Below are 105,565 nucleotides of genomic sequence, written 5' to 3' on the forward strand. Positions count from 1 at the left end.
TTTTTGAAAAGTAAATTTTATTTCTTTGAAAGTAGATCATGTTGTGATTGTTTCTTTTTTTTTTTGTATCTTTTCTATTCGGCTTGAGGCCAAAGTGATAAAGTTAACTGCGGTTTATCTTAATTGTTTTGATTTGATCCAATTTTTTCATTTCATTTCGTTTTTTTTTTTTTTTCTTTCTATTTTTGTGTTCACTTCAGTTATAGGAATTTCAGTGGTATTTTGGATTTAAAACAAGAAAAAAGTTTGTGGATTTTTCAATTAATATATTCTTCGAGGTAAGTTGAATGAACTTTAAAATTTTTGAGATAAATAAAAAAAATATAACAGAAATTGAAGAAAATCAATAAAAGAAAAATTAAATGTTGAAAAAGAATTCATAAAAAAAAAAAATACAATGCAATGAGCTTTCTCTAACGAAATCAGTGGAATTGATTGATTGTGCTAATTTTGTTGCACTAATTTTTTTTCACTGGAGCAAAAAGACAAAAGAGAATTATTTTTCTTCTGGGCATCTGCATAATTTAAGACGTGATGATGTATTATTTTACGACTTCTTGGATTATTTTATTTCTACTCTTAATAAAGAGGAAGTAAACTTTGTATAACTGTAAATAAAATGGTTGCTTATTTAACAAAATAAAATTCTTCTTCTTACATCTTTTGACGTTCTCTTCGTGACCCTAATGCATTTTTTTTTTTTTTGTTTTTGAGATATTAAAATTTAATTAAGAAAACATTTGAGATTTTACTGCAATCTGATGGGATTTGTCATTTAAATACATTTTTTTTTTGCATCTAATGTTCCTTTTTTTTTTGTTGATATTCGTGAATTGCGGTTGCGCTAAAGTTTATCATACCAATAGAATAGATATACTTTGCCAAAGGTCACCAAATGTTAAGTGCAATTGCATGCTAGTAATTTGTTTATTAATGCAAGTAATTACTTGAGGTTTTTATTTTTTGTTTGAAAATGAAAACTGACATAAGAAATTACTTTAAATAAATAATTTGAAAGATAGACATATTAAAGAAATGCCAATAATGATTAAATTTCTATAATTTTCTTATGATTTGTTCAATTGAAAGATGTAACCTGAATTTGAACGCATTTATTTTCTTTCTAGAGGTTGAGAAAATTTTTAGATAAAATGTTTTCACTTTAACAAACTTAGGTGATATTTAATTGGTGGTGAGAAAATTAAGGATAAATGGTATTTGAAAGGGGAATACCTAACAAATTGACCACAAAAAGTTTGATGGTGGGTGGGCGAAAAAGTATAGAGGGCGCTGTCAAAAGTCGTGGTTATTTACGATTTCTGTTAAAATAAGACCATCCATCGAAAAAAGATAAATACAAAAGATAGTAAAAAGATCTAAATTTTTTTTATCAAATCGTTTTTTTATATAACCTCAAAAATAGTTGGAAAAAGGCAATGATACGATTGTTATGTTTGGTTAACTATTTTTATATTTTACAAAAAAAGTTGGATTTCAAGAATTTATGTATATTTTTTTAATCTATTTTAGAACCGTGACCTTTTTTCGTATCTCGTATGGTTTACTATTTTGTTTGCCCTGTTATTGTAGTTTTCAAAATTATAAAAAGTTTTCGAAGTTGAACTTAGTATTTAAGGTATTTGAATTTTAATTCAACAAAATAGAGGTTTCAAAAAATTTTTAATAACATTCAAGTTGAAAGATAATAACCGAAAATTTCGTTATGATAATAGAGAATGGCTAAAAAGGTACGGCCAACAAGGATCGGTTGATTCAAGGCTTTCCATATCATTATTGTTATAAATTATTTAAATGTATAAATAACAAAAAATATGATTATTCGGAAAAACAATCTTAATTTTTTTCTTTAAACCGACTTTTAATATTTGTATAAGAAAAAAAAAAAAAAACAATTGCAAAATTAAAATCTAAATTTTTTTTTTTATTTGAACTTTCTCGTTAGCTTCTAAACCGCTTTTTATGAAGTTTTAATACATATTTAAACATAAACGTTGTCTTGTGATAATTCATAATGAAAATTTTTTAAATTAAAGTTTTTCTGGTTTTCAAAAATATATTTGGTTGATTATTTTTTTTTTTTTTTGAAAAATATTTTCGAAATTTTATTTATTTTGGTAAAAGCTTTATTTTTCGTTTGTATATAAAAATGAAAAAAAGTAACTCCTCTTTCAATTTATTAAGCCCTGATTTTTAAATCCTCAGTTAGACTATCAGAAGAATAATGTCAATATAAAAAAAAAACGTTGATTAGTAGGAATAAGCCAATTTTCTAAAAAAAATCGACTTAATTTTATAAAAATATGATTAAAAACCAACGATTACACCAACAATAACGTACTGTACCTTTTTGTAAAGCCAAAAACTTGTTCTTATATCTTATTTTTAAATAAAGCTGTTTAATGAACCAGTTTTTGAAAAATTAATTTTCATAAAAAAGATACCTATGGCTTTTTTAAAAAGAAGTAGTTTCGTTTTTTTTTTTATTTTTAGAAAACGACAAGACATTTTTGGATCCAATATTCTGTTTTTGTTTAAAAACAAATAAGAGCATTGAATTTTGAAAACTAACTGAGTACTTAGACACCCCAGTCCCATACAATTTTTTTCTTGTCTTTACTCAGCCTACACGCTCTAGCTTTTTGGCACATTCCTCCCGTATATCGTTCCTCTCAATGGTTGCCAACCCAAAAACCACGTTTCATAACTTTGGTGTTCATAGCTCTGGTTTTTCATAACTTCGGTCTTTCATAACTTCGGTTTTCATAACTTTGACGCGCATAACTTTGGTATTCATAACTCCGTTACTATTTCAGACTTAATCAAAGTAGGTAGGTATGTATGAAAATTCTGACAATTTCAGAAGTCAGTTGTTGTAGACTTGTATCCTTTTTTTGTAGTAACTTAAGCTAGATGACCATTGTAGCATAACCGCAAAAACTACTTTTTTATTTTTGCATTTTCTACGATTAATATTTGAAAAACCAGAAATTGATTTTTTCTGACTCCGGATTAGAGTTCACGACATAATAAAACTTTGGAAAGGTGTAGTTTGGTTTATTCATAAGCAAGTGTAATTTTACTAATCAGTAAAGGTAAATGCATTGCCTTACCGATCAGGCACGTAGCCAGGGGGGGGCTTGGGGGGCTGAAGCCCCCCCGAAATTATTTTCACTAAGCAATTTTAATAATGTTCTAGGGAATAAAAATTACATTTAGCAATTTCGTTTTGAATTTTCTTTTAATAGATGTGTTTTTTCCTACGACTGGGTTAAATTGAACAAAAAACACAGTCGGGACTAAGAAATTTAAATTTTAAATACAACAACACCTAAGCCCCTCTGCCTTATTTGAGCCGAGGAGGGGCTAAGCTGGGCTCGACTTAGCCCCTGGGCTAAGGTGTCCTTGTATTTAACAAGTAAATTGCTTAGCTCCGACTGCGTTTTTTTGTCCAATTTAGCCCAGTCGCGATGCAAAATACACCTTATGTCTTAAACATTTATTACTACTACTACCTTATATTACTTCATATACGTAGGCAGGGGCTCGTGCCAAATTTCGATTTTTAAAAATTTATTTTGAAACATAGGTAGTTAGTATACCTATTTGGTTAAAAACTAAAGTTTATATCAGTTTGGAGCTGCTGTGGGGCTTTTACGAGAGAAATAATTTAAAAATAGATAGAAATAAGAAAATCAGCAAAACTTGTATCACTTTGGCAGTACAAATCTTTATTTGCCCCGAATTGTTTTTACCATTTTATGAAAGAAACTCGGAGAGTTTTTTGTTCGTATTTGTTTTCAACTTTATGAGCCTATGGCACGGTAATGATTTGAAATGGTCTTTTATGTATTTAATTTACTTAAGGTATCCTATTTTAGAAATATAGGAGAAAAAAAAACATATTTTTTAATCCTAATGTTTTTTTTTTAATAAGACTTTGCTTTGAATTTCCGAAAATAGATTCTTAATTTTCCAAAAATTTAAAGGGTGTCAAAAAGGAGCAAGAAATTTGGTTCACTTAATATAGGCAGTTTTGAAATTAATATAAATAAAATAAAAAGAAATTCATTAAAAAGAGGTTGTCTGTTAAGCCGGTTTACGGACGATGATTTTGTGCTTTTGTTTAAAATGAGTCAATTGAAGCGGTTACTTATTTCAAACAATCATAATTTACAAGAAAAAGCTAAAAAAAATACCTTTTTTATTTTCTCATTATATTAATTTTTTTTATTTTAAAAGCTTACAAAAATAAAATGTATTTCTTTTTAGAATAAAACCATTTTTACAATGCGCAAAAAGCATTAAAATAATTTATTGAAAACAATCATTTTCATCAAAAAAATCAAAAAAAGCACGTATTTTTATCTTCTCACGCTATTAAATGCAATTTTGTCTGAAACAATGTACAAAATAAAAAATTTTATACCATCTGAAAGCTTATTGTTTAAGCTTAAAATATTCGTATCTATCGTCCTTATGAGACATCTACAAAAAGAGCTAGAATTTTTTGAACTCAATCAAATTTCATTAAAAAAAAGCAAAAAAAACATTTATTTTTAAGTCCTCACGCTATTTTATCAATTTTTTTTAATGACAACCTATAAAAAAAAAAAAACTATATCATGTGAAAGCATATTGTTTCACCTTTCATATGACGCTTCAATCATATTCCTGAGATGCCTACAAGAGGAGTAAGAATTTTTTAATGCCAACCATGTCGAAATTCCAGACTGAGTTTACGGTACTTCCCACACTTGTGGCTGTTCATGATCAACAGATCTCCACTGGTGTTTTGAGGTTTTTTGCAAGTTTCTTGATTTAACATTGTGTAGCTCGTAGTGAATGCACCGTTATGTGTTATATGCCAAATGAAAGGTAATTGTATCAGGATGCTCATAAAGGTTTAATCAAATTTCTATATATTCTACATCAAAAGTTATAATCTGTTGAATTTGAAAATTTTATTTTACCGTTATCTCAAAATTGTGTTTACAAAAATAATTGAAATTTCACACACATATAGTTATGGTTATGTTCTATCATTGCTTCATCATATAATAAAACGGCAAACACTTATTTTGTGGTACAAAATACCCAGCCCACAAAAACCGAAGGGGCATAAATTATATACCGAACGATAGGAAATTTTATCTAGATGTGCAGAATGTATACTTTATTTATTTTTTTTTTACTGAAATAGATAAAAACAATAAATTAAAATTGAGGAAAAAAACAAAAACAAATGTGCTGAACCACGCCCTCTCCCTTCTGGAAGTGGAAACTTCTAAAAGCAAAGACGAGAACCTTCGAAGACATTCTCGAATTTCGAATAAAATTAAGTGTTGCATATTCTTAGTAGTAAATAAAGTGATTTATATAGTGTGCTTATTTGAGCATAAATAAAAGTTACAATTGGCACTCGAATTTTGAGTGCGGGGTCGGCTAGTATATTTTATTTCTCTGACTGTTAAAGAAAAAAACGATGAAAATCGGTTAAAAACGGTCAAAAAACCTATTTTTAAAAAACTTGTTTTTACGTTATTCAGTCAAAAATCAATTAATCACTTTAATTTTTTTCACATGTATGCGGCGTATGACTAATGCCTACATGAGCTATAAGCTTGAGATTTTTTGAATACTTAAAAAAAAAGCTAAAAATCATAAACTACCCAAGAATACCCCTAAAAAGTAGGGTGTTTTTCAAAAATTCTTATTTCGAAACGCAGAGTGTTGGAAAAAAAATCCGTCCTAGACGCCTATTTTTTTCCCTCATCTTTCACCTGGCACCTTTAGTATTGTCAAAAAAAATTGTCCCTACCCAAAATCATAATTTTGTCATAGCCCCAATACGTGTACAACGTTAAAAAAAACGTTATAGCTTAGTTTAATTTTTTTTTAGAATTTTTTCTTAAATGCAGTTATTCTTAAATTAGTCTCATCTATCTATAGCAACAAAAATAACTCTCTGTAGCTTCGCGTTCAGATTTTAGTCCAAATTTTATCTTTCCGTTTTACCCCTGTTAACCCTATTAAATGACGGAATTTTTAAAAATCCTTCATTTCGATAAGACTTTAGGTTATTATCTTTCAAATAAGCTATAGGAGATTTTTGTATCTCTAATAGTTTATTTTTAATTTTGAATTGAAATTTTTGACGCACTGGCGAAAGAGCGAGAGTGGAACGGGAGAAAATGGCGTCACTTTTCTGTGGTGGCTTCCATGGTTCATCGATTTATAAGACTTTATCACGTCAAAAAAAATTCATGTTGGTTATCTACTGTTTTATTACATTTAACAGGTAGTATGCAGGCAGTCTTTAAGTTATAACAAAATTGTTCACAAGATTTTGAACCAAGCCCCCCCCGAAACGAAATCCTGGCTACGGGCCTGTTACCGATATTGAAGTCATACACGAGGATAACATTATAGTATTGTTAATAGACTTGGTGACAGTAATTTATTTAAAAATATTCTTTAGTTTTCGTCTCTATATGAAAGTCAACCAGCAAAAGAACAGTATCAATGTTAGAGTACTATAAATACAATTTTGTTCTTACACAAAGTAACCAGACGAAAGATTCATTATCATTTTTCAACTGGATCAAGTTAATAGGTATGTAATAGCAAATGTGCCCTTTCACAAATAATTAATTCTGGGTCACTATCGAAGCAAGCCAGTCACAACCGTTTAAACAGCTTTTGAAATATCCCTTTCGCATTCGAAATTTTACTTGAAATAACTATTTTTTTAAAAGAAGAAAAGTCGCTCTTTTGAAGTGTTGCATAGTGCTTATTAAAAATAAAACAACACTAACCATTTAAAATATTTTCTCCATGAATAATATACAATTCCTAGAAATTATAATATATTGCCCTGATGATGATAATGTAATTCAATTATACCAAAGTAGCAGTCTTTGCACTTTTTAATTGTGATTGGAATTGAAATTATTATCAATTAACCCTTTAACATCCTTTAGTGAGCAATGGCTTCTGATTCATTATTATTTTTTTTTTAAATTATTATAAATTTCTATAAATAAAATGTGTGAAATACAAATTTAAAGGTAATTCATTTTTAAATAAACTCATTGAACTATGTAACTGTCTATAAGGTCCCCAGAGAATACTTAAAAAACATTATCACGTATAAAAATTGTATCTTCTCTTGTAGAAGAATTTCCTTCTTATTATTGATTCTGCCAACGGATTTTATAGTTACTGCAATAAGAGGATCTATGTAAAAATGGAATAACCAAGAAATACTTGGGGGTGCCATAATAAAATAAAATACATATAATGACTAAAAACAATTTTCTAGATAAAAGTTTTATCAAATTTTAATCTTAACTAAAATGATATTGAAAAGATGAAATCAGAAGTTGATTAACTTTTCAAGACGTCAATATTGATAGTGGTTAAGTCTCTTTGTTGTGGTTTTAATAGAAAAATTAAAAAAAAAGAAAAGAATATAGTAATAAAACACATTTTAAGGTCAAAAACCATTTGCTTTGAATGGCATTGAATAATAAAGGTGCAATTATTCCAACAAGATACGTGTTATTAATATTAATGTTTCTGTTTCTGTTTTTCCCCATTTTGATGTTATAATTTTTCATTGATTGTTTGTATGGGCGTTCATGTTTTGAGGAGGGCTATATCTATATTATATGCCCTCAACTAATGACCGCTTGCAAAAGAATTAGATGATGATTTCATTTTGAATGGTAATAATTGTAATAAATTCAAAACGCAATTTTGAACAACTGAATTTAGGGAGGTTACCTTTTTTGTTAATTATATAACACTTGCATATACAATTTGTGATTTATTTAGCTTCCAAATTGGAAACAGTAAATGAATCATTTTATGCTTGAACAAAAACGATTTTTAAAAATAATACTAAAATTGTTTCAAATTTTGAGGAAAACTAATTTTTTTTAACTAAAAAGTGCAAAAATGCTATTTAAAAATGCATGCAGAATAAATTGTATTTTTGTGTATTCAGGTCGCCGACCCGAGCAAAAATGGAATTCCGCCACACCACGTCCGCACCACTTTTTGTTCGCTGCACCATGATCAAGCTATTCTACACCACCACTGCACCATGTCTGCTATATTTTATTTTGAAAAAATGAAAAAATATGGAAAAAATTTGCTGCGCCACCGCCGCGCCACGACTGCACCACGTCTGCACCATTTCATTTTGTATTGAAAATTCGCTGCACCATGAAAAATTATTTTAAATTTGGATTACTGAAAAATAAAACAAAAACTACCGACGAGAAGGAGATTCAAAACCGAGTATCAAGAGGACTTTCTATTAGAAGTCCAACGCCTTAACCACTCGACCACCAAATCATGTTTGTACGAACTAGTAATTTGTTGCTTAATTTAAAATAACTTTGAAGACGACTTAAACATTTGTATAAGTACGAGAATAGAATTTTTCATTCAAAATGAAATGGTGCGGACGTGGTGCAGTCGTGGTGCGGTGGTGGTGCGCCGAAATTATCCGCCAAACGGCGGTGGTGCAGCTGTGGTGCACCGGTAAAGCTTTTTTTAAAATTTTTTTTTCTTTTAAAATTTCATTTCTATTTTTACTCGGGGAAATAAGCTTTTATTATTATTTTGCGAGTATATTATACCTTTTTTACAAACATCTTTACAAGAAACAAGAGAAAAACTCTTTATGACAAATGAAGCTTATTTTCTTAACAAAAAAAAAAAACCTTGTGCATTAATAACGTACTAATCAGTTACTCATGTACCAAGTTCATGCACCCGGTTTTCAATATTTGTTATTATTTAAAGTTCCGCTCAGCTAGCGAAAAAAAAACACCCTGTCCACATACATTTTTACTACCTCGACTGAATAGTTCTACACACAGCATAAAATAACATGCTGCAATTCATTCCATAATCTGCTTAGTCAATGTAAACAACGTCTACAACTGGTGAATAAAATACCTTAAACTCCAAAAGTTTTTATTTTGTTTATATAGTACAAATGCAACGCTAAACAACCTTGTTGAATTTACTTTTTCAATTTTATTTAATGAATCATTTTGATGTCTTGACAGTGCACTTGTGAAAAATTTGACGAAGACGTGTCAAGTTTGAAATTTCACTCAAAACAACCTCAACCTTAGTTAAACCAAAATGAAAATCAAAAACAAAAAAATAGAACATAATGCCGATGGCCGATGATATTTATACCTACCAAAAGTTTGTTAATGATATGCTTAAAAATTTTATAGAAAGTTAATGATCGAATATAGAATTTAACGATTCAATCTAAATGGTTTTGTGTGTGTCCGACTTAGTAAATAAAATTCGGACAACCCAAATTTTAACCACACTCAAATTTATGCTTAAAGAATTATTTTTATTATTATTATTGCTTCCAAAAAAATAAATTTACCTACAAAAGATAGAAGTTGAAGAACTTAAAGAAACATTGAGGTATGTTAATAAATAATAATAATTTGTAAAGTAATTTAGCGAATAACACGTGCATTTGGTAATGAGTATGACACGTTTTTCATTGAAGTTCTAAGGTAACCCAGAATTGAAAGGTAAAATGTATGTTGAAAAAATAATTACACTCTTCGTCATTTTTATTGAGCTGTTTGGATTTATACGAAATACACATCTATTTTTGTTTTTGTGGGAGAACAAACTGTGAGAAAATTAATACCTATTGTTATGAAATTCGTTGTATGTAAATAAAAAAAAAACTTACAAAATAAAAGATATGTGAAGTCTAACTATTTTTTTTTTTAGAAATAAAAATGTAGGTTGTTTTCCTAAAAGTTTATTTTCTTCGAAAAACTTGAACCAATTCTTCTTTTAAATAATTTTTATCCTAAGTGAGCTTTAGGTCATAATTTTAATTTTTTTCTAATTCCTAACTCATTTTTTAAGAGTGATAGATAAAAAAAAATTAAAGTGACTTGAATTAAATGGCGCTAAGTGTAATTTTTTTTGATGTTTTATGAGGCATGATAAACCAGTTGAATGTGATTAGTTGCATTTTTATGATTGCTTGATTTTAAGTGAAAGGAGAGGGACACTAGACATTAAAAATAAAAATGTGAGAAGGTTATGTGTGTTGTATATGTACAATAGAAATAGTATTTATATAAGCCTTAATTAAATTTATTTCAAATCAAATGCAAAACATTGGTTCGTTAAATTTAGAAAAGATTTACGTTTCTATTTTTTAATTTTGAATAAAAAGTTCCGTTGATTATGGAGCAGTATAAAATAAAATAACTCTTCCTCTTTAAATGCATTCTAATTCTTTTAGTTTTGTTGTTAAGATAATTTGGAACAGGTTTTTCTCAATTTAAAAATTGTATTTAATTAAATACATTTTAAATCAAGATCAAAAAATTGTCTTTAAATTTGTTTTGCTAATTTTGAGGTTAACCTTGTATACGCAACAAGAATATTTGCAAAAATATCAAAGAATTAAAGCTATCTTTAATACAAATAAAGATGTGTGTGTCAGGGGCGGATCCAGGATTTTTTTCTGGGGGGGCACAAGGGATGGATTGGCAAAAAAACAGCAATAACAGTTAGAAATAAAGTGAAGTATCATACGACTGACTAACAAGCAGAAAATTTTAACGACCCACAGTGGTCTAAAACCTGGCCAAAAATATTTAGGCACATTTCCCACATCAAATAGGTTCCAAATGACCAAAAAGTTATTCGGAAGGAAAAATTTTCATTTTCTTGTTACAGTAAAAACCACTTAAGTGCTTACCCACTTACCCCTGGATTAGCCGGGAGAAAAAAAAAATATAAAAAATCTGAAAATGCACTTACAATCCTGTGCTATATTAAAGTTAGTAATCTATTCTTTATTTTATGTTTTGACTTAAGTTGTTTCATCAAATAGTTTTTGAGAAATTAAGTTTTAAAGATGAAATTTTGAAAAAAAAATTGTTGATGTTTTTTAATTGATTTTGTATAAAATTTTGCAATATTATGGACATAATTATAATATTAGTTAATGATCTAGTAGTTTTTAGTCAAATACTAAAGACTTCAATCTAATAAATATTAAAGTTCCTAAGAATAACAAAAAAACTAAATCATGCTTTTTTGCTGGGAAACCCAGTTTTGTTTTTTTTTTTTTTATTTGCATTAACCTTTTGTAACCCAAGGTCGTAAATTTAAAAATTAATAAGTCAATCGAATGGCCTTTATCTTTAATAAAACACGTATTTTTTAAAAATTCAATAAAGTCATTATTTACTTAGTTATTTTGATATTTAGGGAGTAAAAAAAAGTTTAAATAATTTATTTTTATATAAAAATGCAAAAATTCAGGCAAAAAACTATCTAATATTAATTTTTAGGCACTTTCCTAAAATCCAAAAATAAAATAAAATAAACTAGGTAATGAAAACTTTTTTTTTCTGAATTTCGTAGTTTTTACACAAATTAGCTTATTTTCAAAAAAAGCCCAACTTTCAACATTAACTGTCAATTAAAAACTATTGGTGCTATTTATTAGAAATTTGAAGTAGGTACTATTTCGATAAAGCAATACTTAAAGATTATATTAGAAGCTTCAAAAGAAAAAAAATAGTTTGTAGTGCTTTTATGCAATCTTTTTCGGTTTGTTACAGAAATGTCACATGGGGCTACAAGGGGTTAAATTGTTTTATATCTCAAGAATATTGTGTTCAAATTGTAGGTCTCTTGCAGCCAAATTGACCAAGTTCTGAGTATTTTAATACTTCCCTTAGGAACGTTTTAGTCTTTTAGTCCAGAGTTCAAAACTTTAAATCGTTATCCCCACAACTAATGTTATCAACGCCGGTGCTCCTCAAAACTACTGCACCGATTCTTTTGAAATTTGAAACACTATTTTTTTTTTTTACATATTTTTAAAGGTATTCCTGGAGAAATTTTCTCAATAAAATAATATTTATAAAAATCTATAAGTAAGGGTCGCTTTTGAGGAGTTTTTTTCAAGGGGTCTTTATTTTCGGGGTGCAAACTTGGGCAAACTTCTAAAATGCAAGTTTGTTCTACATATCCAGCAGTTCTATAATATATAGTTTATGCAATGTTGTGGCGTGTTCCGCTATTTTGAAAACACTAATGTTAAAAAAAACAACGAGAAAAGTGCAAATTTTTTAACCCCTCCGTATGAAAAAATAGAGTTGCATATGCATATACAATTATTTTTTTTTTTAGAATATCATTCAATGTCATTCGATGTCCATATCAAAATTTTTCACCAAAATCACTTTGAAAATTCACTTTTTCTTAAATCGAAAAAAAAAATTCGTGTGTACCCAACAAATAGCCGTTTATTTATTTGTGAGGTGGAGCTTTTCATGGGAAAGGGATGCAACAAACAATAAAATTCGCATTTTCAGCCAGAAATAGACAAGAGTTTCACTCAAGTTTTTTCTGTTATTATTCATATATTTTAAAAACTCTTATTAGTTTGATTTCCTTTAAGTATGAACTTTAAGTTCTGGGGGGGGCACGTGCCCCCGTGCCCCCCCCCCCCTGGATCCGCCTATGGTGTGTGTGGCAAAGATTTTGCGTCTTCATATTATATTTTTTAATATAAGATTATTTTAATTGCATTATAAAATTGATATTTTGGTTAATCACAGCTAAATGTAACAAAATAAAGAATTTGAAATAAGCACTAAAACACGGTATAAAAATGTGACCTATAAAACAGTTTTTTTTTTTTTCAGATTAATAAATTGTGTTTTAATTAACAGAAGCTTTAGTTTAAGGAGAAAAAATGTCTTTGGCGGTGTTGCTTCATGTTCATGTTTTAGATCGAAGAGCAGTAATTGGGTTTATAAAAAATAGACGAGAATACAAAATTGGACAATATTATGTGTACATTAATTGAATTTTGAGTTACATAAATTCTTTAATATACCCATTCAATTAAATTGTTTTATATGGTTTTTCCGTTTCATTGCACAGAAAGTATTCTTATAAACGAGAGCGACATATTTTTTTTTTTGACCAATTGAGGACATTTATAAAAAAGGATGCAGCTCCATTTTTTAAATATAGGTAGATCCAAAATTTAAAAAACCGTTAATATCTTCTTTTTAATAATTATTTGTCGTTAGGCAACAAGGAGTTAAGTAAATAAATTGCATTTTTAGATTTTTGATTGAGTAAGAATAAGCTATTTATTCTCTTTAAATTTCGTAACAAAAAAAAAATAAAATGCACGACTGGGGTCGCACGTACTTGCTCTTGCAGTTTAAAACACTTTTATGTTAGTTTACTTGTAGATTTTAAGAGCTGCCTCTGTATAAATCAATTAAAGAAATTTTGTTGATGTTGGGGAAGAGCCGACATTTAGGGCAAAATTTTGTTAAATGAAAAAAAAAAATGTTTTTTTATTTGACTTTTTTTTGAAAAAAATAAGAATGCAGTTTTATTGTAATTGCTTTGAATATTACGTTTGTAAAGTTTAATCAAAATCGTTAGAGCCATTTTATAGTTATTTGGTATAATTTGAAAAATTTGTATGGGAGGTACACTTTTTTGACTTTTTGAGAAAAACTAAAAATGCAGTTTTGTTGCAATTGCTTCGAATATTACGTCTGCAAAGTTTAATCAAAATCGTTAGAGCCGTTTTCGAATTTTTTTGTTTGAATTGAAAAATTTGTATGGGAGGTACACTTTCTAAGCAAGATATAAAAAAATAAAAAAAAAATCAACTTTCAGAATTCCATAAAAAGCATCTGCACCAAATTTGAAGAAAATCCCTCTACCCGTTTAGGCTGTGGAAATGTGTACAGATGGACGCACAACCGCACAGAAGCACAGACGTCCAGACGCACGGACGGAATTGCGGGACCCACTTTTTTGGAATTCTCAACCATCGTAATGTTGGTTTTGATAAAAACATCAAATTTTTTTTTCGACACGAAACCAATACTTGCCCTATAGAGCAATTAAAAATCATATAGAAAAAAGCGGGTCAATACTCAAAAAGTTATCAATTTGCATGCATTTCTCAAACTTCAATCTCGTTTTCTGAAAAATTAAAATTTGTGAGTTAAGACCTTATAGCCTAACTCCAAAAAATGAGTAAAAAATGTGAAATATTCAATTTTTTTTATTAATCAAATTTTAGGTTAAATAAAAAATATTAGTAATAAATAACTGATATTTTTTAAAGTTTGGATCTGTTTGAATTAGAAAAAATGAGGCTGCAAAAAATTTGGCGGCAATTGTCAAATTAGGAACGACATAATATATCAAACAATTTATTATTGGAGTACCTACTTAAAAATTTGGCTTACATAAGAAAAGGACAGTTATTAATTCCTCAAGTTGTTTTTTGATTCTCTTTTGTTATTTAACCAAATTTAACTGATAATTTTGCGTTTGGCTCTATGTGTCGATATAAAATAATAGTAGGTATATCGCAAATTTTCGATCAAGTTCTTGCCTTTAAACTGGAAAACTAATTTTTAGTTTATTATTTGGTGTTTTCTATTTTTCTTTCTTTTGTTAACTAATAATAGTCTTGTGAGTCACCAGAATTCAGCTTTTTTCGAGAAAAAGAATGAAAGTTGATGAAATTTTTTCATAATAACTGATTCATCCTTGATGGACTTTTTTTTTCCTAACAAAGGAACTTGTAAAAACGTTACTACATATTTTAAAGTGATTTTAACTGACTTTAAGGACATGAGAAGTGAGCCTAGAAAAAAATTGTGTAAAAATTGTAAAGACTAATTATATTCTAAAGTTAAGTTAAAAACAAATATTTTCAAATTAAATGTTATTTTTACTTTTTACATAATAGGTTTTTAAATTTTGCTTTTTTTTCAATCCGCCTAAAAAAATTCCTGTTTTGCTGAACAATTTCCAGAGCGCATGATAAAAATGAGTCCCACCCGTGACACATAGCGCTGGTATTGATTCGCTTATTCTAAATAGAAGCTTTAAATGTTTTGTGTAGAAGGTAAACCAATCTACCTTCTTAAAATGTTTATACAATTTTATAAGAATGTATACTTTTCTCGAAATTAGTGTCCCACCCGTGACGAAGATAGCTCCTTCTCTAAATAAAAAAAACTCCTATTTAAAATTGACTATACGCAACCAAGAGATATTTTATAAGAACTTGTGTTTCAGTGATTTAATTCATTAATTAATTTCTCATTCTAATTTCCATATATATGTGAATGAAAGTGACAGTGACAGCTTTGAAAGCTGTCACTATCAACTGATACAACAGATAAAACTTTGTATAGGTAAATTTCTTATAAGGAGTTTAATACAAAGTAATGCATTGTAAAAAAGCCATACCAACTTGTATTTACAATTAAAATATAATGAGGCTAACGTCACAATGATAAGTAACTTCAGTTAGCTTTTGCAACTTGAGACCATTTGAAAAGACCAAGAACTTGAAATATAATTGTCATCGTATTCTTTACATAAAGAGAATATTTTTAAATAGCGTTATTTAAGTTCAATTATTATGTCCAATCCTTAATCAAATTAAATCATGATCCATGAAGTTTTTCGCTTTAGAATTCCATATTATTACGTTGTCGACCTGAATAAATAAAATTATATAGCTACCCCTCGTAACTATATTGAAATAAAAATACAAAGACTAACCATGACGTTTATTGAAAACGAATTCTACTATCGCAGGCAGAGTGCGGTAGAGCATAAGTTCAATAAAAAAAAAAAAACAAACCAAATACAAAAACAACTTGGCAATTCCGCGAAATTCAAATGAAAACAGCTGTTACGACCATAACACATACTATCTAATAGAGATCGTATAAACCTTGCTATTTTTTCAAACAAATGTTGTTATAAACAACTAACTATGAGTAGGTATATGATTTAAAAGACATTATTGCACAATTATTGTATAGTTTTGTATCTAAATTTAATGAACCATGACACTGCGCGAACTAACATAAAAAAAAAAATAAAAGTAAGAAACCTGCAGAATTACTTTAAAGTTTCTTAAGAAACAATACACACAGTACAGTACCTTGATAGAGTTTTCTATGGAACTGTGCATTTAACATGCCATCAAACTGGAACAACACACAAAGTGTTGCATAAGACAGCAGAAAAAATAATGCACATAATGCACTGTGGTTAATTTTTATGCTAGTGCAGCAGTTTAGTGTTTATAGTGATGATAAACTAGCGAAAGTGACAGGAAATAAATTTTTAGTTTGAAACTATACAACAAAGTATAACCTTTGAGTAAACACACTAATTGACAATCTAAGAAGCTTTAACATGGAATTGATACAAATTGGAATATGAAAGGAAAGTGAAGGAAAATAGGTAATGAAAATGAGTTTATACTGAATATGTTCAAAATTTTGAAAAACGAAAATGTGTCACAGAAGCGATAAGGTTTTAAATTTTTAATTTCAAACAGTTTTACAATAATTGACCCTTCAGAAATATATTTCGCACTTGCGAGTAAAAAGTCAGTATCCAATCCATTTCTTCTGACTGACAGCCACCTTCTATTGTCCAGAATTGAATAGCCAAAAAATCTTTTGTTAAAGTTGAACAAAACAAAACAAAATTCACATCGCACTTTGCGGCGAAAGTCTTTTATTTATTATTATTATTATTTTTGATCAAAACAAGTCTTTCCTGTAGGTCATTGTATGGCTATGAGATGGGTGTAATAAAAAAATATTTAATTAAGTCAAATTATTGAGTAAACGAAGCCGCTACTGAAAGAAAAAAAAAATATGAAATAGAATTTTTTACTCTCTCCATTTTGTAGATTTTTCTCAAATAATTTAACTGATACTGTTTTATGAAAAGTGAAATTGTTAAAAAAAAAAAACAATGAATGCATAAATTTAAAATTTTGACCAAATTATAAAGCTTAATTATGAGATACATTTTTTTTTATTAAGTTGTGGTTTTATTTTCAATTATCATCAATCATTTTTACTGATTGTGGAAATAGATATAAGTAACTTTTGAATTATTTTATTCCTTTTTATGTTTGTTTTGAAACATATCATTTGAAATCTATAATTAATCTTTTGGTTTAGGTACGTTTGCATAATAGTTTTTAATGACTTGAGGCATATCTATCACCTTTATTTTTTTTTACGAACTATTAGCAATTAAATGTGTAAGCAACAACTTTTATTATGCGGTATTTGTGGTTTGGGAAAAGGTTAAAGTGCCTTCGAACAAATGGTTTTTGCAAAATGTCTTGTAACGTGTAATAATGGGTTTTAATGGTTGTTTTTTATTTTGGTAACTGTTAAAAAAAAATAACTTACAATAAATTCCAGTCATGATTAGGAAATAAATCGATTTGGTAAATTGCTTTTGTTGTATGGATAGAAGATGGTGAAGAAAGATAAGTTACTACCTAATTTAAAGTGTGAAACTAATGAGTTTCTTTTGCAAAAAATGGTGGTACTCCCATATAATCTTATACCAATTTATGATGAAAATACAAACCGGGTCTTCAGATCCTCCTTTGATTTAGTTTGGTTAATGCAAAAATTTAACAAAATTTGTCCTTAGCAAAATAGGAGTAATTCCATTGTAACGGGTGTGACACCTTTTTTTTCTAATCACTAAATAAAGTATTTAATAGCTTAAACATGAACACCTTAGGTGTATATTTAGTTGTTAGTATTTGATTAAAATTACATTTTGTTAACCTCGTCTCAAACTCTTAAGATAAGTTGTAACGGGTGTGCCGTTAGAAAATCTATTCAGTCTACTTCGGTGACTCTATAAAGCCATATTGTAGATTTTTAATGAAAAGTAGTGGATATCGTATTCAATATGAAAGTAGATCTAATTACGCTGCCAGTAAGCATTTATTTCAAGGGCGTTAATATAAACAATTTGGTTTTATAACAATTCCAAAATATAACGGGTGTGACACTGTAAGAAAAAATTATTTTTAAATATAATAGACATTAAAGAAAAAAATCCATAATTCAATTTTCAAATATTTAAGCATTATTTACACAAGAAATCTCAGGGTCAGAATCTCAGTATTTATGAGAAAAATTGACTCGAAATTTTTTCGAGCAAATTATTTCAATTTAAAATAAAATTATTTAAATCACATCATTAAATTTCATATATCTTCACTTTAATTTTTTGTATATTTGTAGCCTACTTGCGTGAATTAACCTAAGGTTAATTAAGTTTAAATTTCCATGTACTTTTTTTTCACAATAGTATATGTACATTAGGGCGTTCCTTATTTAGGTTTTTTTTCGAGAATCAAGTTCCTAAGTGGAAAAACTAAAATAATAAAAAAAATCCTCTAATTTAAAAAAAAAATTATTTTGACACTAGATGGCGCCCCAAGAGGGTTAAAGTTTTTTATCATTTAAAATATGTAGGTATGTGTTAACTTATGATTCCATTATTTTTAGATATAGGCTTCAATCAAATGATGAGGTTCTTGTCTACATTAAACAACGTTTTCAAAAAGGTATAAACCATTTTTCTATGAATAGGGGTCAGGGCATGCATGTTTTTTTCAGGTTTATTAAAGCAAGCATGTTTTATTAAAACAAGCATATGAAATAGCATGAAAAATAAAATACAACCCAAAAAAAAAAAACATGCATGTCCTGACTAAACCCCTGGTCCTAGAAAAATGGTTTTAACTTTTTTGAAAACGGTGTTTAATGTAGACAATAACCTCATCAAAAAATTTTGATTGAAGTCTATGTCTAAAAAAATGGCATCATAAGTCAACACATACCTATTTCAAATGATAAAAAACTTTCACCCTCTTGGGGCACCATCTAGTGTCAAAATAAAATTTTGAAAAAATTAGGGGATTTTTTTTTATTACTTAGAAACAGTTTTTCTACTTAGGAACTTGATTCAAAAATAACGAACGCCCTAATGTACATGTACATATGAACGTATATATTGTTTAATCTTTGATATATTCCATGATTCAAACTCATAGGTCCGTCAAGCTGGGTACGCCACAACCGAAAATCCAAAATCTGAGTATGCAGGAATTTGTTGCTAATTTGTTGCTAATTTGTTACCCCAATCCCGAATTTGTTGCTCCTGCCCTTACCCCTTAAATCTGTGGCGTGCCCAGCTTGACGTCAAGCTGGGTACGCCACAAATTAAAATTCAAAATTTCAAAAATGTAAGTATGCAAGAATTTGTTGCTAATTTGTTGCTAATTTGTTACCCTAATTTCGAATTTGTTGCTCCACGTTTTGCCCTTCAAATGCACATTAACAGATTATGCAAAAAAGCTAAATCGCCCAAAAATTATCGCACAGACAAAAAAGTGGTATCAATAGAAAGAGGTCCTTGAAACCTTTTCAAAAAGGTCCATATCAAGTTTTTATTCCAATCCCTTCATGTCCAAAATGCCTTGTGGAGCTTGAATGCATTTGTGGAACATATGTGGATGAAACGAAAAAACGCAAAAACACGTAATACTCAAAATTTCAAAAAAATAAGTATGCAGTAATTTGTTGCTAATTTGTTGCTAATTTGTTACCCCAATCCCGAATTTGTTGCTCCCCCCCTTACCCCTTAAATCTGTGGCGTACCCAGCTTGACGTCAAGCTGGGTACGCCACAACGCAAATTTGAAAATCTGAGTATGCAGGAATTTGTTGCTAATTTGTTGCTAATTTGTTACCCCAATCTTGAATTTGTTGCTCCACGATTTGACCTTCAAATCGACTGCAACAGATGCAATTTTGTGGAGACTTTTTATCTATACACTTTTTCAAAAAACTAAAAACGCCAAATTATAGACAGAATTTGTTGCTCTGCAAAAAGCTATTTTTAAATTTTCTATCATTACCCAATCCCATCTTACAGGAGGAAAACTAATTTTTCGATGACGTCATCCAACAACGCAAAAAATCGTAATACTCAAAATTTCAAAAAAATAAGTATGCAGTAATTTGTTGCTAGTTTGTTGCTAATTTGTTACCCCAATAACGAATTTGTTGCTCCCCCCCTTACCCCTTAAATCTGTGGCGTACCCAGCTTGACGTCAAGCTGGGTACGCCACAACGCAAATTTGAAAATCTAAGTATGCAGGAATTTGTTGCTAATTTGTTGCTAATTTGTTACCCCAATCTTGAATTTGTTGCTCCACGATTTGACCTTCAAATCGACTGCAACAGATGCAATTTTGTGGAGACTTTTTATCTATACGCTTTTTCAAAAAACTAAAAACGCCAAATTATAGACAGAATTTGTTGCTCTGCAAAAAGTTATTTTTAAATTTTCTATCACCACCCAATCCCATCTTACAGGAGATAAACTAATTTTTCGATGACGTCATCCATCAAGCTGGGTACGATAAAACACAAATTTTAAAATCTAAGTACGCAGGAATCTTAAGTTATTTTGTTGCTAATTTGTTACCCTAATCTCGAATTTGTTGCTCCACGATTTGACCTTTAAATTGGCTGAAACAGATGCATGATTTTGAAACTTTATGATACAAAGTTAACAATGCATAGATTTAATACTCTTTGCAGATTAATGCTCAAATCTTTAATTTGATGTAAAAACTACCTTAAGATACTGTTAAAAACTTCCAAAAACTGAACATAACGCACTTAAACCAACTAGCTGCAGGTAATTCAATGCTCTTTAAAGGCTACGTCATTTCCAATATTTGGATATACATACATACCTACCCTTACCCTTTCATATTTAAAAACCTTTAAAGGCTGGACCTACCTTCAACCTACTTCACTCCCTTCAATAAAACGCAAAGTAAAATTCAACACTCCAACTTGATTTTTATGGATGCTCCTCAATTCTTAGTTTAATAAGTGTTAGGTAGGGTAGAAGGGGGAGGATTTGCCAGGATTTAGGAAAATTGACTTAACGCAAAGTTTTTACGTTTCTTTTAATTTTTTTATATCTGATATTATTATTGACTTTATTATCTTCACTTAAATATTTTTTTCATCTTGATATATTAATTTCTTCTATTTTTAATAATTTATTCAAAAAAATGAAAAGTGATGTGGCAAAGCCTCCCCAGGTGGGAGGCTTTGCCACGGGGGTGGGGAGGGATTGCCAGTTACCTAAATATCAAAGTTAATACAAATAAAACCAATATTCATAAACAAAACTTCTTTTTAGCTGAAAATACGAAGAAGGGACTGATTTTAAAGGATTCTGCCATCCTCTTTTGAGGAAGCTTGCTTCTGGCAAATGTACCCCATGGGGTGCATTTGCCAGAGCAAAACCTACCCAAAAACGAATGGCAAATGCACCCCACAAGCTAATCTTTCAAAAATTTACTTATAACTTTTTTATAAGTTAAACAAAAAAAAAATCGCTTCTACACAGCATAGTACACATAATTTTGAAAAGATATTTGTATCAAAAAGTAATTTAACACGACAAATACTTACAATTTACGACGGTTATGTACCTTCATATTTTGGTTCTCAACATTAAAAAACTAACACAAGCGTCTAATTTATTTCGTGTCCAGCCAAAACCTGTCAAACTTTGTGCAAAGTTTTCAATCATAAATGTGCAACACAAAATGATTTTTCTGTATTTAATATTCTGTTGGTTTGGAAAAAAACCTGGACTGGCAAAGGTACCCCACTGGCAAATGCTCCCCCTTCTACCCTACTGCTACCCATTCAATTCCTATATTGCCAACAGCTTTTTTGTTCTATTTTTCCTCAATTTCAAAAATAAATTGAATTTAACGTATTTTTGCATCTTCCTATTTTAAACATATTTACTATATAGGTAACTTCTTCAATATCCTAGAAAAACCCTTAGACATCTTTTGAAAATACCATCAATTTTTTTCCATCTTTAAATTTATCTCTATAGCCCTAGTTTTGGAGAGATGCATTTCATTTACTACCACACTAACGACCTAAGATCTCAACTCAATTTATGTACCTACTATTCATCCAATCAGATTATTGCAATTTGCGACTTATTTTTATATTATAAAAACAAACCAAATACCTACATAAAAATGTGTACCTACATTATACTAAATACAAAAAAATCACACATTGATTTTCTATTTTCATAGAAATAATCGAGTGTGTATGCGTTGACTTTAAATTTGACTCCGCCCCCAAAGGTCTGCTTTGATGAAAATAATACATATACTATTACAATTAGTTAGTATCTATATCTACGCACTACGCCTTGAAATGTTTTTTCTTTAGTCGGCCTCAGACCTCTAGTAAGGTAAGTACCATGTACGTTCTTTAGAGGCAAAAATGTTATGAAATAGGAACCTACATTTATAATGTTATAAACACACATATGTAGGTAGGTAGTTTCGTAGGGTTTTCAGTTGAACTGAATTTAAAATTTAATTCTGGAAATATGTATGTGCAAGTTTTTTTTATGTTTTGGGTCTGCTATTGATGTGATGAACAACGCTGCATATTTTTAGGGAAAAACTTTAAATTCTAATAAACTGAAGACCCGCTTATTGTAGGTATTCTAAATAAAATTAAAACTCTTAGGAAGGTTATAACGGTATTTAAGTGAAGGTTGAAACGTCTATTTTTTTAACTTAAAGTTTTTGTTTAATATTAATGTAAAGAAATGAAGAAATATTTTTGTTCATATGTTAAAATGTGCAGAAGCAATTATTATTGCTTTTTGTTTAAGATAGATAGATTTTTTCTGAATTCGGATTCGAGATCAGCACACAAAAAACCATTAAAAAAATAAACTTTGATTTCTATAAAAAAATCTTTTTGACTGGCGAATCGAACGGGCAGAAATAATCGAATGCCTTGTTCGAGTTCACTAGTCAAACAGTTTTTTTTTTTTATAGAAATCAAAGTATATTTTTTTAATGTTTTTTGTGCGCTGAGCTCGAATCCGAAGTCAAAAAAAATCTATCCCTTCACATTTTTGACATATTACCATGCCAAAACATCACAAAAATAGTGTTTTGGACGTTCAAAATACAATATCTCATAAAACTTTTCACGTAAAAGCTATTCTAATGCTAGATTCAAATTAAGAAGGTTAAAGGCCGTTAGAAAAGTATAATTTGGTTTCTATGGAAAATTATTTCTCGCCAATATTACTGTCATCTACGGAAAAATCAATCTTAAAAATCGTTTTTCTGTTTTTTTCAACTTTCTCAATATTTTCTAAAACAAAAGTGTAGTTTTTCTTAATCTTAAAAAATAGTTTTTAATCTAAATAATTGCATTCCAAGCTTTTCAAAAATGAAAATTTTATTCGGTACCTTTTTTGATTGAAAAATAGGCTATTTTTTCAAAATATTCGTTAAAAATCCAAAAATTAACTTTTTGCTCAAAAAACATATTAAATAGATAGAAAACATAACAAACTAGTTTTGCTAAAATCCAACCATTTTTGTAAAAGATAAAAATAAAAAATCCTATTTTTTGCATTTTTTCAATATTTATTTATATTATATTACCTATATAAAAAAATGGCCTGAGTAAAAGTTGTAGATATCTATACTATCTAGCTACTTTTGACAGAAATCGTAAGAAACCAAGATTTTTGACACCCACCGCACTTTTTCGCCCACCCACCCCCTTTCCCCCAATTTGTTTATGGGCAATTTATTTTTCCCTTTTAATATACCATTTATCCTGAATTTTCCCACCACCCTCATGCTCAAAAGTAGACCTTTCTATCGAAAAAAGTTAAATGCATAGTTGTAGATAGTATAGATATCTACAACTTTTACTCAGGCCATTTTTTTATATAGGTAATATAATATAAATAAATATTGAAAAAATGCAAAAATAGGATTTTTTATTTTTATCTTTTACAAAAATGGTTGGATTTTAGCAAAACTAGTTTGTTATGTTTTCTATCTATTTAATATGTTTTTTGAGCAAAAAGTTAATTTTTGGATTTTTAACGAATTTATTTTGAAAAAATAGCCTATTTTTCAATCAAAAAAGGTACCGAATAAAATTTTCATTTTTGAAAAGCTTGGAATGCAATTACCTATTTAGATTAAAAACTATTTTTTAAGATTAAGAAAAACTACACTTTTGTTTTAGAAAATATTGAGAAAGTTGAAAAAAACAGAAAAACGATTTTTAAGATTGATTTTTCCGTAGATGACAGTAATATTGGCGAGAAATAATTTTCCATAGAAACCAAATTATACTTTTCTAACGGCCTTTAACCTTCTTAATTTGAATCTAGCATTAGAATAGCTTTTACGTGAAAAGTTTTATGAGATATTGTATTTTGAACGTCCAAAACACTATTTTTGTGATGTTTTGGCATGGTAATATGTCAAAAATGTGAAGGGATAGATTTTTTTTGACTTCGGATTCGAGCTCAGCGCACAAAAAACATTAAAAAAATATACTTTGATTTCTATAAAAAAAAAAACTGTTTGACTAGTGAACTCGAACAAGGCATTCGATTATTTCTGCCCGTTCGATTCGCCAGTCAAAAAGATTTTTTTATAGAAATCAAAGTTTATTTTTTTAATGGTTTTTTGTGTGCTGATCTCGAATCCGAATTCAGAAAAAATCTATCTATCTTAAACAAAAAGCAATAATAATTGCTTCTGCACATTTTAACATATGAACAAAAATATTTCTTCATTTCTTTACATTAATATTAAACAAAAACTTTAAGTTAAAAAAATAGACGTTTCAACCTTCACTTAAATACCGTTATAACCTTCCTAAGAGTTTTAATTTTATTTAGAATACCTACAATAAGCGGGTCTTCAGTTTATTAGAATTTAAAGTTTTTCCCTAAAAATATGCAGCGTTGTTCATCACATCAATAGCAGACCCAAAACATAAAAAAAACTTGCACATACATATTTCCAGAATTAAATTTTAAATTCAGTTCAACTGAAAACCCTACGAAACTACCTACCTACATATGTGTGTTTATAACATTATAAATGTAGGTTCCTATTTCATAACATTTTTGCCTCTAAAGAACGTACATGGTACTTACCTTACTAGAGGTCTGAGGCCGACTAAAGAAAAAACATTTCAAGGCGTAGTGCGTAGATATAGATACTAACTAATTGTAATAGTATATGTATTATTTTCATCAAAGCAGACCTTTGGGGGCGGAGTCAAATTTAAAGTCAACGCATACACACTCGATTATTTCTATGAAAATAGAAAATCAATGTGTGATTTTTTTGTATTTAGTATAATGTAGGTACACATTTTTATGTAGGTATTTGGTTTGTTTTTATAATATAAAAATAAGTCGCAAATTGCAATAATCTGATTGGATGAATAGTAGGTACATAAATTGAGTTGAGATCTTAGGTCGTTAGTGTGGTAGTAAATGAAATGCATCTCTCCAAAACTAGGGCTATAGAGATAAATTTAAAGATGGAAAAAAATTGATGGTATTTTCAAAAGATGTCTAAGGGTTTTTCTAGGATATTGAAGAAGTTACCTATATAGTAAATATGTTTAAAATAGGAAGATGCAAAAATACGTTAAATTCAATTTATTTTTGAAATTGAGGAAAAATAGAACAAAAAAGCTGTTGGCAATATAGGAATTGAATGGGTAGCAGTACCTAACACTTATTAAACTAAGAATTGAGGAGCATCCATAAAAATCAAGTTGAAGTGTTGAATTTTACTTTGCGTTTTATTGAAGGGAGTGAAGTAGGTTGAAGGTAGGTCCAGCCTTTAAAGGTTTTTAAATATGAAAGGGTAAGGGTAGGTATGTATGTATGTATATCCAAATATTGGAAATGACGTAGCCTTTAAAGAGCATTGAATTACCTGCAGCTAGTTGGTTTAAGTGCGTTATGTTCAGTTTTTGGAAGTTTTTAACAGTATCTTAAGGTAGTTTTTACATCAAATTAAAGATTTGAGCATTAATCTGCAAAGAGTATTAAATCTATGCATTGTTAACTTTGTATCATAAAGTTTCAAAATCATGCATCTGTTTCAGCCAATTTAAAGGTCAAATCGTGGAGCAACAAATTCGAGATTAGGGTAACAAATTAGCAACAAAATAACTTAAGATTCCTGCGTACTTAGATTTTAAAATTTGTGTTTTATCGTACCCAGCTTGATGGATGACGTCATCGAAAAATTAGTTTATCTCCTGTAAGATGGGATTGGGTGGTGATAGAAAATTTAAAAATAACTTTTTGCAGAGCAACAAATTCTGTCTATAATTTGGCGTTTTTAGTTTTTTGAAAAAGTGTATAGATAAAAAGTCTCCACAAAATTGCATCTGTTGCAGTCGATTTGAAGGTCAAATCGTGGAGCAACAAATTCAAGATTGGGGTAACAAATTAGCAACAAATTAGCAACAAATTCCTGCATACTCAGATTTTCAAATTTGCGTTGTGGCGTACCCAGCTTGACGTCAAGCTGGGTACGCCACAGATTTAAGGGGTAAGGGGGGGAGCAACAAATTCGGGATTGGGGTAACAAATTAGCAACAAATTAGCAACAAATTACTGCATACTTATTTTTTTGAAATTTTGAGTATTACGTGTTTTTGCGTTTTTTCGTTTCATCCACATATGTTCCACAAATGCATTCAAGCTCCACAAGGCATTTTGGACATGAAGGGATTGGAATAAAAACTTGATATGGACCTTTTTGAAAAGGTTTCAAGGACCTCTTTCTATTGATACCACTTTTTTGTCTGTGCGATAATTTTTGGGCGATTTAGCTTTTTTGCATAATCTGTTAATGTGCATTTGAAGGGCAAAACGTGGAGCAACAAATTCGAAATTAGGGTAACAAATTAGCAACAAATTAGCAACAAATTCCTGCATACTTACATTTTTGAAATTTTGAATTTTAATTTGTGGCGTACCCAGCTTGACGTCAAGCTGGGCACGCCACAGATTTAAGGGGTAAGGGCAGGAGCAACAAATTCGGGATTGGGGTAACAAATTAGCAACAAATTAGCAACAAATTCCTGCATACTCAGATTTTGGATTTTCGGTTGTGGCGTACCCAGCTTGACGGACCTCAAACTCATTGCTATCTTGATTTGAAATCTAATGAGTTTAACATTTTTAAATTTTAATTTTCACTTGTCTTCCCCACGGAACAAATTCTTTTATCCAAAACGAAACTATTGAATGGACTCTTTTAATCCTTAATTCGCAGGTGGCCATGGCACAGAGGAATGAGTAGATGACTTCAGAGCCAGACATCGTGGGTTCGAACCCAACGGTCGACTCAGAAGTTTTTTCTAAATCGCCAGCTTAACTGAAGCCACCTGTGCGATAACATGAGACAATTGTCAACGATGTCTCCCCCTCTGTGCCACGTAGTTATGTGTTATATGTGTTTCTGTTGTTCTTTCTTTCTTTGTCTTTCTCTTTGTTGTATTAATGTCTTGTGCTGTATCAGCAAAATGGACTAAGTTTCCGAAGCTGTAGTGTGTGTCTAGTCCGTAGATTTATCTTCGGATTAGATTAATATGTAATGTAATGTAATGTAATCCTTAATTCTCATGGCAAAAAAAAAAACCTTTACAAAAAATTGTATCAATTGAAATTCCAGGAAAATTAATAATAAAATACTGTGTCTTTCTTGGACTATAAGTTAAATAGAACAATAATATTGTTTCGAAAAAAGATCAAAAGCTAAAAATGGAAAATAATGTTTAAAGAAAAAAAACACCTAGGTAGTGTATTTTAAAGATTTTCAAAATTTTACGTATTTGATTTTGCATTCAGGTGATTTTGTCGTAGCAACGAATATATACAAAATATCATAATTCAGTTGTAAAATTGTTGTGAAAAAAGTTTTTATTATTAACCTACATCATAATTTCTACAATTTTTAAATTAATAAATTTTCTCACGAATCCACCTTTAACGCAAATTTTGAATCTTTTTTTTAATATTATTCTTCCTGTATATACCGAGGCATTTACAATTGCAAAACTAATTGCAGATTAACACACATTTATCTACGCAGTATGCCATGAAAAAAATTCTGACAATCAAGCCGTTACTGGCTAAATGTAATTAAAATATCACAAAAGTGATTATAACAATCTAAAAAAAGAAGTTTAATGTCAAGCCAAACAAACATACACAAAAAAAAAAAAAAAACAAAAAAATTAAACTCAACGTCTTTGCAACATCAATATTGACTTCGACAGTAATAATGATGATGGCAATGTGCGTCAAGCATATTTAAAACCACACAAGCTATGGTAGTAGTGTATTGCTATAGCAATGTTATCTGAATTTTAATCGCAGATTAAATCAAATTGAATTCAATTTTGGTTTTCTATTTGCAAATAAAAAAAAAATAAATTAAATGGTGCCATTTTATAAACAACCATCACTCAAGTTTGTATGTCATTGAGACATAACAAAAAAAAAACAGAAGAATTAAAAAATTTTGATTGGCAAATAAGAATGAAGAGAATAAAATTTTATAAAATAAAATATTATATTAAGTACCAAATGGAATTTATAAAAATTTATTTTGAAGGATTTTTTTGTTTGATATTTTATTATTGTTTGTCAATTTTTTATTTTGAAGCGGAAGTTCATCAAATGCAGAAACTAGTGATATTGATGTCATTTATTTTTTGCAAACAGTTCTTATTTGTTTTTGTTTTATTTAATTTTTAATTTAATTTTTTACTTTATTCATTGCATAAATTATATACATAAATATATTTTAAAATTCTGAAAATTTGTCTTGTTTTTTTGCGACTTCCATCTCCCATTTTTTTTGTTAAAAAAAAATATTAGTTTAATATTATTTCTTTTTTTTTTGTCAAGGTCTATCCTTTGCATTAATTTAATAAATTTGAAATATGTAAATAACTTTGAATAAAAACACGTTTATTGACATTTCTATTTTGAAAAATATTTATATTGCAATTAAGTGATTTGCATTGAATGTTGTCTAATGCTTAGATTTCGAAAATACAAATAGAAAAATTTGTTTTTGCATTTTATTCGCAGGTAGTTGTTAAGACTTGCAAAAGGCTCTATAAGAAGCTCATGGTCTTAAGAGGTAAGGCCACTCTAGAATTCCATAATCCCAAAATCCAAAATCCTGATAGCACAAAATTACGAAAATCTAAAATCCCGAAAACTCAAAATCCCGAAATCTCGAAAAATTATAAATGTAATGAAAAATTTTCTATTTTACATAATTTTTCGGGGTTTCCATTTCGGAAAAGTAAAGAAGTAAAGGCGTAAAAAGCACAATATTACTGTTTATTTTTATTTTTTTACTTTTATTACTCTTTGAGCATGATTTCAAGTTAAAGTGAAAAGACAATTTTGAAAAAATGTACCTTTTCTGTTTTATTTTCGGGATTTTGGTCTTCTGAATTTTTGGTTTTCGAGATTCTGGATTCTTGATTTTCTGGATTAAAAAAAAACTTGATCGTGTTAAGTCCTTGAAGGAGATTTTATTTCTTCTAAATTTTACTTTTCCCCACTGGATTGAATTTTTCAATTCAATTAAATTTTTATAGATATTAAAATGACAATCACATTGTGCACCAATTTATATTTCATATTCATACTCTTTAATTTGCATATCTTAAAAATCAACACCATTAGATAATTGGTTTTACGGAATTCCAATAACTTGGCCAAGCCTCAAAAAGAGGGGAAAAATTGGTAGCTATGCCAAACTACACTTTGACTTGATTTGTTACCTACTGTTTTTTTTTTTTTGCAAATCAAGTGTTGTGCAATTCCAAAAAATAAACTCAACTATCTATTGCGCATAACAAAAAAAAAGTCTTAAATGTAAATCTAACATAAATTGGACCACTGCGTTCGATGACCGAATCCACCACCATCGCCGTCGTTGTCGGTCGTTTTAAAAGTGGTCAGTTCCTGGCACAATTTCAATTTCAGATTCAAATTCTCATAAAAATTTATTTTCATTTCGTTTGAATGCAAAAAAAAAAACACAAAAAAAACTTGTTTCATAAAAGTAAAACTACCTCGGAGTCTCTAGAAGATCACTTGTGGCTATGTGGCTTATACGCCTATTAACTAATCGAAACATGGGCCATACTTTAAACTCTTAAAAAAGCAAGAGTTATGATATTTACAAAAATCTAGCTACAAACAAGTTGTTATTCAAACGGGTCCTGCACGAGTTCAACTTTATGTTGCAGAGCAAAAAGTTACCACTGCAGTAGGTGATTGCTTAATCTATGCAAAAAAAAAAAATGAACTGAGAGGAGAAGTATAAACAAATCGCAGATCTGGTTAATAATTCCTCATTAGTTTTTTTTTTTTATTTTACTTTGTTGTATGTTATGAGTCAGTGAAGGTAAATTGATTTTTTTTTGTTTCACATCATGGAAACAACTTGTTTTTGGAGTTTTTACATCTTCAAGCTGGCACCAACGGTAATAAAGTGTTCAATTAAAAGATGTTCACATGTTCGTTTTGCGTATACACATGAGAAGTGATTGACTTTTTGAAGATTACCTATGTACACTGTGGTGTATGAGTAATATCTTTTTTATTTTTATGATTTAAATGAAAGATTGTGGATTTACATTTTTTGAAGAATGGAATTGTTGTTTATTTAAAATGTCGTTGTGGTTTTTTATAAAACTAGTGAGCTATGTTGGCTTAAAAATTATGCTAAAACACTTTGTCGACTTTGTGTCAAATTTCTAAAGATCAAATTAATTAGGTATATGAAAATGTTAATAAGTGGAAATACTGGTTTGACATAAAATTTTGCAAAGTATGATGTATTTATTAAAATGTCTGTTAATATTAAATTCTGAATTAATTTATAGGTAAGAAACCAGAGAGGTGTACATATAAACGTTTTTGGTCGCAAAAGTTAAGCTTGTGTTATGCGCCTCAAGCGGTTTAAAACTCAGAGGATACAATTATTATAAATACAAGTTTTAAAATAAGTTTTAAAATAATTTTCCTTCACTTCATACAAACTTATGTGTGTTTTAGAAAAGTCTAAGTAAATTGTAGACTATTAGAAAAGTTTTCAATTGTTTCTTGTAAAAATTTCGAAATAATTTTCCCCAAAAAATGTTGATTAGTTTTCGCCTAGACTTCTCTGAACTGCAGCATGTGATCTAAGTAAATGTTTTAAGTATTGAAACAGTAAGCCGTGTGGATGATCAAATCCTTGGATTTGGACTATATCATTCTATTCTTTTAATGAGAAGGCATTTTTTGTCTTCGGCATCTTACCTTGATTGGTGTAGATTTTCTTTATTTATTTTTATCATACTTTTTTCAAATAATCGTTTTGTTTTTAACAAATTTAAGAACTTTAGTCACTGCGTAATTAAGGCTCTTAAATAATAAAATTTCTGCGTACTCCAATAGGCACACTATTTAGGAACTAATTTTCTTTGAATTGCCATTTTATTGGATGAGCAGAACAATACTTCAATTTGAATATGTACCCTTTTGCTGGTACTATTCAAATCGAAGTATTTCTCCTATAAGTGCATCGCAAATATCAATAGATCAAAGATGATATGGACTAAAATGCAGCCTTGTTGAGCGTCTGTTGTACAGAAGGCTGGGTCACAAATGTATGGAGAATTTTTTTTTGCTGATTTTTTTACGGGCACAGTAATGAAAAGGTGCCAAACTGTGAATAGAACAATAATATAAGGTTTGGTTATAATCAGACTTTATCTTCTGCCTCCGGTTGCCCAGCCAAGTTCTCTATGAACTTTGCGGTCCTACACCCTTAGGAAACAACTCAGGCCTTTTTCGAACCATTCTAACTTTTCTTTCAATAATGTCAAACATTTCAAACTCGTTTTGTTTGTTAACATAGTCAAAATCAAGCTCCTCAAAAACTTTCAGCTAATTAGAATTAGTAGTTTCTAAGAAAAAGGCCTTCAAAAATCGCAAAAAGAGTAGCTGATTTACTCACTAACATACTAACTAACATTATAATGAAAATTATGGCAAACTTTTAGTTATCATAGAAACTTGTTATGGTGATGAATCTTGAATTACAAACAAAGAAAAAAATCGAAAAATTGAGATTTTATATTCAGGGAGCGTGGTAACCGCCCATTTTGGTAGAATTAATATCAATTATTAAAAAGTATACTTCTGAATACTCTAGGATCTTGAAACTTGGTAGAATTGTAGTTAATGCAAAGGAAACATATTCAAACTTAAGATTTTCTACCTTGGAGGCGTGGTATCCCCTAAAAAATAATGAAAGAAAGATAAAAAGTTTCATAAATTAATTAACAAGTCTTATTAAAATGTAGTTTTGGTTTTTTTTTAATCTCTCAAAAACGACAAAACATTTTTGCATCCGGTTTTCTGTTTTTGCTTAAAAACAAATAAGAGCATTGAATTTTGAAAACTTAAATAGTACTTAAAACACATAAAATTTTGAAAAAAAAATTAGTTCGCAAATTAAATTTTTTTTTTCAAAATTTTGATTTTGAAAATTAATTTTTCAAAAACTGTTTTATAAAACAGCTTTTTATTTGAAAGCAAAACAAAAAAGATATTTTGGGCTTTACAAAAAGGTATAACATGTTGTTGTAGGTATAACCGTTGATTTTTAATAATATTTTTCCTAATTACATCAATTTTTTAGAAAATTGCCCTTCCTGGCTGAATGGGGGCGAATATTAACCCCCTCCAATACGATGTTTGTCTTATCCCGAACTAACCTACGCGCTTAAGCTTTTTGGCACATGCTCCTGAATTAGCTTGTATAAGAAATGAGATAATAATAAATTAAGCAAAGCATGTGTGGTTTTTAGGCAAAAATCAGCTTTTTCAAAAATGAAACCACAATCCGGAGGCACTTAGGCTTAAAATAATGAAATGAAATTTTACTTATAAGCTAACCGAACCATTTAGCACCTTTTAATCGCTGAGCCTTTTTGATAAATATTAATAAATTGTTACAACAAGTTAACTATCAGAAGTATTGAAATCCCAAATTTGTGTATTTCTTGCCCTTGTTGATCTGTTAATAATAATAATAAGGTTGAACATGAGAGGGACTAAATGGGGTGAGACATGAATTCGGGTCTTACGTCCCATCCATATGGGACATAACTCTCAAAAATAAAAATTAGGTCTTATGTCGCTCGGATTTATGTAACTGAGCCAAATAATTTATCACATGATACAGTACTTTTTAACGCTAATTAATTGTATACCTACATTGAATATTGTAAGATCAATTGCATCCTAAAACACACTAAAAATTAAAACTAATAACATCTTTTCTCTTAACAAGTTTTTTCCGAAAAAATGACGAAAAGGTCTCAATAATAAGAAATTGTAAATTAAGCATGTTTAAGTGAATGTTCAACATTAAATTAGTCTTAGACCATGAAAACAATTATTACTTTATTAATATCATTCCTATTTTGTTTTTATTTTGCAGGAACTTAAACTAAATACTCATTATGAATATTAACCTAAAAGGCCAAGGACTCCGTTTATGTAAGTACATTTTTTATTACTTTAATTTTTTTTTGTCAACTTGTTTTTCTTCATTAATATGAATATTAAAAATAACATTTTAATATGCTGAAAGATTTACTATGTCAGCTAGATGAGTGATTCATTGTGGTTGAATAAAGTTAATATATTTTTTTTATAGATCATCACAGTTAAATTAAAAACTATTTGTTTGCTTGAAGCAAAGGTCAGAATCAAGTTCAGATGCTTTTTAAAAGTTTGATTCATTCACGGAACCTTTAGAAATCTCAAAACAATTCAGACAATAAAATAGATTTATTATAGATTCACTTCGTGTTAACTTTTCAATCTCAGTTAATTGGTAGTAAAATCTTTAACCAATTTCAAGAAGTGAAAGTAATGACTGCATCTTAACATTAATCTTGTTTGATTCAATTTGATAACTCACGTTTATACCTTAAGACAAATTAAATGTTCTTTATGTTGAATTGGATTGTAATCAACCAACTATATTCAACTTCACTTCAACGGTGAAAATAAAAAAAAAAAAACATTTAATTTAATGGCCCTTTTGTAACTTGAGTAACATTTCCATGAAAATTATTTATTTTCTTAGTACCTACGCCATTTTTGTTGATAATGCAATTATATAGGGATAAAATGAAACATTTGTGACTACTTACTTGTTTAATGCAATATGAGTAATGTCAAGCAAAACAACCTGTAGGTATTTTTAAAAGCATCTATTAAAAAAATATTAAGATTGTAACTCAATTTTGTATGCCTAAATTGCATACGTCAGAAATCAAGTTGTTTATTAAATGATAGTTAAAAAATGTCAAATTACTTGTATTAGAGGTAATATTAAAAGTTATTTTCATTAGTCACTCTAAATTGTTTATTAAAAGATAATTATAACAAAGATGAGGGAAAGAGGTATAATGACTGTCTCACAAGTTTGACGTTTAAAAAATGTTAATTGAACTTCAATAATGACCTTTGTGAGACTGATTGTGAAAAAATGTTAATTTTACGTAAGGCTTCGTGTTGTTAGACTATGACTACTGTTTAGGTTTACATCTATTAAATGTTCATCAATCAGTATTGTGTCAGGTTTAATCTTTGCACTGAATTAGTTTAAAACGACTTTGTTCGTTGTGATTGAAAAGCTGTAGTCGTAGTTAGCAAAAAAATGTTATGTTGTTTGCACTCAAAATAGATCAAAAAGAGGTACATAACTACCGAAGTCTATTGAACGAAATCATTTATTTGTTTATTTTAAAGAAACATATTTTATTTCTTAAAATTAATATTGTAAGAAATGAATAACAAAAAAACATTGACAAAAAAGTTAAAATAATGCTAAGATTGAATGTTTTTACTACCGATTTGAAGCCAGAATTCAATTTCAAAAGATTGGCTGCAATATATATTAATACATTTTTCAAGCAACAAAAATACAAAAGCTTATAAAAATAACCATTACTTCAGCTTACAAATAAGGAAAACGGAATTACCTATTTAAAACAACGTGACTGAATTTTAAAAGTATTAATAATATAAAAAAAAAAATCAATAACAAAATATCAAATGTATTAAAATGGATATTTGTGTAAGATTTCAATAATTGACTATGAGTGGAGTTCATTGTCGTTACTTGAGTCGAAATATCCCTGAAGAGAATTTTGTGTGGGAATACTTTCGAAAGGATCCTTACAGCCGGACAGCTTCCTCCATTTACTCAGGAGACAACTTCTGCATCTCCGTTTTTCGTTTGTAGCTGCGAGCCATCTCTAAAATTTTGTTGTCAACAAAATTTTTCACAAAATTTTAGTTAATCTACTTTTTCAAATGGTTACAGACAGTTTGACCTATCATATTTCTAATAATGGCTTGAAGTTGATGTAATTTTGTACATGTCGGTGATTCCAGATAAACTAATTAATTGTATTCACAAAACTTTCTAATCCTGTTCGATTCTATGATTTCTAGGAAGGAGGCCATTTTACCTTGGAGGGCCATTTTAGGCCACTAATTTGGCTTTCTATCTTTTACTAATTTGACTTTTTCCGGACTTTGTTTTCAAAATTTTTTTAAATTTTTTTCATTGAATATGAAAAGTTATACCTAAATCCAGGATTAAATATTTTTGATGTCAATTTAGCAAATTCCCTAGCTTTCTACTGTCTTGAAAAAGAAAATTAAAAACTCTAATCCTGCCCACCATTTTTGAACCGAAATTTTGAGTACAAAAATTGGCAGCATATAACACTTCAGTGTAGTAATAGAACATCACCCAAATAACCTTTCTTTCAAAGCAGCCTACACGTTTTTTTCGTTTTTTTTTTTTATTGAACTCAGAATTTGTTTCGGCATATTTTTCTTATTTGGGTTTAAAATGAAATGAAAAATGACAAATGTATCAAATAATTGGGGACGTTCAGGAAATATTAGGCACTAGATATTTAGGCAACGTCATTTTCGGAACGGAAATTTGAGTAAATTGACTAAATTAGTTCGGATATCAAATTTCGAAATCTATTTTTACCGGTCGCATGGGTAAGACACCAAATTTTACGTAACTGTAATGAATAAATAAAATTAATTAGGGTAAAAGCGGGTGAGATGGCATACCTTTTTTGTTTTTGTCATATTTTACAAAGTAAACCACATTTCATATTTCTAACAGTGCAAAAATGCTCTATATTCAATACCCAACGTATTATTTGGTTTACAGAATTTTATATTTTAAATTTATATTTTTAAATTAATATAGAAAAAAAGTTTAAAAAACCATCTCCCCCTATAGGGTGGGTGAAATGGCGCATGAGTTTGTTTTAGGTTTCTATTGCCAAATTCATTGCACAAATGGTTGAACGATGTGAAGGAGTCAAGCACCAATGCATGCCATATAATAGATTGCAACTAGTCGTCTTTTTTATAAAATTTGAACTTGTCTGAATTACACATGCACATGCTAACACTATACTCAATTGAAAATTTTTTGTACGGAATGCGCCATTTCACCCGCAAAAAACTGCGCCATCTCACCTTTTTACGCATAATTCCTATTCGTAAGCACCCATAAAAAGCAGATAGAACTAGAGCTCAGATTTCACACGCAATCCATAACTTATACTCTCTTGTTTGTATTGGTGTATCAAGGGCATCTAAGATCCTAACGACTCAAAAAATATCGGAACAAAAAAAAAAAGAGCGAACAAAAAAATTCGAAAAAAAACATCACATGATTTGCTTTGAAATTTTGTTTTATTTTTTGTATTAAAGACAAAGAAACGAATACTGGCTACTTCGATTTAAAATATTTAAAGAAAGCTAAAAATATTTTTCATACATGTTTAGAGCAATAAATGTAAAAGATATTTCAAGTGCGCCATCTCCCCCGCCGCGCCATATCACCCGCTTTTACCCTATAACTTATAATGCACTTTTTAGTTGTTTTTCACGCAAATAAATTTAATTTTGCTAAATTTATTCTTTAATTAAAAACAATCTGCTGTCATGTTGACAAAAAAAACTTTCCTAAATTTTTAGGGAAAATTAGTTCTGTTTAATGAATCTGATCCGCACAGAAAAGATCCGAAAAGTACATTTTGATGTGTTTCATAAGGAAAAACCTTGCCCTAAACTGTTCTACAAACTGTCATTTTTTGTTCCATGAAGTTTTCCAGCACAGATTAGTTCAAGTTTTTCTGCTCCTACTTTTGAGGTAGAGCAAACGAGTGAGAAGTGTCAAACAGCAACTGATTTGTTTTATTCTTACAAAAATATATTTAAATAAATTCAAAATAATGAAAATTTGTTTAGAATCTTCTTAATATGAAGAAAAATTCAAAATGTCAACAAATATTCTGATTAATTATAATTTATATTAACAAAAAAAATTAATTTTAATTTTAAGTTTCAAAACTGATAGGCAAAAGTCAACCCTACAAAATAGGAAGGTGTACTTTTCTGATCTTTTTTGTTCTGGCAGTTTTCAAGAATTTGTGCTGTTCTGATCTTTTCTGTTTCAGTTTTTCTTCATTAAACAGACCTATTTTTTTGCCTAACTTTCCAGTCAGCTTTCCAGTAAAATTACCTAAATTGGAAAGATTTTTTTTGACAGCTGACCAATCAGAAGCCGAAAAATTACCTAAATATTTAGTCCCTACCGTTTCTGAACCTGCCCATTCTCTAATATTTAGGTTACATTTTAATTCTACAAAGCAAACTTTTAAATCATGTCATCTCTCTCTTCAGAAAGATTTATAACTGTTTGTCAACGCTCACAAAAAATGTTATACCTAATAAATCTGTGACACCTACAAAATACGTCAATAAAATTGATCTGATAAATTTATTATTATTAGTCATTTTTATACAATTTTATCATTGAAATTATAGTATAAAATAAATTTTGATAATGACAACAAAAAAAAATTAACACCCTGTTTATTTATGCTTTTGTTGAGGTGTGAATTTTGAAAATGTAATGTAACCGTTGCATACTTTTAGATGTTTGTGATAAATGTCTGTTGAAATTTTTGTGGCATATCTTGAAGCTTAAAATCATTGCATATTTGTAGGTTGTTGTGGCAGTACATAAATGATCATGTTAACTGAGCTTTTGTGTGTTAGTTAGGGGGAAAAGCTTTTAAATAGATTTAATATCTTTTTTTTTTATAATGAGAAATTAACACTTTTATTTGTTTTTTCTTGCTTAGAACTGATAAAATAATTTTTAAAGCAGACTTAGGTATTTTGATACAAAAATATCTTTTGTTCTTGTTTAGATTGTACGTTAAATAAAATGGCTATAGCTTTTTAAACTGATACAATCATGTCATTTTAAGTCTATAACTCTAGAAAATTCTTGCATTATACTTTAATAATTCTAAGTTGAATTTAAATTAGATATCGATTTGAATTCAAGGCACATGCCAAAGAATCCGGTACGCTACTAGACAATGTTGTTTGGTTTAATAATTTTGCGTCATGGTTTAGTTCGTGTACACATTGTATAAAGAACGAAAAATATTGGAATAAACAACCTACAGAGCATATTTATTTTGAAAAAAAAAAAAATCGTCAGTTTGTGTTTAAATAAATGTTATCACTTTTATTCACCTGCTCGAGCTCATTTGTGCAATAAGCTTTCTTTGTGGTCATATAAAAACAAAAAACAGTGATAATTGTTATTTTACACACGTTTCTTCAATCAGTTGTAAGATTCAAAAGAGGCGCACAAACAAGGAGTTATCCATAGTAACAATAAAACAATAATACTCGTATAAGAGAAACAATGTGAAGGACCTTTATGAAGGATTCCATTGTATCAAGTCATCAGAATTTCTTTCTTTCTTTCGTTTGAATGGCAATACACATTATTCATTCTTCATTTTCAATTTCAAAATTTATTTTTATCACCGAGCGATAATAACAATTGATGTTGTCGTTATTGTTTTATATGAAACGAAAGAGCTGAGTAGCGAACTTCCTTATTTATTGAAATACCAGTTGGGTGTGTTATGATAAAATATATTACTGGCGCTATGTATCATTGACGTGTTGATGAAACTGAAATTGAAGGAAGAAAAACAAAAGTAAAATGAGTTGGTTGAAGTGTGTTTTGTTCATGTTCCGGGGGCAATTTGCCTGGGTAAAGTTTTTTATTTTAAATATATTTCTATTTTCAATGAAACAAAAAAGCACTTAAATCTTCAGAAGTTTTTTTTTATAACATGATAAGAAATAATTATTTAATATTAACTTCAATGCCAAAAAAACGAGAAAAAATCAACAAACATTCTATAAGAAAAATTATTATTTAATTGCTAAGTGAAACTTCTCTTTTATTTTCCTGAAATTCAAGCACGTGTTAACAAAATGTACACAAATTGTGTAGGTAATTTCTTAAGATTTTTAATTTAATGCTGAGCAATTTAAATTTTGTGGTGAAGGCTGTGTCTTGTTCATTGACAAAAAATTAATTACTCAAAAATGAGTACTCGTTTATTGTTCAAGAAGAAAAATATTTATAATATTATTGTTATTAAATGTGTCACATGAAGGTTTTAAGAGTTCACATGATCTTTTTTACTCATCAGTTAATTTTTCTGTCGACGACCTTGAATGATATTGTCATAAATGATTAAGTAATCGACCTTTAGCGTTTAGTAACAAAAATTTAAGGAAATAAACCATAGCAATAAGCAATTATATTTGTATCTTTGAAAAGTTGAAAAATGTTCAAAATTTACTTAAATTTCTACAATTTCTTGTTCTATTTTTAATCACTTTAGTACATATTGATACCAAAGTACAAATATCTACAATTATTCTTGACGCTTTTCCAAGCAAACAATATCTGTGGACACAATAATTCACAGAAAAATAAGTAACCAACACTTTCAAAATTTACTTCGATAAGTTGAGAGAAACTGTTTTTAATTAGCATATTTATAGGAAAATTTATAACAAATAAAATAAAATTAATAATATTAACTGGATTTTAAATTAAATTCAATATGTATTTTCTTCAAAATTCAGTTAAACGTGTATATTATAGAAAAAAAAAAGAAGAAAAATAATAAACCTTTAAAGCATACAAATTAATGAATTTCGCAAATGATCAAAAATAATACAATAACAACAATAAACCACATTGATTTGTTGTTATTTATTTTACGAGTATGACTGGTTTGAGAAATATTATACGAAATATTTTTGGAATAATAGTTTTGGTATTAAAACAAAAAATTACTACGCAGATGTGTTTTTAAGAAAAACAATGGTAAACAAAGTTAAATTTTTGTCAACTGAGTCATTAAAACAAATTAATTCTTGAAAGAAAAAAAAAAACTTCGATAGGAAAAGAATCATTCTTTAAATAAGTCTAACTTATCTACGTGACAAAATACACGAACAACGAGGAGTTGTGAAATGCAAACAGTTTTTTTTTTTTTTAAATATCAATTTTGTATTCAGAAAACGCATTTTAACGATAAAAAAAAATAATAAATAAAATGAAGAAAACTCAAGTAGTGTTTACTTTTTTAATTATTCCTAAGATATTGCAAATATAATTGTTTTATTATGTTATTTAATATTTATCTTTGATCAGTTTTGTTGTATAAATTGGAACCAAGTACGGAAGCTAAGATATATCTAAATCATTACCACGCGAAACACATTTAACATCATCAAATAATAAAAATATTAATAGAATTGTTTCAGTTTCTTTTTTCTGCATTGGTATTGTCTTTATATACCTAGTTTGCGTTTATTTTTAAAAATATCTAAGACGAAAATGGAAAGGCACTTCGTACGGATTTTTCAACAAAAAAAAATTGTACTAAAGAACTTTTTGAATCCCTTGAAGTTTTGCAGTTTCTCTGAAAAAATAATTCTTTAAGGCCTTATAGAAACTAATACTACAAGCGATTTTAAAAATAACTTCGCATCTCGTAAAAAGATTTTTACTAAAGATAAATATTTTTCAAGAAGAAGTTTGTTTGGAGTATTGCTTTTGATTTGATCAGCATAAAACAATAAATTTTTTTTAGATTTTTGGCAACCAAGTAGATAAGCAATTCATAATCTAGTACAAAATTTTGAGTCTTTATTTTGACCGCGGTCAAGAATATTGCTGCCGTTCATCGTGAACGAACCAGAGGATTCGATTTCACGGTCTTCTTAAAAAAAAAATATATCCAATAAATATATTTTTTTTTTTAATTCGTTGGAAAGGTTTCCAAAAACTTTTTTATCTCAATTTCTGATTCTTTTGATAAACAAAAAAAAAACCAAACCCATGAGTCAAATTAAATTTACCAAAGTCAGTCGATATTTGTTGCAAAGGAAATAAAAATATTGTCCTAATGAAATTTTAAAATTTTCGTAGAAAAAATATCCATTTCTCCGGTGCAAAAAATACTAATAAATCTGTTTCAATTAATCAAAGGCAACAATTGACCCAGCTCTAAAAAATTGATTCGAAACAAAAAATATGGTTAAAATTTTTACTTCATTGATTGATGACAACATTAAGTTCAGCAGCAGCTGCCGATCCCATTTAATAGACAAATAAATTAATCACAATTACGCTAATGAATGACACTAAAATAAATAAATTTATAAGAAAAGAAAAAAAAAACAGAAAACAAATCAAACGATCTAGTTTCAATTACAATGAGTTCAATGATGCGGATAGATCGCAATGTGAGTTTTGTTTTATTTATTTTTTTTTATTATAAACACAACAAAAATCAACTAGGTACATATCTTCCTGAATAAAAAACAAACAGAAAAAAAAAAAATAGAAAATAACAACAAACTTTAACCAGCTGCAGCAGCTTTTTTTATTCGATTTCCATTTTCAACAACACAACAGGGCCACAGTTGCAAATGTTGCGCAACATTAAATGATCGCGCAAGAGAGTAGACTTTTTTAGATTGCACATAGCCATCATTATCTCGCCCGCTGTCATACAGTGGTGCCAAATAAGGACAAGAATTGATCTTACAAAAAAACAGAAGAGGAGAAGTTAATAGCTCCTTTGAGAATCATTTTTGTTTTCTTTTATCTCAAGATCAACAAATTCGATTACCAAAAAATTTATTTTAAATACGTTTTAGCGATTGAATTAGTTTAAAAAAAAAACCTGGTTTTGAATATGAAACAAGCTGCCCCACTGTGTTGCTGCCATATTGAATTGTGTTGTATCGCAAGTCGCGAGTTTACTGCGTAAAGCTGCAACTTCATACTCTTACAGCTTCGTAAGATTAAAGTTGATTTTCAGGTTTTTCTTGAGCATTTCATTCTTGTCTCTCTATAGATCCATGTTGTTGCTACAGCCTAGGTTTTGAGATGCAGCATGCAAGCGCAGCACTATGGTGCGGCACAAACCAGAAAAATAGGAGAACAACATATGCAATAAACTTAGCTAAGCAATAAAGTCGCAGTCAACATACAAGGTGTTTACCTGCTAGAAGAATATGTATCTTATTTGTTGCTGCTTCGGTGTTAAAACTTTAATGAATGTTTCTTTGTGGTAAGCATTTTGAAAGTCTTCAAATTTGGGGTAAAGAAAATTGAATGATTTTGTAAACTTAAGAAAAATTGATTCTGACCAAAGAGGAAAACGGGGTTATGACTTCTTAACTGCTGTTGGCAATATAAAGTTCTTTAACCAGTAAAATAAATTTCAAGAAGTTTAGAAACCATTAAAAAGAATTCAGTTTTTTTTTAATCGATCCACCATGCAAAGTTTCAACACATATTATGTTTATTTTTTTGTTTTAGTTTTTATTTTTTAAGGTCGTGACTAGAAAATATATGTCTCTTGGGGTCAGATGGGGAACTACACACATATCAGATCCATATACAAGCTCACCTCAGTTAAATGCGTATGGCTAATTAGTTTTTAACCACAAGTAAAGATGACATTGACCGGGCCATGGCAGTGGCCCAATTAATCATTGAAAACGAAAACCAAAAAAAAAAAACATATATAGAAACTAATAAGAGAAACGAAAAAGAAAAGAGAAAAACAATTACCAACACAAAAAAAAACGTAAATAATAATTATTTGTCTGCTCCAACAATTTTTCGGTTGGCTCTCAAAAAAAAACCTACATTCGTTTAGTTTTAATTTTAATTGCATTTTGTGACGCTCTGCTTCATGAGGAACCGGAAAATAGTTTGAAAATATATCTTCATTTGACCTTGACTGACAGGTGCTTTGACATTATTTTATTTATCTCTTCGAAAAAAAAACTAGGTATATTAATTTTGTAACCAATGAGAGGTTTCAAATTTCGAAAATTATGAGGTTGCATAAATATTTCGCAAAAAATATTTACAAAACTTAGTTAATTATATCTTTCATTTAACTTTTTAACCATGAACTTGAAAATGGTCAAGTTGGAATTTAAATTGATGAGTTTGCAAAAGTTATATTATAAGATAAATAACAACAAAGAAGAATTAAGTATTTATTTTTTAATAACTTGGCTTAAGCAATTTTGATAAAAAGTGTTATTTTAACTGTTTGAAATGAAAAAAAAAAATATTTTGATGAGTTTTTTAGAAGGTTTAATATGAATGATTTTAAACTAGGTAGTTAGAATCTATCTCGTAGATACTTTTGATGAATGAAACTAAACGTTTTATATATTTTGTGTGTTTGAAATTGTAAAATATCAGCTACAGTTATGAGTTCTTTTGAATTCATTGAAAACAATCCAGGAACATTTTTAAATGTATATTTAACTGTGTTTCCTGTTGATTATAAATACAAATTATGTACCCATTGTCTTTTTTCCGCACGGAAATTCATTTCCCTAAACAGCTGATTCAAACAAGAAGTAAAAAGACCACCTAATAACAAGCGGATGACACATTAAATTAAGCGGATTTTTGTGAATTTTTTTACGGACACATCATCTTAATTTTCTGAATGCGCAAATTCAAAAGATATTCACTTAATTAATGAGAAATCATCTTTTTTGAAGTGAAAACTTCTTAAGTATGGTAGTGATTTGAAACAAGATGAAACGAAAACGCGACACGAACATTCAACTTGTTATAACTTTTTTTGTTTTAATAGATACATGAATGAAATTTGTACTGTAGATAGGTAATTAAATAAACTATAAATGTACAAAATTTCAATTAATTTCATATTCAAAATTCTGAGATAACTGTAAAAAGATGTTCTTTTTCTACACACTTTATATCTTTTGATCTAGTGCACATACAAATTTGATGGTAGAAATATGATTCATACGTCATATAAAAGGTGAAATAACCTTTCATATGATATAAAATTTACTATAGGTTGTCATTTAAAAAAATATATAGGTATGGTGTTAAAAGAGAAAAAAGATTGATTTTTTGCTTTTTTGATGAAAAGTGATTTGGTTTGAAAAAAATAAGTTCTTTTTGTAGATGTTGTATAGACATGGACGATATAAATATTTTGAGGTGAAACAATGAGCTTTCAGATGATATAAAATAAATAAAGGTTGTCATACAAAAAACATGTATTTAAAGGAGATAGAATAAAAAATAGGTAGATTTTCTCTTTTTTTTTGCAAGAAATTTTTTTTTAAGGTTTCACTTCCAAAACGTGTGAATTGCACACATGACTTTTTTAATATGATAATTCACTTAAAAAATGAAGTGCACCTTAAATTTAAGTTGGTTTCACTTCATGATTTTTTTTTTTTTTATGGTGAGATTTAAGGTGGGCACCATCTTATTTTAAGGTGCCCTTTTTTTCTCCGTGTAAATTTCAACGCAAACGACCACTTAATCTTTACATCAATATTTGCTCTAGATTAGCCTCCTTAAATCAATGGTCACGTGCCCCCAAGTTGTGAGGTCCCAATAAATATAAACATTTTTGCAAAGAACCGACTCATAAATGCAAAAAATTGCGTTTATCTGAAGAAAAACTGATCTTGGTAAACAATTAGTTTTCTAGTAGGAAAAAAGAATCAAAAACAACAAAATGGAATCTTTCTTCCAATGTGCCAGTAAAAAGAGCTGAAAGAGTCAAAGTGCTGAATCTAATTATAACACAAAAAGTGAGCGATTGAAAGGTATCAACCTGGAGCTGTATGAAGTAACTTGCAGCTCTATTTGCTGCACAATAAACCTTAAAGATCTCAATCGCATTTATTCATTCAAAACCACCTGAATTTCAGTTGTTGAGTTATGGAAGCATTCCGGGAACGCTTTTTTGTGTATAATAGAAGAACACTGATGTTGATCTACAAAAGGTTAAAAATTCTGATGAGTTTCTTTAGATGAACTAAGTATGTGCTCCTAATTAAGATTTGAGCCATTTCGATGTATATGATTTCCAAATCAGAACTGAAGCTTCTTTTTTTATTTCCTCAATATAACAGCGTTTTTTTTTACGTTTCTTATGTTTTAATTTAAAATAAATTATGAAAGTTAAATTTGTTTAATAGGTACTTTATTTAAAACAAATTTAAACAAAAAGGTTTTTTTTATCGATTTCAATTTTCCTGATAGTGTTTTAGTGCGCTTTGACCTTTCCCATTTTACTCATATGTAACCTACCTTCTACCTATCTTAGTACCTACCATAGTCAGTCAAACGTTTCTAATTATTCTCTTTCATATCAAAAAAATACATCACGTTTTCAAACTGAAATCCATCACCGGTATACGACCTTGTAAAAGTTTCATTTTTAACACTTTTCTCTTAAACACCACCCAATAATCAAAATTCTCCACCTGTTTGTTGTGCCTCACCCACAATGAAATCAAACAAAATATACAATCCGCCTTCATCCGGCTCTCAACAAAAAAAAAAAAAACGCTAAATACAAAAACAATTAATCTTCTGCCGCTGCCAGTCAATACCATTTAAACAATCTCCAAAACCCATCTCACAATTAAGTACACACTCCATTACTGAAATACCTTGGCTTCTAAAACAGTTTGCGCATCGCAGCCATGCCCCTTCTTTTTGATGAGCGACATGTAGCTGGATGATATAGAAAACCTAGATTCACGTGTATATTCAAATTTAGAAATCTTTCATTTAAACAAAATAACCAAAATATAAACTACAAATTTTAACAACAAATAGAAAATGAAAATTTACAAAAAAAACAACAAAAGAAATCAAAGAATGAGAGTGATAAGAAAGAAGTCGTAGAGTGATGATGAAAACCGAAGAAGAAAAACTCGCAACAACTGGTTGCTGCTGTTTGGTTGCAATTGTGGCCTTAATACCTACTCCATACTTTGGCCAACCGCAATATTTATGAACAAACCGTCCGGTCTCTGCAGCAAATGAGAGAGTAAGATACATCAGACCAACTACTATACGAGCGACTACTACGACGAATACGCGACGTGTTTATATTCAAAAAAGTAGGTATCTATACTAGTCTGAAAAAAAAAAGTATCTACGAGCCACACGAAAGAGTATCTCAATCCGGTGATTAAAGATTTCTTCAACTTTAGTTACACCGAGAGTCGTCGTCGCGATCGTTTCAATTTTCAACAAGACTTAAGAAGTAACATTTTTTTCTCTTTTTTTACCTTTCGTCTTCTTTAATTTTTTTTTTATTTTTCTCGATCGATAGTTTTTTTTGATAAAATTTCGGGCGAACTTATAAAAGCTTTTAAAAAAATTCTATGATCCTTCGTGTTTGATAAGAATTCTTTGAGAATTCCAAGTGAAACTTTTAAGTGAAAAAAGTGGATATAAAAATCCAACAAGATCAAAATAGTTTTTAGGTATAAAATTCTTTCAAAAGTATATCCAATGTGCATCACCAAAAATTCGCTTTCATTTTCGCTTTAAAAATTTAAATAAAACCAAAAAAAAAAAAAAAAATTGGTATAAGTTATGTCAACTCAGCAAGCAGCAGACAAGTGTTTTCGATTTTTACAATTCTAAAGAATCGTAAAAGTGAAATTTTTTCCGGTTAACTTGGTTTGGTCCAAATTTGTGTCAAAAAAATATTTCGTTTTCATTTTTAAAATAAATTAATAAATCCAAAGTTATACAAAATGAGATCAAAAACGAATGCAGATTTGTTTAAAGAGTGACTTGAAGAAATACTTCATCAAAAGACTTATGTGGATTTGGTTAAGATGAAAAGTGTAACAATACCATAAAAGAAGTTTTTGTATTTATTTTTTTTTGGAAAGTTTGTTTTTTTTTTTTTTTTTGATTTTAAGGAGAGATTTTATGTTTTTTGTTTGTTTTTTGTATTTTTATTTTTCTGGGTGGGTTTTTTTGTAGTACTATTTTATATGCGGAAAAGCATGCTCGAATGCGATGCACTTCATGTTTTACCATTGGATTTTGTTATTTCTGCTTTACTTTAACTTTACCTCCTGACTATTTTGCTTTTGGTTTTAGCATGTCTCACAGAGAGTAGGTATAGATATATTTTGATACGTGATCAGCCTTTTGAGAGTTGCAGCTGGAATATAGATAGTGAAGTTATAATAGTGTTTTTATTTTGTTGTCTAGCTCGATTTGTGTTCCGCATTTTTATATATTTTTTTTGTACCTACTTTTTTTTATGGTAAAATCAAGCAAAGGAATTTATTACGAATGAAGTTATTTAGATCATGTTTTAGTTTATTTGCCAAATAACTACATTAATGTTAACATAATGTTTTGAATGATAAGAGTTTTAAACAAGTTTTGAAGGAATTAAAATTGTGTGGATAAAATATTTTTTGAAATATACTGTCTTTTAGAGTACCTAATGAACTATCAAAATTCTATTCCTATGTTTTCAAATTCATTCTTTGAAAATTCAACCTATCAGAAACATTTTATAATAAATTTTACGTATATGGTCCAGTTTTATAAACAAATTTTCAACTAGGTAGTAGTCCAGTAAAATTAACCATACAATTTGTAAAACCTCGGAATCCAGGGAAGGTTGATAAATCTGTAAAACTAGTATAGGGTTGCATTATTAAAAGGTCAAATAAGAAAGTTAAAAAAAAGAATTTCACCGCCCTGGATTACAACAATTTTTAAGGAGCGTTTACTGAAAAATATGTCATTCCGTATGAAATCGTTCAATCGCAATTGCTGTCTCATTTTAGATTTTGCTCAAACTTTGTAGGGATGTTCTCTAGGACTGTAGGGAAGCAAATACATAATGATATAATTTTAAGTTGCGTGGTTTCCCCGCTACCCGTATTCGAACTTTTGGAAAAGACGTCATTTTCATGTTAGGTACCTACTATAATTTTGCGTCTAGTGAAACGGCATTCTAAAGCTTAAGAATAGTACCGAAAATCAGCCTGTTGCAAAAATTATTCATTGAAAAAATTCTATTTTTACTGGGCTAGTAAATTTGAGTCGCAGTCATGAAAATCGCTATAGTTAAGAACGAATCTAAGATTCAATCCTAAGAACTTTGTCATATACAATTTTGCTGTACCTATAAGTAGCCACTTCGGAAAAATAAAAAAAAAAATCTTTAAAAAATGGCTTTCATAACCTGTCCTGTCTCACTGGTGGAAGTAATATACTTTTATAGACCTTCAATTATTCTGAGTAGGTAATTAGCTTTTTGACTGCTTGAAATAGCATAAAATTTACCTAATCTGTATAAATTCAAAAAAAAAAAAAAAATTCACTCAAACTTACCTGAATTTTGTATGGGAAATCTTCAAAGGTACTTAATTTTAAGGGTTTAAAGTTTTAGAGAATTTTTTGTTGGGTAGTTACAAAAATTGATAGCCGTCTTAATCCTCTATTTAGGATGAACATTCAAGTTTTTTATTAGACATTTTCTAGACCACTCAGCACTGATCTACATTAATTTTCCTTATAGATATTTTTTGGTTTTGTCAAAGGGTTTTCACTACATATTTTTAAATCCAATCTCAGAATTGCTCTATCAGATCTAGCTTCTGAAGTGCCTACTTGAAGTTTTTGAGATATTTTGAAATTTCTGTTTTTCTAATTTATTCGAAATAAAAGTAGGTATGCAAAGTAGAGCTGAATAAATTTAAATGTATGTGAAACTGAAAACCGTAACCTTAGATTTGTAAAAGACAGTAAATAATCTGGGGGAAAATAATTTTTCTTAAAAAATACGAAAAACAATATCAGTAACATAACTACCTTGACGATTGTTTTTTAACTGGGTAAACATTATTAAGAAAAGTTAAAAATATTTTATTCTTTATAGTCTCGAGGATATTTGCAAAATTTGATAATTTTCTACCATTTTTTACAGTTTTATCGAATTTTTAAGTAATATATCGATATTTTCAATGAAAATTACCTCGGCACGGACAAATAAAGAAAAAAGTTAAAACTTTAGGAATATTTTTCGACTGTCAAGTTATGCAATTTCACCTTTTGAAGTTACTTACCACTGGCCGGCATATTTGTGCCAAAAACAGAATTAAAAAAAAAACGATATTTCGACAACATTGACGGTATTCTAAAAAAAAAGTCATGTGTGCAATTTACACGTGGTAGAAGTAATACCTTAAAAAAAAATTTCTTGCAAAAAAAAGAAAAAATCTACCTATTTTTTATTCTATCTCCTTTAAATACAAGTTTTTTATATGACAACCTATATTAATTTTATACCATCTGAAAGCTTATTGTTTCAGCTCAAAATATTTATATGGTCCATGTCTATACAACATCTACAAAAAGAGCTTATTTTTTTCAAACCAAATCACTTTTCATCAAAAAAGCAAAAAAATCAATCTTTTTTCTCTTTTAACACCATTAAATATATTTTTTTAAATGACAAGCTATAGTAAATTTTGTATCATCTGAAAGGTTATTTCACCTTTTATATGACGTATGAATCATATTTCTACCATGTCTAGAAAAAAAAATAAGAATTTTGTAAAGCCAACTATGTTGAAATTTCAAGCTGAGATTACGGCACTTCCTACACTGGTCATCGTCAACAGATTTCCACAGGTGTGCTGAGGTATTTTTCAAGTTTTTCAATTTAAAATTGTGTAACTTGTAGAGCTTGTACAGTTAATTGTGATATATCAAATGAAAGGTTATGTTATCAGCACGTGTATTAAAGTTAAATCAAATTTGTATGTGCACTAGATCAAAAGATATAACGTGTGTAGAAAAAGAACATCTTTTTACCGTTATCTCAGAATTTTGAATATAAAATTAATTGAAATTTTGTACATTTATAGTTTATTATATTACCTATCTACAGTACAAATTTCATTTATCTATCTATTAAAACAAAAAAGTTATAACAAGTTGAATGTTCGTGTCGCGTTTTCGTTTCATCTTTTTGCAAATCACTACGATACTAAAGAAGTTTTCACTTCAAAAAGTATTTTTTAAACCATTAAGCTGCAATTGAATTAAATGTATTAAAAGAAATTTATTTTGAGCTTAAAGGCAGTGTGATAACTACAGCATGTTGTCAACAAAACTTTTGTCTGAAAACTTATAATATTCATGTAAGCATGTAAGCAACTCTGCCAAAAAATCCGAATAAATAAGAATACATTTTACAAACACAATTTAAATTGGTTAACCAAGAACGACACAAATCTACATATGTACGTTATTTCATCTCGTAAATTTCTAATAAACAAAAATTTTCAAGGTTATGTTTGTTTTTAATCTCACCCACGATTATGTCACTAATAAGTTATGAGATGAAAAATCAAACTCCATCTGTCATAAAGCGAAATTCCTTAATCAAATCATCTTCGTAAGAATGTAGATAGAGGTATACGATCCCACGCCTTAAGTCTTGCCAAAAGGTATTAAAATATAACTCATCAATTCTTCATTATCTTTAAAAAACAATCAAGTTATACCTAATAAATTTGAATATGCCGCTCCCAAATAAAATTCTTAGAATCGTCTTTATATACATAGATAAAAATAATGTTCATCATCTCAAAACATCATCGTTAACTACAGAAGATGTCTGCTATCTTAATAAAAAAAAAAAAAAAATAATTTAACAAAAACATAGGTTAGGTAGAAGGTACCTAACCTATAGCTAAGATGTAATCCAACTAGATTATAAAAATTAAATTCTTTGGATCATCACACACTACCTATACTCATTTTACGATTAATCTCAACTTGAGTTAGTTCAAAAAGATCTACAACACAAAGAATTTCTAGATCTACGAAGGTAGATCTACCTAACTATAGTCATCAGAGAAAAAAGTTCATTAGTCCTAAACCAGTTTAAAAACTTATATAAAGGTATAAAGACGAAAGCAATTTCAAGCTATGGTAATCTTTTGCAATAAGAAAACCACAACAAAAATCTACCTATCCAGAGTTTTCTTCCTCTTGATGGTTAATATCTCTAGTACCTACCTTTAGTAGGCATACAGATATCCACAAACGAAGTGGGAGAGCTATGACCTTGGCTAAAGTTGTTGTGTTCTGTTGTGTTTTGCTTAGGGTAAAACTATACAATACGCCCCAGTTTACAAAACGCCCCACCAGTCTCGTACGCACACAGGTGTTGTTAAGCAAACAAAACGAAAACTGTTCAAACTAATTTAAGTTGTTCGTCAATTGTGTTATAGAGTTGTAGTATTCTGTGTGCCCTGAAAGGAAAAAAACTGCAAAACAAAAATTTGGCAACAAAACATATTGCGGAGAGCGCAGACAAAATTTCATTTTTTCAGAAAGTATAAAGACCATATCAAATTGGTATATATATTTAGAAAGTTCAAAAAATGGGCTTCTTAGTTCTTTTTGGTAATTCCTTGAAATCAGTTTGGGTTGCTATATTTTTGCATGCGCGTATTGCACTTCGAAACTTACAAAACGCCCCAGTATAGTGAGTGTAATACGCCCCAGTAAATTATGAAGTAAAATACTCATCAACATTTTTTTTTATTTGCTATATGCTTAAGAATTGCATTAAATTACAAAAGGACGACACTGCGGCCATTATGGTTAAAAAAGAAAATTATTACAGGACCGTTTTAAAGAAGTTTAGTATTCAGCGCATATCTTGCCATATGGCGTTGCAAGAGTTTTTTTTACCATGTATACATGCCAGATTGCAACATTTGCGGCCGCAAAGCATCGCAAAATTCTGTATTCCAAAATCAAATAATTTAATTTTTCTACTTTAATACATTTGTACCTACTTTTTCCTTAGGGGCGTTTTGTCACTGGTGTGGGGCGTTTTACCCAGCAAATGAGTTACAAAACGCCCCACTTGAACTTTTTTTAAACGATTTATATATAATATATGCTAACATATTTTAGTACACATGAATATGCCAAAAGTAAGAAAAAAGACTATACTTTTTATATTTACCAAAAAAACTTTCATTTTCCTTTATTTTATTTGTTTTATTGAAGATTCAAAAAAAGTGGGGCGTATTGTATAGTTTTACCCTATGCATAGGCTGAACAAAATTCTCGACAAAAACAGGATTTAAATTTACTCCTGTTAGGGGCTTTTATTGGAATGGGCAAACAAATAATGTCATAAGGAAATTTTCCAATATTTTTAAAAATTGCGAATTATGTATATTAGGGCGTTTGTTATTTGAAGGATTTTCGAAAATCAAGAAGTGGAAAATCTATTTTTTCAGATTATTATATATTGGCGCTAGATGGCGCTCCACAATGGTTACTACTTTTGCTATTCTGAAAAAGTAGTTCAAAGCAACTTTAAGTACTAAGCAGTAGATAAATATTCCCAAAAGAACGCAGCTTTTATACCTATGTACAAGTAGCCCTATAGAGCAAGTTAAAATAAATGCTGGGGTACCTCAAGGCTACAATCTGTATCCAACTCTTTTAATTCTTTAATGATTGTCTGTCTGAATTATACTTATCCTCTGGAAAAAATCGGCATAATCCATAGCACTAACAACGCAACGGAGCACTAATTTAGTCAGTTAATCCAATTTAAAATGAGCTATTTCAAGCGACCGATTTAGGTCCTTAATTTTCAACTAATTTCCCTCTACTGGTTGGTGATTTGCAAATGTTTCATTCTTAAAATTGTTGTTTTGTTGTTATTATGTTTATTGCTCATGAATTCCTCAGCAGGTATTCTTTATTATTATTATTATAGTTGCAGGTATGACGAGTCTCCTTTGGCAGAGTAATAAAATAAAAAAAAAAAATGGTTTACAATATCCTTTACAAAAAGTAAATAAAACAAAACCAGTTCATTTTATTTGCAAATTAATATAATGAAAGATAGGTATCCAATAAGGGAACAGTTGAATCCAATATTTGAAACCAAATTTTTATTTGAATGTTGTTGAATTCTTTTTTTTTTGCAGAGAATGCAGTAAATTTATAAGTCTGTTAAGTTTTTCAGTACAAGATTTATAATGTTAAAATTTGAGCAAATACTCAGTAACCCTATTCCACTATTAAAAATGCCAAAAACACTAATTTTTCAGTAAAATGTATGATATTTGATAAGTATTTAAATGCTAAATTATACATCAGATTTTAAGTAACAATCTCGGTCATCTAAAAAATGTCAGGTGCCATCTCCAAAAAAATACGAACAAGTGCTAGAAAACCCTAAGGCCTAAGCATTATGCATATTTCATGTCTACCACATCCACCACTATGTCATTTGAAGTAGACCCAATTCTTTAAAATAACTTAAAAACTTACTTGGATTCATTTGGTTTGGCGTATATACATGAAAAAAGTTCACCTATTTTTGAGTGTTATAAAAGCTAAAAAACACTAAAAACAGTTATTTTTCAATATTTGAGTAGGGTTGCCGATTATTTCTGACATCTGACATTATAACAAAAGTCTAACCTTTAACTCTGTCAAATATCATTATATCTAAAAAAAATAGCATTTTTAGTAATTTTTAGCATTTGAATAGAATTGCTATTTTTGTAGGGCTACATTCCATTAATTATTTTATAAATTTTGTTCAGTATATAGGTCATAATTATATAAACCCAGGGGTCGAATTACGGCACACGATTACGATCATACGTTTACGTTTCGACTATTTCTGTCTCTATTTAATTATTAGAAAACGATAGGGACACATAGCAACCATTCGTTAACGAACGTATGCCGTAATTCGACCCCAGTTTTCAGAGCTTCTCTGACAAAAAAAAATTGAAGTAAGAACTGAAAAGCTTAACTGGACAAAACCTTACTTACCCAAAGTAGTGAAGGACCATTTTATCCGATTAAAACACTAAGGCCCAATTTATTCACTCTCCATTATATTTGAAGTATCTATCCATTAAAAATTTGAAAACTGTCAAATCCCATATACATATTTTAAAATTTCCATTTTTAAAAGGCGACTTTAAATTTAATGTAGCGTGAATAAATTGGGACTTAGTATAATCAACTAACAACATTCAGGGTTGGTTAAATAATAACTAGATATTTTTTCAAGTAATCTTTTATCTAATCAATTTTTTTAGATGATTAAAATTCTAAATAAAAAAACGACTTGATTGTGGTTTTTTTAAGCTGAAAGATTTTCGTTCCAGGTACAAATGATAAAATTGATCTTGATCTTTTTATGAACTATTTCCAATGAGAATTTAAATTTAGAACCAGATATTATAATGATTTCAAACTAACTATTATTAAAAAGTTAATGATTTTTCATTACATTTTATATTTTTAAATTAAAAAAAAGTTGCATCTTGTAACCTTTGTAACCATATTAAAAAAGAAAAAAACTAGAAGTAGAAAAACCTTGTGAATATATTCACACTTAAATGATTTATTAGTTCAAAGCTCAAAACATTCAACAACTAATTTCCTCATTACTTTTCTTAAGGGCAAGGTAAACTATAGATAATAATTGAAGAATACTGCTGTCACATAGCTTAACGTTTTTTTCTGTATTACAAATAATAATAAACTTTTATCTTTTAAATAATAAATTGTTTTTGTCGTCTTAAAGAAAAAAAAAATGATAATAACTCGTTAAACTCCTATCTTTTAGCCAAGGTTTCATTTGGTTTTTTTTTTATGTTTAGCTAAAGCTCAAGGTTCGCAAAATCCGGTAAAAGGTACACATAATCACTATCTTAGTTAATTATATTCACATGGATTAACTTATTATGAAAACCAAATAACTTGTTTAATAAACAAAATAAAAATTCCATCAAAAATTAATGTTTTTCTTAACAAAAAAAAAAAAAAAAAAATATTGAAGATAAATTTTGATTCATCAAAAAATGTTATCTGGTAGATAGATAAAGTCCAAAAGGTCATGTTTGCAATTTTAAATTTAAAAATAAATTATAAATACTTTGAAAAGATTAGAAAACAAAAATATTGACTCGGAAGCTTCAAACAAAAAAAAACTTTTTTTTTTCTTTTGAAGATTTTTTTTTTTCAGTTAAAAATAATAGCAAACATTAACAAAGATGTGAATTCTAAGCTTGAATTAAACAGTTAACAAATTGTCAAGTTAGTTCCTTAAATAAATATTTAATTTCTATCGAAGAGCAAAATCCTCTGTTAAATATTATGGGGATTTTCCCATTTAAACTAATATTTGTTTTAATAAAATCGTGTTTTAACTTAATATTAGATTCCTTATTAGTTAAGCATTCAAGCTGTTTAATCAAAAAATATATTATTGATAATGTCAAACAATATCTAAGCTCTGTGTAACTTTTAATAATGAAACACCAGACTCCAAAGTGTTTGCTTTGTAATAAATAAATTAAATTGTTATTCAACTGACAGTCTAATTAGTCAAATGGATGGGAGAGAAATTGTTAAGGATGCTCAATGACGATATTGACGGTGATTCATTTATTGGCACTTTATTTTTTTTTTTATCTTTAGAAAAATTTAAATAAACGTTTAACTTTTAAAATCAATAGGATCTAACTCTATTATAATGAGAACCTTTTATGGAGCAAGTTTATACTATAACTACTTTTGATTCGGATCTAGCTGTCACCTGTGTTGAATATTGAATGTGTTTTAAATGTTTAAAATGTAATGACATTTTGTTATCATTTGTTTTGATTTCTATTTCGTTTATATAAACAATATGTTGATAAATATTTCGATCACTCTTAATCATTTTTCTTTTAGGTTAGTAAAACGAAACGTGGATTTTTGAATTTATAAAATTGAAGTAATTTCTTTGGGTAAAATCGTTCATATAGAAATAACCGCATTCTAGCACATTGCAAATCCAAGTCCAGGGCCTTGAAAAAAAAGAAAAATTATAGACAGTAATTATAAATAAAATAGATAGATAAAATATAGAGTGCAAGGTTCATCAAAATAATCTTTCAACTCTTTTTATAATGTAAACCACTAAAGACACAATGTAACAAGGAAGCAGTTGTTATTGGAAATGTCAAATCGATTAAAAATGTACTAACTAAAAAACGTGGAGTTAATTTATTTCAATTAAATATTTATATAATATGTAAGTAATCATAGCAATTAAATGAGAAATGAAACAAAAAGTATGACTAAAATGAATTCTTAAGAAATATTCAAACCCTGGTTATGATAAATCAGTATTTGTATATCAAGTACAAAAATATCTTTGCAATGATTCAATAAAACCAATATCCTGTTACGATTTCAATTATAAAAATGATGAGTCGAATTTTTTCAAGAAAAAGGTTTTCAAGTGTTATAAATACAAATAGGTAAAGATAAAAGACTTAAATTCATTCAAGCTGCTATAGGGTTCCTTTTAGCCAGGAGCCAATATATTAGAGCTTGAATTGCTTTTGAGACTGCAGACTTCAGTTCATGGTCAACAATTTGAACGAAGAGATTCTCAGTTCCTGTGAACTAATTTTGATCAAGTTTACAAGTTTAGTTAATTTGTTTTAATGCAGTTCGTGAATGCATTAACATAAATGTTTTAACTACTTCTGTTCATTTAATTGCCAATATCAATTTTTTTCTCCATCAACATTATTAGTTATTACCTACAAATAATTTTTTTTTACAAATCGGTGTATATTTATTTTCAAATAATAACAATAAAATGTCACGGCTGGAGTGACTAAGCTAGAAGAAGCTGAGAAAATTCGACTTCAATTTTGTAAATGAAAATTTGAACTACATTAAAGACTTTAATCAATTTAACTAACCTTAAGAAATACATTTTGCTGTCAAAATCGTTTTCATGTTCCAATAAGAATTTTGTTAAACTAAATAGCAATAGGGTACAGTTTTTGATGTTTATAGTTCTTTGAATAATTGACCTACTTCGATTACTTTGAAAGTTTTTATAAAAGCCTTTTCAATACGTGGTTTATGTCCTTACTTTGGCATTGAAAAAAATTTTGCAAATAAGCATAATAAGGTCACTTTTCTAATAAAAAAAAGTTGATAAATACTCAGTTTATCAGCATGAGCGCGTTTGTTGGTTCTTTTAAGAAATATTTAGATAGTCTTAAAAATTCGTTTAATTTGTCTAATTTTCATATTACTATTGCAGCCTCTTTCTTAAATTCTTTTCCTTGTAGTATTTGACTGGCTCGACAAAATGGTGTAAGCACATTAAAGTTAGATAAAGTTCCGCTTCTAATAGGGGAGAGTGGGGCAGTTTTGAACACTTTTTGCTTTCGCAACTGCTAGAAAGATATTTGTTCGATTTATTGATCTGTTAAGTTTACTTATATGAAGCAGTGATATTGAACTTCGATTTTAAATTATATCTGGTTATTTTAGCATATTATTTATATTTAATTTTAATTTTTAACCAATATTAGGTCTTATGTTCAAAAGTGCCCCATGTATGGGGCAGTTTTGAACACGGAAGGGGCAGTTTTGAACATCAGTATTAATTTCGTTATAATGAATAAATAATACTTATCTTTTTATTAGTTTTTAATAAGAACATACAAAAACTCCAAATTGATTATTATATCATATTCAATTAACCAACAAACAATAAAAACTCAGAAATAATAACATTAAAATTTAAACTATAGTTATCAGTTTATCACATTTATAAGTTCAAAAGAAAAACAAAAACCAAGAAAAATTCATTTAAAATATATCTTAGAAAAATGGTATTCATACCATTTATGCTTCTCAGAGTAAAATAGATTTATTTTCAATATATATAGATATATTTCTAGACATTAAATCCAAATGTTAACAAAGCGAATGTTCTTCATGTACCAGGAGCATTAATTGGCGTAGGTAGCTTGACTTTAATTTCTATAACGCTTAAGCGGTATATATTCGAGTTCTCATCGAGAACAGTCTAGCAGAACTTAAAGAATTCAGGCATTTTTTTAAATCTTCAATTATGTTGTACATATTCCCATTTTTTCTTTAATTTTGCCCACAAATGCTAGTTTCATTATTTTTTTTTATAAGAACATTACGATTTATAAAATAAAACACATTCAAGTGTCCTTAAAATGTCTGATACAAAATGCTCGGGGCGGTTTTGAACATGTTCAAAAGTGCCCCACCATACTTGTTCAAAACTGCCCCCACTGTGTCAACGACATAAAATGTTGAATAAATATTTAACATTAATATATTCATTCAAAAATTCACCGTCAATTAGTTTAAAATTCGTTAACCATTAACAAAAATTGTATTGCGTTTTGAAATCACGTACCAATTTTTTTTTAAACTCTTACAACTAAAAAACTGAAATAATGCAAAATCACTATAAAAATCACCTTCCACCTATAAATCTGAAAGTTAGCCGAGATAACGATGGAAATTCATTGACATTTATGGATATCGTGTTGACGGGTTCAAATATCGAAATACTTCTAAAAAAGATTGATATACTAAAACTTTATATGCAGTGTTCAAATGTGCCCCGTGTTCAAAACTGCCCCACTCTCCCCTAAATAACGTCACGTTACTACTTCACACTAACGGTCCGTTTGTGGGGTTCCCCGGATTGACCTAAAAAAAACTCAATACCTCTCGGTATTTTTCCATTTCTGAGGCTAACTGAATGCTGGTACATTTGTTTTTACTTTGTTAGACCTACCGAATGAAATCTCCTGATAAAAATTTCAGGATCAATTCAGTTGTTTTCCTTCCATCAAACAGGAAACAAAATAGTTTCTTGGGAATCTCATCAGAATAAAAAAAAAAAAAAGTCCTGAACGTCTGGAACAGAAAAATGTGTTATACATAAAGCTTTCTTGGTTTCACAAAGAATGTTTAAGAAGTTCACAGAATTAAGTATATGGTATATGGAATTTGGATACGTTTTTCAAACCAATCAAAAATGTTATCTTGTTAAAGACACAACTGATACCTTGCATCGAATTTGTTTCAAATAACTCAGGTGCAATTTATGTTGATTCTCTAATTTTTTACCATTCTATGAATTTCAAGTGGAATTTGGTATGTTGTTGTGTTATACTTTTTTTGTATGCCCTGCCTAAGACATACACGACGAACTTGAAAACTTCAATTGAACGAATTCTACTTCCACATGTCTCCTAATATAAGGAGTACTAGCTGACCCGGCGGACTTCGTTCCGCCATTTCTTGTATTTATTTCTAATGTTCGACTCTGTAATTGTTTAATTTTCAAATGAAAAAGAGGATCAAAACTTGAAGAGTTCATAAAATGAGTTTAAAAATATTCACTTTTAAACTTTTAGCAAAAGTGGCCTATGCAAAATACTCATGCATGCGCATAACTAAAACCTATATTTTCTATTAGTTTGAGATTTTTTGCAGGCTTTTAAAAATTCAAAAAAATTAAAAAAAACTACTCAAAAATGTTCCTAAAAATGAGTTGTTTTTCAAAAACTCATATTTCAAAATGAAGTGCCTATGAAAAAAATCCGTTTGAGACACCTAATTTTTTTTTTTTAAGTATCGTTCCAATGGTGTAACTCTTATTTCTGTAAAAAAATTTCCCTACCTGTAATAAGACTTTTGTCGAATGTCAACCACATGTTTTCACTACAACTTAATTTTGAATTTTTTTAGAATTTTTTCAATTCGTTTTTCAACCTTAAAAATAAATTTATCTGTCATTTAAAAAAAAATTCAACTCTCTTCACCTTACCGTTTATAAAATAGCCTCGTTTTTCAATATCGTGTTACCTCTTTTTACCCTATAAAATCATTAATTTTTTAGCCTTAAACCATCTACTGTTATTCCCCTTTGATTAAAAAAAAAATAAGAAAAATAAGTCAGCCGGTGTTGCCGGTTTATATACCTATAAGATAGCAAGACCCCCGACCGATTCGCAGGGCGTTAAAAAAACTATTTTTTTTTTTTAATTTTTTTGTATATGTATGTATTTTATTGATTATTTTTTACTCTAATGCTTTTTTATAAACTATATTTTTGGTTTTTCCTTGGTTGGTCGTATAAATGAATAAGGCTGATGGCTTACCAACACGTGAACAACCAACATAAAGTTGACCATGGGAGAAAACTGGATGTTCCAAATGTATACCACAGATTTCAAGGGTTTGGCCTTGAGATTTATTAACGGTCATACCAAAAGCGACACGAACAGGCAACTGCAAACGCTTAAATTCAAAAGCCAAATCAGATGGAATCATTGGTATTCGTGGTATTAAAACATGTTCGCCCTTAAATTTACCAGTTAAAATTGTTGCTTCTATTAGATTTTTCATTAAACGTTTCACTACCAATCTGGTGCCATTGCATAATCTTGGATGATTAAGATTTCTCAGCATAATAATTGGAATACCAACTTTTAATTTCAAATAATGTGGTGGAATTCCTGGTAGATCCAATGAATTTAAAAATTCAGTTGGATAGTTTACTTTTTCTTTATGCATTATTTGCCTCTTGTTATTCATCTATACAAAAAATTTCATTTTAAAGCAATTAGACTAACAAAATAAAATAAAAATATGTTTATTTTTTCTCTATTTATTCAAACAAAAAAAAGCACTTAGGTATTTGGTTATGTTATTATTTCTATTCACTACAAAAAAATCCTATTTTGCCTGGACAAAAAATCAAAAAGAAATTAAATTTCGTCATGTTGTTTTCATTTCGACACACTCACAAACACAAAAATTTGGTTAGGTTTAACGTTTGGTTTGGTTCGAACATTCACTTTTAGTTGTATAGGTATGTACTTTTTTTTACTGAGAAAATGAAAAAAAAAATGCACAACTGCACTCACTTTTATCACGGCCAACTAAATAATCAAACACCAAAAATCAAGGAATTATAATATAAACCAAGCGTCAAAAAACGAATTAATTTAACCGGTTTATTGTGCTAAAAAAAAGTTTCGTTTTCTTTTTTTCTTGTGCCTTAATTTGTTTCAGCACAAAACTGCATTCACGCACAAATACAATTTTACTTACTTTTTTTTTTTGAAAAAACTGTTTTTAAAATCAAAATTTACTTTGAAAATAAATTAAAATAACGATTTAAGATAAGTATTAAAAGAAAAATGTTAAAAAATAAATACTGAATGATTAAATTATTTTGTCAAAAAAACACTTCTAATTTCTTCAAGACTCAAGAACTGTGTGAACTCTGAACTGTGAACTGTAATTGGTACAACTACAAATACATTAAAACCATAATGAGTATTTTGTGTTTGAACGGTATCTACGCTCTACGGATATTTTCGTTTTCCACAGTCACACCACACCTCACACACTCCCACTATGTATAAGCTTTGCGAACATAACTCCAATTTTTCTCTTCCGCATGTATTTTCTCTTCCGCATGTATTTTCTCTTCGACAAATAAAAAAAAAATATAGGTAGGTATGGACAACATTTTTTTCGTGTGTGTAGGTCAGCAAACGAACAGATTCGACGAACGGGTTCGAAGACTGGGTGTCATAAAACAATGAACTCAAATCCACCCCTATTGCGATCGTGTAAATATTAATTGATAGGGGTAGGCATGGTAGGTGTCAGTTGTTATCATAAGAACTTTTTTTATGGATTTGTATGTAGGTGTACCAAACGTTGTCTTTGAAAAACAAAAACAAAAAAAAAGATCGGTTGTTTAACTTAACGTGATGAAGTCATATGCAAATAGGTTGTGTGCTTTAGATAAAAAAAATATGATTTTAAAAATTATTTGAAAGAAAAAAAAAATTCGTCTTTCATGGGCTTCGAACCTCGGACCTCAAGTGCAAATGACAACATTTTACCGCCTAACCAACTTCGCTATTGACTGGATACACAATACTTCGTCTTAAGTTAGTTTTGGGTTCATATGGCTTGGTTTTTAAGATGAAATTACAATCTATACCACAATCTTGAATGGATATACATTTTTATATGTGTGTGATTCTGAATAATTTTAAACGTAAAAATGCAAAAAATACAATAAAAAAATTATTAAAAGAATTTTGAAATGAAAAGTCTACCATCAAAAAGCCTTATGCCTACCCTTCTTAAGAATAATATCATATTCAAATATATTCGTTACGTAAGAGGTAGGTATTCTAAAAAATATAAAAAGTACATAGCTTGATATTTAAGCTAAGGATTAAGACTTTAGTCTTATCTGTAAGGTTATTAGAAAAAAGTTAGAATTTCTTGAAACCAATCATATTTTACAAAAAAATCAATGTTTTTTCTTTTCTCATTGTATCAATTTTTTTTCATTGGTAGGTATCAAAAGTTTATAAAAAAATTATCTTCTACAGAATAAAAAATAAAAAAAAAGGAACGTAACGTGTTGAAAAATAAAGTTTTATTTTACCGTTATTTCAAATTTGTCATTACAAAATTAATTGAAACTTGGTACAAATATAGTCTTGCTCATTATCTTTCTACACTGTAAATTTCATTCATTTATCTATTGAGGAAAAAAAGATAAAAATAAAAAACTGTTAAAAACAGCCAAAAAACTTGGGACAAAAAAAATTGTTTTTCCCGTTATTCGGTCAAAAATCATTTTAAAAATTCAAAAGTTTGTACATGCATGCGCATGATTAAAACCTATATTTCCTATAAATTTGAGATTTTTTGCAGACTTTTAAAAATTCCAAAAAAATAAAAGACTACTCAAAAATGTATCTAAAAATTAGGTTGTTTTTCAAAAATTTTTATTTCAAAATACAGGGCCTATGAAAAAAATCCGTTTTAGACCCCTAATATTTTTTTTAAATATCTTTCTCATGGTGTAACTCAAATTTCTGTGCAAAATTTTGCGCACCTGTAATTAGTCTTTTGTCGAAGGTCTATGACTGCAAAAAAACCTTCACAACTTGGTTTTGAAATTTTTTTGAATTTTTTCAATACCTTTTTTAACTATTGAATGAATTTGTCTATCATTTAAAAAAAAAGTCAACTCTTTACGACTTACCGTTTAGAAAATAGCCTCTTTTTTCAATGTCTTGTTACCCCTATTTACCCTATAAAATCTTAAATTTTTTTTTGCCTTAAACCTTCTCCTCTTATGCCTCTTTGATTTAAAAAAAAATTAAGAAAAAAAGTCAGTCGGTGTGGCCGGTTAGCGAACGTACACAAAACCAAACTTAAATATATATAATAGATAACAAATGGATTCATGACAGAAAAAAATGTAATATTTTGACTGTTTTTGTTTTTTTTTTTTTATAAAAAGTAAAATAATATTCAATTTTTGAATTTTATTTGTCAAATTACCTTTTTATTGATACCTCAATCTTAAAAATCAAGCAAAGCAAAAAAAAAAATAATAATTTTTTTTTCTCACGCTATTAAATCAATTTTTTTCAATGACAACCTATAAAAATTTTTATATCATGTGAAAGCTTAATATTTCACCTTTCTAATGACGGTTCAATCTTATTTTTGAGATGACTACAAAAGAAGTAAGAATTTTTTAAAGCCAACCACGTCGAAATAACACACTTAGATTACGGTACATCCCTCACTGCAACGCACTGGTGACTCGTCATGGGCAACAGATCCCCACAGGTATTTTGAGGTATTTCTGAAGTTTTTTAATTTACCATTGTGAAGCTTGTAGTGAATGCAGCGTTATGTGTGATATATCAAATGAAAGGTAATATTATCAGGATGCTCAATACAGATAAATCAAGTTTTTATAAGCTCCAGATCAAAAGATGTAACGTGTTGAAAAATAAAGTTTTATTTTACCGTTATTTCAAATTTGTCATTACAAAATTAATTGAAACTTGGTACAAATATAGTCTTGCTCATTATCTATCTACACTGTAAATTTCATTCATTTATCTATTGAGGAAAAAAAGATAAAAATAAAAAACTGTTAAAAACAGCCAAAAAACTTGGGACAAAAAAAAATTGTTTTTCCCGTTATTCGGTCAAAAATCATTTTAAAAATTCAAAAGTTTGTACATGCATGCGCATGATTAAAACCTATATTTCCTATAAATTTGAGATTTTTAAAAGACTACTCAAAAATGTATCTAAAAATTAGGTTGTTTTTCAAAAATTTTTATTTCAAAATACAGGGCCTATGAAAAAAATCCGTTTTAGACCCCTAATATTTTTTTTAAATATCTTTCTCATGGTGTAACTCAAATTTCTGTGCAAAATTTTGCGCACCTGTAATTAGTCTTTTGTCGAAGGTCTATGACTGCAAAAAAACCTTCACAACTTGGTTTTGAAATTTTTTTGAATTTTTTCAATACCTTTTTTAACTATTGAATGAATTTGTCTATCATTTAAAAAAAAAGTCAACTCTTTACGACTTACCGTTTAGAAAATAGCCTCTTTTTTCAATGTCTTGTTACCCCTATTTACCATATAAAATCTTAAATTTTTTTTTGCCTTAAACCTTCCCCTCTTATGCCTCTTTGATTTAAAAAAAAAATTAAGAAAAAAAGTCAGTCGGTGTGGCCGGTTAGCGAACGTACACAAAACCAAACTTAAATATATATAATAGATTAATATAACCAATAAAGGCCTAAAATAGTTGAAAACTTCTTTCTTGTTAATTCTCATAATAAAGTGTTATCAATATCATATAATAATAACGTTCTGTACTGTATTCATAAGGCATAGTAAAATTTCGTTACAATTTTGTATACTTTTTCAAAAAATTTCTGACGTAAGGCTTATTCGAAGTGCAATTTATTATGGGTAAGGAAAATTTATTTTCTTTACAAAACTACTAAAAAATATTATAAAACAATTGATAAATTGCAAAAAGAATTTATAATTTTTCTCTACTTCAAATTGTTTTTAATAGTTTTAATTGAATTTACATAAATCTAGTCTTTCAAAACATTTTCCTTTTAACTATAAATACCTCTAATTAATTATAGTTTTTTTTTTTACTTAAATCAAAATCAAATGGACATTTTAACTTCACAAATCAATCTTAGTCACACATAACTGTGTTTAATTTATTATAATCGGTACATAGTTCTTATACAACTTTTCAAATTCACATCTTTCTCCTTCTGCACTTTTACCTTCAATAAAAAATTTAATTATTATGTGTAGGTCTGTCTATCTGTCTAACATTTCTCTAATGATAGAAGCCTTTGACTCCAAGGCTTTTGATGCATTAAATTAATAAAAAACCAGAGAAAAAAAAACAAGAATTAAAATCTCACTCTCTAACTATGAATCTCTAAAGAGTATATTAATCCCACATTTTAAATCTCCAACCAAGCTTAACGGACAAATGGCCGATCACACGAATGAACAAAATAAAAACAACAAAAATATAAAGAAAACAACAACAAAATATGTTGCAAGTTGCAACTATAGCATCTTAACATCTAAAGATAGTAATTGCTTACAGTAGCGTGTTGAATTTTCTCTATGGTAAGCGGTCTAATGATTCGCTAAATAATATTTTTTTTTTCAAACTTAGGCTTAGCAAAATACAATACAACAACAACAAAAAAGTTTAGAAAAAAAAAACAAAAAATAACAACAAATAAACAAACAAAATTGCAAGCGTGCATCTTTAGTTATATAAAACTTAAGTTTCACATTGACAGGGTGTTTCAAATTTAAATAGGTTAGCTACGTAATTTTGTAGCTTCAAATGCTTTTTACAAACGATATATTTGAAAAATTTAAAGTTCTTGTTTAAATGCTGATCGATTACTCTAAATTTCCAATTGAACGACGAATTGCTATTAGCGATTTCGCTCGCTTATAAGCCTTTTATGTACAGCAAAATTGTACTGAGTGATTCTTTAATCCAATGACCGCATTTTAAGATCACAAACTTCAAAATCTATCAAATAGTTTCGAAGTAACAAGTATTTAAAAAATTTCTACTATTTTTTGAATCACCCTGTGAATAAATACACTCAAACTGAGCTCAGCTTTGTGACGTTTCGGTTTGTGGCAACCAACGATTGGTTTGGCGGCCATAAATCATTGAAAAAACACAAACACACAACACATCGACCTCAATGCACCAATGTTGTCTGTTGTATTTGTTATTTATTTATTTTTTTTTTTTCATTTTAGCACAAAAATGCGTGTTTGTTATTATATTTATTAATTTTATTGTTGTATAGTAGTTGTGGATTTTTCTTTTTTTTTTTTATTCTCTAGTGACATACTTAATGTTTTGTCACACATTGACTTTGGGATTGGAGTTTTCTGTATAATAGAAGTCTCATCATCAAGAGAAAAAGATTTTCATGATGATGATTTTGTCGATTTGCTATTGCCATCACCAACCAACCATCAGCACCAATTGAATGTGGATATATAAATGCAATTGCAATTACATAGGTTAAGATTGTAAATTTAGATAAAAGTATAACTATAGAAAGACAAGAACAAGATAGAGAGACGTTGAATGCATTTTAGATTTTTATTAGAAAAGAAGTTAAATGAAGTAGAAAATGATTAGGTTAGGTATCTATACAAATAGGTTGTTGTTAAAAGGAAGTCATAATTGAAGAGAAATTAGAGAAAGTATATAGGTATCTTAAAGAACTAGACCTTGAGAATGTCGTTTATTTTATATTAATAATAATAAATTAAATGACCTGTATTTAATGGGTGTTTAAGTGAGAAAAATTATTTATTTTTATGAGCAAAGGAATTTGAAAAACCAATAAGAGGCTTTAAATACTTAATTGTAAATAGATTATTAAAGAAATTAAACGATACGTTTATGATCTGATGAAGTATGGATAAATGAAAACAAAAATTTAAAAAAAAATGATAATGAAAACCTTGAAGGGAAGTCTCCCGGACTATAGGAATATTTCATTTTTGAGGCCAACAAAATCCTGGTGCGATTCTTTTAATCTTCATTATGTACTTCTAATTCGATCAAACTTTGTTACTCCTGCTGTCATCAGAAGCATTTTTAGTAACCTGTATTTAGGTAGAGATGTAGCACAAGTCCAAGTCATGGGGGTGTTACACGCAGAAAAATAAAGGACCAACCGAGAGCTTTTTTCAGAAAGTTAAAAAAATTTGTTTTAAAATATCGTAGTCTTGGTTAAAAACTACGTTGTTCTCGTTGCTATTAACAACGAAGTTGGTTAAATAAAATTGTTTAAAATAACCATTTTAGAAGGTTATTTTAACCTTCCAACTTGTTTATATTGATCGAGAAACTCGATTAAAATTTGAGATTTAAGTAGGTACAATTTAACCAAGATAATGGGTAAGAAACAATTTTTAATAACCGAGTCGACTTGTGTAATTAACTGCATGTGAACAACTCTTAAAAAATAAAATTAAAATAAAAAAACGGTTAAAATAAGAGTTAATTAACCTTTGACCTCGAATAACTTCTGACAGAGCTGATTAAATGAAAATCACTGCATATCCTTTTTGTAGAGCGTTCAATTCTCTACAAAAATCTTTGATTTGCATGGCAGTGCAGAAGCGAAAAAAATGTGTCCTGACAAAATAGAGAGGTGTGGACAACCTTAAAACCTATTAATAATTAGGACTCGTATTTTCAGGGACCTATTTTAGCATCTAAACAAAACTTTTGAGCTTGGGTTCCAGAAAATCATCAATTGTTGAAACGCCCTAGTAGGTATTTAATCTTTATGCCGACTTTTTACGCGTCGATTTTAGCCGCACAATATGCCGCACGGTTTATGTCGACTGAGGCTCTTATCTGGGGATTTTCGCTTTTGTCACCTGTACAAAAACGAACTCTTTTCAGAAAATACACTGAGCCTCAAAATTAGAGGGACCATAACAAAAGATGATTTTTTACATTACAATATGTTCGAAAAAGTGACCCAATATTGGAATTTTCGTATGGACAACGTTAAAAACGCTTAAAGTACAATTTTTATTTTTTGAACTAAGTCTTCGAAAGAAATATTTGAATCCATAACAATCAATACAAATGCTCTGCAAGGTTCCCAAGCAAAATTTATAAATTGAGATTGTGTACTTGATTGTTCAAAACTTCATACCAATGACCTTTAATTTTGAACTTGCACTAACTAACTTGATTTAACTGATTCAATGTCAAGTCGTGAAGGTGATGTTGTAGACTCGTAAATATTTAAAAGTTGTATAAATCTCATTTTAAATACATACTATTACTTGCATGCCTATGCAGTTTTTTTTTTTTTTTGCGGTTATTCTTCAACTTAGTGTACTACCTTGACAGTACATTAAGTAAAAAGTTAAACAGTCGTTTAAGCTTGAACTTCATTATTTAATTTATAAAAAGGGCAAGTTGTACACTTTTTATATATTTCGATCGTTTGTATAAATTTCAAATAGTTTGTATAGTTTTGCAATTGGGCGTAAGGTAATTCATAGTTGTTGATTAATTTAACCTGAGGTTTATCCAATGTTAAATTCAGGTTTGCGTAAAAACATCTGAAACAGTGTCTATGACTAAGCCCCATTGAATAGGTATGTATTTCAAAATTAATTTTTTTTTTTTTCGAAATGTGTACACACATCAAGCATCAGAAGCTTTGTATAAGTCAATATGCAGCACCTGACAGTGGAAGTGTGGTAACATCTGTGACACAAATAGAGTCAGAATAAATACGAATGAAAATGATAAGACTTATATTTGTACAATGGAGCGTTCTGATATTTTGTTTGCACTAACTAATAGCAAATTTGTTTATAATCCAATGTCCATTTAAGTCACATGCAAGTAAATTTAATAGATAAGCAAATATTTAGACAAAGTATAAAGAATACAATAGCAATTCGTTTTACCCTCAACACATTTTATTCAACTTTTTATAGATCTATGTGAAAAATTGTGTGTTTAAATTTAAAGGAGAATTGTGTTAACTTGAAGTAAAGGACCTTATTCGTGTTACGTGTAAACTTTTTCAAATACCCTTTTATAGAACAACGAGTTCTTTTGAGCCTTTTTCTAGCTTACTTGCCTTGGAATGTACAGCAAAAATTATACAAAGTACCTAATTCTTTCATTCAATGCATCATTTAAAATTGATTATATGTTAAAATTTTCAAAGTAGAAATATTGACTTGAAAGAATTTGAATTTTCTTACATTTTCATACAAGTTTCAGTTTTTAAAGTCTATTTTGTCTCCGTACCTTCGTGTGACAATTATTGTCCTTTATTCTATTTCAAATTCAAGTGCATGTGCAACCTTATAGATCAGAAAATAAATTTGTCTCAAATATCTAAGTAACCAGCTATATACACATGTCATTTTCCACTTAAATGCACATATAATATTTTCTTTAATCATTTGACTTTTCAATGTTTGATAAATTATTTATAAAAAAAAAAGACAACAATCTTTGATGATTGCTTGTATTGCAATTTAAAATGTCACCTTAAACTTATTTCTAGTTTTTGTCATATAATTGAGTTGATATGCCCTTAGTGTACCTTTAGTTGAAATCAAGGTAGCCATAAAACCAACATTCAATTTAAAACAATTTGTTTTAATCGTTTTATTTTATTTTTTTTTTTAATAAATACTAAATAGACAGCCAGTTCCGCTTGAAGGGTTAATTAACATAAAATCACTCTTTATTAATTTAAAAACCAACAACATAAACAAAATTAAACAATCTGTTACGCGGTTTGAATTTTGATATGAATACAAAAAATCATAATGATCAATATGATTCACCGACATCACCAATGTTGCATATTCATCAAGCATGCAGCAGCAGCAACATAACTTTATTTGGATTCTTTTTTTTTTAATAAATGAAATGCAACTGAATTTTATCATGAAAAGCGAAAGTGAAAGTGAATTTTATAGTGAAGCAAAATTTTGAGTTTGCTAATATGGAAATTTATTTAAATAGGTGATTTTGGTTAAACAAACAAAGTTTACCAAATTTTAAATTTAAGGAAACACACTAAAATTAAAAACACACAAAATGCATGGCCAAAGGAATAAATTGTGTACAAAATTATCCAGCACATTTTTACGAAAATGGTGTAAGTATTTTTTAAATATATATATATATTTTTTTTTTTAATTTTAGGTTTTGTATGACTTTGAAAAAGGAAAAGACTTGGGTGAAATATTTGTAATTGTTTTGTTAATTTTTCACATTAACTAAAAAATAAAAATAATAATAATACCTATTCAAAACAGCATTTCTATAAAACTACATTTAGAGATTGTTTGTTTATTTCGAATCGAACGAAAATTTTGGTTCATAATTTTTTCTTGGTTATTTTTTATTATAAAAAGAAATTTTCAAAATTAGATGTATTGTTATTAAATACTACAAAATGAACCTGAACTAGCTGATTTTTAAAACTTTGCCCTTGTCATGAAAACTTTTCACCGAATCAAGTGCTATTCTATTGTTTAAAATATAAAAAAAAAATGTTCGTTCTTGCTGATTCTCACCAATTAGTATGACCAAGTTAGATTTGTAAATCAATGTTATTAATCGTAAGTTTTCATTTTTCTTGTGCCTGGCTGCTTTTCTGTTTTGTTAGCGTTGTGTATATTGAACAAAAAAAAAAGGTCCTTGCTCCGAACCTTGTTGTCTTCTTACACCAGATTTTTTGCTGGAAATCTGTAAAAAAAAAATTTGTTTATTAATAAAAAATATTTTGGAAAACAAACCTATGCTAACTTCTATTTGAAAAATGAAGATTCAGTTATTTAGAAATATCCATAAATTAATAAGAAATGACAGAGAAGATAAAAAAAAATTATTAAAATCATATGATTTGTCAGCCTTGTCATCACAGTTTTATGTGTTAAACATTAGTTTTCAATAAATTCCTTTTTCTTGATTTCTTCATTGAGATTCATGTAGGTACCGAAGTCAGAGACCTTTTTCAAGACCACATAATGATAAAATTGAACAATATTATTCTTAAATGTAGATATTAAACTAAATGTCAAAAACCTTTATCAATGTCAAAATTAAGTCTTGTCTTGAAACAAACAAAATACACATGTATACTACATGTTTCCATTAATTTTGAATAAAAAAAAAAATAGATTTTTTATAAACTCCCCCAAATAAAATTTCCCTAAGTTGAATGAATTATTCAATTTTAGGTTTTAAATTAAAAAAAATTTTGACGTAAGCAGTATAAGATAGCTAAAAAAAACCCTGTTTTAAACTTGTTTTGATATAGTTGAGGAGAATCTAAGACATTACACAAGTTTCCTCTATTACCTACTACCTTTTATGTTAAGTTATTTTATTGCTTCATCTGCATATAGTCGCCGCCGTCTAACACTATCACTTTTCTATACCACCGACTGCTACCACAGAAAATTACCATCATCGTCATCACCGGCAACGACATACAATCGACAACCATAACACGCATGTTGTTCACACAGTGTCTCTCATAAATATGTCCATTTGAATGTTTACGCGGCTTAATTTCCTCTTAAATTGCTAAAAAAAAATGTGACATAATAAAGTTTAACCGCTCTAGGTTTTGTCGTCCGCCAGATGCAATTTGCGCAAGACAATAAGATGATTGTATGGTTTTGTGAAAATTTGTTGGACAGGAATTATTGTTATTAGTTAAATGTGAACAATTTGGTTTTTAGACAAAACCAGTGCAATAATCTCTTAAGAGTTAAAGATATGAAATTATAAAATTGCGGTTTGACACCGTTTTGTTTTTTTTTTTAATGAATGAAATAATTTGTTTGTGTATTATTTTGTCACGAGTTTTCTAGCATTATTTTAATGAAACTTGGACCTCATGTAAATGACCAATTTTAAGATAATTTTAGTCGAAATACCTGTGGTCAATGTGCGCTCAAGGTCTTGAAGCAAGTTCAGGCTGTTTTTTTTTTGTTACAAGGAAGTAAATTATTATAGTTTTTCGTGAATTTATTTTGTAGTTATTTATCTGAACAAAACTAGGAGTATTTAAAAACATGTTACCTAAGCTATTTTCACACCACGTGTTGGTATAATTTGAAACTAAAAAAAAAAAATAAGCGGAACTTACCTAAGTCATCATCATGAGAAAAGTCTCAAGGTCAAATTAGTGTGGATTTTAATACGTGTATTTATTTTACACTGTGTAACTATATTTTTTATTAATCGGTTGAATGCGCAATAATTTTGATTTATTATTATTTATTCAAAGATATTTTCCGAACCAAAACATTTCAAAACAATTAGTTCAGGGCCGTAAAGACAAAATTCTGACCTAGGGTAATTGAAAATATGGAATATGCACAAAATCGGCTATGTGAAGCTGGCACCCCCAAATGCTAATTTTTTTTTTTCAAACCTATCTGGTTCGTTTGCCCAACGTTATCCCAGGATAATCCATTTGTTTTTTCTTTATCTCACTATTTTTTCAAAAGATACAGCAAAAAACTTTTTTTCATGTCAGAAACCGAAAAATATATGATTTTTTTTCCTGTGAAAAAGTCGTTAGTGTAAAACCGTGGTTTGTTTGCCCAAGGTTAGCCCAGGATAGTCCAATTTTTATTTTTCCTACGCTTAGTTTGAAAATTATAGAAGAATTAGTTTTTATTCACCACACCAAAAAAAAAAGTACGCATACACAACAGTGACCTTTTCTTAAATTTATAATTAAGAACTGGTGTTTGCATTGCGTTGCGTCTCAAATGTTATTTATTTGACTTAAAATGTGTACATGATTGAATGTAGTCCATATAACATTCCTACATGCTTAGGAAAATATATCCAAACATTTTTCAAAAGTAACAGTAAATAAAAAATGGTGTGAAGTGAATACTTTTCCAGTATACTTTTTTTCAAATTACCAACCTTTTAAAAATCAAAATTTGTTTTTTTTTCACTGTAAAAATTGTCCTTTTACTACTTTTTCTCAATTAACCATGTTAATTCCAACAAATTACTTCACTAAGTTCAAAAGTTACATTAGCTATTTCAACTATAATAATAAAGCTAATGTAAGATCAAATAGTCAAAATTGTAAAAAAAATCGTCGATCATTAAACAAAAAATATTTAACAATTTTTTATTAAAACTACATATAGTACAGAGAAGCTGACATAAATCTGTGAATAGATAACCGCTTAGTCTTTGGAAAAACTGGTTGTTTGAGCAAGAGAAATATTTATAATTATGATTAAGTGTCGAATGTTCATGTGCAAGTTCCTATAAGCTTATTAAACTCCCATTTTTTTTTTATGACCCCGCTTTTGGAATCAACACAAGGTGTTTTATTTTAAAAATAGCGGCGATAAAACACCTTGAATTGATTCCAAAAGCGAGTTATAAAAACCGGAATTTAATAAACGGAATCATAAAAAACGGGATTTTTAAAGCGGGATTTTAAAAAAGCAGGATTTAAAAAAAAACGGTATTAAAAAAAACGGGATTTAAATGTCAGGAATTAAAAAAACAGGATTATGAAAATCGGGATACCGAACCCAACACATCGTCGGCGTAAATCAATTGTTCTAAATCCACTTTTTACCGAAAATGAGTTAATGATGCAGTTTTACTAAATTGAGGGTGCTCTTTCCGAATTTGAAAACCGTTTTTTTTCAAAAAAATTTCATTCCGCAGATAATATAATTTAATGGGATATAGAACAATAAAAACAGAGAAGTAGCCTTTTGAAAATGAACCCCAGTATTCTTGATTGTTCTAAGTCCCATCATATTTTGTTCTAAGTCCACTTTTTATTTAAGGAAGAAACGTACTTGTATAGAAATTGTTCTATGTCCAATTTTGGGTTTCTAGTTTTAAAAAAACATTTAAAAATAATATGCACCTACTAATGAGGTAAACTTGTATATTTTATTCAAGAGAAAAGAACAAACTTTATAAAAAACATTGGCAAACGAGCAGAATATTGTCGCTTTAAACCAATTTGAAACTTAAAAATCGTCCCCTGTAAAATTTGCTTTTTGTGACTTATTAGAACAATTTTGCTTTACGGCGACCACATGTTAATCAACTGTTCAAATTGTAATAAACCAATACTATTTATAGTAACACTCCACACTTAGCTAAAAATCAATTAATATTATATGAAATTTGTTGAACTTAATAACTTATAAATTAATCTACAACAATAGTTTTTTGTTATAGTATGCAGTGGAGCAGTAACGCAGTTGTATCTAATTTTATCTAATTTTATCATAAATATGAATTTAATTGAAAAGCAAACTGTGCTTTTAATGCCCTGAGACTGCAATATTTTGTATGAAAAACAACTACTTTACCAAATAGACCACAATAATGTCGGGACATCTCTATATCTGCATTTCCTGTTCCGATCTTTGGTCAGATTTGAAGAAATAGTTTCCTTTGGTTCACATGATATCAGATTCTCCGCCTAAAAGTTGTTTTTATTTTCAAGAAATTTTTGGTCAAGATGTCTTGGCTGACTTTCAATTCTTCCTTTCTGTGGTTCCTATCAGTGGTAGGCTAGATTCTATAGGTATCTTCCGCTAGACTGGTGAAATAACAGTCGACAAAACTACTTAATCAAAAACCAACGATTTCACTGGAAACTAAGCATAAAAAAATATTTACTAATCTTCAATTAAAAATTTCTATATGACAGTATTTCTTGTATAGTTATGAAAGTACAAATCTACCGGCAATTTTAAGTGTCGTAAAATTATAGGACGGAGTGTCAAATGTGACAACCAGCCCATATGTAGTAAGCAATAACCAACACATGTCAGTTAGCAAGGGCAATTAAAAATCAAAAATTATACTAAATGTATACGAGCAGTTTAATTTTGCATTGAAATTGCTGACGCACAAGTTTGGTATTTCAATTACCAGACGTGTCTAACATACCAAAGTTTGTTAAACACAACGAACATTGAATACTTATAGAGGTTGAAGATTCGAAATCACAGAAAGTCTGTGATCGTTAAAATTCACTTGGAAACTAAAACTATATGTGATTAAAAAATTCTTCTTCTACAATTAAAATAAGAACCATTTCTTTAAATAAAAAATAAATCTCAAACAAATATTTCTTTTTTTTTTCTTTACAGGGATAACAATAGCATTTGCAGTATGCCTAATAATTCTTGGTATTCTAGTCGCCTGTGGTTTTTCCGCACTCATCAGACACATAATCGACCACCAGGTGGCATTGCGGCAAGGTGGTCAAACTTACGGTTGGTGGTCGAAACCACCAGTTGAACCTAAAATGTCAGTTTATGTCTATAATGTCACAAATGCCGACGAATTCCTTAATAATGGTTCAAAGCCAGTTCTAGATGAATTAGGTCCATATGTATACACGTAAGTAGAACAAAAAATCATTGATAAATTTGAAGAATGATTGAAGATTTGCAAAAATTTTACTTTTTAAATTTAAATTATCTGCCATCATTTATATAGAAAAGGAAATGATTAATCGAAAAAAAAAGTGAAAAGGAAATGATAAATTATTTTAGAAATCTTTTAAAAACCGATCATCAAGTTGTCAAATCGAAATGCACTTTGTGAATAGTTCAAGTTGAGTTGTTTGAGAGAGAAATAAAAAAAATTATCAAAGAATATGATAATTGCATTAAAAGTAGTTGCATGTCTGCATTTGCAGTTTTTTCTTTATTAAGTGCTCACAGAGTGTAAATAAAATGGAGACGCTTTTTAATCTTGAATTGATAAGTTTTCGATTTGTTCATGTGGAGAAGGTTTTCAATTTTAAATTAATAATAATTTTCTGCTTTGTTCATTTATGTTCATAAGTGGAAAATCATACGATCATCACTTGTAAATTATTTTCTTGTCATTGCAATTTTTTGGTAAATAAATAAAAAAAAATTGAAATAGATGGGTTTTTCAAATTTGGTGATTTTTTTTATAAATATTAATCTTTTTATTAAGAAACTTTAACTTATAAACCAACTGATACATTTTGCAGTAAAATTAACTTTAAACTGTAACATGCGTTAAGAAAAAGTAATTTATTAATAAATATATTTTAAAAGCAAACTCCTAGAAAAGTCTATTAATACCAGTTATTAAAAAAAAATGACTGTAAAATACAAGTTAGTAGCAATTAATTAACCAATCAATCAATCAAATTGCGATTAAAGTTCAATGGATTAAGTTTAATGTATGAAAAATTATTATTTCTCGCTAGAGATTATTTACATATTTAGACTTGATAAATCAGGGTTGGGTTCGATATCCCGCTTTTTATATTCCCGTTTTTTTAAATCCCGCTTTTAAAATCCCGTTTTTCATTATCCCGCTTTTTATAATCCCGCTTTTTAAAATCCCGATTTTTATAATCCCGTTTTTTATTATCCCGATTTTGCAAGCAAAACTAGTTGTTTTATTTTAAAAAATCGCGCGATTTTTTAAAATAAAACAACTAGTTTTGCTTGCAAAATCGGGATACTAAAACAAATTAAAAAATGAGACATTGTTCTAAACGCATTTAATTAAAAGCTTTAACAAAAAATATAATATATAAAAAAATAAGAAAAAGTAAGGAATGTGATACTAAAAAGAATTCAATTAACAAACTAATATTTACTTTAAAGTTTCAGAAGTTTCAAATCGTGATAATCCCATAGATTAATAATAACATAAAATGATCACAACACCTTAAATTAAGAACACTCTACATAATCAAAAGAAATTTCATTTAAATATATTTCAACTTATATTTGGATGCATTTCAACAATTTTGATATTTAAATAAATGAAATTTCTTTTACTTGTGAACTCAATTTAAGGCTTTAATCATTTTATATTTTTATAAAAGAAATACCGTTTTCATTATGTGTTGAAGGTACATATTGTGTGGGCAAAAAAACAGTTTTACTAATTTTTTGTCTATTTCTCATGATTTTTTTATTTGTGAATTAAGCATGTATTTTGTAAAAAAAATCGGGATTTTCGGGATTTGACGGGATTTTAAAATGCGGGATTTCAGAAAACGGGATTTAAAAAAGCGGTATTTTAGAAAACGGGATTTTGAAACTTTTTTTTCGGGATTTTCAAAAAACGGGATTTTAAAAAGCGGGATTCCGATACGCTCCCGATAAATCAACATTGCAATAATTGAAGAATTATTTATTAATACTTTTATATAATTAAGCATTTGAATATTTGTAGGTACTTTGATTTTAAAATATTCTACAATAATAAAAAATTGAAGACAAAAATTAATAAATTATATGTAATTTCGTTGTAATCATCGAAACAAATTAAGTACTTAATCAATCATGATCAAATGAGATTGGTTGAAATACAATGCAGTCAATTAAAAGTTATAAGCTTCTTGAATTAAATAAACTACTCGGAGCTAAACGATGATAAAATCTTTTTGGCTTAGGATCGGTTTTTTTTTTAATGGCAAGCATCTCCAAAATTTGTTTTATAAATTTTAAGTCAGAAAAACATATACCTATTACATTTTACGACAGTAGTTTCGCTGTGGTTAACCCTTTCGGACCCAGCGTTACTCCTATGTAACATATTTTCAAAAATTCGTAAAAAATATTCCATTAAATAAATTTTTAGGTTTCGATGGCTTAATTGAAAGATAATAATGCCTAGTTACTGGACTATTACAAAAAGTTATATTAGTCAAATATCATACTTTTAATATTTTTTCGATCGAAAAAGGGACTGAAATTCACATTTTTTGTTTTTTTTTGCAAACAAATTTTTTTTATAGATGGCCATAATTTTGAAAAAAAAAGTTATAAAAAATGTTAATCCGGAAAATGTTTTGTTTTTTGGCTTAGAAGAAGTAGCATACATTATTGTTCCATAAAAAATTATTTTCTCAGTTGTCCGACTTTTTTTAGTGGTTATAGGCAGTGCATGTTACTAACATGTAACATGAGAGTAACACATTAGTTTTGCTATTTATTATTTTGGAAAATAACTTTTTGCTATTCATATTTCTTAGTTGTGATGTTTTTGACACGATAATACTGAAAATACATTTTTTAATATTGATTTTCATAGCTTGGGTTCGAAAGGGTTAATTGTCTTGTCTGAAGATCGCGATTACTTTTTTTTAAATAATCGTAGAGCTCAAAATGCTCTTCATCGATCTTAAAAAGATTTAAGATCAATTTTGGAAATACAAATTTTCGGTCAAAGTTGAAAAAAATTAATCAACACTTAAAAAATAAATACGATTTTTTCATTTATGTGCTTGTCCTTTCCATTGTCAAAAAAAGGCGTTTTTAGGCCCATTTGCTCATACGGATCATAAATTTGATTCATAGCTAGGTCGAACATAGTCCTTGTGTTTTACTTAGTTTATTCTAAGTTGTTAAAAAAAATTTATGTTTAACCTAGCAATGTTTTACTTTCATTCGAGAAATCGCTGAGAACTTCAAATTCGAATGTCAAATCGATACAAACGTCAGTTAATTTTATTTTTTTTGAGCAATTAAGCTGTTATTATTTTGTGGTTTTTTATTGCAAAAATTAATTAAATATAGTGAAACTGATAAAATATGTGTGTTTGATTTGATAAATTAATTATTCATGTGATGGAAATTTTTTACAAATGTGTTTGTGTGTCACAATTAAGTGACAGAAAATCGACAAATATATACAAAAAAATGACAAATACTTCTGTAAACATTTATGCGACCAATTGTATCATGGTTAACGTATAAAAGTGAGTTGACCATTCTTTAATTAATTACTGATGTAAATTTTATAGACAACATCATTTTTAAGGGATGTTATGGCTTTTTGCTCAATAAAAATTTCTTATGTAGATCATAAAACCCTTATGTTCTACTATTTCTTGCCCCTAAGTTATGTTATACTTAGAAGAATTTATGACACGAGTTAAAGTTCGTGCAAACGATTATGTAGAACTTTAGGGTTTATGTTTCACATAAAGATTTAAGTTCCGTTTCAGCAAATGGGCCTTAATGTTTTCTTTGTTATTTGAAACTTAAAACATTATTTTTTTTTTTATTTTTTGAACAACATCCTTTTTATTAAGTAATGTCTTATATTATGAACAATACATTTTTTTAACATAAAAAGCTTAAAAGTCTAAGTATAAAATCAGTAGGTATTGAATGCACATGTGATCGAGAACCAAATCGTGTACATATTATTTACTTTTGATGACCTTATGATGTTTGTTGTTCTTACTTACTGATATTGATTACGTTACTTAATGAATTTCGCCTTTAAAATGATTTGAATCATGAATCTTATGGCTAATTGTTAAAATCAACTTTTAAGTGAACTTTTGTTGAAGTCTTGTGATACTTTTCACACTTGTTTCTTTCCATTAGAGTAATCGATATAATATTTGATTGATTTAAAAATAATAACAATAATACGCAATAAAAATATACAAGTTCATAACAACTATGGACTATTTAAAATTCCTAACAATAAATTTCTTTTATCCATTTGAAAGCGAAAAAGAAAAAAAAATTTACAACGTGGTATTTTTTTGTCCATGGTTTCTAAATTTTTGGGTAGATACAAAAATAGTCAGGAATTTTCAATATTAGATAATAATTAAACAAAAAAAAAAAAGATAAACCAATTTATTGTCTTTTTTTTACTACATATTCTTTCAAAATTTTCAGTAAAACTATAAAGTTAAACGTTAATCTAAATATCTCTCATAAAAACAAAATTCAAGCTGGGCATATTAATCCATGAGAATCAACAAAAACCAACATTTTATATAAACGTACTTAAATCGAATGGCGGGCTTATACAGACTTTTGAAAAGAATTTCTTGTTAAAAAAAAAAAAACAATTGGTTGGTGGTTGTAAATTCGATTTACGGACGATAATTTTACGTGATAACTTCACTTTATTTATAGTACAGGTAAAATAGGCATTTAAAAAAAAATTGTTACACGAATGAAACTTTGCAAAAAGTTTGCTTTTGGGATAAAAACCAAGTACAAAAAAAGTTGGTTTGAAGGGTGTTTTTTTTCGCAGACAAGAGGGAGGGGTGAAGGTCAAAAATCTACTGAAAAAATTGTTTGTCGAATATCATCATATGACACATGTTTTCAAGGTATTTTTTGATGCTGAATCTAATGAAATAAAAATAAAGTCAATACGATTGCTCTAATAAAAGTTATTGCCGATTAAAAACAAGAGTGCTTGTTTTTTTACTTCAACAAGTAAAATATAACCGAAACCCATGTGAAAAACATGCTACACTGATAAAATTCGGGATGAAGGTTTTAGATAAAGCAGGAACAAAGGATTCATAAAGTTCTTAAAATTATTTTTGGTGAAAGGGTGTTTTTTTGATGGGTTAAGTTGTGTGTGAGGAAGGTTTCATAACAGCTGACTTAAATTTTATTAATTTTTAAAACTTCTTAGAGCAATCGTATTGACTTTATTTTTGAAGTTATACTTCTTATGGGAGGGTTGGTATGAAAATTTACTTTTTGACAAGAATGTCAAAGGGATTATGACGCGATCACCCTGGGTAGCAGGGCTGTCGTTTCACCTTTAGAGTAGGCAGTACTTTAGTATTTAAAAATGTAGTACGCCGCAGTACGGCAAACATAAAACACACAACACGTTGCAAGTTACATGTTTCATGTGGCAAGTTGCATGTGGCAAGTTGCGTGTGGCAAGTTGCGTGTGGCAAGTTACATGTGGCAAGTTGCATGTGGCAAGTTGCATGTGGTAATTTCCATGTGGCAAGTTGCCAGGGTTGCAAAAAGCTCACATTTCAGCTCAGCTCACAGCTCAGCTCAAATTTGAGCTAGGTACCATAGCTTAGCGCATTTGAGCTGAGCTGAAAGTGAGCGCCCCAACTTCCAACGCCTATATCTCGGAATTTTGATAAAAATGAAAAAAAAAATTTTTGATGCCAAAAGGTAGCGGGGACTCTAACCTACATTTGGGTACAACTCTCATTCCTGTAGGTCTACGCGTTCTCAACCCGGGAGAACTTAAAAGTAAAAAAAAAATAGGCACGATTCTGAAAAAATAGGCATGATGTGGCGGTTTAACATGGAAGGCGATTTTTTAAAAATCTGATAATGTGCAAAGCGTAGGCCCATGACACAAGCTATCATTTGGCATCACTCCCAAAAATTGCTCTCAAGCGGTTTAATTTCCAGGAGCGTTCAAAGATTCGGGGATTTTTCGAAAAAAAAAATTTACCCCAACTTTCAAACGCGATTTTCTCGGAATTTTGAAAAAAATCGAAAAACCGGATTATACCACTATCGGCTAGCTGAGAATATAAGCTTTCATATGGCACCACTCCCCTGTCTCTAGATCAAAGCGTTCCAACGACTATATCGCGGAATTTTGAAGAAAATGAAAATAAAATTTTTTGATGCCAAAAGGTAGCGGGGACTTTAACCTACATTTGGGTACAATTCCCATCCCTGTAGGTCCAGGCGTTCTCAAACCGGGAGAACTTAAAAGTAAAAAAAAAATAGGCACTATTCTGAAAAAATAGGCATGATGTGGCGGTTTAACATGGAAGGCGATTTTTTAAAAATCTGACAATGTGCAAAGCGTAGGCCCATGACACAAGCTATCATTTGGCATCACTCCCAAAAATTGCTCTCAAGCGTTTTAGCTTCCAGGAGCGTTCAAAGATTCGGGGATTTTTCGAAAAAAGATTTTACCCCAACTTTCAAACGCGATTTTCTCGGAATTTTGAAAAAAATCGAAAAACCGGATTATACCACAATCGGGTAGCTGAGAATATAAGCTTTCATATGGCACCACTCCACTGTCTCTAGATCAAAGCGTTCAGCTCCCAGAAGTTTTTTCGCGCCCCCAACTTCCAACGCCTATATCGTGGAATTTTGAAGAAAATGAATAAAATTTTTGATGCCAAAAGATAGCGGGGACTCTAACCTACATTTGGGTACAACTCCCATTCCTGTAGGTCCACGCGTTCTCAAACCGGGAGAACTTAAAAGTAAAAAAAATAGGCGCGATTCTGAAAAAAAAAGGCATGATGTGGTGGTTTAACATGGAAGGCGATTTTTTAAAAATCTGATAATGTGCAAAGCGTAGGCCCATGACACAAGCTATCATTTGGCATCACTCCCAAAAATTGCTCAAAAGCGGTTTAGCTTCCAGGAGCGTTTAAAGATTCGGGGATTTTTCGAAAAAAAAATGTACCCCAACTTTCAAAACCGATTTTCTCGGAATTTTGAAAAAAGTCGTTAAGCGTATACCGTACGTTCTGAACCGCACAACATGTGTAAATTTCACAGAATAAATTGAAAACTACATGGACGCAAGGAGGATGAAAGAATTAATTTATTGTTCACTTGATAAAAATGTAAAAAAAATAAGTGGGGATTAATTACTTAATAATAGAAATTAAAAATATCAAATGAAATTCATTTACATAAAACTGAATGAGAAGTATAACTTCAGTCGCGTGTACATGTGTACACACACTCTTTTTTTATGTCATTAGATTCAGCATCAAAAAATACCTTGAAAACATGTGTCATATGATGATATTCGACAAACAATTTTTTTCAGTATATTTTTGACCTTAACCCCCTCCCTCTTGTCCGCGAAAAAACACCCTTCCACCCACCTTTTTTTTATAGACTTTTTTTGTACTTGGTTCTTATCCCAAAAGCAAAATTTTTGCCAAGTTTCATGAGTGTAACAATTTTTTTTCTTTTAAATGTCTATTTTACCTGTTCTATAATACAATAACTGTCAAAAAGAAATTTGGCAGAAAATTTTAAAAAAGCAAATCTCAAATAAACTCTCTAGTTTGGTCGGCAAACTTCTAGGTACTTTTTAGGGAAGTTGAGAAAACGGAAATCTGATCAACTCTCGAGTTTAAAATCGAAAGTTTAAAATGTCAGCTTAGAGTGAATAAAACCGAATTCGGAAGTTGAGGATAAAAATCCTCAAGTTATGTTCAACTACGATTAAAAAAAATGGCCCTAAGTCAATCAAAATGGTATTTTACATTATCATCACCAATTTGTTTGCTTTAATATTTTAATTTTGATTGCCAACCAAAAAATCTCAATTTTTCACATCATAAATTTATTACATTGAATTATTTAACAATTCAGCAAAATTTCCCGAACCATATACAAATTTATTATTGCATAAATCTTCAGTAAAAGACGACAAAAATTTAACTCAATTTCAAGTGTGTGATAACAGTTTTTCCTGTAATCTAATAATCCACTATGAATATTCATATCAATCTTTTTAAGCTCTCATAAGTTGTATAGTCATACCCACAATACCTTCAATATCTTCAACATTCATCATTTACATATATTGCTCTGGTATCTTAAGAAAAAGTAAGTGATTGTCTCTCTGACTTGTCTAACTTCCTCTGTGATATGTCTTTTTTTTCTTGTCTTGTCTACCCGACTTATATATGTGTAAACTTGTTGTTGTGCCAATTTAGTAGCAGCTTTATAGCCTGTCCAAGAGAAAGTCACTCATTACATCAACACTATACCTTACCAACTCCGCATGAGTCAATGGAAACAAGTTTATCAAAGAGACCTTTGCGCTTCGCTTAGGTATTTAGCGCAAAGCTTTTTTTTTTGTCGTAGATATATGCGAAGTTGCTTTTGGTGTTACAGATGCAAGACTATATAAAAAGTGGGATATTCACATCAAACTATTTGTAAAAAAAACAATTTGTGACAACAATGACAAAGACTTTGTAATACGGAAACTTCTATTGGTTCATAAATTTGACTTAAGAGACCATTGTCATTCAAACTTTTAAATATGCACTTCTTTTCGAGACTCTAAAGTTATGCAATTCAACTATCTTAAAGATTATCATTGGCTACTAGTGATGGGAACTATCGAATGATTTGAACTATCGATAGTTAGTAACTGAATGATTTGAACTATCGTATAGTTCATTCATTCATTCGAATAAAAACTATCGAATAAAACTATCGAATAAACTATCGAATAAACTATCGAATAAAAACTATCGAATAAACTATCGAATAAAAACTATCAAATAAACTATCGAATAAAAACTATCAAATATTCAGTTGCTATTTAAAAATAATATTTTATCAAGTTTTTCACTTTTCATCCGATTTCATCTTAAAGAAGCATCCATCATACATTGAAGTACATAATATAAAAATCGTAAAAAAAAAAATAGTCGAGAAATGACCACTGGAAAGGATTTGTTTCCTTTTCTTACACTTTTTATTTTTGCTCGTCCACATGCAAAATTGCAAATATCAAAAGTATATACATACCTACCTACAATAATCCAAACCAACCACACAGTTGCATCATATTTTTGTCTAACCCATTCACAACCCTTTACAAAATCCACTTGTTGACACATATACCTGCCGTTTGTGCGAATGTTTTGCTTCTTCCGGCGCCATGTTTCGTCAAGTGATTGAAAAGATGGGTTTTCCCACTAATTAGGTTCATAAACTATACACTGGCTGAACAATGAACATGTTCCGCTTCCCAGGTCAAAGAGTTATTTTTTTCTCATTTGTCACTTTTTTATGACACCGCACTGACCGACGGATAACTTCTTTTCTTTTCATGCACCGTGCTGCCTTTTTTTTCTTTTCTTTACCGCCTTTGTTTTGAAAATATGGGCACTCCAGCATAAAACACATAAATTCAGTCCTGAAAAACTTTCAAGATATTTTTTGGAAGATCGCACAATATGTGTATCATCATTCATCTTCCTTCAGTCCTTCCTTCAAATGCAGATAAAATCATTTACAATTAAATTGTGAAATCAAGAGAAAAAGCAAATAGTAGAGAAATAAAATTATGACTGAATTAAAAAAAAAAAAAAAAACAATCTAATAGACTGAAAGAAAACAGTAACTGAATATGAAAAAATTCAAATGAAAAAGCTATCGTTTGAAAAAACTATTCAAATGAAAAAACTATCGTTTGAAAAAACTATTCGATTGAAAAAACTATCGAATAAAAAAAACTATTCAAATGAAAAAACTATCGTTTGAAAAAACTATTCGAATGAAAAAACTATCGAATAAAAAACTATCGAACGAAAAAACTATTCGAATGAAAAAACTATCGAACGAAAAAACTATTCGAACGAAAAAACTATCGAATAAAAAACTATCGAACGAAAAAACTATTCGAATGAATGATTTTAAACTATCGAATGAATGAATATTTTACAACTATCGATAGTTTGATAGTTTTTATTCGATAGTTCCCATCACTATTGGCTACTGCTTCATTCTGCAGAGTTCCCCTATTTTTCACTTACAGCAACAAAACTTGAAATTAATGCTGTTTTCATGTCAACATAATTTTGACATATTTGACAACAAAAAATAAGAATCTAAATGCCACACGTCAAACCAAATTTTCTGCACAAAATTTTTAATTAATTGTGTCGAAATGGAGAGGTGTTATTAATCATCGAATACAAATGAGTTAAACATGAAATAATCATAAAAAAAATTGCTTTCGGCATATTTGTAAACAATGTTTGAGGTATTTAATCGGTGGCGTTTGAAAACGAAAAGAAATCGTGTCTATAACTTAAAAATTTAATCCGATGTCACATCAAATACAACAGGTATGGATCGCCCTCGGAAGTTGAGGAGGGACAACCGGATCAACACGTTGGTTGTTCCGATTTGATATAAGTTGTGTGTGATGTTTGCGTCTTTTTACTTCATTCAATTTCTGTGCTACTGAGCTATTAAGCAATGACACTTGTTTTTTTTTTTTATATTTAGTCTGTTGGTCTTTTATGTTGAGCAAACATTAAAGGTTTACAATGTTACTGGAGTTAAATTAAGTTGTCACGCATTTTATGCGTTTTTGATTAAGTTGTTTCGATTGCGATTGTTTGATTAAGTTGTTTCGTTTCTTTTCTTTTTTTTTTAGAAATAGTTTAGTGTTTTAGTAATTGAATTTTGTTTAATTGTTTAACTGTCATTATGTGGTAGCAAAATTGTGCTAAAATTATGAATGAAAGTGACAAATTCAATAACTTGATTTCGCTTTTAAAGTTATTTCTCATTAATTTTTAATTGAGCTTTATTTTTTTTTTTAATTAATTAAAATATCAACATTTGATATTTCAGACTATAAGGTCAATGTCTTAATTCTTTTTTTGGAAAATTGTCGAGTAAAACAATAAAATTCACTGCTGTGATCCGTTTTTTGCATCGTGTTTTTTACAGGGTAAAAACTTCAAAATTACATATAAAAACTCACTGTTGTAAATAATTGTAAAAAATGAAATTTCTTTAGAAAGCCTAAAAAGGGGAAATGATTTAATTCTTTTTTTTTTAAGTGAAAACTTCTTTAGTATCGTAGTGATTTGAAACAAGATGAAACGAAAACGCGACACGAACATTCAACTTGTTATAACTTTTTTGTTTTAATAGATAGATAGAATGAAATTTGTACTGTAGATAGGTAATAAAATAAACTATAAATGAACAAAATTTCAATTAATTTCATATTCAAAATTCTGAGAAATGGTAAAAAGATGTTCTTTTCTACACACGTTATATCTTTTGATGTAGCGCACATACAAATTTGATTTAACTTTAATACGCATACTGATAATATAACCTTTCCTTTGATATATCACAATTAACTGTACGAGCTCTACAAGTTACACAATCTTAAATTGAAAAACTTGAAAAATACCTCAAAACTTTAAGCTTTAAAAAATTCTTTTTTTCTAGGCATGGTAGAAATATGATTCATACGTCATATAAAAGGTGAAATAACCTTTCAGATGATATAAAATTTACTATAGGTTGTCATTTAAAAAAAAATACATATGTATGTCATTTAAAAAAATAATATAAGTTGTCATATAAAAAACATGTATTCAAAGGAGATAGAATAAAAAATAGGTAGATTTTTTCTTTTTTTTTGCAAGAAATTTTTTTTTTAAGGTTTCACTTCTACCACGTGTGAATTGCACACATTACTTTTTTTTTCTCAACTATTTGGAGAAAAACAAAAACACTACATATTTTGAATGATGGCTGGCTTATTTAATTTCAATGCCTAAATACATTAAACTAAATGTAAATTAATTTCCTCGATCTTTCAAATGTTAATGGACTTGCACCACATTCAAATTTTGGACAATATTTTGTTTGATGAAACGGGCTAATTTAGAAAGGTTATCGTTTCGCGTTTTATTTCAGCTGGTTCATAAAATGTCAAATTTTTCAATTAGTCCAGTTTTTTGCTTAAAATTATGGCATTCTTGATTCTTCAATGCTCTTTCCTGACAATTTATGATTTATAAACGTTTATTAGAATTCAATGCAACAAAATTAAGTGATCTATACAAAATATTATGTACTTTGAATGGCAATCTGTCAAAATGAATGCGTTTTTTAAGTTTTTTACCGTTTATGCCATTTTTTACGTTTTTTTAACATTTTTTTTACAGCTTATTAAATATTGTTTTACGTTTTTTACACAGTAAATGTAAAAAATAGTTTATTACACGAAATTGCCTATCAGTTTTAAAAAATTATCACCATAAAATTAAAAACCAAATCTTAGAACTTAGTGCCCTTTTACAACACATCAGTCGTTTTTGTGCCAACATATACTTTTGAGATCTTGTGTTTTTTTAAAAATGTTTTTTAATTAAAATTTCAATACTTTTTGCAAAACATTGCTGCAGAAATTGATTGTCGTTATTCCGTTTGCATTGTTCGTCATCAGTTAATCCGCCCGTATCCTGTCCGAAGATTGTCGTTGTTGCGTAACTTCCTCCTGACCGGGCAGTTACACTGATGGCAGGAGCTCCCAAACTGGAGGGTAAGGTTCTTTAATAATTCCAAGAACCGGAGGCCGGTGAATCCGGAACATTTCACTTCAATCAGTGAAATGTGTTTTGGTAATAATCGCGGTACTAATTCCTCCTGAATCGTCAAAGCTATTGCCAGATTGTTTTTGTGCCTGAACATGCCCTATCAATTTCTGCTAATTAACATGAGCTATATGGTCACCCAAGACCAGTAGAAATTTCTGCTGATTCACCAGAACCGTTGTGTACAGGTTTTCGTATCATAAGACGCTACTGGTTTACAAGATTCGGAATTTAGGTACTGCTTTTCGTATAGTTAGGGGTCCAATTCAGAGCTTACTATATCAACTTCATTAGTAACTTCAAAAATCAATTGTTGAGCCCGAACTACTCAAAAAATTATTTCGAGTGGTTCATTGGCCGGACTAATTAATAATTAAAGTCGTTGGTATCGCTGGAGAACTAAGCTATGCAATAGGCCCCAGATGTCATTCCTGCCAATTTACCAAAGCTATTTCGCATGATGTTCGAGTTCTCTATTCAAATGTGAGTGGTAAAAATATTCAAAAGATTAGCATTCAACAATACTAGTGCAAGCAGACCCTTAGTCAGCATTTTTTTACGACTCTAAAACTAATTAACTTTTCAGCTGATTGTTACACAGTTTAAGTATTTAATTATTTTATTTTATCCATTTTTGGCTTGCCTTCCACTTACGCCGTTCAAAAAGACTTGACTTATTCAGTATCTTCTTCAATTGCATTTCAAGAAATATAATGAAGTTTAAAACATTTCACCCAACTTGTATCTTCATGATATTTTTTCTTTCGCCACATATTGGAAAGACTCAAATAGTTAATCTGCTTGTAGATCTTCTTGCCCTTGGAATAGATACTGGTGATTTGGCTTCTGAGATATTTCTTCCAGTTGATTGTTCGTAATCTAAGTGAATTTGATCTTAAACCTCTTTAAAGTAACTTACAATATTTTTCCTTCTTCAGTGCCACGTCAAAATGGAATCTATGACTTCAAAATTGTTGGAGCTGGACCAGCAGGTTGTGTTTTAGCAAATCGTCTATCTGAAAATCCCAATTGGACAGTTTATCTACTCGAAGCTGGAGGTAGTGAGAATTTCCTCCATGAAGTTCCAGCTTTTGTGTCTGTCTTACAAAAGACAAACTCAAATTGGGATTATAAATCCGTTCCACAAAAAAACGCCTGTTATGGAATGTATGGCAAAGTTTGTGGCCTTCCTAGAGGAAAAGTCTTGGGTGGAACAAGTTCTATCAATTTTATGATTTACAATCGTGGAAATCGTCGTGATTTTGATCGTTGGGCTGAAAATGGAAATATAGGTTGGTCTTATAATGAAGTATTGCCATTGTTCAAACGTATCGAAGCAGCAAATCTTGAAGGTTTTGAATATTCAGATTATCACAATACAACTGGACCACTTAGTGTTGAAGCTGTTTCATTTCGAACTGAAATTGTTCATGCTTATGTGAATGGTGCTCAACAAGCTGGTTATCGATTGAATGATTATAATGGTCAATCACAAATTGGTGTGTCGTTTGTTCAAGCTAGTACTTTAAATGGCCATCGACATAGTGCTTCGAAGGCTTATTTGGAGCCAGTTAAGAAGAAACGAAAAAATCTTCACGTATTGACATTTGCACTGGTAACCAAGATTCTTATTGATCCAAAGACAAATTCAGCTTATGGAGTTGAATTTCTTCACAAAGAACGAAAATATACAATTCGAGGTAGAAAAGAGGTGATTCTTTCAGCTGGAGCTTTCAATTCTCCGCAGTTACTTATGTTGTCCGGAATCGGTCCTAAAGAAGTTCTTTCTCCAATCGGAATACCGCAAATCAAAGAATTACCAGTTGGTAAACGTTTATTCGATCATATGAGTTTTGTTGGTCCTCTATTTACAGTCAATACAACAAAACAAACTCTATTTTTAAACCGTATAACTCCTGTGGATCTTGTTAAATTTAAAACCGGTGATGGTTCTACAATCCTCTCATCAATTGGAGGTGTTGAAGCATTGACATTTATCAAAACACCAAATTCCAATGAACCAGCTGATTTTCCAGATGTTGAATTGATACTGATTTCAACCAGTTTAGCTGGTGATTATGGAACAGGTTTTAAAGAAGGTGCTAATTTTCGTGACGACATTTATGACAAAATGTTTAAACCTCTTGAAAATAAGGAACATTTTGGATTTCTAATTACACATTTCCATCCACAATCTATGGGTCGTTTGTGGTTAAAAAATAATAATCCAAAAATACCACCAATAATTGATCCGCAATTTTTTGAAATACCAGAAGATGTTGAATATATACTTGAAGGTGTCAAAGAAGCTATTCGTATAACAAAGACTTCAGCAATGCAAAAAATTGGTGCAACTTTGTATAGAATTCCAACACCAGGATGTGAAAGTATTACTTTTGCATCGGATGATTATTGGAGATGCTCGATTAGAACCTTATCGTATACATTGCATCATCAAGTGGCAACATGTAAAATGGGACCCCAGAGTGACCCAACATCGGTTGTAAGTCCTCAGTTGAAGGTGCATGGGATAAGAAAGTTGAGAGTTGTTGATACTTCGATTATACCATTTCCACCAACGTGTCATGTTAATGCTGCTTCTTTTATGATTGGAGAAAAAGCTTACGATATGATTAGGGATGAGTGGTCCGGCAGATGAATTGAAGTGTTGTTGTTTATTTATTCCTTTAAATAAGAAAGAAGTTTAGGTGAAATTCTATAAAAAAATTTAAAAAAAAAAAAAAAAACACTTCTGAAGATTTTTTTAATAAAAAATACGATATATCTTTCAATCAGGGTTGTTAAAAATCATTTTTTTTTAATGCATTGACTATTGAAGCGAATGTAAGGCCAAAAATTAAAAATTGTAAGAAATTCGACGAATATTAAAACAAATTTTTAATGTAGGTAGGTACATACATTTTTATTTGTAAAAAATTTTTTTTATGCAAAATATTTTTCTTTGTAATTAAAAATTTTACTTTCAATGCAAATTTTTTTTATTTGCAGTAAATATTTTTTTATTGCATATATTTTTCAGTTGTAATAAATTTTTTCTCATGCAAATTTTTTTTCTTTTCAATAAATATTTTTTTAATGCCAATTTTTTTCATATGCAAAAAATATTTTTTTTTTAATATATGTATAATGTACACATTTTGCATTGAATTTTTTTTTTTCAATGCAAAAAATTTTTTATTTGTAATAAAAATTTTATTTTCAATGCAAATATTTTTTAGTTGCAATAACATTTTTTTTAATGCACACTTTTTTTTATTTGTAATAAATGTTTTTTAATGCATATATTTTTCAGCTGTATTAAATTTTTATTTCCTGAAAATTTCTTTCAGTAGGTAGGTATAACAATAAATATTTTTTTTTTATTTCAAATGCATTGTTTTTCAATTGATATTTTTACAAGTCTGCTTTCAATCAAGACCCCAAGAAATATATTTTGATGTTAAAAGTTGTTTTTGGAATAAACGATGTGTTTTTTTTTTAATTCCAATTAAAATTTAACTATAAAATAGGTAGTGAGTATTTTCGATATAGTGTTTCTTAATTTTACTATTGCCAACAGCCACTTTATTTCATTTTATTATGAGGAAAAAATATTAAAAAAGTTTAAACCAAAAAATATTGATGCATTTCCGGAAATGACGCCAGATTTTTTTTTTTTTTTTTGAAAAGAACATCAGAAATTTTTTGTGGTGAAAATTTGGAAAAAATATCAGTAAATAATTTTGAAAATAGATCATAAATACCTAATTTTTTTTTCTGAAAATTGTAGGAACCGTTTTTGTTTTTTTAAATTTTCAAACAAATTTTAAAAACAAGTTATGCTGCTCTTAGGCCCAATTTATTCACTCTCCATTATTTTTAAAGGCTCCATTAAAAATTATAAAACTGTCAAATCGCATACAAATTTTAAAATTTCCCTTTTTTAATAACGACTTTAAATTTAATGGAGTGTGAATAAATTGGACCTTAAATAATTAACATTCGACACTTAAAAAATAAAAGTTAACAAAAAAAAAAAAATTAAACCCGTTTTCAAGAAAAAAATCTGAAATTTTTTTTAAAAAAACCAAAAAAAAAAAAATTTTAAGTTTTTTCTTAATTTTAACACAAGGTTTTTGTCCAAAAATGTACATTAAAATCGGTTAAGTCGTTTATGAGTAAGTTCGAAATCAAGAATCCTTTTTTTTTAATGGAAGAAAATTGCTAGCAAAGCCAAAGCCAGTAATTCTGGAAAAAATCGAAGGAAAAAAAGGCATGAAGAATTTTTTGGCCTTTTTCCCATAAAAAAAAAAAAATTGTCGCGTAATTTCCGAGATCCCATCAAACTGTACGTGCTGTACAAAGACAATTACCAAAGAGGGTAAAGATGCAGCGCCTGAGATGGCTAGGTCATTTAGGCTAGGCGCATACATGCGATTTTCAGTCGTTGCTACTAAAAAATCGCAGTCGCAGCATAAAATTACCGTGCACACACTTGCGACTAAAAAATCGCGCGACTATTTTTTATTGCAAGAAAAAAGATTATGTTTGGTTGAAAAAAAGTTGACCGTTTTTCGATAAAAAAAAATGCATCATCTCAAGATCAAAAGAGCCAGGAGATACTCACTTTTCAAATCTAATGGTCAAATGACCGCAAAGAAAACAATCACGAAATCCGTTCGTAATGGAAAATTTCATTTCGATCGGATTTTATGATAAGGTGAGTTCATGAAACAGTGTTAGCTCTGGTAAAAGTGGTAACGTAATAAATGTCTCAAAATTTGGTAAGGGTTTCACAGCTTGTTTACCAGATTAGAAATAGAAATAAATTCTCTGCAATGTGTATGTTTGTATCTTATTTTAGGCCCCACGAGTACCATTATTTCACCAAAGCATTGTATGAGTATTCCCGACAAACAACTTTGGTTCTATAAAGCTTTATAGATGCAATTGTTGCTTCTGTAAAGCATTATAGAAGCAAAATTGTTAGTAGGGTTGTATGAGTATTGTATGAGTATTGTATGAGTATTACTCATTCTATAGTACTTGGTAAATTTCTGAGGGCCTTCTCTTAAATTTTTATGAATTTTATGGAATTGTAATTTTAAATTTCCTATCGTTTATAAAAAAAGAGCCACTATACAACACTTTCTAGTAATATCCATTATTGTACTTAAAATAACTGTTCCAAGTGTCGCACGTGCGGGCAGGTGCATTATATTCTGTATAATATATCCTTATGTACAGCAAAAAAAAAAAAATCGCGAAAAATAGAACCGGATCCATTTTTTTAAACTTTGCGATTTTAAAATCGCAAGTCTGTGCGCTCTCATTTAAAATAATGTGTTTCATTTCTTGCGTCTAAAAAATCGAGTGGTTGAAAATCGCATGTGTGCGCATGATTTGGCTTCTTTGCGACTGCTACTTTTTAGTCGTTTTCGGTTTAGTCGAAAGTGTGTGCACAACTATACTGGTCCATTTGATCCATTTTAATTTGCGACAATCGCGTCGCCAAAAAAATGGGACTGAAATCGCATGTGTGCGCCTAGCCTTAGAGCTCATGGAAAACCATACTCCAGTCCGGAAAAGTTTTCAATTCCAACCCAGAGGGTTTGATTTAAAAAAATCAAAAATTTGTACCATTCGATTCGATTTAATGTTTTTTTTTTTAATTGAACGACGAATTGCTTTTGACGTTATTTGGCTTAATTTTCAATCTATGACGAATAAAAGTATACCAACCTCTTCCTTATAAATATTTTTTTCATTTCAAAAGCAATATTCACTTCAATCCAACTATATGAAGAAATTGTTTTTTGTTTTGTAATTAAATAAAATTGGCTTTATTTTTATTTTCGTTTTTGTTCTACAAGTGCAATAAATATTAAAATTCACATTCATTTATCATTTCACTTCATTTCACTTCATCTCCCAGACCACTCATCGATAATCATATCCGAAGCTTTTTCTCCAATCAAAAAAGAAACCAAATTAGTATGAGCCGTGTGTGGACGTGGTATAATCGAAGTATCAGCAACTCTCAACTTCCTCAAACCATACACCTTCAACAGAGAATTAACTACCGCTGTCGGATCACTTTCAGGTCCCATTTTACAAGTTGCCACTTGATGATGCAATGTATACGACAAATGCCTAATTGAACATCTCCAATAATCATCCGATCCAAAATCAATATGTTCACATCCTGGTGTTGGTAATGTATGCAATGTTGCATTGATCTCCTGCATAGCTGGAGTTTTTGTTATACGAATAGCTTCTTTGACACCTTCAAGAATACACTCAACATCTACTTCCTTTTCAAAATAATTTGGATCAATAATTGGTGGTGATTTTGGATTTTTGTCCTTCAAAGTTATATTTCCAAATGATTCCGGATGGAAACACATTGTTAAAAATGCAAAATGTTCTTTGTTTTCAAGTACTTTAAATTGTTTTGTATAAATATCCTTGCGAATATTTGCACTTATTCTTAATGCTGTACCAAAATCTCCGGCCAAACTTGTTGGTACCAAAATCAATTCGATATCAGGAACACTATCTGGTTGTTTGGAATTTGAAGTTTTAGCGAATGTCATTGCTTCCACACCACCTATAGTTGAAAATCTTGTTGAAGGATCACCGGCTTTGAATTTGAGGTAATCTAAAGGGTTTAATCGAGTTGTAAAAAGTGTTGGTTTTTTTTTAACATTCTTGACCTTAACGACTGGACCTAAATAGCTCATATGATCGTACATACGTTTACCAACTTGAAGATCCTTGATTAAAGGTATATCAAGGCGTTCAAGTTCATCTTTCGGGCCAATTCCAGAAAGCATTAAGAGTTTAGGAGAATTGAAGGCACCGGCTGATAGAATCACTTCCTTCTTAGCTCGAATAGTAATATTTTTGTTTTTATAAGTAAATTCAACTCCATAAGCTGATTCAGTTTTCTTATCAATAAGAATTTTCGTCACAAACGCTTTAGTCAATATGTGAAGATTTTTTCTATCCTCCATAATTGGTTTCAAATAGGCTTTTGCAGCAGTGTGTCTATGACCGTTTAACGTGGTCGCTTGAACATACGATGTTCCCATTTGCGTTTCCCCATTGTAGTCATTCAATTTGTATCCAGCTTGTTGAGATCCTTTGATATAATGTTCTAATATATCAGTTCTATAGGCAACATCTTCTGTACTTAAAGGCCCCGTTGTGTTGTGATATGGGGAATCTTCGTATCTTTTTAAGTTTGCTTTTTCGATACGTTTGAATAACGGCAGGATATCTTCGTATTTCCATCCTTTATTTCCAGCTTTTTCCCATCTGTTATAGTCTTCATGATTTCCACGATGACTAATCATAAAATTTATGGCACTAGTACCGCTCAAAACTTTTCCCCTTGGTAGAGCACACACATTGTTGTACATACCTTTACAAGCATTTTTTTGAGGAACTGATTCGTAACCCCAGTTTGAATCTGTTAATGGTAGAATTGAAGCCATTGCTGGAATATCATGGGCAATATTTTCTCTTCCTCCAGCTTCGAGTAGATAAACTGTCCAATTGGGATTTGCAGAAAGTCGATTTGCTAAAACACAACCCGCTGGACCGGATCCGACAATAATGAAGTCGTAGGTTCCATTTTGGGGTGGTACTGAATTTGGTTAAGAAAAGAAAATTAAAAATTGTTTTTAATATTAATGTTTTCGATTTGGGAATTTACCATCAGCTGGAAGAAGTTCTTCAGAGACAAAATCACTAGCATCTAAGCCAAAAGTTAATCCTTTTAGAAGGAGATCTGGAAGTAGAGCCTTTCCACTACTGGCAAACAGCAAGACTGTCACCAGTACAAAACTTATTCGAAATTCTTTAATATTCCACATAATATCGCAGTTTTGACAATTAGTTTGGATTTGTTCTACTAGCAAACAGTGTGACAGCGACTAGATTATAACTGATGAAGATTCCTTACTTGATGCTGCCTTATAAACCATTTTGAAAACTGTTGTTGCCAAGCAAATGTTTATAATTTTTATTGTACCTCAATTAAATGTTACTTCTTAAAAAAACATACGTAAATTATAATACGTAAATTCTCACAAAAAGTTAACCAAAGTATTGTCTTAAATTTTTTAGTTGTTATCTTATACTAATATTTAACAAAAGCAAATTAAGATAGGAGACTAAAAAAAAGAAACAACAAATTAGTCAAAAATAATAAAAAAAAAATAAAAAACAATACTGTCTAAAATGTTTAAATGGGTCACATTAATAAATAAACCAGATGTCAAAAACCCCATTTTTTGTGGTAGGTAATTAGTTCTTTATAAATAAAAGATCTTTAAATATTTGATTTTTATACACAAAAATATTATATAAATAGACAGTAGACAGAAGTCACGACTTTCTTCATACACAGTAACTTTCGGTGGCGGTTTTGAATTCATATATCGCCCGAGGTCTTAAGCAAACCCATTAAAACTATTCAGAAAACAACTTTAAACTGGTTTATGGTAAATAACTCTTTAAAGTATTATAATCCACATCCAGTTTAAGCAAGGAAATCAAGTATTGCGAATGTCAACTATCAATTGATGGTTGATAAATACTGAAATTTATGGGAAAAATGGTTATTTTTTTAATGGAATTTTCAAATACATTTTAATTAATAACGGTCGTATTTAGGATGAATTCTGTAATTATTAATTCTACTAACAAAATTTTAATTGTGTATAGTAAAATAGCATATTGGCTTTCGATTGCTTACTCGATGCCTTTATTATGAAAAGAATAATTCATGGAACTTGAATAATTTTGTTCTATTGTCAAATTTGAATCTTTTAGTGCAAACTATAATTGAAACCTGCATATTTCAGCAGAAATTAATACAACTTACACTGAGGGAAAAAACGTCTTTGTTTCAAAGATGAACTACTTTGATTTATGTGACTTTAAGATACGAAACCATAAAAAATTAACATTTTTTTTAACGTTGATTTAAAAATGTTCATCTTCAACGCAAAATCATTCCGAATAATAGTTAAATCAATGTGGTTTTTTATTGATTTTTTGTTGTTTTATGGTGGCTTTTCCCTCAGTGTAGATGACTCATTTACCTACCTAAGTTAAAAATGGTAAATATTTCGAAAATAGTAACTTTAGACTGTCACTTTGTAATTTGTACCGAATCTGCCAAATGAAAAAAAAAACAAAACACTGTCGGGATAAAGAATGCATATAAAAAAACAAGTTACCAAATCTAAAAAGATTTGCTCTAAACTAACGAGGTTCTGCTTAGTAATTTCGTGTGAGATTTCACTTGAAATTTTCTACCAGTTTTTGTTAAGATTTGATTTTGAGCTGAATTTTACAAATTTTGGCCGATATTTTTCAGCATAGTTTACCAGACTTACGATTTTTTGCTAAAGTAGAGCAAATAAATAGGTACTATCGGCTAGTTTGCGCTGAGATATTATACTGCGTTTTACCAATTTCAGCTAAATTTGCAAGTTTTGTCTACAAGGTTATCTTGAGCTTTATCAGTTTTAGAACATATCAGTTTCAGCTGAAATTTACCAATTTCCAACGTTGACTATGTGTACCTACCAGTATCGTTTGATACATTTACTATTTTTAGCTGAATTTTACTAGTCTTTAGTTAAAATTTATTAGATTTCTACAAAAACTTCCAGATTCCAGTTTTATACCTATATTTCCGCTGAAATTTAATTTTTTTTCTGTTAAAATTAACTAGTTTCTGCTGAAATTTACCAGTTTTGGATCAGAGATACCAGTTTCGGCAATCAATAAAATTGAGAGATTCAGTCGACTGATTTTATTATCTTCAGCAAATATAAAGTTTTCTTCTCAATAAAATTTTCAATAAATCACTTTTGGCTCTTAAAAACTTGCTGTAAAAAGAAGAAATAAATTATGTTGTTTTCTTTTTGTGTGAATTAATAAAATTAATTATTGCAAAGCAGAAAAATATAAAATTAAGCTTGATTACTGTCGACACCTATGTATATGCAATGATTTTGGCCAAGAATTGACATTTTCGTTTTAGATTGTCTTTTGTAAGTAATGTTAACGGCCGTTGTGGAAGAAAAAGGGTACGTCACCTTCTGAAAAATTATTATCTTTTACTAAATTTAAGTTAATGAAAAAGAAATAGAGCCAGCCTCCACCCATCATATAATCTGCCATTGACCTTTGCCTTGTTAGTTTTGTGTCTGACAGGTTATTGTTTATTCTTTATATATATTTAAGAGAATCAAAATAAAATTTATCAGATATAAATTAAGATAAGAGTGACATGTGAGATATGACAAGTATAAATCACTTTAAATATTTTTGTACAAATGAACAGTAAAACAAAATATTTTAATGGTGTTCTTGTTTTATCTGGAAGTAGGTTGCTAATTGACCTAGTTTATATTCTAGCAGAAGATTTATTGCCAAAAAGAAAAGTTAATTTGTGTACGGCAAAAAATCAAGAGTCCTAGTGACTTACAATATGGGGGCCTACAATTTTCTGCTAGTTAGAGCTAGTTAAGGCGGGATAGACTGGGTTTTAACCCAAAACCATCCAGGGGACAGTCCATCGAACTAACCTTTACGACATTGGCTAACTTAAGGTCACCCAAAAGTTTTATTTGTAAATTTCGAAATCTGCAATTTTTTCAACTTGCTATTGGGCACTCACTTAATCTACTGTAGTATAGAAACAAGTCATTCAAATCAATGAGAATCAACAAGAACGAAGCTGCTAAAATACGTTAATTGAACGACGAATTCGTTTAGGCTTTTTTTTTCATGTCTTACTAATTCAAAATGGTTATTTCTTACCAAATCGTCAAATATGGAAAACATAATTTTTGAAAGAAATTCACAACTTAATTTGTCCAATTTGAAATTTTGAAAGAAATAGATGAATGCATAAAACAAATAACAGCAATCTCTTCATGTGAAATTTACCTTACACCTTTACTTTTTACTTGTTTGTTTAATTTTAATTTTTGTTTTTTTTTTTTTTTTCTTCCAGCCAAACATGGGAAAAAGTCAACATCATACAAAATCGCAACGGAACTCTTAGTTATAATTTAAAAAAGGTCTACATCTTCCGTGAGGATTTATCAGTTGGATCTGAAGATGATGTTGTTATTGTGCCAAATATTCCCATGTTAAGTGCAACATCACAAAGTAAACATGCAGCAAGGTGAGAAAAATCACAAAATCCCACTCATTTCATGATTTTGACACCCATTTTGTATCTTTTTTTTAAGATTCTTGCGATTAGCTATGGCAAGTATTATGGACATTTTAAAAATCAAACCATTTGTTGAAGTTTCTGTTGGACAATTATTATGGGGTTATGAAGATCCATTGTTAAAATTGGCTAAAGATGTTGTACCAAAGGAACAAAAATTGCCATATGAAGAATTTGGTTTGATGTATGGAAAAAATAGTACATCACCTGTAAGTTAAAAATTTATCATGAAAGTTTTAATTTTTTTATAAAATATTTTGCATATTTTTAGGATCGTATCACAATTTTCACTGGTGTCAAGGATATCACAAAATTCGGTATTATTGACAAATACAATGGCCACTCATATCTCCCTCATTGGGTTGGTGATGACTGCAATCGACTGAACGGAACTGACGGATCCATTTTCCCACCTCATCTAACACACAATCGAACATTGCACATCTACGACAAGGATCTGTGTCGTCTTTTGCCTTTGGTATTCCAAAAGGAGGTCATAACTAAGGGTGGTGTCAAGGGATACCGTTTCACTCCGCCAGAGACTGTTTTCGCCGATGTCGAAACTCATCCCGAAAATATGTGCTTCTGCCCAGCTGGTGAGGGTTCGTGTGCTCCAAATGGATTGTTCAATGTTTCTTTGTGTCAATATGGTAAATTTTTTATTTCATTCTGAGTAATAAATCTTTATCATTCGAGTTTTTTTCTTGCAGATTCACCAATCATGCTAAGTTTCCCACATTTCTACCTCGCTGACGATAGCTTACGAACAGCTGTTGAAGGTATTTCCCCACCAGAAAAGGAGAAACATCAACTTTTCCTTGATGTTCAACCAGTAAGGCCCTACCCTTCTATTTTTAGTACTTTTATTTATTGCTAAACTATTTTTTTGCAGGACATGGGAACAACACTCCGTGCACGTGCTAGAATCCAAATTAACTTGGCTGTTAGCCAAGTGGTTGATATTAAGCAAGTGGCCAACTTCCCCGACATTATTTTCCCAATTATGTGGTTCGAAGATGGAGTCGACCATCTTCCCGATGAGATAACAGACTTAATGAATTTCGCATCAACTGTCCCGCCAATGGCTAAGCAGGTCCTTATGATTGCATTCTTCCTGCTTGGTGCTGTACTCCTTGTTATGGCAGTATTTTGTTTGATTCGTGGCTCAAATAGACAGAGTACATTGCATTTGGAAGGTTCAAATTACCTCGCAACGGCGCAAGTGGATTTGGCCAAAAAGAAAGCCAAAGAAAACAAACAATAGGCAAAAATAAAATATCCTTTTAAGGATATTATAAAAATAAGCTTAATACTCCTTTTTTTATAATTCTTTTTTTTTCTCAACTTTCTCAGAACAGGAAATAAGATGCAATAAAAATGCTTTAAGTTTCAGTGTGGCTTCACAAAAAAAATTTTTTTAAAACAACGAAAAATTTGTGATATTCATTGATTTACTAGTTCGCCACCTGGATTATGGATTTCTTGTATCAAATAAACTATATTATCTCAAATAAAATATAACAAAAAAAAAAAAAAATCATCACAAGGAAGAACTTTTAGTGCTTCCAAAAAATCCGTCCAATTTTTGAAACGGTTAACTCAATCCCTTCCAATACCTCATGAGTCTCAAAACAAATTAAATTTTTTAATAACTCTATTTGGTCTTGAAAAAAAAATAATAAATATTTATGTTTAAAAAACCGAAAAATTCTTAAATTTAAGTGGTTGTATATATAGAAGAAATAATTTTGAAGAATAAAATGTTGAAAAAATGTAAAACATTTTTTTTTTTGTTTATAAAATTAAAAAAAAAATAATAATATTTATACAAAATAATAATTTCTTTTGGTTTAGTTTGATTTTTTTTTTTAATTTTTTTTAAATTCTTTTATATAAAAATATATATTTTTTTTAAGTAAGCGGGTTTTGTAACTAAAGAAAATTAAATCAAATTAATTTTTTTGTATATGGAAAAATAAAAGTTCGCTCTTTTTACTATTTAAAAATAAAACAAACAAAAAAACGAAGATATGAGCAAAAATGTATGTTGTAATTTTTAATAAAAAAAATAAAATGATAACTGTATATTTGGAAATAAAAATATATACATTTTTTTTAATTAAAAAAAAAATATTCTTTTCATTGAAATTTGAGATAAGAACGAAAAGTATTTAAGGTCGTCATTTATAACTGAAAAGGTACATTATATGAGATTGACTTAAGACATTTTACATTTCAAAGTCTTAAAACATTTTAATGTTTAATAAGCATAGAAAGGTAAGATGAATATCTTATGCAAATAGAATTTGATAGCTACATATACACTGCTGTGCAAAACAATTGCAACTGTTCTAACTTCCTATTTCTTATTTATTTTTTACGTGCTTCAGCTGATAACAGAATAATGCAATTTATAGGGAGGGGGGGGGGAACTCTAGGGGTATACTTTGTACCTATCTCTTAACTTTTTATAAAAAAAAATCATTTTTCAATGGGTTTCCAAAACAAAAAACCAAAAAATCATTAAATTTGTTTGTGCAAAACATATATGCAACTTTGTATGTCAAAATGCATGTTGGAGAACCTAACAAAGTCGTTCCTTTATTAGGAAAACACCGTTATTTAGTTCAAACAAAAGTGTTAAGTTATTAAAACTTAATAATGATACAACCACAATTTGAATTCATGCATTTATGAATCAACTAGAAAAAATATAGGCTATACAACAACTCCTTCCTTACAAAAACAGTTGAAACAGTTGCATATGTTTTGCACAGCACTGTATCTTGTGACAAACTGCAAACATGTGAAGCAATTTTTTGTTTCAGGATTTTAATTGTCAGTTATTGTGAATTCATAAGGGAAATTGAATCTTTGTTTCTTCTTTTTCATAAACAAAAAAAAAAAATAAACTAAAAAAAAATGTGAAGCGAATAACTTAAATATTAACCAATGAAAAACGTGGTTTTTGAGGGTGCGGGGAACTAAGTCCACGGGAACTAAGTCCACTGAGGTAGTTAGTTCCCACTCAGTGGGAACGAAACCCACTTTAGTAAAGTGGAGTAAGTTCCCATGGTAGGTGGGAATCTAATTCCCAAAAAAACGTGTGGTTTTCGTTCCCTCTGAATGTTAACTTAATTCCCATTTGACCAAGAAGAAGTAAAATAAGAAGAAAAAGAGTCGCGAGTTTTTAATTTGACCTTTTACAGAATCTGGAAAATCAGCAGTTCATTTCGAAATCCAGTTTTCAAGAAACTGAAAAGAGTGTAACACTCACGGAACTAACCCAATTGGATGTTAGTTCCATTTAATTTGGAATTAACATCCACGGGACAAGGCACAGTTTACTTAAAAAAGTGTTGTTATTGGCGCCTTCCTGGCGATTTTACATACCCTTAGCGGAGCAACGAAGTTACATGAGCGGGACACAGAACCCTAAAGGGATTTAAAATACTGAGAACGCGTGAAGCGAGCCGGGCAAGGTTTCAGTTAGTTAAAAAGACCCCGACATTGGCGACTTTAAATATCCTAAGTGGACCGCTCACGCAAGTTCGTTCCTCTGCTTAGGTAATGTTAGATCGCCAGGCAGACGCAAATGTTTGTATGTTAGTGAAGTGTTATAATTTGGCAAACGCGAAGCGGAAAAACATTTGCTAACATGCGAATCTATTTAATTTGTACAAGCCAAACGCGAAGCGGAAAAAAATTTTGCCCAGGGGAGAATCAATTTTGAGGTGTGAAAATAAAAATTCGCGCGAATTTTTATTTTCACACCTCACACCTAGGTTTCTATAGAAACCTAGGTGGCCAACTTTCTTAAAAATATTCTCATATAAGGGGAATATTTTTTAGAAATTTGGCCACCTAGGTTTCCATAGATTTATTTATACCACAGGTGTTTAAAAATTTTCATAAAATACTATTTTTACATTTTGCATCAAAAAACAGATTTCAAATTTTTTTTAAGGAAAATGTGCAATAGCTATGAAATTTTTAAAGTGCTTATGTACTCATCCAATAAGATGATAAAATTTAAAATACACTGAACGAAAAAAAGCCAATATTTTATGAACTATTTGCGATAGAACTTTTTTCTATCTGGTTTTAGAACAGTCTAAAGTGTAGCTATCAGCCGTTTTAGGGTTGTCCATTCTCTATCGGACACCCTTATATTCAGACCTATTCTAAACAAAAATTCCCAGGGAAATGGTTTCGGGAGGAGGGCCCCAATCGGAAAAATGGTGAAAATTATCATTTTTTTTTTGCTTTCCCCATATTCTTAACCATCGAAGAACGAAATTCAAGCTAAAAAAATAATGAAATTTCAAAAACTTTTCAGTTCTTTTTTCAGAATAGGCCTGATTATGACGATTACAACTCAACTTTACCAACAAAGGTAAAGGTTCTTCATTAATCGAATAATATAATTAAATCAAAAACAACAACCTACTATATGTACCACAACAAAAATGTCAATTCAATAATTTTCCTCTACATCCAAATTGTTTTATTCATTTAACATACAATTCAACAAAAAATTTTACAACTAATCAAACAACTTGTCAAAACGTCAACATTTTTCAAATTGTATACATTCAGTGTTTATTAATTATTATAAGAACCACACCTTTATTGACGATTAAATTACTTTTTTTTATATTTTGAAGTGTGAACTGTAGATAACTTTCTGACATAAGTCAATTGATATCTTCTGTCATAATTATAACACAGAGTGTTTACATCAAATAGAGATTTGTGAAATATTACTAACTATTAGCATTCACAACGGCAACTCTTAAATAATTTTTCTCATTGTCTCATAGATTCGAACTGATTTCAAAAGAAAATCAGTATAAACTAGAAAATGTTTAGAACTTCTTAGAATGGACGGAACACGAAATACAAATGCAATTTTATATAAAAAAAAACGCATTACATTATACCTGAGTGGGAGATTTCATTATATTTCTTACGTTATCATTAAAATGAGAAAGTACGGCACGAATTTTTCGTTCAATTTCTTTCATTCACAACCATAGTAGTAACGTTGGATTGTGATTCGTGACTCGTGAGGCTTCTTGAATGTAAGAGCACTACGGGTTTCTTCGTAAATGCAACGAATGGAATTAATTGCTGGTTGATATAATGTGTTTTTTTGGCGTATTACTAGAAAAATGATTTTTTTTGTCTAAAAACTGTTTTTTTTTAGAATTAAAGAATTGAACATTTTCAACAGTTTATATCTTGCCCATTTTCTTGTACGACTTATAGTTTTCACAGAAAAGAGCTATGATAAATACAAAAATCGTTTATCAAACAAACAATTGATATGACCATTTCATCTGAACACACCATCACCATTCTTTTATTTTCAAGTCGAAGTTACTATGGTTTAATAAGCTTTAAAGATAAGAAATGACTAAAAACAGAGAAAAATTATGTTAACGATCACCTTGAACGACAAATAATTGTTCTTTTCAGGTTTTTTTCTCTCTGAAAATCACATCGATAAAAACTCATATTTTTTTGAAAACAAGAATTGTTGCTGCTATTTCTTATTTTTCACTGATAAACAAAAAATTAAATAAATTAAGACAAGTTTGGATATCCTTATACAATTTTATGTTTTGCAAACTTTAAATAAACACTACCTATATGAGTTGGAGCACATACGACATGAAGCAAGTTCAGGATTCGTAATTAAATTCAACTCATGATAGCAATCAATAAATTTAAATAACATCCTTTTGGTTAAAAGTAAAAAAAAAAAAAATTAAAATAAAACTATTCATATTTTTAATACTTTTCTAAAATGTACGTAACACAAAACCAGTCTCTATACATAAATTAAAAAAAAACATAAAATATGATATTAACCATTATGTAATAAAACAAACTTAAATTTTAGATAAAACATAGATAACTGCCGCAGGTTTTGTTTTTCAAGATAAGAACAAAATAAGTAAATTATATCAACAATATAAGCACCAGCAGACAAGAATTTTTTATTTCTTGCATACTTTTTGGCACTCTACACTACTCTTCAGCAGATAAACTCTTTTGTTCAAATATTAGAACAAGTGATCGTAATAAAGTTTATAGCAGTAATTGTCTAAACAATTAGTTTCTCCTTGTTTTTTTTTATTAGAAAATAAAAATCTGATGCTTCTTTATCTAAATATCTAAAGGAGAATTTATGTGATTAATAAAAACAGTTTTTTTTGTAAAAAAAAGTATATTTCTTCTAAAAAAA

At 29.2% G+C, this 105,565-nt stretch overlaps 3 protein-coding genes across 4 annotated transcripts; 2 read left to right on the top strand and 1 right to left on the bottom strand.

Moving 5' to 3' along the window:
• Window positions 1-200: 200 nt before the first annotated feature.
• LOC129913150 (scavenger receptor class B member 1) lies at window positions 201-100,956 on the top strand. Of its 2 annotated transcripts, none has more exons than XM_055991699.1 (8): window positions 201-278; window positions 33,409-33,467; window positions 75,259-75,511; window positions 99,088-99,261; window positions 99,329-99,521; window positions 99,584-99,962; window positions 100,023-100,144; window positions 100,205-100,956. In XM_055991699.1, the coding sequence occupies exons 2-8, from the start codon at window positions 33,431-33,433 to the stop codon at window positions 100,574-100,576; spliced, it is 1,530 nt and encodes a 509-aa protein (XP_055847674.1). In that variant the 5' UTR covers window positions 201-278; window positions 33,409-33,430; the 3' UTR covers window positions 100,577-100,956. The 2 variants fall into 2 exon arrangements, with proteins under 2 accessions (XP_055847674.1, XP_055847666.1); XM_055991691.1 differs by lacking the exons at window positions 201-278; window positions 33,409-33,467 and adding exons at window positions 46,451-46,733; window positions 70,106-70,241.
• Window positions 88,796-90,748, top strand: LOC129906177 (glucose dehydrogenase [FAD, quinone]-like). Its single transcript, XM_055981852.1, has 2 exons — window positions 88,796-88,880; window positions 88,931-90,748. Exons 1-2 carry the CDS (start codon window positions 88,796-88,798, stop codon window positions 90,703-90,705), a joined length of 1,860 nt encoding a protein of 619 aa, XP_055837827.1. The 3' UTR covers window positions 90,706-90,748.
• LOC129913146 (glucose dehydrogenase [FAD, quinone]-like) lies at window positions 93,894-96,028 on the bottom strand. The gene is made up of 2 exons (XM_055991677.1): window positions 95,767-96,028; window positions 93,894-95,697 (listed from the first exon to the last, which is right to left on the bottom strand). Exons 1-2 carry the CDS (start codon window positions 95,924-95,926, stop codon window positions 93,971-93,973), a joined length of 1,887 nt encoding a protein of 628 aa, XP_055847652.1. The 5' UTR covers window positions 95,927-96,028; the 3' UTR covers window positions 93,894-93,970.
• Window positions 100,957-105,565: the final 4,609 nt, after the last annotated feature.

Source organism: Episyrphus balteatus, chromosome 1 (genome assembly GCF_945859705.1).
Source record: "Episyrphus balteatus chromosome 1, idEpiBalt1.1, whole genome shotgun sequence".
Taxonomy (NCBI): domain Eukaryota; kingdom Metazoa; phylum Arthropoda; class Insecta; order Diptera; family Syrphidae; genus Episyrphus; species Episyrphus balteatus.

Excerpts from the sequence above, each read along its gene's own strand:
- LOC129906177 (XM_055981852.1), top strand. The coding sequence starts at position 88,796 with ATGATATTTTTTCTTTCGCCACATATTGGAAAGACTCAAATAGTTAAT. Across the intron at positions 88,881-88,930 it reads TGCCCTTGGAATAGATACTG|TGAATTTGATCTTAAACCTC; the intron begins GTGATTTGGCTT and ends TCGTAATCTAAG.
- LOC129913146 (XM_055991677.1), bottom strand. The coding sequence starts at position 95,926 with ATGTGGAATATTAAAGAATTTCGAATAAGTTTTGTACTGGTGACAGTC. Across the intron at positions 95,698-95,766 it reads AGAACTTCTTCCAGCTGATG|TACCACCCCAAAATGGAACC; the intron begins GTAAATTCCCAA and ends AACCAAATTCAG.
- LOC129913150 (XM_055991691.1), top strand. The coding sequence starts at position 70,181 with ATGCATGGCCAAAGGAATAAATTGTGTACAAAATTATCCAGCACATTT. Across the intron at positions 99,262-99,328 it reads CAAAGTAAACATGCAGCAAG|ATTCTTGCGATTAGCTATGG; the intron begins GTGAGAAAAATC and ends CTTTTTTTTAAG. Across the intron at positions 99,963-100,022 it reads TGTTTCTTTGTGTCAATATG|ATTCACCAATCATGCTAAGT; the intron begins GTAAATTTTTTA and ends TTTTTCTTGCAG.